At 45.4% G+C, this 144,179-nt stretch overlaps 1 protein-coding gene across 3 annotated transcripts; it reads left to right on the top strand.

Moving 5' to 3' along the window:
• Positions 1-44,014: 44,014 nt before the first annotated feature.
• Positions 44,015-140,936, top strand: abcf3 (ATP-binding cassette, sub-family F (GCN20), member 3). Of its 3 annotated transcripts, XM_052017862.1 has the most exons (22): positions 44,132-44,230; positions 53,025-53,164; positions 63,663-63,807; positions 68,471-68,547; positions 77,938-77,993; positions 86,901-86,998; positions 97,207-97,329; positions 108,664-108,930; positions 110,213-110,293; positions 111,352-111,411; positions 112,745-112,801; positions 120,615-120,637; positions 121,787-121,842; positions 127,864-128,064; positions 128,289-128,365; positions 129,483-129,527; positions 130,924-131,056; positions 132,209-132,297; positions 133,345-133,436; positions 135,447-135,579; positions 137,104-137,191; positions 140,041-140,936. In XM_052017862.1, exons 3-22 carry the CDS (start codon positions 63,788-63,790, stop codon positions 140,197-140,199), a joined length of 1,935 nt encoding a protein of 644 aa, XP_051873822.1. In that variant the 5' UTR covers positions 44,132-44,230; positions 53,025-53,164; positions 63,663-63,787; the 3' UTR covers positions 140,200-140,936. The 3 variants fall into 3 exon arrangements, with proteins under 3 accessions (XP_051873820.1, XP_051873822.1, XP_051873821.1); XM_052017860.1 differs by lacking the exon at positions 53,025-53,164 and having other exon boundaries at positions 44,015-44,230; XM_052017861.1 differs by lacking the exons at positions 53,025-53,164; positions 111,352-111,411 and having other exon boundaries at positions 44,135-44,230.
• The last annotated feature ends 3,243 nt before the right edge of the window (positions 140,937-144,179 follow it).

Here is a 144,179-nt window from a genome sequence, read left to right as displayed (position 1 = left end):
GGGGACCGTTCAATAGTCTCATAACAGAGGGATAGTAGCCGTCCTTGAGCCTGGGGGCTATGTGCTTTCAGAATTTTGTAACTTCTGCCTAGTGGAGGGGGGGGTGGAAAGAGAGAATGTTAGTGTGGGAGGGGTCTTTGATGATGCTGGCTGCTTTTCCAAGAAATTAAATTTAAATTAAATTTTTAAAAAATTTTATTTACAGCGTGGTAACAGGCCCTTCCGGCCCAATGAGTCCACGCTGCCCATTTTAAATCCAATTAACCTTCCCGTACGTCTTTGGAATGTGGGAGGAAACCGGTGCACCCGGAGGAAACCCACGCAGACACGGGAGAACATAGAAACTCCTTACAGACAGTGACGGGAATCGAACCCCGATCGCTGGCGCTGGCTACCGTGCCGCCCCTAAATGCATTAGAGGACGCTCAAAGCATCTACACAGGTTGACCCTGTGGTTAAGAAGGCATATGGAGAATTGTCCTTTGTCAGTCGTGGAATTGAATTTAGGAGCCGAGAGGTAATCTCGCAGCTATATAGGACCCTGGTCAGACCCCACTTGGAGTACTGTGCTCAGTTCTGGTCACCTCACTACAGGAAGGATGTGGAAGCCATAGAGAGGGTGCAGGGGAGATTTACAAGGATGCTGCCTGGATTGGGGAGCATGCCTTATGAAAGCAGATTGAGGGAACTCGGCCTTTTCTCCTTGGAGCGATGGAGGATGAGGGGGGACCTGATAGAGGTGTATAAGATGATGAGAGGCATTGATCGGGTGGATAGTCAGAGGCTTTTCCCCAGGGCTGAAATGGTGGCCACAAGAGGACATAGGTTTAAGGTGCTGGGGAGTAGGTATAGAGGAGATGTCAGGGGTAAGTTTTTTACGCAGAGAGTGGTGAGTGTGTGGAATGGGCTGCCGGCAACGGTGGTGGAGGCGGATACGATAGGGTCTTTTAAGAGACTGTTGGATAGGTACATGGAGCTGAGTAAAATAGAGGGCTATGGGTAAGCCTAGTAATTTCTAGGGTAGGAACATGTTTGGCACAGCTTTGTGGGCTGAAGGGCCTGAACTGTGCTGTAGGTTTTCTATGTTCTATGTTTCTATTAGTGCATAGAGTTAGGGTCTCATTCCCTCGTGGGCGGGGCAGTGGATAACTAACAGAAAATAGACAGCAGTGATAAATGAGTCTTTTCTGGACTGGGAAACTGTAACTAATGGGGCCCCACAGGGATGACTGCTGGCCCTCAACTGTTCATAATCTAATTGATTTATGTGAAGGGATCAAGTGTACTGTCGTCAAATTTGCTTACAGTACAAGGGTAAGTGAGAAGCAAGTTGTGAATAGGACGTATGGAATCTGTAAAGAGATATTACATAGGTTAAGGAAGTGCCCTAAAGTTTGGCATAATTTGGAGAGTGTAAGGATATCTACTTTGATTGGACAAATAGAAAAACAAGTCATTTTTCAAGGGGGGGGGGGAGAGAGAGAGAGAGAGAGAGAGAGAGAGAGAGAGAGAGAGAGAGCGATGGGGAGAGATTACAGAACACATTGTTACAGGGGGATCTGGAGGTTCTTGTACATGAAGCACTGAAACTTAGCATGCGGGTACAGCAAATAATTAGGAAGACCAATGGGACATTGGTCTTTATTGCAAAGGTGTGGAGTATAACAGGAGAGAAGTCTTACTACAACTGTGCAGGGCGCTGGGGAGACCACATCTGGGCCACTATGTATAATTTTGTTCTCCTGATTTAAGGAGGGATGTAATTTTGGTTGATTAGGTTGATTACTGCATGAAGGTGCTGATTTATAAAGAAAGACAGCCTATCGGCCAACACTTCAATAAGTTTAGTAGGCTGAGAAGATAGGAGTCTGAGGGGAATTGACACGGTGGATGCTGAGAGGATGTTTCCCCTTATAACGGACATCTAGAACCAGGGACATTAGCTCCAGAATAAGGGGTTGTGTAAGAATTTACTTTCTCATGGTGTGAATCTATCAAATTCCCCACCCAGGGGACGGGGCAGATGGCCTACTCCTGATCTGACTTTTTGTATTTCAGTAATTTCTTATTGTTTGTCCGTGATGAACATATGAAGACGTGTTCCTGCTCCAAAGCTTCAAAGAGTGAAATAACTTGTCAGAATCACACATGCTGTAAATCAAGAACATATAGAACATACACAGAACATAGAACATACAGTTCAGGAACAGGCCCTTCGGCCCGCCATGTCTGCGCTGATCACGGCCCCTGTCTTACTAATCCATCTGGCTGCACTTGGTCCATATCTCTCCAATCCCTGCCTCTTCATGTGTCTGTCTAAATGCCTCCACCACCTCCCCCGGCAGCCTGTTCCAGGCACCCTCCACTCTCTGTGTAAAAACACTTGCCTCACACATCTCCTTTAAACTTTCCCCCTTTCACCTTAAACCTGTCCTCTCTAGTATTTGACATTTCCACCCTGGGAAAATGACTGACTATCTACTCTATCTATGCCTTTCATGATTTTATATACCATCAGGTCTCCCCTCAGCCTCCTACACTCCAGAGAAAACAACCCAACCTCTCTTTATGGCTCATACCCTCTAACCTAGGCAGCGTCCTGGTGAACCTCTTCTGCACCCTCTCCAAAGCCTCCACACCCTTCCTACAATGTGATGACTAGAACTATACACAACACTCCAAATGTGCCTAACTAAAGTCTAATACAGCTGCAACATGGCTTCCCGACTTTTGTAGTCAATGCCTCAACTGTTGAGGGAAAGCATGCCGTGCATCTTCTATTTGTGGCCACTGTAAGCTGTGGGTAAAGGGTCCACTGTCAGACAGACGAGTTAAATAGAAAGTCATTGTTATGGAGTCACATGGCAAGGGAACAGGCCCTTCAGCCCACTAAATCTGTACCGAATATCAAGCATGTATTTGCACTAATCCGTTAACTATCCCACTTTCCCCATGTTCCCATCAACTCCCCACAGATTCTACCACTGACTACAGTTAGCTATGACCCACATGTTTTTGGGCTGTGGGAGGAAACTGGAGAAGCTGGATGAAACCCATGCATCACAGGGAGAACGTTAAAAACTGTGTACAGACAGCACCAGAGGTTGGGATTGAACCTGATTCGCTGGACCTGTGAGGTGTAGCTCCACTACCTATATCACTGTGTCACCCAGTGCGAAGCCCCAGTGCAGGGTTGGAGCGTGGAATACATGCTAACAATGAGCAAGTGCTGCCCTACCAAGATCACATTGAACTGAGATCCCCTCTGTCCCTTGAGTGGATTTCAAACAGTTTCATGGATCTATTCAAGGTTCAGCAGGAGACTTGTCCTGATGTTGAGGACAAATTTGGATTGCTCGACAAATATCACTAAAATCCAGATTCCTGGTTAATACAGAACCCTGCAATGGCAAATTTGTCTGCTGCGTTGTTCGGCTGAATAATGACAGCTGTACTTCACAAAGTGCTTAGTTGGCCTTGAAGAACTCTGAGGTATCTGAGGGTGTAAATTCACACATCTACCAGCCTCCATGGTGCTGTACCCAATGAGTAACGTTCTGGGAAGAGGTAAAATAACATTTCTGTGTAGTGATGTCAGAAACAAGGGTCAGGATAAGGTTCAAATCCTATAAATATTCCTTTCCTGAGTCACTTAAGTTTGACTGTTTTTATTGTCAAATATTTCAGTGCGTCTATTGGTGACTGTCAGCCACTGTTTGAGGTGGGGGGAGTCTTTATCAGAACTCACAGCATTCAGTCAATTGTACAGCCGACAAGGTTAATTGACTCAGAGAACAGTGCACTTACAGGGTGTAGGGAACAGAATCCAAAAGAAACTGCAGCAACTTCTCAGATTTTTAGAAAGGTATTTTTGCCAGAAGTGCAGGATACTTAACACAAATTGCTTGTTTCAATTTAATCTCAGTCACACATGACAACGTGGTCACCAGATTTAATCAAAAACGGAAATATCCCTTCATGCCTACTTCAACTCAGGATTGTCGTGGAGTCCTACAATTGTACAGCACAGATGTCAGCCCTTTGGCCCACCACGTCCATGCCATCCTTTTTGCACTTACACTAATGAAGACACAGAGACGGCAGATGCTGGAAATCTGGAGCAACACATGAAGTGTTGGAGGAACTCAGTGGGTCAGGCAGTGTCTGTGGAGACTGGACTGGTTCATTGCAGATGTAGAGTCTCGACCTGAAACATCAAGTGTCCATCTCCCTCCACGGATGCTGCCTGATCCGCTGAGATCCCCCAGCACTTCATCTGTTGCGGCATCTACACTAATCCCATTTGCCCACATTAGGACTGTGTCCTTCTATGTCTTGCCTACGTCTGTCTAGATGTCTCTTAAACTCAGTGATTGCGTCCAATTCCACCACCTCCTCTGGCAGTGAGTTCAAGATATCAACTACTCTCGGTTTAAAAATCTTACCCCTCGGATCCCCTTTAAAACTCCTTCCCCTCACATTAAATCTGTGCCCCCCTGTTTTTGATTCCCCAACCTTGGCAAAAGATCCTGACTATCCACCCTACCTGTGCCTCTCGTAATCTTGTACACCTCTATCAGGTCAACCTGTCAACCTCCATTATTCCAGGGAAAACAAGCCCAGCTTATCCAACCTCTCCTCATAACTAAAGTCCTCCAATCCAGGCAACATCCTGGGGAATCTCCTCTACACTCTGTCCAGTGCAACCTCAGCCTTCCTGTTGTGTGGCGACCCTATTTACCATGTGCAGCCTAACCAGGTGTTTTGTAAAGTTGCAATATAATGTCCCAACTCTACGTTCTGTGCCCTGGCCTATGAAGGCAAGCATGCCATATGCTTTCTTTACCACCATATCGACCTGTGTTGCCACTTTCCAGGAACTATGGACTTGAACCCTGAGGTCCCTCTGTTTTTAACATCCCTTAGCACTGCCCAACTTTCCATCTGATCTATGTTCAGCTGTAGCCTTAAACAACTTTCCTCACTATCCACACCTCCAACTTTTATGTCATCGACAATGTTAATAATCATGGAGACACAAGAGATTCCAGGTGCTGGAAACAAAGGGGAAGTTGGAGGAACTCAGTGGGTCAGACAGCATCCGTGGAGAGAAATGGACAGTCGTCAATTTGGGTCGAGACCCTTCCGCTGCACCAAAAGATGGAGAGGAGATAGTTGGTATAAAGAGGTGAGGAGAAGAGGTGGAGCAAGAGATACTCCTCACCTGGATCCACCCATCACCTGCCAGCCCTTTCCCTCACCTCTGTATACTGGCTATCTCCCAGTGTAGCGGTTAGCGTAACACTATTACAGTTCCAGCAACCCGGGTTCAGTTCCAGCCGCTGTCTGTAAGGAGCTTGCACGTTCTCCCCATGTGCCTGTGTGAGTTTCCTCTGTGTGTTCTGGTTTCCTCCCACATTCCAGAGACGTACAGGTTAGGAAGTTGTGGGCATGCTATGTTGGTGCCGGAAGCGTGGCAACACTTGTGGGCTGCACCCAGACCCTCTACGCAAGAGATGCATTTCACTGTGTGTTTCGATGTACATGTGACTAATAAAGATATCTTACCTTATCTTATCTTATCTTATCTTACTTTCAGTCCAGATGAAAGGTCTCGATCCAGAATGTCGACAGATGATACCTGACCTGCTGAATTCCTCCAGCTTCTTGTTTGTCTAACTTAATAATCATACCTCCGACATTCACATCCAGGTTGTTAACATATAATGGATGACACAATAACACAAAATTAGGAGGTGCTGTTGATAGTGAAGAAAGTTATTGTAGATTACAGGGGGATCTTGATCAGTTAAGGAAGTGGGCCAAGGAGTGGCAAATGGAGTTCAATACAGAGAAGTGTGAGGTGATGCATTTTGGAAAGTCAAACCAGCGTAGGACTTGTACTATGAATGGTAGGGCACCAGGGAGTGTAATGGAACAGAGGGACCAAGGAGTATAAGTGCATAGTTCGTTGAAAGCACCATCACAGGTAGACAGGGTGGTGAAAAAGGCGTTTAGCACGCTGGCCTTCATCAGTCAGAGCATTGAGGATAGGAGTTAGGACACTATGTTGCAGTTCTATAAGTCGTTGGTGAGGCTGCACTTGGAGCACTGTGTACAGTTTTGGTCACCCTGTTGTAGAAAATACGTGCTTAAACTGGAAAGAGTGCAGAGAAATTTACGAGGATGTTTCCAGGACTGGAGGGACTGAGTTACAGGGAGGAGTTGGCCAGGCTGGGTCTTTATTCCCTGGAGCGCAGGAAAATGAGGGGTGATCTTATAGAGGTTCATAAAATCATGAGGGGCATTGATAAGGTGGACGGAAAGTCTTTTCCACAGGGTAGGGGAGTCCAAAACTAGGGGCATAGATTTAAGGTCCCTGTGGTACACCACTGGTCACAGACTCCAATCAGATAAACATCCCTCCACCACGACCCTCTGCATCCCATCACCAAGCCAATTTTGGATCCAATTAGCCAGCTCGCCTTGGATGTAGCTGTATGAAGCCAAAAAAATCTACTCCCAATGTTAATTACTTACGGTATAAAAATCAAAAATGCGTCTTTTTTTCTTCAGCTCATTAAACTGAATACCAGTCATAGAACATATTAATCACAGGGTAGGAAGTGTTACCCTGTGAAAAACAAACCTGAGCATTCTACCTACCCTCCAAAGCTGAAAGACTGTGAGCCAAGATTCTGTTCAATCACTAAGATATTTTGCTTGGTTGTTTCCTCACATACCTGTTGTATTATTCGTATAGAAATGCAGCTGGAAGCCCCAACATATATAACTCACACCAAGGACTGATTGGCAAGAGTTTAATTTAGAAATTCATCTCCACCTTGCATTGCTACATGATAGCACACAAGCCATGATCCTAACTGATGGGTCCACAACAGAGCTGGCAGGCGGTGAGCCAGCCATGGAATTGTTGAAACCTGTAAGTCTCTGTTAATCCTTCCAATCACAATGCTGCATATCAGCTCCAACAGACTTCCCTTGGAACTAGTCTACAGGACCAATGGGAGGCCCATGGCAGCTACACTCAGACTATCCCTGACCTCCTACATGAGGGGTGGACTACCTTCAGCCAGCATCTCAAAGCACTGGAGATAAACCACCAACAGTGTGTCTGCAAAATCCTCCCAATCCACTGGCAGAATAAGGAACTGATGCCAGTATCGTCTCCCAGGCAGGCTCCGTCATTCGCACACTGCTCCCACAACACATACTATACTCTGAGCTCTGGTATGGGAGGAGATTGCCACATGAAAGAAATGCAACATCCCCACTGGGAATGTCTGTCCCGTGACTGCTTAGAGTGGAGGAGGAGCATTCGGGACAAGAATGAGGACTTGGAATCCATGCATCAGGAGCACACAGAAGCGCTTCATGGAGGCAGAAACAATGCACCAGTGCCCAAAACACCCCACCGCCTGCCCTGTCGGGCACCACCTACCCGTATGGAGAAGGGTTTGTGGGTCTCACATTGGTCTCATCAGTCTCCTCAGGGCCCACAGAGTCATCATCAATCCCAAGGGACTGTCTAAGAAGAAGCAGCAGAAGAAGGGCGAGAAACTCCTTTCTCAAATTTGAACTGCCCTGTCATTGGATGGTTAGACCTTCAGCTGCCAAGGTTAAGCTCCAGAATCCCTTTTATTTCACACTGTGTAAGATACTCCTTGAAATCCACCTCTGTGGCAAACATATTTCACCTGGTGCAATTTCAATGTTTGTGTCTCAGTCATAAGTTCTACCTGATAATGCTCCTGCGATGTTTAGGGATGTTAAAGGCACATATTGTTTTGCTAAAGGTGCTCTATAAATATTGTAATTACTGTCTGTGTCTGTAATGGGGCTGAGCTGATCCCCAGTGCCTGTATGATGGAATAACTGTTGTTCATGGCTGTACAACTGCCAGCTTGGGGAAGTAACAAACAATCTCTTAATTCCTGGACTGTGAGCCTTCATCAATCCCTCTGAAGGTGTTAGAGAAAATCCAGATGGAATCATTCAGTTATTTTCTTGCACTTCAGACAAAATAAAGAACAGCAATTCATGTAAGATTTACGTATTTCTATCAAGTAAACCTTGGGAGCATTATTGAAATAACGCATGGTAATTTTCTAGCTCCTCTGTTGCGTTAGCTTTTACACAGATCTGGTTTCAGAAAGCCTCAAATCTTCATTCCTTTCTCAGTTTTCTTAAAAAGCTTCCCACAACATAACCCACCCATCTAGGATTAATGAGCCCTCATGCAGTCAGTCACAAATAATGCAGTCAGGGCAGCACTGAGTGTGAACAATCACTGGAAATCTCCAACCATCTTTCACTGCCTTAGTGTGCTGGCTAGATTTGCTGTCTGAAACTTTACGATAGGTGCATGGAATTGTCGACCTGAGTCCAGCTCTTTAACACCACAAAGGCAACTTTTCGAGCAAGTACTACACCAAGCTCACATTCCCTGGAGGGGTAGCTCAAAGTCTGAAAGTACAACAAAGACATATTTTCTTCATTCCAAATGTTCCAAACACTTTGTGCTCAGAATCCCTTGTGCAGAACCTTATGAAATGCTCTCTGCAAGCCTATCTAGACAACATATGTGGACACTGTCGTATCCAACTGCTAGTGACCTTCTGGAAAAGTCTAGCCTGTTAAGTAGATCACAGATCAGCATTGATCTCATGGAGTGGTGGAACAGCTCAATGGGCGACACGCCTCCAGCAATTCCTGCGATTATCCTTCTCAATGACGTGGTGACTCTTTCTGGTTCAGAAACTTTCCACCTCTGACACATTCTTGCGATTTCTCCCATCTGCCCTCTCAGAAGAAGAACAGGGAATTTCACTGATGTACTGACCAACATTTATCTCTCAGCCAACGTCATTAAAATAAGGTTAACAGTTCCTTCCCTTCCTGCTGTTTACGACGGCTTTCTGTGTGCAGATTTCAACAGCGCTTCCCTTCTTTGTGACAATAATCACTTCAAAGGTACTTCAGGATCAATAAACTACCTTGTCATGTTCCAAGGTCCCAAGGTGCAACATTAATGAAGTTTTTTCCTTATAAAATTCAGACTGATAACAGAGGAGAATCAAGCAAGGCCAAGTGTAGGGTTTCAATGCCTGTCAGTTGTTGGAAGAGGATAACTCTCAGTTTTGAAGTCCTGCAAAAGAAAGTGAGAGCAGAAAGTGGGCAGAATGTAGTGTATTTGTCAAAGTGAGAGAGGAAGGAGAGTGTGTGAGACAGGATGTTTGAAACTAAGATGTAACAAGAAAGGAACACTGAATAAACATTCAGTCATTTTATCAACATTGCCAACATCCGTCTCTGAAGACTGGCTAGCACCACCACTGTCTCAGTCTGCACTAACAGGAGACAGCCTAGCCATTATGTTTGACACTCAACAAGATTACCATTGCCAAGTTCCTCACTATCACCGTTCTGCTGATCACCATGGACCTCAAAAAGTAAATTGGTAAATTGGTTTATTATTGTTACATAAGAATATAAGAAATAGGAACAGGAGTCAGCCATCTGGCCCATCGAGCCTGCTCCGCCGTTCAATAAGATCATGGCTGATCTGGCCGTGGACTTAGATCCACCTACCTGCCTTTTCCCCATAACCCTTAATTCCCCTACTGTGCAAAAATCTATCTACCGAGGTACAGTGAAAAGCTTGTCTTGCATACCATTCATACAAATTAATTCATTACACAGTACATTGAGATAGTAGAGGGTAAAACAATAACAGAATGCAGAGTAAAGTGTTACAGTTACAGAGATAGTGCAGTGCAGGCAAACAATAAGGTGTAACGAGGTGGACTTTGAAGTCAAGAGTCCATCTTATCATACCATGGAACCGTTCAATAGTCTTACAACAGCGGGATAGAAGCTGTCCTTGAGCCTGGTGGTACGTGCTTTCAGGCTTTTGTATCTTCTGCTGGATGGGAGAAGGGAGAAGAGAGAATGCAATGGGATTTAATGCAGACAAATGTGAAGTGAGGCATTTTGGGAAGACAGACCAGGGTAAGACTTATACAGTGAATGGTCGGGCTCTGAGGTGTGCGGTAGAACAAAGGGATCTGGGAATACAGATCCATAGTTCCTTGAAAATGGCGTCACAAGTAGATAGGGTCATAAAGAGAGCTTTTGGCACTTTGGCCTTCATAAATCATGGTACTGAGTACAGGAGTTGAGATGTTGTGTTGAAGCCAAATTTAGAGTATTGTGTATAGTTCTGGTCACCTACCTACAGTAAAGAGATCAATAAGCTTGAAAGAGTGCAGAGAAAATTTGCAAGGATGTTTCCGGAGCTTGAGGACCTGAGTTACAGGGATAGGTTGAATAGATTAGGACTTTATTCCCTGCAGCGCAGGAACATGAGGGGAGATCTTATAGAGGTATACAAAATTATGAGGGGTATAGCTAGGGGGAGTGGATTCAGGCTTTTTCCCCTCAGGTTGGGTGAGACTAGAACTAGAGGTCATAGGTTTATGGTGAAAGGTGAAATATTTAAGGGGAATCTGAGGGGGAACTACTTCACTCAGAGGGTGGTGCGAGTGTGGAACGAGCTGCCAGCGGAAGTGGTGGATGTGGGTTCAATTGTAACATTTAAGAGAAGTTTGGATCGGTACAGGAATGAGAGGGGTTTGGAGGGATATGGTCCGGGTGCAGGTAGATGGGACTGGGCAGAAAACCAGGCTGGCATGGATTAGGTGGGCTGAAGGGCCTGTTTCTATGCTGTAGTGCTCTATGACTCTATGATTCTATGCCCAGGGCGGATGGGGTCTTTGATTATGTTGGCTGCTTTACTGAGGCACATAAATGTTTTCACTACAATAGCATGTCAAAGGCTGGGTATCCTGTAGTGACACCCCAGAACATTTACACCAAGTTAGTGGTGAGATGGGACACTCTCCACTTGCCTGAGGAGTGCAGATCCAACAACACTCCAGAAGCTCACCAGTGTCCAGGAAAGGTAACCAGTTCAATTTGCACCCCATCCACCAACCCAAACTTTCACCACCGCAGTTCCTTGCCCAGTCTACTCCGAGAGCACCTCCCAAACCATGACCTCGCTCACCAAGAAGGGCAAGGGCAGCAGGTGTAGGGGAACACCACCACCTGCAGAGTCCCCTCCAAATCACACACCATCCCCATCTGGAAATATATCACTAGTCCATCACCACTGGGGCTCAATCTTGGAACTCCTTCCCCAACAGCACTGTGGGAGCACCTTCTCCAGGACTGCAGTGACTCACCCCCACCATCTCAAGCATAATTAAAGTTGAGCAGAAAGTCTGGTCTTACCACTGAAGATCACACCCCTCAAATAAAGAAATACCAGGAACTCCACCGTTCATATTCTGTTCCAGGAGAAAGCACACTCACCCCTGATCCCAGGCAGTCCCAAACATTCCAGCTTCATCACCCTTGATCAAGGATCAACCAGCATGTTTACAGGAGTCAAAGGGATTGAACTGCAAGCAAGGTCTTGACTTTTATTCTCCTGATTTTAGAAATTGAGGAGGTGAAATTTAAAGGATCCAATAATGTAGACGGGGAGAAACCATTGTATTCAATAGTGAAATTCAGTATCACCTTCAGCGAGGCAGTGTAGCCTTTGGCCATCTGGAGAAAAAGGTGTCTGAAGGTCCAAACTTCAAACATGGCACAAAACTCAAGGTTACTGAATGGCAGTGAACACAGACCACCTATAGCAGGACTTGAAAGCACCACAGGGATACCACCATCACTGCCTTCACATTATCTTCCTAATCCATTGGCAAAGTAAGCAAACCAACATCAGCATCCTCTCCCAATCCAACACCCCAATGTTGAGGCCCTAGTTATACTCAGTCAGCTGCAGTCAGCAGGCAACAGCATTCGTCTAAACGTAGGAAATGCTGGAAATACTCAGTAGGTCAAGAGGCATTGTAGAAAGAGAAACAGTTAATGTTTCAGATCAAAGGTTCTTTGTCAGAACAAGGAAAGAGAAAAGTTGGTTTTATGTTGCAGAGAGGGTGGGGTGGGGTGAATAGGACAAAGAAATATCTCTGGTTAGTTCTTCTGTAAAGTTATTCATCTGTAATATTAACTCAGTTCTTCTCTCTCCACGGACACTGCCTGGTGTACTGGACATTTGGAGCATCCTCCTTGTAGTTCCAGGTTACAGCTACACCTCTGACCTGGATTTCACAGCTTTTATATATATCCCTTTTGTTTTTCTCTCTAACTGCCTCATCAATCTATTAACCATGTGGACCTATAAACTGGGCAACTCTGCCCTCACCCTGTCAGAGATATTGACTTTGTCTTATCCACCACGGTAGTGTAGCACTTAGCGTAACACTATTACAGCGCCAGCAACCCAGGTTCAATTCCCGCTGTTGTCTGGAAGGAGTTTGTATGTTCTCCCCGTGTCTACGTAGGTTTCCTCTGGGTGCTCCGGTTTCCTCCCACATTCCAAAGACGTACGGGTTAGGAAGTTGTGGGCATGGAGGTTGCCCCAGAACACTCTACGCAAAAGATGCATTTCACTGTGTGTTTTGATGTACATGTGACTAATAAAGATATATTTTTGGTTTTATTTCAGACTTGCAGCATCTGCATTGGTTTTGATTTTCAGTAAAAATCAAAACCAATTGTGGTGTATTTTGTGTATGCCTGACATCAGACTCCCGAACAGACTAATTATTCTGAGCAGGACACAAGAGACTGCCGGTGCTGGAATCTGGAGCAACAAACAATTGACTGGAGGAACTCAACCGATCGGACACAAGAGACTGCCGGTGCTGGAATCTGGATCTGGAATCAGTCCTGATATAGGTTTCAACCATAAACAGCGCTCGTTCCTCTCCCCACACAGACACTGCTCGAACCACTGAGTTCCTTCAGCAGATTGTTTGTTACTCCAAGTTATTCTGAGCTCTGCCCTGGAAACAAATTACCAGACAGACAGAAGTTCAAGGATCATTCTCAGAACTTCTCTGAAGGAATGCCACATTCCCAGTGATTGCCTGGAACCTCTGGCCCATGGTCACAGAAAGAGAAGGAGGAGCACTCAGGATGATATTGAGAACCTGGTGCTCATGCAATGGGGGAACGCAGAGGTCCTGGGTAAGCAGCAAAGGAATGAGCCACTTCACAAACTAAATACCCGCCTATCCCATCAAGTACCTCTTATCCCGTCCATGACAGAGTCTATGTTCTGTGGCTGCCGGGAGGGAGCAAGTCACCCTTGTCCTTGAGAAACTGGCTCGGAGGAAGATGGATTTGGTGAAACAGTGGAGAATAATGGAGCAGAACATTGACATTAACGTTTGGACAATCAAGGGTAATGTCAGTAAGCATGGCTTCACACAAAGGGGACTCCCTCCCTTGGAAGACTGTGGATACGGATGGTCAACTGGAACTGTTTGTTGGAGACACAGGAGACTGCAGATGCTGGAATCTGGAGCAACACACAAGAAGCTGGAAGAACTTAGTAGGTCAGGCAACATCTGTGGAGGGAAATGGACAGTCAACATTTCAGGTCAAGACTCTTCACCTGGCTGAAATGTTGACTGCCCATTTCCCTCCACAGATGCTGCCTGACCCGCTGAGTTCCTCCAGCTTCTTGTTTGGAACTGTTTGTTGCTTGTTGGTGAGAATATTAAAGGTTTCAGGCACAAGGTGGGCAAGTGAAGACAAGGTGTAACTGAATGGAGGACAGGTCTGTGAGGCTGAGAATCCCAAGCTTGTCCTGAAGTGGCCGTGTTCCTTTTCCAACACCGATACCTCACCATGATAACTATTCACTGATCAGGTTTAAGAGAAAATAGGAAGAAAAAAAAGAGTCAATCACGGTCTTCACAGCTGACTATTCCCGTGCAACCTGTGCCAGAACAGGTCTGTGTGTGGATGCCAGATGTGGATAAGGTTTAAGCACATTCAGGACAACACCTGTGTGGGTGGAATGGGACCCATCATGAGTCGACACCTTCAGCAGGGCTCAATAGAAAGTGAAGGGGAAGGAGCATTGTGAAGTCTGCGGATCTGGCAGAGAACTGCAAAAGAATTTTTTTGAGTGAAGCATCCAGCCAGATTTTTTTGCCATATTTATACAATATGCGAGCTTAATGTAATAGCTCCATAGAGGTGTAGAAGTATCAACATCTGGAAAGAATATAAGCACAAAGTTGCTCCAGGTCTCTTATAGTGGAAAAGTATCAAGATGTTGGAGTCTGACAGAGTTTTCTTTAAATAAAACTGTGGAACAAGCCTTGAAGTACCTCCCGTAACCTTTATAACTGAATTGTTAACCTGGACTGCAGAAGCCATGGAGAGATGTTATCTTTCAGGTCAGACCTGTGGCCGGAATCCCGTGGGCTGAACGAGTCGGTCACCAGTTAAGGTCACTGCTTTGTATTTTCCAGGTCCTCCTTTGGCAACCACTGTGCAGCAGCTTGTTTGTTTCTGGATATGGATCTTGTTGGCATTTACTGCCTGTCCCTAATTGCCCCTGAGAAGGTGGGGATGAGCTGCCTTATTGAACTGCTGCAGTGCGTGTGGGGAAGGTGCTCCCACGGTGCTGTTGGGGAGGGAGCTGCAGTGTTTAGGGACGGGGATATATTTCCAGGTCAGGATGGAGTGTGACTTGAGGGTGGTGGCGGTGAGGAGGGAGAAGGTGGGTCTGCAGGTGGTGCTTATCCCATGCACCCTGCTGGTCCTTGTCCTTCCCAAAACTGGACGCACTCACAGTGAGAGTCCTCTGTGACCAGAACCGAGCAACTTTCTTGCAGTTAGCAGGGCACTAGTTCTGTACTGTGGGAAGGTTCAATGGGCCACTACAATCCTGTCAACCCAGAACCACAAACTTTCCCATGGAGGTTGAGTTGTGATGTAGAGGCTGAGTTACTGGACGAGCTATTAGCATTCTGGGCCATACACCCAGATACATCAGCTGAATGTCACCATGGCAACCGTGACACTTAAACTGAAGAAACCAAATAAATCCAATTAAAGAAAGTGATTTGGCTCACAACGTCCTTCAGCTAAAGATGTCTGTCATTATTGTCTATATGTGTCTGGCATTTATGTGACTCCAGGCCCCTCAGTGTAGTTGACTCTTAACTGCATCCTCAGTTCAGGGGCAATCAAGGGTGGACCATAAATGCTGTCAGTACCTTCCACATCTCGGAAATGAATAAATAAAGTAGTTGAAGACATTGGGGGGATTGAGGAGTATTTTGAGGGACAGTAAGCCATTGCTGCCACCACAAAGGATAGTGTTGGTGCTAAGAACCTGAGCAAGTACCCCACTGGGTGTTAACTGGGCCAAATGTTCCCCCTCCATTCTCTGGGTCCAGGCGTATAGATGCAGAGACGGGAGTTCCTTCCACTGAGACAGGGGCTTCATTACAAAAGGTGATTCCATCATCCGTGTCCCAACTGGGAAACAAATACACAGAGAGCATATGCTTGGAAATCACACATCCTTACCGGGACTGAATCCTGAGATAATCCCATCCACTACTGGGTAAAGATCGTTAAAAATAACCAACTACAAGTTTCAATACCAGAGGCAGAGAGTTGTTCATGCGTGTCATTGACGCAGGAACCCTGGAGTGCCGGTATTATCGCCACTTAGCTATTTAAGCTTGCTCCCTCCCTTTGCAATCTGCTCCACCATGGACCTTAGATAGAAAACCTACAGCACAATACAGGCCCTTCAGCCTACAAAGCTGTGCTGAGCATGTCCCTACCTTAGAAATTACTAAGCTTACCTACAACCCTCTATTTTTCTCAGCTCCATGTACCTATCCAAAAGTCTCTTAAAAGACCCTACCGTATTCGCCTCCACCACCGTTGCCGGCAGCCCATTCCACACACTCACCACTCGCTGAGTAAAAAACTTACCCCTGACATCTCCTCTATACCTGCTCCCCAGCACCTTAAACCTATGTCCTCTTGTGGCACCCATTTCAGCCCTGGGAAAAAGCCTCTGACTATCCACATGATCAATGCCTTTTATCATGTTATACACCTGTCAGGTCACCTCTCATCCTCCGTCGCTCCATGGAGAAAAGGCCGAGTTCCCTCAACCTGCTTTCATAAGGCATGCTCCGCAATCCAGGCAGCATCCTTGTAAATCTCCTCTGCACCCTTTCTATGGCTTCCACATCCTTCCTGTAGTGAGGCAACCAGAACTGAGCACAGTACTCCGTGGGGTCTGACCAGGGTCCTACATTGCTGCAACAGTATAATTTCACTTCCTACTGGAGGTTCACTCTTACTGCTGCCTCAGCTCCTAGAGGAACTCAAGCTAATCTCCCAAACTTGCAAGATTCCTCACTGTTCAACCCCAGACTGCCTGTTACAGACAGCAGCATACGTCCATCATCTCTTCCCATCCATCCATGCCTTTATTTCTTGGAACGTAGGATAATGAGGAGTGACCTTATAGAAGCGTTTAAAATTATGAGAGGCAGAGATAAGGTGGACGGTAACAGTGTTTTTGCCAGGGTAGGGGAGTCCAAGACTAGGGTGCATGGATTTAGGGTGAGAGGGGAAAGATTTAAAAGGGACCCAAGGGGCAACTTTTTCACGCAGAGGGTGGTGAGTATATGGAACGAGCTGCCAGAGGAAGTGGGTGAGGCAGGTACAACAGTGTCATTTAAGAAGCACTTGGATAGGTACATGGAGGGGCGGGGCCAAACACTGGAAATTGGGACTAGCTGGGTGGGAACGGTGGTCAGCATGGACTGGTTGGGCCAAAGGGCCTGTATCTGTGTTGTATTGCTCTATGACTCTATCCATGAACTCCCACTTCCAATCCTATAGCTCTTCTCAATCGGACACTGGGAAAATGTCCTGCTTTATTTCCTGCTTTGGTTTGGTTATATTTATTCAGCTCCTCATTGACGGAAATTATTAACTTGGCAGTAACCTGCCTTGTTGGAACTTGTTCCACATGCCCTAGGAGTCAAAGTTCTTCCAGCAAGCTTTAAGAGTGTTAGATTTGTTCAGGAGCCTCTTATTTCTCTACTAATGGTTTGAGTTAACCCTCCCACTTCCAGCTATCTCATGGACATCTCTGAGTGTTGTAAACACCATATCTACTCCCAAGAGTGCCATTACTTGTCTTATGTCCATGTAAGTATAGACGGGGCCATAATCTAACACTTCATCCAAAAGCTCATCTCCATCAGGGCAACGGTCCTTTGGTATTGGTGCATCACCCTCAATTATAGCTACAAATCTGGCTTAAACCCTCCACCTCTCAGGCCCTGCTGACATGACAATCACTTTCTGGTCATTGCAAAACAGAAATATCATTAGGAACCTGACCTGAACCCAGGGAAACCGGATGGGGCCTGAAGTGGTGAACCCTTTCCACCACCAGTCACTCACTCCACCACCGATGCACAGTAGCAGCAGTTTGTACCATCTACAGGATGCACTGCAGCAACTCACCAAGACTTCTTGGACAGCTCCTTCCAAACTCACCACCTCTACCAGCTAGAAGGACAAGGGCAGCAAAAGCACGGGGAACACCACCCTCTGGAAGTTGCCCTCCGAGCCACAAACCATCCTGACTTGGAAATATCTCAACGTTCCTTCACTGTCACTGGGCCAAAACCCTGGAACTCCTTCCCTACAGCAGTGTGGGAACACCCACACCTCAAAGACTGCAGTGGTTCAAGAAGGCAGCTCACCACCACCTTCTCAAGTGCAACTAGGGATAGGCGATAAATGCTGGCTCAGCCTGTGAAACCCACATCACTTGAATGAATAAAAGATCCTCACCCAATTCCAGTGATGATCTCTGGTCTAAGAAGATCTTTTGTTTAATATCCTACAACAGTATCTCATTGAACCAAGAGGCTCTTTATATCTGCAGCTGTTCTCATGCACTGATTTTTTTGTTAATTCCTGTGAAGTTTCATTTCACTGTCTGTAACCTGCACAATAACCAAGTTTGTAGTTTTTACTTCACTTTCACCAACTTTTGTTTCTTTTGGGGCTTGTACTGAAGTATGTCAGTGAGCAGAGAGGAAAACCACAAATGGAAGAATCACACACAAGGTCCTTCAACATCTGAAACACGTTAGTGATTCATGAGGACAGCCCCACTAACTGGTGTACAACTGCTGGACAATGTGTTGGTGCCCCAGCAGAATGTTCAGACGAGGATCTGTATTTATTGCAGGAATATTAGAACTGGGCTTTCTGCTTAGGTGTTTATATCTCAATGAACACAGAACATAGAACATTACAGCACAGTACAGGCCCTTCGGCCCGCAATGTTGTGCCGAATTTTACCCTGCTCTAAGGTCTATCTAACCCTTCCCTCCCACATAGCCCTCCACTTTTCTATCATTCAAGTGCCTATCTAAGAGTCTCTTAAATGTCCCTAATGTATCTGTCTCCATCACCTCTGCCGGCAGTGTGTTCTACACACCCACCACTCCCTGTGTAAAAAACTTACCTCTGACATCCCCATTATACCTTCCTCCAATCAATTTAACATTATGCTCCCTCTTGTTAGCCATTTTTGCCCTGGGAAAAAGCCTCTGACTGTCCACTCGATCTATGCCTCTTATCACCGTGTACACCTCTATCAAGTCACCTCTCATCCTCCTTCTCTCCAAAGAGAAAAGCCCGAGCTCACTCAACCTATCCTCATAAAACATGCTCTCCAATCCAGGCAGCATCCTGGTAAATTTCCTCTGCACCCTCTCTAAAGCTTCCATATCCTTCCTATAATGAGGCGACCAAAACTGAACATAATACTCCAATTGTGGTCCAACCAGAGCTTTATACAGCTGCAACATTACCTTGCAGCTCTTGAACTCAATACCCCAACTAGTGAAGGCCAACACACCATACACCGTCTTAACAACCCTATCACCTGTGCAGCAACCTTGAGGAATCTATGAACTCCAAGATCCCTCTGTTCCTCCACACTGCTAAGAGTCCTGCCATTAACCTTGTATTCTGCCTTCAAATTCGGTCTTCCACAGTGAATCACTTCACACTTTTCCGGGTTGAACTCCATCTGCCACTTCTCAGCCCAGCTCTACATTCTATCAATGTCCTATTGTAACCTACACCAACCTTTGTATCATCAGAAAACTTGCTAACCCACCCTTCCACATCCTCATCCAAGTAATTTATAAAAATCACAAAGAGCTGGGGTCCCAGAACAGATCCCTGTGGAACACCACTGGTCACCGACCTCCAGGCAGAATACGCTCCATTTACCACCACCCTCGGTCTTCTGTGGGCGAGCCAATTCTGAATCTACACAGCCAAGTTTCCCTGGATCCCATGCCTCCTGACTTTCTGAATGAGCCTTCCATGAGGAACATTATCAAACACCTTACTAAAATCCATGACCACCACATCCACTGCTCTACCTTCATCAATGTGCTTTGTCACATCCTCAAAGAATTCAATCAGGCTTGTGAGGCACAACCTGCCCCTCACAAAACCATGCTGACTGTCCCTAATCAGCCTATGCTTCTCCAAATGCCCATAAATCCTGTCTCTAAGAATCTTCACCAGTAATTTGCCCACCACTGAAGTAAGACTCATCGGTCTGTAATTCCCAGGGTTATCCCTATTCCCTTTCTTAAACAAAGGAACAACATTTGCCACCCTCCAATCATCTGGCACTACTCCTGTGGCAAGTGAGGACGCAAAGATCATCGCCAAAGGCACAGCAATCTCTTCCCTCGCTTCCCGTAATAATCTTAGGTATATCCCGTCTGGCCCTGGTGACAATATCTATCCTGATGTTTTTCAAAAGTTCCAGCACATCCTCTTTCCTCACGTCAACATGCCCTGGCATATCAGCCTGTTGTAAGCCATCCTCACAAACGTCAAGGTCTCTCTCACTAGTGAATACTGAAACAACTGTAAGGAGCTTGTACATTCTCCTCGTGTCTGCGTGGGTGTCCTCCGGGTGCTCCAGTTTCCTCCCACATTCCAAAGATATCTTTATTAGTCACATGTACATCAAAACACACAGTGAAATGCATCTTTTGCGTAGAGTGTTCTAGGGGCAGCCCGCAAGTGTCACCACCCTCCTGGTGCCACAGGGAGAACGTACAAACTCCTTACAGACAGCAGCTGGAATTGAACCCGGGTTGCTGGCGCTGTAATAGCGTTACGCTAACCACTACACTACTGTGTACTACAGGTTAGGAAGTTGTGGGCATGCTATGTTGGCGCCGGAAGCGTGGCGACACTTGCGGGCTGACCCCAGAACACTCCGCAAAAGATGCATTTCACTGTGTGTTTCGATGTACACGTGACTAATGAAGAAATCTTATCTTATCTTATCTTACCTCTTCCAACTCCAGGCACAGGTTTCCTCTTTTATCGGTCCTACTCTCACTCTAGTCATCCTCCTGTTCTTCACATACGTGTAGAACACCTTCAGGTTTTCCTTAATCCTACTCGCCAAGGACTTCTCATGCCCCCTTCTAGCGCTCCTGTCCATTCTTAAGCTACCTCCTGGCTACCTTGTAACTCTCCAGAGCCCTGTCTGATCCATGCTTTCTAAGCCTCAGGTAAGTTTCTTTTTTCCCTCTTGACAAGATATTCTACATCTCGTGTCAACAACGGTTCCTTCACACTACCATCCTTACCCTGCCTCAATGGGACAAACCTATCCTGAGCCCCATGCAAGTATTCCTTAAACAACCTCCACATTTCCACTGTGCACTTCCCCAAGAACATCTGTTCCCAATTTACACTCCCAACTTCCTGCCTAATAGCATCATAATTCCCCCTCCTCCAGTTAAATACTTTCCCATATCATCTGCTCCTATCCCTCTCCAAGGCTATGGTAAAGGTCAAGGGTCACTGTCTCCAAAATGCTCTCCCACTGAGAGATCTGAAACCTGATCAGGCTCATTGCCTAGTACCAGGTCCAGTATGGCCTCTCCTCTAGTCGGCTGGTGTCGGGAATCCTTCCTGTGCACACTGAACGAACGCTCCCACTTTAAGTAATCCCCATCTCATTCCCTACAGCCCCCCCCCCACCATGTTTCTTCTCTTCTTCCCTTTCCTAGTCTATCTCTTTTTTCCTCTTTTTTTCCTTTCTCTCCTCACCTTTGACCCATCCCCTGGTGGGTCTGCTCTCCCCTCCTCCCCCGCACCTGCCTATCACTATCTCTTACCTGCATCAACCAATCGCCACCCTGTGCCCACCCCGCCTCCCCTCTTTTGTCCACCTATCACTGCTCTGCTTTTCCCTCCTATATATTGGGTTTCCCCTTTTCCTGTCTTCAGTCCTGAAGAAGGGTCCTGACCCGAAACGTTGACCGCCTGCTTTTCTCCACGGATGCTGCCTGGCCTGCTGAGTTCCTCCAGCATCATCGTGTTTTTTATCTAGATTCCAGCATCTGCAGTCCTTTATTTCTCTTTGTTGGTAGTTTTACCTTTGCTATTTGCAATACCACAGGGCCTACCAACATTACAATCTGCAACTTCCCCAACCTTCCCAAACTCATCAAACATGCTTTTGCCTCATAAATCTGTGTGCAATTTTGCTGAAACTCTCAGACCTCAGCATTGTGACCATTCTGTGAAGTCAGTGGTGAGTAGACCACTGCCCTGATAGTCCAGCCTTTTCCTTGATGTTCAGAGACATTCAGAAACTGTTGAAACTACTGTTAATTTATTAAAAACAGAAATGTAAGTGAAATAAAGAATGGTGGAAGATGCCTGAAAGGGCCAATGGCCACCAGTCCCTCAACTGCGCTCCCTCCACTGTAGGTAGATCCCATGTTAAATAAGGAGGCTGAGACCATTGCAGTTCTCCAGATATGGAATCACCAACACTCTGTACTGTTGTAAGATAAGATATCTTTATTAGTCACATGTACATCGAAACACACAGTGAAATACACCTTTTGCGTAGAGCGTTCTGGGGGCAGCCCGCAGGTGTCACCACACTTCTGGCAGCCACATAGCATGCCCACAACTTCCTAACCCGTATGTCTTTGGAATGTGGGAGGAAACCGGAGCACCTGGAGGAAACGCACGCAGACGTACAAACTCCTTACAGACAGCGGCCGGAATTGAACCTGGGTCACTGGCGCTGTAATAGCATTACGCTAACCACTTGTAGCTCGACCTCCTACACTTGTACTCCAACCAAATTGCAGTAAGTCTAAACTGCACTAACCTCTTTAATTATTTACTGTACTTGCATATTTTCTATGATTCATACAATATTATGATACAATCTCAAGTCTCTGAGGCTGATGTCCAGGCATCCTTCAAGAAGGTGAACCCATGAAAAGTGCCTGGTCCAGACGATGTACCTGGCTGAGCACTAAAGATCTGTGAGGACCAATTGGCTGGAGTATTTACAGATATCTTCAACCTCTTGCTTCTGCAGTCTGAGGTTCCCACCTGCTTCATAGAACATAGAACATAGAACAGGACAGCACAGTGAAAAGGCATCTATTGTACTGGTGCCCAAGAAAAGCGTGGTGACCTGCCTCAGGTTGGTTTCGGTGCAAATCAACTCCTGCCGCAGAGATGACCTGGATCTGCTCCAATTTGCCTCCGGTCACAACAGGTCAACAGCAGGTGTGATTCCTCTGGCCCTTGATTCTGCTCTGGACCATCTGGACAACAGGAACTCGTGCATCAGGCAGCTGTTCATCAATTACAGCTCGGCATTCAACACAATCATCCCACTTAAACATCATTAAGCTTCAAGACATGGGCCTCTGTGCCTCCCTCTGCAATTGGATCCTCAGCTTCCTCACTGGCAGATCTCAGTCAGTGAGGATTAGTAACAACATCTCCTCCTCACTGACCACCAACACAGGTGCACCTCAAAGCTGTGTGCTTACCCTCCTGCTCTACTCTCCATACGCACATGACTGTGCGGCTAAGCACAGCTCCAGCGCCATCTTCAAATTTGCTGACAACACCACTGTTGTTGGATGAATCACAGGTGGGGATGAGCCAGTGTACAGGAGCGAGATAGGACACCTGGTTGGGTGGTGCCACAACAACAACCTCTCACTCAATGTCAGTGAAACCATAGAACTGGTCGCTAACTTCAGGAAGGGGAAGGAAGGTGAACATGCGCCAGTCTACATTGGGGGATCGGCGGTGGAGAGAGTCAGCAGCTTTAAATTCCTGGGCTTTGACCTATCAGACAACCTGTCCTGGGCCCAGTACACAGATGGAGTCACAACGAAGGCATCCCGGCGTCTTTACTTTCATAGAAGGTTAAGGAGGTTTGACATGTCAACAAACTTCTACAGATGTACTGTTAAAAATACCCTGACTGGTTGCATCATGGTCTGGTACAACAATTTGAATGTGAATGTGCAGGAATGTAAGAAGCTGCAGAGAGTAGTGGACTCAGCCCAATACATCATGGGCACATCCCTCCCCACCATCGGTGGTATCTACAGGAGGTGCTGCCTCAAGAAGGCAACATCCATCACCAAAGATCTCCACCATCCAGGCCATGCCATCTTCTCGCAGCTCCCATCGGGCAGGAGGTACAGAAGCCTGAAGTCCCACACCACCAGGTTCGGGAACAGCTACTTCCCGTCAACCATTTGGTTCATGAACCAACTGGTACAACCCTAATCACCAACAGTATAGCAACATTATGACCACTTTGCACTACAATGGACATTGTTTTTACTTGTCTTAATTGTGCTCTTTCTTATAAAAATTGTGCATAATTTATGTTTTTCTTGTGAATGTTGTGTGTCTGATGCTCTGTGCCTATGATGCTGCTGCAAGTAAGTTTTTCATTGCACCTGTGCACACATGGACTTGTGCAGAGGACAATAAACTCGACTTTGACTTTGAAGCAAATCTCTCTACACACCTGTAATAGTTGTTCTCCATTTAATTTTTCATTGAATCCCATTGAACTGAACAACATCCTATTCCCTACACATTACGATCTGGATGTCATCTTCCTGTCTTTCACTTGATCTGACTACATCCCTTTACAATCTACTTGCTCCCTGCTCACGGTTAACTGCCCACCTGGCTTCCTGTCATCAGTAAACAATCTCCTTATTTAAGTTACTAACATGGATGGATGCCAGCTCTTAACGCGGTGGCACTCCACGAGCCAGAGCCTGCCAATGGCCTACTTATTCCTGCTGTCTGTTTTCTGACCATGAACCAACATCCACGCTCCGCCTCCATCAGACCACATCTTGTGCAGCGATTTTTTATGTGGCACCTTATCAAATGTCTTTTGGAAATCCAATTATACTCCATCCACTGGTTCCTGTCTACCTGCGCTTATTAACAGAAAATCATCAAACGTAATTTTCCTTTTTACGGAACCCCCATGCACTCTGCCATATCATGATTTGGTGAATGTCTTGTAGTCATCGATATCCTACTCCACATTTATCCCTCAGCTAATACCATTGCAACAAATTACCTTGTCATTCAGTGACAGAAAGTTTAAATCCCCATCAATAGATGTGCAGAACTGAGGACATTCCACTTGGTTGGAGGTGTCATGTTTTGGGTGTGAAACCGAGCGCCCCTTCTGCTCTCCCAGACACATGAGAATGGCCTACAGCACCATGTTATAGTGCAGGGGAGAGATCTCTGCCATCCTGCCCAGCCATAATTCCTCATTCAACATCACAAAAAACAGATTATCCAATTGGTGCCACATTACCGTTTGTGAGACCTTGCTGCACGCAGTTGGTCTCTTATATTGCAAGTGACTGCTCTTCAAAAAACCACTGGCTGTGTAGTATGTAAGGTAATCAGAATCAGATTTATTATCACTGACTTATATGACATGAAATATGTTGTTCTACAGCAGCAGTGCAGTGCAAAGACATAAATTATCATAAAACACAAAAACAAACAAATAAATAAATAGACGTAAATAAATAGCGCGAAAATAAAAAAGACATTTTAAAGATTCTCCTCTTTCTTTCAGTTGTCACCATAGGTGATCAGTTTGCTCACACCTGACATACTCTGTCGTGAGACCCTTGTGTACACGTTGTGTCCTACAGGAGTACTCGGGGATCCATTGCTACACCTGAGCTCAGACTGTGGACAGAATCATGAATCTTTCCTAGTTCATGTTAGGCCAGATGTGGTGGAGCTATAGTTGACCTCAGATCCAAGGAATGAGTGTGGTAAGTTGACTACCACTGGTGTTCACATAAGATGGTCTTTAAAGTTAGAGGAAATTATTGAGGGTGGGGAAAACTGAAAATCAACTTGCTGCCATAATAAGTGGACTATCACACTATGGGCTATCATTCTGCAAGGTATTATCTCAGAAAGAATGTTGGCGGTTAGGAGGTTAAGGAGGTTCGGCGTCACCGAACACTCTAACAGACTTCTACAGCTGTACTGTTGCATCATGGTCTGGTACGGGAATTCAAATGTGCAGGAATGTAAGAAGCTGCAGAGAGTAGTGAACTCTGCCCAATACACCACGGGCACATCCCTCGCCACCATCGGTGGTATCTACAGGAGGCGCTGCCTCAAGAAGGCAACATCCATCATCAAAGATCCCCACCATCCGGGCTGTGCCATCTTCTCGCAGCTCCATCAGGCAGGAGGTACAGAAGCCTGAAGTCCCACACCACCAGGTTCAGGAACAGCTACTTCAACCATTCAGTTCTTGAACGGACTGGCACAACCCTGATCACTGCCTCAGTACAGCAACACTGGGACCACTCTGATCAATTTGCACTGAAATGGACTGTTTTTTATTTGTTATAATTGTGTTCTTTCTTGTAAAAATTGTGTTTAATTTATGTTTTTCTTGTGAATGCTGCTTATATGCTGCGATGTGCCTGTGATGCTGCTGCAAGTAAGTTTGTCATTGCACCTGTGCACACATGGACTTGTGCAGACGACAATAAAGTCAGCGACGACTTGAATAAACCCAGATCCCACCCCCCCAATCTTAACGCACAGAGTTTGATGAAGTTAATCAATGTTGTGTTTTAGTACACATTTCTCAGAAGCACAGATGCAGGCACGGTAGTGTAGCAGTTAGCGTAACGCTATTACAGTGCCAGCGACCCAGGTTCAATGCCGGCCACTGTCTGTGAGGAGTTTGTACATTCTCCCTGTGTCTGCGTGGGTTTCCTCCGGGTGCTCCAGTTTCCTCCCACGTTCCAAAGACGTACGAGTTAGGAAGTTGTGAGCAAGCTACATTGGCACCGGAAACATGGCGACATTTGCGGGTTGCCCCCAGAACACTACGCAAAAGATGCATTTCACTATGTGTTACGATGTACACGTTACTAATAAAGAAATCTGATCTTATCTTATAGATTGGATGAAGCCTCCCTTATCCATTCCGATGCCTCTCGATGTGAACTCGTAGCCCAGTAGTGCCTCAGTTTTAAAATGATCACCCTTGTTTTCAGATTCCTCTGTGCTCTTGCTTCTCCTTATCTCTCTCAGTTCTTGAAGATCTTTGTGATCCTCTAATTCTGGTCCCTTGATCATCCTCAAATGTTACCGCTCCCCCCCTGGTGGCCGTGCCTTCAGCTGCCTGGACCCCAAGCTCTGGAATTCCCTCCCTGAACCTCTCAATTTTTCTTTTCTCCTTTAAGACACTCCTTAAAACCAACATTTTGGTAATCTACCTGGATCTTACCTTACATGGCTTCGTGCCAAACGGTGTCTGATAATGCTGCTTGAAGGCCCTTGAAGGTTTTGCAGCACCAAAGATACTGTATATTTTTGTACATTGTATATTTTTTGAAGTCCACCAGCGCTCTGTAACATTGGTGAAATTCTGGAATCACATGTACAGCGAGACTGGGAGATGATAGCAGGTTTCCTAAAGGGGGCTTCAGAGGATCAAGTTTTACAACAATCCAACAGTCCCATTTTTGCTTTTAGGGAGATTGAGTGTTTATTTTTATTAAATTGAATTTAAATTCTCAAATTGCTAGATGGGATTTGAAACCAATTCCATGGACTAAGACTTCAGCAACAGAACAATAAAGTTTCCTAAACCATTCTAACACGGTAGCTGGTTGGAGATGAAGGGAGGGTTTGGTGGGAGTGGGTACATCAGGGCTGACCTTGATCCTGTGCACATCCAATGTTTAGAACTGTGTACCTTAGAAATGCCCATAGGTGATGTGGCGACGAGAGGACTTTGCCCACTGCTGGTCAAGATTGGATGGCTCAGTAACACGTTGTGATGTCACTGGCGAGTCACCCGAGCAACAGCAGTTCAGTAATTTGAATTCAGTCTAAATAAAAGAGAATTAAATACCTGGTCTCAGTAACAGTGTGCATAGGGCTGTCTAAGTGTCATTTGGTTCAGTGAAGCAGTGTAACTACAGCTCCAGACCCACACTAATGCACTGACTGCACTGCAAAAAAATTGGTTCCAGATTATCATGGCAAATATCTCTCCTCAGCAAATCTACTGGAAATAATTCAACTGCTCATTTATTTCTCTGCTGTGTGTGGGATCTCCCCAATGAACAATCTCTCTTCTTGCTTATGGGTGAATCCATGCACTTCAAAGTTATTTACTGTGCCTGAATCACTTTCAGATTTTTCTTTAGGAGGAATGATGCTACTGAAGAAACAAAGTCACCACTCGTGCCAATGCGCTTCGCAGCCAATGATGCACCTCTCAGCCATGGGGATACGTCAACAGTTAATTTTCCCACACAAGCTCCCATAGACAGCAGTAAATCAAATGGCCAGATAATCCCACTGAGAATGTTGACAGAGAGATGATTGTTGGCTCAGGACACTGGTGATGAGTCGCTGCTCTTCTACATTTAGCATGGCTTGGAATCAAAGCCAGATCTGATAGCCAGTAGTTGTGACACTGCAGTGAACTGACAGGATACCCTGAAATATCAGCTTGCTTCGTGATGTCAGGTATTTGACCATAAGACCACAAGACCTAGGAGCAGAATGAGGCCATTCAGCCCATCAATTCTGCTCTGCCATTCAATCAGGGCTGATTTATTCTTCCCTCTCAACCCCATTCTCCTGCCTTCTCCCTGTAACCTCTGATGCCCTTACTATTCAAGAACCTGTCAATCTCTGCTTTAAATATACCCAATGACTTGGCCTCTATAGCCACAGATTCACCACCCTCTGACTCAAAAAATTCCTTCTCATCTCTGTTTTAAAGGTATGTCCTTCTATTCTGAGGCTGTGCCCTCTGGTCCTGGACTCTCCCAGTTCTGGAAACATCCTCTCCACATCCACTCTATCCAGGTCTTTCAATATTCAGTAGGTTTCAATGAGATCCCCCCTCATCCTTCTAAATTCCAGCAAGTACAGGTCCAGAGCCATCAAATGCTCCTCATACATTAACCCTTTCATTCCTGGGATCATTCTTGTAAACTTCCTCTGGACCCTCTCCAATGACAGCACATCCTTCCTTCAATATCGGTCCCAAAACTGTTCACAATACTCCACATGTGGTCTGACCAATGTCTTATAAAGCCTCAACATCACATCCTTGCTTTTATATTCCAGCCCTCTCAAGATAAATGCTAACATTGCATTTGCCTTCCTTACTACCGACTCAATCTACAAGTTAACCTTTAGGGAATCCTGCACCAGAACTCCCAAGTCCCTTGCAACTCTGATTTCTGAATTGGCTCCTCGTTTGGGAAAAAATCTACGCCTTTATTCCTTCTACCAAAGTGCATGACCGTACACTTCCCTACACTGTATTCCATCTGCCACTTCTTTGCCCATTCTCCCAACCTGTCCAAGCCCTTCTGCAGACTCCCTGCTCCCTCAACACTACCTGCCCCTCCACCTATCTTCGTATCATCCGCAAACTTGGCCACAAAGCCACCAATTCCATCATCCAGTCATTAACGTAATGTGAAAAGTAGCGGACGTAACACCGACCCCTGCGGAACCCCACTGGTCACCGGCAGCCAACCAGAGAAGGCCTCCTTTATTCCCATTCTTTGCCTTCTGCCAGTCAGCCGATCTTCTATCCATGCTGGTACCTCTCCTGTAATACCAGGGGCTCCTATCTTGTTTAGCAGCCTCATGTGCAGCACCTTGTCAAAGGCCTTCTGAAAATCCACTGACTCTCCTTTGGATGGTCTTGAAGCCACCATCTACTGTCCCAGACATTAAACCCAAAACTGACCTCGTAGATGGGACAGAAATGATGAAAAGAAAGCGGCGGGAATGATGAAACCAGAGCTTATTTTGGTTTTATAATCTCTTCCTTGCGCACACCTGCAATGCTCCTTTAGTAAATGGGGGTGGTGGTGATACCCTCTGGCGGTCATCTGCAGAACTGCAGCTTCAGAAACTCACCCAGCTGAAGAAAAGCTGCTTGAAACAGTGCTTACACCTGCAATAGTTGAAGAAAGTGTCTCACCAGCACCTTCTCAAGGGAAATGGGATAGAGCATTGACTGCTGGGTTTCTCCGTGCCTTCTGATGTACAATTTTGAAAACTCTACAAGGTTTCAGATCAAAAGCTGGAAATGGGACTGCATAGACTGTGCAGAATGGCTCCTTATCTGCTATAAATTTCTACAATCATTATCTTGAGGATTTTTTATATCTTCACAGGTTGCGGACATCTCCAGCAACACCACCATTAATTGTTCATCACTAATTGCCCCAAATGGAGAGGCAGCGAAACATGAAGCACATTGGAAGACCTCGGTCAGTAGAAACTGGGGACTGGGCAAGGACAGCAGATTTCCTCCCCAAAGGACATCAGTGACCAAACAGGCTTTTACAACAATCTGGTAGTGTTATGATGAGACTGCAGCTCTAACCCCATATCCCCTGATTCCCTTAATATATAGAAATACTTCGATCTCTGTCTTGGACATACTCAGTGACTCTCCATTGTCCCCTTGGGCAGAGTATTCCAAAGATTCATCACCCTCTGGGTGAAGAGATTTCTTCTCACCTCTGTCCTGAATGGCTGACCCCTTATTTTGAGACTGTGACCCCTGGTTCTCGGCACTGCGGCCAGGGGAAACATCCTGACTGGAATGCCTAGAACCTGATGCAGGGTTTCGACCCGAAACGTTGAAACATCTCACTGAAATTTACAAAATTCTGCAGACTAACATTTAGGATAGCAGAGGTTTCTCTGAACAATGACACCCTTCGGTCTCTCATCATTTAAAAAATGCTCCACAGAGTCATAGACCAATACAGCACGGATTCAGGCCCTTCGGCCCAACCAGCCCATGCTGACCGCGGTGCCCACCCAGCTAGTCCCAATGACCTGCATTCAGCCCATATCCCTCTAAGCCCTGCCCCTCCATGTACCTACCCAAGTGCTTCTTAAATGATCCTGTGCAGCTGCCTCTCTCCTTCTGGTTTCCACCTCCCTCCTGGTCACCCAATTTCATCCCCCTTCCCCACTGTTCCAACTGCCTATCACCCACACACTACACCTTCTGGTTCTCCTCTCCCCTCCCCCAACTGGCTCCATCTACCCCTCACCCGTCACCCCTCACCCCTCCCCTCTCTGGTTCCACACTACCTTCCTTACATCAGATTCCAGCATCTGCAGCCCTTTGCTCCCTCTTATCATCATCCAGTCTCTGTCTCCGCCCCAACCCTCACCTCACCCCACCTGGCTCCATCTGCCCCCCTTTCTTTCTCTTTCTCCTTATCTGCCTCTACCTATCACCTGCCAGCCACTGACTCCACCGGTCCCCCTCCCTCACCTGGCTCCATCTGCCCGTCATCTCCCTCCTCACCTGGTTCCACCCATCACCTGTCAGTCCCTGTCTCGCCCCTGCTTCTCACATCCTTAGACTCTCCCCTCTACACTCTAGTCCTGAATCAGGGTCGCAACCTGAAACATCAACTACCCCTCTGCCTCCACAGATGCTGCTCGACCCGCTGTTCTTCCAGCAGTTTGCTTTTTACTCCATATTCCAGCATCTGCAGTCTCTCTGCCTCTAGACTACATCAACTGTTTGCCATTATCGATCCTGCTACTTACAACTTCAAGTAAACTCTAACAGATTTGTCAAATGTGATTTGCTTTTCATTAATCCACACTAAGTCCAATGCTTTTATTACTTTCTGTGCCCTGTTACTACTTTTGTACTGATACATTCAGCGTTTTCCCAATGATTGATGTTAGGCTAACTTGTTCATAGTTTGCTGCTTTGTCACTCCTTTCTCAGAATCAGAATAAGAATCAGATTTATTATCACTGAAATACGACGTGAAATTTGTTGTTTTGTTTTAAAATCTATAAATTACAAAACTAAATAATTGGTGCAAAAAAAATAAAAAGGTAGTGTTCATGGATCATTGAGAAATCTGGAGCAACACAGGAGGTGCTGGAGGAACTCAGCAGGTCAGGCAGCATCTGTGGAGGGAAATAAACAGTCGACGTTTTGGGTCGAGACCCTTCATCTGGACTGGAAAGTGGGCAGAAGCTGGAATAAGAAGGTCGGGTGGGGGGAGGAGCACATGCAGGCAGGTGACAGCTGAGTCCAGGTGAGGGGGGAAGGTAGGAGGGTGGGGGAAGGGGAGAAGGAAGAAGCTGAGAGCCTGTTCTTGTGCCATACTGAATATGTTCTACAGCACGCAGTAGATGTGTAGCTGAGTAACCAGAAACACAAGACGCTTTTCTTCCATTAGATAGTATGCCATTGACCATTGTGTTGGAAGGTGAAGCAGATAAAGCTATCTCAGCAACTGGACTTTGAAACAAGTAACTTGCCAAATGAAGGAAGGTGGAATTTTCTCTTGATATTGTGTAGCAATGGCCAATGAAAGGAGAAAGCAAATGTGAAGATGCTGTGCATCTGGCTGGTCACCAAGACAGAAAGCTCTGCTGAACAATCAGGTCCACCGGTGCACTGCTGGAAGGGCTTCTCAAAGTCTTTGAGAATTACTGCAAACCTCTTTCAATGAGAAGGTCGGTTGATTCAAGGTTGTCAGAAGGAGTCAGATGAATGGGGAGACCTTTGACACATACTTGACTAAACTGAAACTGTCGGCCACAAATTGTAACTATGAAGTCTGAGAGACTCATGGTACAGGAATGAGGTAGGTCAGCTGGTTGAGTGGTGTTTTAAGAACAACCTGGCATTCAATGTCAGTAAGACCAAGGAACTGATTGTGGACTTTAGGAAAGGGAAGTCAGGCGAACATGCACCAGTCCTCATTGAAGGGTCTGCAAGGGTGGAAAGGTTGAACAGCTTCGGGTTCCTGGTGTCAACATCTTGGAAGACCTATCCTGGGCCCAGCACATAGATGCAACCATGAAGAAGGCATGTTGGCGTCTCTACTTTCTTAGAAGTTTAAGATGATTCAGCATGTCAATGAAGACTTTGACAAATTTCTACAGATGTACAGTGGATGCATCATGGTTTGGTATGGAAACTCCAAAGCACAGGAACATAAGAGAGTACAGAGAGTGGTGGACTCAGCTATTTCCATCACGGGTACAGCTCTCCCCACCATCGAGAACATCTACAAGATGCGATGTCTCAGGAAAGCAACATCCATCATCAGGGAAACCAACCATCTGGGCCGTGCCCTCTTCTCGATGCTGCCATCAGGCAGGAGGAACAGGAGCCTGAAGACCCACACCTCAAGGTTCAACAACAGCTTCATCCCCACTGTCGTCAGGTTCTTGACACAACCTGAGAAACCCCAACACTATGTTTCTAACCAAGGACTATGTTTCTTTTTCACTCTCTCAATCCTGCACAAGTGTCATTATGTTTATTTTATTGTTTATTTTGCACACGTGTGAGGTATGTTTAAATAATGTTAATTTAAGTTTAAGTGTATGTTTGCCCATGTCAGCAATAAACTTGTACCACCATACTCAAGGACAGCTTCTATAATGAGATGGACTCTTGACCTCACAATCTACCTCATTCTGACCTTGCACCTTATTGTCTGCCTGCACTGCACTTTCTCTGTAACTGTGACACTTTATTCAGCATTCCGTTATTGCTTTACCTCGTACTACCTCAATGCACTGTGTAATGAATTGATCTGTACGATCGGTATGCAAGACTAGTTTTTCACTGTACCTCAGTACAAATGACAATAATAAACCAATTAGATAATAATAAACCAACGGGATTGGGTATGGAAAATGAGATGCAAGATGGAGGGAGTATCTGTGAGGAAAACAGACTCAGACCTGGGAACATGTGTCAAATTGTGTAGGGCCCCAGACCTGTCCAAAGACAGAGGTGCCCCCAGAACAGAGGGAAGACATGTCGATGTACAGACTGACCACCACCACTCCCCGCCCACCAACAGTGATTGTGATCTACACCATGTCCCAAAGAAACTACAACAACTGATTCTGTACTCACAGTAAAATGACATACAGATTGTCTACCATGCAGGCAGTAAATATACGTGCTGAGTTGTGCTGTTTTCCTGCAGGAATGACAGATTGCAGCACACAGAAGTGGAGCAAGTGAACACGCTGAGGGTTTGATGAAGAACCCTCAGCTAGGCACAACACTTGATCCAATGCTGCAAGAATCGCCTCAGTTGTTGTGAGAGGATGGCCAAAGATGCAACAGGAGCTCCCAGCAGCCTTGCCCTGTATTTCCACGTTCGAGATGAGCTCAGCAAGTCAGAGGAATTACTGTTCAGAAATGAGGGGCATTGGTAACAAAATCCATGAGGAGAGAAATTCTGAAGTGCATATACTCTTAACATCTGGGAGACAATGGCCAGGTGAGGGGAGATTGTGGATTAGGGCACTAGCCTGGATGGACACTGAAGTGAAAGGTTTCACTCAAAAATGTGATGTGGACACTAGGCACCAGAAGGAGCCTGTGCTTGAATGTGAGATATTGTATAGATGTTGCATGAAGGCAGCATCCGATTTCTTTACAATCATACCACTGCTTGATTATTTTTCTAACTACCTGGAAAAATACCACCAGGATTTAACCACATCATCATGGGCAGCAGCAGTAGTTGTCAATGCTGCTCCATAGCTCCAGTGATCCAGGTTTGATCCTGCCCTTGGCTGCCGTCTGTGCGGAGTTTGCAAGTTCTCCCCGTGACTGTGCGAAATGCATGAGGTCGGTAGTTTAAAAACAGAAAATGCTGAAAATACTCAGTAGGTCAGACCACACATGTGGGAAGAGAAACACAGCTAGTGTTTCAATGATTCAAGTGATTTTCACTTACATGCTGGGAGCTTAATTGGTTCCTGTAAATTGAACTTTAGGTGGTTTGCGGGAGAATAGGGTGAGGGAGGGGATGTGGGTGGAGGGAAGAGGTGGTGGGGAGGGACTGGTTGATGAGGCAAAGATGGGATTAATATGGACGGATACTTGGTGGTCAGTGTAGATGTGGTGGGCTGAAGGGTGTACGCCTCTATCACTGGTCAGCATTCTCAAGCTGAAGGGTCAATTTGCCAGGTATGGTGTTCCAGACGCGAGTTGTCCCAATGTACTCAGACCAGTCTGCAAATCACAGAATGGTTACAGCAAGGGGTGAGGCCCTTTAGCCCATTAAATCAGTACCAACTGTATGTGAAAGCAATCTAGCAGTAATGATTTATTGGTATTGGTATTGGTTTATTATTGTCACTCGTACTGAGTACAGTGAAAAACTTGTCTTGCATACCGTTCATACAGATTAATTCATTACACAGTGCATTGAGGTAGTACAGGGTAAAAACAATAACAGAATACAGAGTAAAGTGCCACAGCTACAGGGAACAGCATTGCAGGTAGACAATAAAGTGCAAGGTCAAACAAGCCCATCTCATCGTATAAAGGAACTGTTCAGTAGTCATCACCGTGGGATAGAAGCTGTCCTTGAGCCTGGTGGTATGTGCCCTCAGGCTCCTGTATCTTCTGCCTGATGGGAGAGAAGAGAGAATGACCCGGGTGGGTGTGGTCCTTGATTATGCTGGTTGCTTCACCAACGTAGTGAGAGGTATAGACAAGAGTCCATTAGGAGGGGAGGCTGGATTCCGTGATGCACTGGGCTGTGTCCACAACTCTCTGCAGTTTCTTATGGTCATGGACAGAGCAGTTACCATACCAAGCCGTAATGCATCCAGATAGGATGCTTTCTATGGTGCATCAATAAAAGTTGGTGAGGGTCAAAGGGGGCGTGCCAAATTTCTTTAGCCTCCTGAGGAAGCAGAGGCACTGGTGAGCTTTCTTGGCCGTGGCGTCTACGTGGTTGGACCAGGACAGGCTATTGGTGATGTTCACTCCTAGGAACTTGAAGCTCTCAACCCTCTCGACCTCAGCACCATTGATGTAGACAGGTGTATGTGCACCGCCCTCTTTCCTGAAGTCAATGAGCATTATATATCTTACATATAGGCTTGGGGGGAGGTAGGTTTAAGAAACGTACTAACCATAAGCATCTGCCTCTAGTATTATTCTATGTTAATTATGCTTCAGTAAGATGACTTGAATCTGCAGAGTCACTAACTGGGTGAGTTGCAGTTATGTAAACCCACTAATTATATAAGCTACAATTTAAAAGTATACTTTGCACTGCTGGGATACTTGACTAAAGGAGGAGGTTTCTTATTTCAAAAATAAACCTTATTCATAATAAAAAATATATACAAAAGAATAAACACAATGCAAAACGTTTTACATTCTTAGTGTCATATGGACTAAAGGGGAAGTTTCAGAGGCCAGGGATAGGGAGTCTTCAGCTCAGTGCTTGTTGTTCAGGCTGTGCCAGACACTTGAAGGATGTTTGTGTAAGAATATGAGGCACAAGAATGTTAAATGCTTTACTACCCCGAGAATCGGGAGATAAAGGACTAAATGGATAAGGAGTTTGAACAGGTGTCTTGTTGAGAAACAAAGCCATCCTGTCCTGCTCTATGTGCAGGGTGTTGAGAACATGGGGGGGTTGTGGTCATCTGCCCATTGGCAAAATTCATGTACATTCACCTCAGTTTCAGTTAATGTCAATTAATTTCTTTATCCCATGTATAAAAACTTGTTTTTGCTGTGTGATACGTCCATTAGAAATTCTCATTTGCAACCATTGAATAAGATTTGCTCAGGTTTCTGAGTGGAATGGTCCCCCTTGTCCTGAAATTGTTTTCCATTTAAATACTTCTTCAGCTCCCTGTGGAATGGTGCAACTGAATCTGCTTCCAGTACTCCCCGGCAGACCTGGCCATTCACTATGTAAACAGGTCTGTCTAAGTGTGTCACTTTGTTCTTTTGCCAATCATTTCATTCTATGCCCCTTGTTCTTGATCCTCTGCCAATGGGAACAGTGTCTTTCTATCCACTCTTCCTGTTTTCTGTCTATACTCTGTGATTTTAAATACATCTTTGAGATTCCCTTATAATCTCCTTTGTTCCAAGCAACCCCAGCTTTTCCAGCCTATTCAAAAGTCTACAACCCCTGGAATAATTTGATAAATCTTATCCACACCTCTCTAAAACCTTTCTATTGTTCCTAAAGTGTGGCTCCAGAATGAGGACGATACTCCAGCTGTGGCCGAACCATTGGTGTATGGAGATTCAACATGCCTTCCTTGCTCTTGTATTGTGCGCCTCTAAAGTCCAGGATCCCATACGTTTTATTAACCACTCTCTCAACCTGCCCTGCCTGCTTCAAAGATTCTTCCCACCAAAATTTGCTTTTCTGCCACCTATCCACCATTCCACCCGCCTGCTGTCATCTCCTGGATGCCTTTTGTTATTCACTCACGGTTTCCTGCGCCCGATTTGTGTGACATCTGCAAATTTGGAAATTGTGCCCTGTATGTCCAAGGCCATGTTATTTCTGTTCAGAGAAGGAGTGTTGGCCCTACTGATCCGTGGGGAACTCTGCTGTGTTTGTCCCTTCAGTGCTGACTTGTACTGTCCCTTCTGTCCCACAGCCTTCAATCTGAATGACGTGGCACCCTATCAAATACCTTCTGAGAGTCCATACGTACCACATCAATTGCATTTCCCTCATCAATCCTAAAACAATCTCCAGCATTACTTCAGCATGATTTGTCTCCAATAAATCCATGCTCTAATCATTCCACACTTGTCCAAGTGACTGCTAATTCTGGCTTTAACTTTTGCAAGTCATTAGGAAAGCTAACAAAATATTATTGTTTATTGCTAGAGGAATTAAATATAAAATTACAGAGGTTATAACTAGAAGGCTTTGTTGAGACCACGTCTGGAGAACTGTATACTGTTGGGGTTCAAGAAGGCAGCTCACCACCACCTTCTCAAGGGCAGTTAGGGATGGCAATAAATGCTGGCTCAGCCTGCGAAGCCCACATCCCTTGAATGAGTAGATAAATAAAAATAAATAATTTTTATAAATGACCTGGATGAGGAAGTGGAGGGGTGGGTTAGTAAGTTTGCGGATGACACAAAGGTTGGGGGTGTTGTGGATAGTTTGGAGAGCTGTCAGAGGTTACAGAGGGACATAGATAGGATGTAAAGTTGGGCTGAGAAGTGGCAGATGCAGTTCAACCCAGAGAAGTGTGAAGTGGTTCATTTTGGTAGGTCAAATATGATGGCAGGATATAAGTCTTAATGGTAGGACTCTTGGCAGTGTGGAGGATCAGAAGGATCTTGGGGTCCGAGTCCATAGGACACTCAAAGCGGCTGCACAGGTTGACTCTGTGGTTAAGAAGGCATATGGTGTATTGTCCTTCATCAATCGGGGAATTGAATTTAGGAGCCGAGAGGTAATGTTGCAGCTATATAGGTCCCTGGTCAGACCCCACTTGCAGTACTGTGCTCAGTTCTGGTCGCCTCACTACAGGAAGGATGTGGAAGCCATAAAGAGGGTGCAGAGGAGATTTACAAGGATGCTGCCTGGAAAGCGGAGCATGCCTTATGAAAGCAGGTTGAGGAAACTACTCGGCCTTTTCTCCTTGGAGCGACGGAGGATGAGGGGGGACCTGGTAGAGGTATATAAGATGATGGGAGGTATTGATCGGGTAGATAGTCAGAGGCTTTTCCCCAGGGCTGAAATGGTGGCCATAAGAGGACGTAGGTTTAAGGTGCTGGGGAGTAGGTATAGAGGAGTTGTCAGGGGTGTTTTTTACTTAGAGAGTGGTGAATGCGTGGAATGGGCTGCCGGCAACAGTGGTGGAGGCGGATACGATAGGGTCTTTTAAGAGACTGTTGGATAGGTACATAGAGCTGAGGAAAATAGAGGGCTATGGGTAAGCCTAGTAATTTCTAGGGTAGGGACATGTTCGGCACAGCTTTGTGGGATAAAGGGCCTGAATTGTGCTGTGGTTTTTCTATGTTTTCTGTAAAATACAGTATTAGTTACCTTATTTAAGGGAGGATGTAAATGTGCAGAGAAAGTTTACTGGACTAATGGGGGTGGGTGGTATCTAATAAGGGAAGGTTGGACAGGCAAGGCTTGTACTCACAAGAGTTTAAATGAGTGAGCAAGGACACTTAACATTTAAAAGACAATTGGACAGTGCACGGATAGGAAAGGCTTAGAGGGATATGGATCTTTCTAACAAACAGACCGCAATCAGTGAGGATAGGCAGCAATTCCTCCAGCACGATTATTATCAACACTGGTGCACCTCAAGGCTGCGTCCTCAGCCCTCTATTCTACTCCCTATACACTCATGACTGTGTGGCCAGATTCTGCTCTAGCTCCATCTACAAGTTTGCAGATGATACCACCGTTGTAGGCCGTATCTCAAACAGTGATGAATCAGAGTACAGGAAGGAGATAGAGAGCTTAGTGGAATCGTGTCATGACAACAACCTTTCCCTCAATGTCAACAAAACTAAAGAGCTGGTCATTGACTTCAGGAAAGGGGGCAGTGTACATACACCTGTCTACATCAATGGTGCTGAGGTCGAGAGGGTTGACAGCTTCAAGTTCCTGGGAGTGAACATCACCAACAACCTGTCCTGGACAAACCACGTGGATGCCATGGCCAAGAAAGCTCACCAGTGCCTCTACTTCCTCAGGAGGCTAAAGAAATTTGGTTTGTCCCCTTTGACTCTCATCAACTTTTACCGATGCACCATAGAAAGCATCCTATCAGGATGTATCACGGCTTGGTACGGCAACTGCTCTGCCCAAGGTTGTAAGAAGCTGCAGAGAGTTGTGGACACAGCCCAGCGCATTACAGACACCAGTCTCCCCTCCTTGGACTCTGTCTTTACCTCTCATTGTCTTGGTGTAGCAGCCAGCATAATCAAAGACCCCACCCACCCGGAACATTCTCTCTTCTCTCCTCTTCCATCGGGTAGAAGATACAGGAGCCTGAGGGCACGTACCACCAGACTTAAGGACAGCTTCTACCCCACAGTGATAAGACTATTGAACAGTTCTCTTATACAATGGGATGAACTATGGCCTATGACCTCATGATCTACCTTGTTGTGACCTTGCTCCTTATTGCACTGCACTTTCTCTGTAGCTGTGACATTTTACTCTGTACTGTTACTGTTTTTTTTATCTGTACTACATCAATGCGCTCTGTACTAACTTGATGTAACTGTACTATGTCATGAATTGACCTGTACGATCGGTTTGTAAGACAAGTTTTTCACTGTACCTCGGTACAAGTGACAATAATAAACCAATACCAATACCAATGGGCCAAACGTGGGTAAATGGGACTGGCTTAGATGGACATCTTGTATGGCATGGACCAAATAAGATCATCATATATATGACTGAAACATATAAGATATAGAGGGGTGGAAAGGCGTGGATGTAGAGAGCATGTTTTCTCTTGTGGGAGAGTCTAGTACTAGTTCCTTATAGGGTTATGGGTCTTTGGAACTCTTTTCCTCAAAAGTGCAGAGTTTTTGAATATTTTTAAGGCAGAGGCAGATAGATTCTTGGTAAGCGAGGATGAAAGATTACGGGGTAAGTGGGATTGCTGAGTTAAGGTTACAATCACACAGCCATGATCGTATTAAACGGCAGAGCAGAGTGAAGGGTTTACTCATGGTGCTGGTTCACAAGGTTGTATGTTGCTGGTAATCATTCTAAGAACTCTCCCCATCACTGTTTACACTGATCAGGTTGTAGTTAGTGCACTTATCTCATGCCATCTTTTTGAACAAGGGTGTAACTTCTGCAATGTTCCAGTCCCCAGGATCCACTCCAAACCTAGGAATATTTAGAATGCCTTATACCTCTGCACTTTCCACATTAGTTTGCATCTAACTGAAAATTAACTCATGCCACATTACCAAGCTACCTACAATGCAAAGGAAAGGTGCAGAATGGTGTTTAAACAGCACCCGTCATACATGTACTTGTGCATGTGACAATGAAGTCAACTTTGACGTACAAGTATGGCATTGCTAAGGTTCACCCAGTCCAGCCCAAACAGACGAACCACTGAAGTGGAACATTGCCTGCCGACTACCACAAGGTTGCTGAAGCCTGGAATCCCAACTTGAATAATGAAGTAGAAGGCAATGGTACGACAGGAGAGGGCCTGGTCTGTGGAAGGCTGCAGAAGCAGAGGCTGAAGCCAGTGATGAGCTAACAGAGGATGAGAATACTGCAGCTCACCCTGGCCAAAATAAACAGTATCCAGTGATGTTCAGTTTTGGGAGAACCGTTTGTGATCCAAAACAGTTTGTGGACATTGTGTTGGACTAGATAACTATATACACTGGAAAATCTCAGCAGATCAGGCAGTCAAAGACCTGAAGACAGGTCTTACTGAGGCTGCAGATGCTGGAATCAGCAAATCAACCTTCGGAGGAAAAGGGAAGGTCGATGTTTTCGATCAAGACCCTGCATCAGGACTGAGAGCACAGAGGGGAAGATACCAATATATGGAAGCCTGAGGTAGGGCTGAAACAGAGGCTGGAAGGTGATAGGTGGATTCAGATAAGGGAGGGATGATGGAAAGATAGAACCAGGATGGTGAACCAAGGGAGAAGAAACCCAGGTGAATACGTATGTGGGTGGTGGGCAGTTGGAACCAGGGGGAGTGATGAGTCTCGGTAACAAAGGGGAAGGGATAGAAAAGGTGAGCAAAGGGACCGAGACCCTGGGTGGACTGGTGGGAGTAGGAAGGGAACACAGGGTGTATGAATTACCTGAAACTGGAAAATTCAATGTTAATACATTGGGTTGTATGCTACCTAAACAGAATGAGGTGTTGTTCTTCTAGTTGGTGTTTGGCCTCATCCTGGAAGACAGACTGGTCAGTGTGGGAATGGGGAGTTTAATGTTGAGTTGACATAAGATATCTTTATTAGTCACATGTACATTGAAACACACAGTGAAATGCATCTTTTGCGTAGCGTGTTCTGGGGTCAGCCCGCAAGTGTCGCCACACTTCCAGCACCAACATAGCACGCCCACAACTTCCTAACGTCTTTGGAATGTGGGAGGAAACCGGAAGCTCAAGGTGTTGCGGAGAGAGCACAGATGCTCTGCAAGACAGCCACCTAGTCTAGACTCGGTCTTGCTGATATAGAGAAGGCCACATCATGAGCACCCAATGTAGTAGACCTAGTTGGAGGAGGTACAAATGAATCTCTACCTCACCTGAAAGGTCCCTGGATGGTGGTGATGGAGGAGGTGGAGGGACACCTCCTACAGTTGCAGGGGGATGTGCCAGAACATAGGGGGGGGTGGGTGGGGAGGTGAGTGGAGAGTGTGGTCCTGGGGGCAGGCAGAAAGAGGGGGTGAGAGGGAAAGGTGTGACTGGTGGTGGGATCCTATTGGGAGCTGGTGGAAATAGCGAAGGATGACACACTGGATGTGGAGGCTGGGGGGGGGGGGGGAGGTGGGGGGGAGGCGAACGATGAGGACCAAGAGAACTCTACCTCTGTTTTGTCTGAGGAGAGGATGGTGAGCAGAGACATGCAGGAAATGGAGTCAAAGAACTGAATTGTTAACTCTGTTTCTCTTTACCCTGATGTGGCCACACCTGCTGAGTGCTTCCAGCATTCTCAGGTTTTATTTCAGATTTCCAGCATCTGCAAACTTTATTTCCAGCAAACCTGTCGAAATTGTATGCTGACAGTTTACACTAGGATGTATTTAAATAGCTGATGCATTAATATACGAAAGTTTGTTGGGTTTGGCAGAACACCAGGAGCATTGAAAGTTGGAATCAGAATGCCCCTGAACAAATATAAAAGGATGTAAGAAATCCTGTACCATCTCATGCTGATAGAACTGTAAGCAGCAAGCATTTCCAAGTTCAGAGGATACAGCCAATAGGAAGGGTGATCAAATTGTGGGGTTGTGAGTAACTTGCAGATAATCATTAGAATAAAGCAGCAGTAAGAAACAGTGCTGCCAATTTCCGCAGCATGTCAGGCTAAAGTGAATGGACACGCAAGGACCATGATCACTGCCAGACCTCATCTCAAGGGACCAACTTAGATTTCTGAGATCCGTAAATGCTCCTCATGAACCTTTAAGGGCCATGGATTCATCTGATCTTAGCCTATATTCCTGGAAATATTCAAATGCCCATGACATTTTCTTAACCACTTCTGATATTCCATTAACTTCTGCGGATTTATCGCATGTGTTTTAATACTGTGGTGTTAGTCATTGAGCAGGGTCTTTTGAGTACAATATTTATGTGGAGCATCAATAAGGTGAACGGTCACAGCCTTACTTCCAGGGTAGAGGAATCTAAGACTAGAGGGCACAGGTTTAAGGTGAAAGGGGAAAGATTTAATGGGGATCTGAGGAGAAATTCAAGGACAGCTTTTATCCCACTGTTATAAGACTATTGAATGGTCCCTGGTATGATAAGAGGCATTCTTGAATCTACCTCGTTATTATGGCCTTGCACCTTATTGTCTGCTTGCACTAACACTTTATTCTGCATTCTGTTATTGTTTTACCTGATACCACTTCAATGCACTGATGTAACCTCAGTACACGTGACAATAATAAACCAATTTACCAACTTCTTCACACAGACAGTGGCGGGTAGATGGAATGAGCTGTCAGAGGAAGTGGTTGAGGTGGGTACATTAACAACATTTAAAAGACACTTGGACAACTTTAGAGGGAAATGGGACAAACGCGGGCAAATGGGACTAGCTTGGTCAGCATGGACGAGTTGAGCCGAAGGGCCTGTTTTCCATGCTGTATGACTACGACCTTCCTTACCATCACTCTGCACGTTGACTCACACAGCCTTGTGTTACGAGCCCAGGTTGCTACTTGGTGAGGGTCCCTTTAAGGCACCTGAACAATAGTGTGTGTGGTTTAGTCTGACTGATGCGGGTGGGAGCGAGAAAACTTCTATAATTGGACTGCTGCAGGTGTCTGAAGGCGGATTCATTTTTGGAGTGCTGGCAACTGCAGACGTGTCTCGGATACACAGACAGAGAGAGAGAGAAACATGAGAGTTGGTAGCACTGACTGCCAGCTTCTGCATCTATGAGTGGAGCACAATTGTTGTGACTCACTTTATAATCCATCCATGGATTTTTGGAGCAATCTGTGGAGTCCACTGCCATTAACCTGTACCAGGAATTAGGTGTATCTGTGGACGGCCACGTATCGAGTGCCCTTGGTGTGGCAGATACTTCGGAACAAAGCAATGGAGCTCTTCGGCGACCGGGGTGCCGTATTGGTCCCATCGTGGAACTTGTGGAACTTGTAAACTCCTTCTCTCTACATTCTAACGTGGGTTTCAGAAGCGCTTGCTCATCGTCTTGCTTCATGACTCACTGAACTGAACTTTGACAACTGTTCCTGGACTGGGTTTGGGAATTTGCCACACACACACACTTTGGTTTATTTTCGTTAATTTCTGATATCTAACGTTTGCTTTTCTCTTATTATTACAAGTAGTTATTAATAAATAGATTCTAACATTTAACCATGGCTCGTTGTGTTTCTGTTGTTGCTGGTACCTAACCCTTGCCTTGTCCCGGGGGGGGGGGGGGGGTGTGTCGGTGAGGCCTGCAGCCCGGCCGCACGTCCCGGGCCGTCCCCGCCGCACCGCGCCCGTCCGTGTTGGCAACCGCCGCTGTCAATCATCCACGAAACCCCGCCTCCCGCCCACTCCCGCGCCGTCCAGAAGCCGGGCCGCTCTGCACTCTGGGAATTGTAGTCAAGGGTCGCGGAGGCCCCCGCGTTCCATTCACACGTCGGAACTACGAATCCCGGCATGCCGCGCGAAGGGGAGGTGTCACGCACGCGCAGTGGCGACAGGCCGGCTGGCCGCGGCTGTGCGCGGAGGAACATGGCGACCTATGTGGAGATCATCAGGCACGAGTTCCCCGACATTGACTCCGAGCTCTTCCAATACGTGACAGGTGAGGGGCCGCCGTGGGCCGGCAGTGGCCGGGACTGTGGTCCAGCTTCCCCGGCCCCCCTCCCCGCTCCCTTCACCAGCTGTGACCCCCTCCCCCCGCTGCGGGCCGGCCGCTCGCTGCCACCGGGACACCGCTGGCCGTCAGGTCCGAGCCCCCGTGAGGCCGGGGCCGCCGCGTCCCGCCCGCTGTCCGGGTGGGATTGTTGGGGACCTCACCCATTGTGTCCCGCAGTGGTTCCAGCCCGGGTCAGCTCTCCGATCCGGAGAATCCAACACAAAGCAAGGGCGAGAACCAGAGCGTATCACCGAGGGAGCGCCGCACTGTCGCCGGTGTCGGCGCCCGAGGGAGCGCCGCACTGTTGGGGGGGGGGGGGGCAGTACTGCGGGAGCGCCGCGTTATCAGCGGGGTCGGCGGGAGAGTGGTCCCTCCGCTGCCGGAGAGCTGGGTTAGTTTGGTGTTGGCCAGCTTGTGCTCGGGATGTCGTCCTCTGGTTCTTGTTGTGGGATCTTGCTATGCACAGATCTTTGCCCAGCAAAGCATTTCAGAATCCGAGACTTCCGTATTCCTGAGACCTACAACTGGTCTTCATAAATCTATTTGATCCATGGAACCTTCTGATAGCCTATCTGTATGGAAATATGGAAATTCATATCCATCTTCAAGACAGCATCTTAACTACTGAAATTCTGTTAACTTCCATGGATTTATCGCCCGTTGTCGCTGAGCGGTGTTTTTAAGTACAATATTTGTGTGGGATTTGAATTATCATTGTTTATCCCCAGTTTTCCTGAATAAGAGAACCTCCATTAACTTTAGAGCAGAAGTTCCCATTCAGTTGACTAATGGCAGGAATCAGGCTCACTGGTGTTTTCTGCATGAGTTCTTATGGTTTGAATTTTGATAATGTAGTTTTTTTTATTCATTTGCTGGCACGATTACGTTTTGTTGCCCATCCCAAATTCTTTTACCAAATGGCTTGAGTGGTGATCATATCGCTATGACTCTGGAATTTTTCGTGAGTTAGCTCTGGGAAGGATGAAAGATTTGTTTTGGGAATATTAGTGAATCAGATTGGTTTGCATAAGAACCCTACAGGTTCATTGTCACCATTATTGGTACAAGCTTTTTAATCTAGAATTTTTTAGGTGAATTTAAATTTCCCAGATTGTTTCCAGATCAGTAATCCAGTCCTTTGAAGTACTAGTCTTCCAGCAGACCACAATGATGCAGTTTCTCATTTACCATCTTGTTTGCCCTATTGATTGCAATTCTGTGTTTGGACATGGCTAATTTTCCTAAAGCCCCATGTTTTCTGATTTAATTTTAGGCTGTTTCAGCTCTTAGCAAGAACTGGCGTTCATTTTTGCTTTTGGGATTTTGAGGGAGCATAATTATTCACTCCTGTGTATTTTAGTTCATATTTTTAAAATCCTGAATTGCATACACTGTATCCCAAGTTTACTTGCACAGCAGGATTGCTGGCAATTTTAGAAATCTGTAGACTTCTGTAAATTATGTTAGTATGCATGTAAAATGAGTACAATTACACAAAAGCAGAAGATGCTGGAAACAGCAGGTCAGTCAGCATCTGTGGAGAGAAAAGCAGAGTTAACGTTTCACGTTAATGACCTTCATCACTCTCCAGACGTTCTCTGACCAGCTGAGTATTTCCAGCATCTTTAAGATAAGATACCTTTATTAGTCACATATACATCGAAACACACAGTGAAATGCATCTTTTGTGTAGAGTGTTCTGCAGGCAACCCTCAAGTGTTGCCATGCTTCTAGCACCAACGTAGCATGCCCACAACTTCCTAACCTGTATATCTTTGGAATCTGGGAGGAAACCCACACAGACACGGAGAGAACGTACAAACTCCTTACAGATGGCAGCAGGAATTGAACCTGGGTCGCTGATGCTGTAACCACTACGCTACCATGCCTGCCCTCTGGTTTTAGTTTAGATTTCCAGTTTTGCCTAAATGTTGCTTGTGTACAATTTGTAAATTAATTTAAACACTTATGAAGTAATACACATTGAGAATAAAAAATGAGGTTGCTGCTTGTAAAAGAAAAATGCAAATGAGGTGGTGGGGGGGCGGGGCAAAGAGATCATGAAGTGCAAATGCAGAAATTGCAACTTAGCCGTGCAGATTAGAACAGTACAGCGTATGAACAGGCCTATCAGCTCACCATGTTTGTGCCGTCCATGGTGTCAACCTAAACGAATCTGATCTCCTCTGGGGTGGTCTGCATCCCTCTGTTCCCGGCCTTTCTAAATGCTGGTTAAGTGTTGCTATCTGTCTGCTTTATCACCTCCCCAGGCAGTGCGTTCCAGGCACCAACAAAAAGAGAGGAAAAAAAAATTGCCTCTCAGATTCCCTTTAAACTTTCCCCCCTCACCTTAAACCTATGCCCTTTAGTATTTGAAATTTCCACCTGGGGGGGGGGGGGCAGGGTGAAAAGGGTAAATTAGTGTCATAGATTTCCAATGGTAGGGGAGCAGGCCCTTCAACCCAACTCGTCCATGCCGACTGAGGTGCTAGGTGAGCTAGTCCCATTTGCTCCCTCTAAACCTTTCCTGTCCAAATGGCTTTTAACATTGTAATTCTACCCAGCTCTGCCACTTGCTGTGGCAGCCCATTCCATATAGCAAAGGTCCCCTTGAAATCTTTCCCCTCTCACCTTAAAATCTATGCCGTCTAGTTTTAGACTCCCCTACCCTGGGAAAAAGAACGTGACCATCCACCTTGTCCATCCCCTTTATGATTTTTTTAAGCGTGTGTAAAGTCACCCATCAGCCTCCTCCACTCCAAATTTGGCCTAACCAAAGTTTTATTTAGCTGTAACATGATTTCCTGACTTTCATGCTCTATGCCCCAACTGATGATGACAGCATGCCATATGGCTTCTTTACCACTCTTGCTTGTATTGCCACTTTTAGGGAGCTATGGACTTGCACCCCAAGATTCCTTGCATCAATGCTCAGAAAGGTCCTGCCATTTACTGTGTACTTTCCCACTTTCATTTGTCCTCCCAAAGTGCAACCCCTCACAACTTGTCCAGATTAAACTCCATCTGCCATTTCTCCAACTGTCCATATCCTGCTGTATCCTTTGACGACCTTCCTCACTATCCACAGCTCCACCAATTTTTGTGTCCCCTGCAAACTTACTAAGCAGCCCATCTATATTTCTGTCCAAATCGTTTACATAGCACAAACAACAGAGGTCCCAGCACTGATGCCTGTGGAACACCACTGGTCATAGTCTTCCACTGAGAGAAACACCCCTCTATCACTACCCTCTGCCTTACAATCTACCAAGTCAGGCACGGTAGTGTAGTGGTTAGCATAGTGCTATTACAGTGCCAGCGATCTGGGTTCAATTCTGGCCGCTGTCTGTAAGGAGTTTGTACATTCTCCCCATGTCTACGTGGGTTTCCTCCAGGTGCTCCAGTTTCCTCCCACATTCCAAAGATGTACGGGTTAGGAAGTTGTGGGCATACTATGTTGGCGCTGGAAATTCACCCCAGGGCCCTGCCATTCACCCCGTATGTCCTGCCCTGGTTTAACTTACCAAAATGCATCACTGAGCACTTGTCTGTGTTAAATTCCATCTATTATTCCATTTCCCACTTTCCCAGTGATCTAGATCTTTTGTAACCTCAGACAACCTTCTTCACTGACCCTCTTACAGTATGCTTCCCCTCCATTTTCTGTCTTCTCTTCCCACTGGACTTGCCTGTTCTATTTTCTACATTTGGCCTCTGGTCATCTGTCATGACATCCCCCTTGTGTGGCTGTATTATTATTTTGATTATTCTTTTTTTTAAGCACCTGGTAACTTTGATAAATTAAAGGTACCATAAAAATCCAAGCTGTTACATAGAATTAGGATATACATTAAAACTGCCATTTCAGACCAGAGTCTGTCCCAGTTTCCATGACCATTCAATCCTCTTCTTATATTTCCACTTCTAATCCTATTGAAATCTATTTCTAGTTTTCCCTTAAATGAATATTTGTTTCAACTACTCCATGTATATATGTTCCATGATATCAGAGTAACCCATTTTATTTCTATATTGTGGTGATTGGAACTGCACAGTACCTCAACTGCTGCTTAACAAAGATTCAATACAATTTGAGTTTTACTTTTCAATTTTGGAATAAAGCTTTGTATTTTGTTAGTTTTTGTTTAAAATGGCTTAGTCAAAGTTTTTCTTGAAGAGGTGACTAAGAGGATTGATGAGGGCAGAGCAGCAGACGTTCTCTAGCAAGGCTTTTTACAAGGTCCTGCATGGTAGGATGGTCAAGGAGGTTAGATTGCTTGGGATCCAGGGAGAGCTAAGGAATTGGATAAGAAGTGGCTTGGTGATAAAAGGCATGGGGTGGTAGTGGAGGGGTTTTTCTTGGTAAATTGGTTTATTATTGTCATATGTACTGAAGTACAATGAAAAACTTGTCTTGCATACTGTCCATACAGATCATAAGACAAGGGAGCAGAAGCAGGCCATTCGGCCCATCGAGTCTGCTCCAAGGGATAGGGGAAAAAGAGAAATGGGGAATGGGGGGGGGGAGGACAAAAAAAACCTATTCTAATCCCAGTTTCCAGCCTTATCCCCATATCCCTTGATACCCTGACTGATCTGGCCTCCACTGCTGTACGTGGCAAGGCGTTCCACAAATTCACCACCCTCTGGCTAAAGAAATTTCTCCTCATCTCTGTTTTGAAACTGTACCCTCTAATTATGAGATTGTGCCCTCTGGTCCTGGACTCACCCACCAAGGGAAACAGCCTAGCCACATCTACTCTGTCCTTTTCTATCAACATTTTAAATGTCGCTATGAGGTCCCCACTCATTCTTCTGTACTCCAGTGAGTACAGTCCAAGCGCCGACAAACGCTCATCATACGCAAGCCCTTTCATTCCTGGAATCATCCTCGTAAATCTCCTCTGAACCCTCTCCAACGTCAGCACATCCTTCCTAAGATGTGGGGCCCAAAACTGCACACAATATTCCAAATGAGGCCTCACTAGTGCCCCGTAGAGCCTCATCAACACTTCCTTACTTTTATACACTATACCTCTCGAAATGAATGCCAACATAGCATTCACTTTCTTTACAGCCGATCCGACCTGGTGATTAACCTTTAAGGTATCCTGCACGAATACCCCCAAGTCCCTTTGTACTTCCGTGCTTTGAATTTTCTCTCCTAGATAATAATCTGCCTGCTTATTTCTGCTTCCAAAGTGTACAACTGCACATTTCTCAACATTGAATCTCATCTGCCATTTCCTTGCCGATTCTCCTAAACTATCCAGGTCTCATCACTTCATTACATCAGTGCATTGAGGTAGTACAAAACAATAACAGAATGCAGAATAAAGTGTTACAGAGAAAGTGCCATGCAGGTAGACAAGGTGTGTAAGGCCATAACAAGTTAGATTGTGAGATCGAGAGTCCATCTTATCAATCTAGGGGACCGTTCAACAGTGGAACAGAAGCTCTCCTTGAGCCTGGTGGTACTTGCTTTCAGGCTTTTGTATCTTCTGCCCAATGGGAGAGGGGAGAAGAGAGAATGTCCAGGGTGGGTGGGGCCTTTGATTATGTTGACTGCTTTACCGAGGCAATGAGAAATGCATGGAAGGGAGGCTGGTTTCCGTGATGCGCTGGCCTGTGTCCACAACTCCCTGCAGTTTCTTGTGGTCATGAGCAGAGAAGTTGGCATACCAAGCCGTGATGCATCCAGATAGGATGCTTTCTATGGTGCATCGATAAAAGTTGGTGAGGGTCAAAGGGGACATGCCAAATTTCTTCAGCCTCCTGAGGAAGTAGGGGCGCTGGTGAGCTTTCTTGGCTGTGGTGTCTACATGGTTGCACCAGGACAGGCTATAGGTGATGTTCACTCCTTGGAACTTGAAGCTCACAACCGTCTTGGCCTCAGCACCATTGATGTAAATAGGAGCATGTGCACCACCCCCTTCCTGAAGTCAATGACCAGCTCTTTCGTTTTGCTGTCATTGAGGGAACAGTTGTTGTTATGACACCAGGTTACTAGGTTCTCTATCTCCTTCCTGTATGTTGACAGTGTTATTTCAGATACGGCCCACTATGGTGGTATCATCTGCAAACTCGTGGATGGAGTTAGAGCAGAATCTGGCCACACAGTCGTGAGTGTATAGGGAGCAGAGTAGGGGGCTGAGGACACAGTCTTGTGGGGCACCAGTGTTGAGAATAATCATGCCAGAGGTGTTGCTGCCTATCCTCACTGATTGCGGTCTGTTGGTCAGGAAGTCAAGGATCCAGTTGCATAGGGAGTTGTTGAGTCCCAGGTCTTGGAGTTTGGAGATGAGTTTGCTTGGAATTATAATATTGAAGGCTGAGCTGTAGTCAATAAACAACAGTCTAACGTAGGTGTCTTTACTGTCCAGATGCTCCAGAGCTGAGTGTAGGGCCACTGAGATGCCGTTCGCCATAGATTTGTTTCGGCGGTAGGTGAATTGCAGTGGGTTGAGGTTGTCTGGGAGGCTGGAGTTAATGTGTGCTATGACCAGCGTCTTGAAGCACTTCATGATGGTGCATGTCAATGCCACTGGTCGGTTGTCATTGAGGCATGTTACCTTGTTTTTCTTAGGTACTGGGATGATAGTGGTCTTAAAGCAGGTGGGAACGTCAGATTGAAGCAGGCAGAGGTTAAAAATGTTTGCAAATACCCCCGTCAGCTGATCTGTGCAGGATCTAAGAACACGGCCAGGGACACCATCCTGGCCAGATGCTTTCTGTGAGTTCACTCCGGAAGACTGATCTGATGTGTGCAACAGTGACTGCGGGTTCAGGTACATTGGAGGCTGTTGGGGCGGGTGATGACATTACAATCCCCTTCTGTTCAAAACGTGCATAGAGTGCGGTGAGGTCATCGGGAAGGGATGCATTGTTGGCGATACTGCCCAAATTCATTTAGTAGCCTGTTATAGCATGTAAGCTGTGCTGCAGCTGATGGCTGGTCTGGGACTCAGATTTCGTCTGGTATTGTCCCTTGGCATCCCTGACGGAGGTTGTATCTTGATTTCTTGTAAAGGTCAGGGTCACCTGATTTGAATGCTGCAGTCCTAGACTTCAGTTGGGAGTGGATCTCCTGGTTCTTCCGTGGTTTCCTCTTTAGTGCACAGATTTCAGATTGATCCTGTGTCCAGTGGTGTGCCGCAGGGATCGGTGCTGGGTCCCCTGTTGTTTGGCAATAAACGATTTGGATGAGAACATTACATGACCAGTAAGTTTGCAGGTGACACCAAAGTTGGTGGCATAGTTGACGGTGATTAGCATAGATAGGCATCATGGCTGGTGCAGACAAAGTACTCTGGAAGGGCCATTTCTGTGCTGTATGATTCCATGATTCTGAGCTTGCTGAAAAGTTTTAGTCTTTGAGGGAGAAGTGTACGTTCCCTTAATATTTTGAAACACTGCTGCTTACAGTCAGTCTCAGAAAATTGTCAGATACAGGAGACAGTTGCTAATGTTCCCATTGATCCTTGGGTTGTGTGTGTCCAAGCAGCAGTGGAACCTGATTTCTATTTGTCTTGGACCTCCTTGCCTTTTGACTTAAATAACTTCCAAGTTCTATAAATTGGTAGAAGAATATTCAAGAATAACCAAGTTTATTTTGAGGTTGAACAATGTATCGCATCACTGAGTTTTAAACTGGTATTATGTACATTCTTTGTTCGCTTGAGCTGACTTCTAGTTGTGGATGGGAGTACTGAAATTATTTAACTTTTAGTTGAGAAAATCATTCCTTAAGGAATTGCTCTTCAGTTTCCTGTTCTGGAATGTATATGTTTGTTATCTAATATTCAATTAAATTTTGATGAGATCTAAGCTGTTGCTTATGGCCCCTATACTGTCTTTCTCTTCAGTCACCATCTTGAGTGAACACAGTTAGTTTGGGGTCCTACTGGTGGACATTAGACAAGCTTCTAAGCAAGATGGTTCACAAAGGTTTGAAGTACCTTTCTCCAGCTGGCCCATCATACATCCGTGCCACAATGCAACATTAACTGCGGTAGCTGGCAGCACCTAATGTCACAAACAGCTGAGTGATCTTAAAAAAAATCCAAAGGAAACCTCACAGGGATCATATTGGAAAACAAGTCAGAGTCTGACAAACATTTGAAAGGTTCATTTAAAAAAACTTTCTTCATGGGATAAACACTTTCCTTGGGACCTCCACACTAAACTACAGAAATCAACAGTAGTTTTCTAAAGAAATATAGTAACGACATTGCCAATGGTCTTTGTTATCATACATTAGAATCCAGTAGGTTGAAATAAAACAATTCAAAAGATACTTCAGTCACAGAGTGCAGGTTTACACAGCTCCATGTGAACCCCAGTTTGAAAACTCATCTGCTGTAGAACTTGACAGTCATAACATGCTGGTACTTCTACTTGCTGCACTCAGTAGATTGATGTTCAGTGCACACTGTTTAAAGTCTGCCAACCTAACAGATTCAATACTGCTCACTTCTACCGGTAAAGAGGAAATTAGATGAGGACTGTCACATCTTCCACACACTTTATCACCCCCCCCCCCCCCCCCCCCCCCCCCCCCCCCCCCCCCCCCCCCCCCCCCCCCCCCCCCCCCCCCCCCCCCCCCCCCCCCCCCCCCCCCCCCCCCAAAAGATTGTACCACTCATCTATAGATAAAAGGCAATCTAAAATAGCTGATTAACCTACCAATCCTGATGCAGGATTTCAACCTGAAACATCGAAAAATCCTTTCCTCCCACAGATGCTGCTCGATCAACCCGCTGAATTCCTCCAGCAGATTGTTTGCTGCTCCAGACTCCACCATCTGCAGTATCTTGTGTCTCCTAACTTATAGGATGTGGAAGGAAGCTAGAGTACCCTGAGGAACTCACGTTGTCACAGGTAGAACATACAAACTCCACACAGACAGTACAGGAGGTCACCATTGAATCTGGTCACTGGAGCTATGAGGCTGCAGCTCTACTGGCAAACTCTTTCTATGCTAATCCCATTTACCAGCACCTGTCCCATAGCCTTCTATGCCTTGGAAAATTAAGTGCATGTATTGATACTTAAATATTGAGAGTACCTGTTTAGGCAGTTTATTCCAGATTCCAGCCATCTGGGTGAAAAGGTCACCCTCGGATCCCCACTCAACCCACAACTCTTAGCCAGAACTTTTGAACACCAGCTTTTGATACCTCTGCTATAGGGAAGGTTTCCAACTTGTAATTTTATACACCTCTGCTCCAATGAAAGCAACCCCAGGCAATTGAGTCTCTCCTTATAACACTCTATCCCAGGCAACGTCCTGGTAAATCTCCTCTGTGCCCTTACCAGTGCAATTATGTCCTTCCTATATTGCGTCAACCATAATTGTACACAGTATTCCAGCTGTGGGCTAACCAACGTTTTATAAAGTTGTACCATAAACTACCTGCTCTAATGTACAGTTCCCTGGCTAATGTTGACAAGTACTCACATGCCTTCACCACTTTATCTCCGTATGCTGCCACCTTCGGGGACCTCTTAACTGAATGCTGCTCACCTGTGTTCACTATGGAGAAGGATGTTGTAGTTGGTGAATTCCAGGAGGGAGACAGTGGAATTCTAGAACAAATTACGTCAAAAAGGAGGCTGTATTATGGCTTGGCAGGCTTAAAGTTGTATAAAAGTTGATGAGATGTATCCAAGGCAGCTATGGAAGTCAAGGGGGGAGATTGCTGAGTTCTGAAATTTTTAAGTTTTTTCTGGCCAGGCAATAAATCGGGCAGAGGAAGAATAAAAGGTTGACCTTTTGAATCTTTGATGAGAAACTTTACTTAAGGCTTGTGAACTATTTGGAATTCTCTCTCCCAAAAGCCGAATAGTCTTTAAGTGTATCCAAAATAAATCTTTCTATTTTTGAGTCGAGATGTGGTGAGATGGAGTTTAATATAGAAATATAAGTGCAGAAGTAGGCCAATCGGCCCTTCACATCTGTTCCACCACTTAATATGATAATGTTCAATACTCTCAATATTGTATCCCTGCTCTCTAGCCATATAGCTTGATGCTATTCGTGCCTAAAAATCTATTTCCCTCGTAAATATATTCAGTGACTACAGCCTTATTTTATAAATGTACAGCACAGAAATGGGCCTTTTGTTCTGTGGTGGTGAATTCCACATTCTCCACCTCCTGAGTGAAGGAATTTCTCATCTTTATTCTAAACATCTTGTCCACGTCCATTTCCAGAGCCGCCACCCACTGCTTCCCACCCCCCCCCCCCCACCCAAAGGCCAGGGGAAACATTGTCCCTGCATCTACCCTGTCAAGTCATGTTAGAATTTTGTAAGTTTCAAGGAGATCTGCCCTCTTTCTACTAAACTCTAGTGAATACAGGTCTAGGTGACTCGATCTCTCCTCACATGACAGATACACCATGTCAGGAATCAGTGTGGAGAACCTTCAATGCACCCTCTCAATGGCAAGTAAATCTTTTCCTGCGTAAGGAGACTAAAACTGTACACAATACTCCAGGTATGGTCTTAGCAAGGCTCTATCCTTGCTCCCTTATTCAAGACCTCTTGCAATGAAAGCCACCATACTATTTGCTTTTTTAATTGTTTGGTGCATGTACAGCACTTGTATTTCCAGTGCCTTGACTGTAATGAATGGTGGAGTACACTGAAAGGGTTTGCTACTAATGCTATTTTGCTGTTTGGGGCCTTCTGAATTTTGTGAGTCTTTGATAGCATAGGCAGAAAGAACTAATCATTGTGGTCAAAAAGGGATATAACTGTAAAATTAGAACTAAGCCATTCAAAAGAAAAGTTGTGAAACACTATGCCCAAAGGATGGTGGAAGTTTAGAGCTTTCTATCATTAAGGTATTGATACAATGATTAATTTTAAATCAACAGTAATTAGAATCTTGGTGTGTAAGGATGTTAGAACATAGAACATTACAGCACAGTACAGGCCCTTTGGCCCACAATGTTGTGCTGACATTTTATCCTGCTCTAATATCTATCTAACTCTTCCCTCCCACATAGCCCCCCATTTCTCTATCATTCATGTGGCTATCTAAGATTCTCTTAAATGTCCCTAATGTATCTGCCCCCACAACCTTTGCAGGTAGTGCGTTCCATGCAGCTACCACTCTCTATGTAAAAAAAAAACTTGCCCCGATATCCCCCCCATACCTTCCTCCAATCACCTTAAAATTATGTCCCCTCGTGTTAGCCATTGTCACCCTGGGAAAAAGTCTCTGACTGTCCACTCGATCTATGCTGCTTATCATCTTGTACACCTCTATCAAGACACCTCTCCTCCTCTCCAGAGAAAAGCCCTAGCTCACTCAACCTATCTTCATAAGACATGCTCTCCAATCCAGGCAACATCCTGGTAAATCTCCTTTGCACCCTCTCTAAAGCTTCCATATCCTTCCTATAATGAGGCGACCAGAACTGAACACAATACTCCAAGTGTGGTCTAACCAGAGTTCTATAGAGCTGCAACATCACCTCATGGCTCTTGAACTCAGTACCCCAACTAAGGAAGGCCAACACTCCATACGCCTTCTTAACAACCCTATCGACCTGCGCGGCAACCTTGAGGGATCTAGACGTGGACCCCAAGATCCCTCTGTTCCTCCACACTGCTAAGAGTCCTGCCATTAACCTTGTATTCTGCCTTCAAATTCAATCTCCTGAAGTGTATCACTTCACACTTATCTGGCTTGAACTCCATCTGCCACTTCTCAGCCCAGGTCTGCAGAGACACATGTTGAGAGACATATGGATGGATAGAGACTTCCCTGCCATAATTTCATTAAATGGTGGAATTTTCTTGCAGGCCATATGGCCTTCTATTGCCCAGTTTGATCAGTGCAATTTTTAAATCCTCAAAAACAAGTTGTCCAGTAAATTTAAGCAAGCTTTTTGAGGGGAAATGTAATGCATTGACAAAGAGAATGTTTTCAAGGGAATTTGATGCTACAGCGTAGGTAATAAAGAGCTCTGTGCTAAACGGTGTGTGGAGGCATGGAAAGGAAATTGGCCAAAAGACAAACAAGGAAAATAACTTCTTAACTAATACTGTTTCACTTTGAGTCGAACTGGAAAGTCATTAACCTCTCCTATCCTGGTCAGTTGGACTCTTCATAGTTAAAAATGCTGGCCATTTTGAGTAATTTACAAATTAATTACTGTACTTTTGGATGTAATTCTGATTAGGGAATATGAACATGGTGGCTTCTCAGTTAGTCTGGAGTCTGTTATTGGGGCATGATAATAACATTTGTAGATGCAAAAATGAATGCATTATTAAATATGGAGAGAACTTGCTGTCTTTAGAAGGACACTATTGAGGAATTAATTGATTTACTGGATAAATGGTACAGAATTAGAAAGATTTTTGGGGAGATGCATGGATTGAAATGAATAAGTGTGCTTATGTGTATTTGAACAATGGACAATACAAGTCATAAATGCTAACTGATCTGAGTGTTTCCAGCATTTTTTTTATTTTTTCAGTCTTCCAGCATCTGCTGCTTTTTGGTTTTCATTTATAAAATTGATACTAGAACTTTAGACATTGAAGAAGCTGGATTCTTCAATTTTTTTTTCTGAGTTTATTCAGCATCTTAGTGTGTTAGATGTGGATTAGTTCATAGCACTCTCATCTGCAACTTGGAAAGTTGAGTTCAGGTATCACACCAGGAATTTGATCTTGTGAATCTAGGCTGGGACTCCAATGCAATGCTGAGGGTGTCCTGTAAGAGATGCTGCCTTTTGGGTTAGACATTAACCTGATATAAAAGATCCCATGGCACCTATTTTTGAAGAATGGAGGCATTGTTCCTGGTGTATTGGTTTATATTTATCCCTCATTCACTGCCACAAAAAATACTTTGTGTGAGTTTCACACATAAAGCTGGAGGAACTCAGCATGTCGGGCAGCCTCTGTGGAGGGAAGTGCACAGTCAACGTTTCAGGTCGAGACCCTTCATCTGCAATGATTGGGTGATACATTTCAAGTAGTACTTTATTGGCAATAAAGCACTTTAGATTACCTGAGTGAGAAATGCTATATAATGCAAAACTTCTTTCTTTATTGATAACATGACATCAAAATTAATTTCCCTGGTGGTTGACTCAGTAGCAAAAGGGGAAGGGTAGTTATTAGGATTTCTTTTTTGTGCAGAGGGATCTCAAAATGTGAAATGACCTACTAGAAATAGTAGGGGAAGCCTTTTGAAATATAATATGAGAGGCATGATTTTATATTAGATAATAAATTTTCCTCATGGCAGAAGTGTCTGGGACTAGAACGAAGTTTAGGATGAGCAAGTGGTTTAGAGGAGATTTGAGGAAGAATTTTATCACCGAGAGTGTGGTTGCAATTTGCAATGCACTGCCTGGAAGGGTACTCCAACAACTTCTAAGAAACATCTGGATGAGCACTTGAATCACCAAGGTATACTGAGTGCTGGTAAGTAGTATAGATAAGTATCACACTGTAGCGGTTGCTACCGCGGAATAAAACAAGACTCTCCTGGGAGGATTGCCAAACAGAACTGGCTTATTTTCCCGCCTTGCGCGGGCCCTTTAAGGGAGAATGTTCCCGCCCAAAACAACCGGCAATGACGTAAGTCCTACGTCATCAGGACTTTCCCGCGCGCGGGTTCTCCCCGTCGCTCGGAAAGACGAGGCCCGCCGCCATCTTGGGCCTCGTCACTCCGACGCCGCGCGACCCGACTGCCGAGCCGGTTCGCCCGACTAGACGGTGAGTCGCCACACAACCCCCCCCAGAACCGGCGAGACAGTCCCCAAGGTCCGTGGGCTGTGCCAGCTGCCGCTTGGGGGGCAGCCTCTTCGTCGCGGCGTGGCAACCTCGACAGGCTGTTGCAGATCCAAATGGGCCGGTTTGAGGCGGTCCGCCGTGAAAACCTGTTCCCTGCCTCCAATGTCCAAAATAAAAGTGGATCCGTTATTCCGTATGACTTGGAACGGTCCCTCATATGGTCGTTGCAATGGCGCCCGAGGTGTGCCCCTGCGAACGAAAACAAACTTACAGTCCCGTAGTTCCTTGGGCTGGCAGGATGGGGCTTGACCGTGCCGTGAGGTGGGAATCAGGGCCAAGGCGCCAAGCTTCTCGCGCAGTCTTTGTAGGACTGCTGGGGGTTGTTCCCCTTGGTCCCGAAGGGCAGGTATGAAATCCCCGGGGACAACTAGTGGCGCCCCGTATACAAGCTCAGCTGACGAAGTGCGGAGGTCTTCTTTGGGGGCAGTGCGTATGCCGAGCAGGACCCAAGGCAGCTCGTCAACCCAGTTAGGACCCTTCAGGCGGGCCATCAAGGCCGATTTCAGATGGCGGTGAAAACGATCCACCAACCCGTTTGATTGAGGATGGTAGGCCATGGTGGTGTGCAGCTGCGTCCCTAGCAGGTTCGCTAATGCAGCCCAGAGACTGGAAGTAAATTGGGTGCCTCTGTCTGAAGTGATGTGGGCCGGAACGCCAAAATGTGAGACCCAAGTTGTGAGCAGCGCCCGGGCGCAGGAATCAGTTGTGATGTCAGCCAGGGGGGTTGCCTCAGGCCACCTCGTGAACCGGTCCACGATGGTAAGGAGGTACCGGGCTCCTCTTGAAACCGGCAGAGGGCCCACGAGGTCGACGTGTATGTGGTCGAACCTCCTATGGGTAGGCTCGAACTGCTGTGGTGGGACCTTGGTGTGTCGCTGGATTTTTGACGTCTGGCAGTGCGGACAAGTCCTGGCCCGCTCACTGACCTGTTTGCGCAGGCCATGCCAGACAAACTTGCTGGCGACCAGTCGGACAGTAGATCTGATGGACGGGTGCGCCAACCCATGTACCGAGTCAAAAACGCATCTCCGCCAGGCTGCAGCGACTATAGGGCGGGGCTGACCAGTCGCAACGTCGCAAAGTAGGGTCCGCTGACCTGGACCAACCAAGAAATCTCGGAGCTGCAGACCCGAGACTGCGGTTCTGTAGCTGGGCAGTTCGTCGTCGGCTTGCTGTGCGTCAGCTAGGGACGTGTAGTCGACACCCAAGGATAGGTTGTGGATGGTTGGTCTGGAAAGTGCATCAGCAATGACATTATCCTTTCCGGAGACATGTTGGATGTCAGTTGTGAACTCGGAAATGTAGGATAAATGTCTCTGCTGACGAGCTGACCAGGGATCGGAGACTTTGGAGAAGGCAAAGGACAGAGGCTTATGATCGGTGAAAGCGGTGAAAGGCCTGCCTTCTAGAAAGTATCGGAAATGCCGGACCGCCAGATACAGCGCTAGAAGTTCCCGATCAAAAGCGCTGTACTTCAGTTCGGGCGGTCTAAGGTGCTTGCTGAAAATGCCAAGGGTTGCCAGCGGCCTTCGAGTAGCTGTTCCAGTACCCCACCCACCGCGGTGTTGGACGCGTCTACCGTGAGGGCAGTCGGGACGTCAGTCCTGGGGTGTACCAGCATCGTGGCGTCTGCCAGGGCATCTTTGGCCTTAACGAAAGCAGCCGCAGCCTCGTCAGTCCAGGTGATGTCCTTGCCCTTACCAGCCAGCAGCGAGAACAGAGGGCGCATGATACGGGCTGCTGCAGGGATGAAACGATGGTAAAAGTTGACCATCCCAAGGAATTCCTGTAGGCCTTTGACTGTGTCGGGGCGGGCAAAATGGCGGATAGCATCCACCTTGGCGGGTAGGGGTGTTGCCCCGTCGCTGGTGATTTTGTGGCCGAGGAAATCGATAGAGTCAAGTCCGAATTGGCACTTGGACGGGTTAATCGTGAGGCCGAAATCGCGGAGGCGGGAAAGGTGTTCCTGGCGGTTACGGCTGGTGATCAGTATGTCGTCCAAGTAAATGAACACGAAGTCCAGGTCTCGGCCTACCGCGTCCATCAGCCGCTGGAAGGTCTGCGCGGCGTTCTTAAGGCCGAACGGCATCCGAAGGAATTCGAACAGGCCGAATGGGGTGATAATCGCAGTTTTGGGGACGTCATCCGGATGGACCGGGATTTGGTGGTGTCCCCTAACGAGGTCCACTTTGGAAAAGATGCGGGCCCCGTGTAAGTTCGCTGCGAAGTCCTGGATGTGAGGGATGGGATAGTGGTCCGGGGTGGTGGCGTCATTCAGCCTGCGGTAGTCGCCGCAGGGCCTCCACCCTCCGGTGGCTTTGGGGACCATGTGCAGGGGGGAGGCCCAGGGGCTGTCTGACCTGCGAACAATCCCCAGCTCCTCCATGTGACGGAACTCTTCCTTTGCCAGGCGGAGCTTGTCTGGAGGTAATCGTCGTGCTCGGGTATGAAGGGGTGGCCCTGTGGTAATGATGTGGTGTCGTACCCCGTGTGTGGGCCTAGAATTTGTAAACGAAGGTGCCAAAATCGATGGGAATTCGGCTAGGAGCTTGGCGAAATTGTCGCCAGAAAGGGAAATGGAGTCCAGGCGCGGGGCTGGTGGGCTGATTTCTCCTAGGGGATAGGTCCGGAGAGTGCTAGAGTGGACTAACCGCTTCCTTCGCAGGTCGACTAACAGGTTGTGGGCCCGAAGGAAATCGGCTCCTAGGAGTGGTCGGGCGACGGTGGCAAGGGTAGTCCAGGTAAAACGGCTGCCGCCAAAGTGTAATTGAAGCGTACAGGTGCCGAAGGACCGTATCGTTGTACCGTTGGCGACATTGAGTAGAGGACCTGGTGGCCTGTCACAAGTGTCGCGGCCTGTCGGGGGCAAAATACTGACCTCCGCTCCAGTATCAACGAGGAAACGCCGTCCAGATTTCTTGTCCTGAACGAAGAGGAGGCTCTGTCGGCGGCCAGCCGCCGCTGATGGCTACGGCGGCTGGCCGCCGACAGAGCCTCCTCTTCGTTCAGGACAAGAAACTTGCAGGGTGGGCGGCATCGACGGGCCTCCGCACCCCACCTCTGATGGTAGAAGCACAGCCGGTCACCCATGTCGTTGTCTGCGTTCCTGGGGCGTGGCTGCTCGGTTGCTGGGGCCGGGCGAGGCGGGCGTTGGGCTCGCGGCCTGGTGATTTGACTGACGGACGAACCGCTCTCGCGCTTGGCCCTCCACAGGACATCTGCCCGGGCGGCCACCTCACGGGGGTTGCTGAAGTCGGCGTCAGCTAACAACAAGTGGATGTCATCGGGGAGCTGTTCGAGGAAGGCCTGTTCGAACATCAGGCATGGCTTGTGTCCCTCGGCCAATGCCAGCATCTCATTCATTAGGGCAGATGGGGATCTGTCCCCCAGGCCATCCAGATGAAGCAGGCGGGCGGCGCACTCACGACGGGAGAGGCTGAAGGTCCGGATCAAAAGATCTTTGAAAGCCGGGTACTTATCTTCCTCCGGAGGCGACTGGATGAAGTCTCCAACCTGGGCGGCTGTCTCCTGGTCCAGAGAGCTAACCACATGGTAGTACTTCGTGGAGTCGGAGGTGATCTGCCGAAGGTGGAATTGCGCTTCGGCCTGGTCAAACCAGACGCTGGGCCGAAGTGTCCAAAAGGTGGGCAGCTTGAGGGCCACTGGGTTGGCTGCTGCACTGTCGTCCATTTCGCGGGTCCAAAAGCCGTTTGGACCGTCGGGGTCACCAATGTAGCAGTTGCTACCGTGGAATAAAACAAGACTCTACTCGGAGGATTGCCAAACAGAACTGGTTTATTTTCCCGCCTTGCGCGGGCCCTTTAAGGGAGAATGTTCCCGCCCAAAACAACCGGCAATGACGTAAGTCCTACGTCATCAGGACTCTCCCGTGCGCGGGTTCTCCCCGTCGCTCGGAAAGACGAGGCCCGCCGCCATCTTGGGCCTCGTCACTCCGACGCCGCGCGACCCGACTGCCGAGCCGGTTCGCCCGACTAGACGGTGAGTCGCCACAACACCAGGAATTTGATCTTGTGAATCTAGGCTGGGACTCCAATGCAATGCTGAGGGTGTCCTGTAAGAGATGCTGCCTTTTGGGTTAGACATTAACCTGATATAAAAGATCCCATGGCCATAGTGGTCTTAAGGGCCTGATTTTGTACTGTGTCTGTATGAAAAGTGATTAAGTATATAGAAACCAAAAACTGAAATGGTTAGGGAAGTGGAGGGTCATATTTTCAGAGACTTAACATGGGAAGTGTGTGTGGGGGGGGGGGGGGGGGGGGAGAGGTGGAGTGGTGAGGAATGAACTACTGAGCTGTGAAATTGTTATCATTTGGAGCCCAATATGTTCAAATTTGAATTTTAACTAATTTGATGTAGAATTTTTAGGAATTAAAAATTTTCAAAGCTGGACCCACATCCTAGACGTATTTACAGTGCAGTAGCAGTCTGTGGCCAATGCCAGCTCAGTTGAAAGCAGGACTCTGTCCAACTATTTGTCACAAGTTAATGGAATAGTTTGCTGCCAGTGGTCCAACTGACTGTCTGGCAATGCTTGACAGTTTGTGTTATGTTAAGCATAGTTGGACTGAAGCTGGTGCAAGACAAGAGTAATATGATCTGGAAGGATGTACCTGCTCTTTGCCATGATGGACAATGATTAGTTTGGCAACTTGCATATGTTACACTTTGTGTTGATGAATATGTGCTATGCAGCTGTCATGTTCAAATCGGAGCACCCACGATGGATCACCAGTAGATATTTGTACAAAATAAGAGCTATATAATCTTGCTGCAATTCAAAGTTGGTGAGGAATACACCTTGAAACGGTTCAGAGCCTTCCCTTTTGATTTTGTTCGAGCTGACATAATTTTGAAAATATCGGTCCTGTTTCTGCCAGGACTGACTTTGCCCTTGTAACTTGAGTCAATTTTTTGTGACAAATGATACTTCAACAAAACCAGTGCCTTCAGATATGGCAAGAATGTTTGTTGCCATCCAAGGACAGTTTGAAGTTGCACTAAGTAATGGCACATGGCCAAATATTTTTAATGAATTGCCCAATATCTATTCTTAAAAAATAAATGTCACGCAGTTTTCTTGCATTTTATTGATCACATCTGTACTATCAGTTTTTAGCTTGAGTACATTTTCTACAATGATGGACCCGCGCCCTCTAGTACTGTTTTCCACTCTTTTATTAGTATCGGAAATGTAGCCACCAGCATTGTGTCTCCGTGTTGTACAGTGACAGAGCTAAGTACAACAGTGCAGCCCTTAAGGTACATAACTCAAAGTGGTCTCTAGTGGGCACAGTGAAAGTTTGGAAGAGTAGTATTTGTTGTGGAGCTGATGAGTTTTTTCCACAGCTTGTGAATTTTTCATCTGTCTAACATTACACTACTGAAATCCAACGGGCATGCCAATAATTTATGCCCTTTTGTGCCTCAGCTTTTAATGGTTTGTTTTATAATGTAAAATATGCTGTCTGTGTGTTGGCGTTTTCTTGGCTTAAAATGGTAAATTGAGAGCAAGATCTTGTTTTCTTCAGGTGTGCTGGACAGCAGTGCGGCTGATTTTGAATCTGTTGACGAGATTTTTGAGGCAATTGGAGATGTTCTTCAAGAAGTGTCAGCCTCAAAAAATGAAGATGATGTGCGTGAGATTTGTCAAAAAATGTTTAATACACTTAAACTGTGAGTAAATGTTTTCATTCTAACCTATTGTTTATTGATGTTTTGTTTAATGTTGTAAGTTATTAATCATTGGAAATTAAACTTATTATTAGTACCTCTGAATAGGAATATCAGGCTTACACGCAAGCAAAGATCATTACCCCAGTAGGTAATGCGGCATATCAAACTTGCCTTTATTGTGGCTTCCTTGAGGGTCACAGTGCACCACAAACTGATAGAACGTGCCTTTGACCTGTGATTTTGTCACTAGCTTAAAATTGTGTAGAACTGAGAAATTGCCAATAAACTCTTAGCCATTCCTGCAGAAAATTTATAATATTTTTAATCAATTACCCAATATCTATTCTTAAAAAATAAATGTCACACAGTTTTCTTGCATTTTATTGATCACATCTGTACTATCAGTTTTTAGCTTGAGTACATTTTCTACAATGATGGACCCGCGCCCTCTAGTACTGTTTTCCACTCTTTTATTAGTATCGGAAATGTAGCCACCAGCATTGTGTCTCCGTGTTGCCACATAAAAGGGTATATAATTAGCTACATTTCTCACAAAGTGTAAAATATCATTGGAAGAACTATGGGGAGTGTGCTTAAACAACTGTTTTTTAACTTCTCTAACGAGATGTTGGTGTTGCCAGCGAGACCTGCATTTGTGGCTGCATTTCTAGCTACTGAATGGTAAAAGTATGGAATTGGGTCTGCTGGCAGAGCGGCCGAGGTGTGGGCCAATGTAAGTGAAGCGACGGAGCAATATGGTGAGGTTCAGGTTTGAGAAAAAGCTGACCTTGGGTGTAGAATGTAGAGAGATACACTGATATATTGGAACATGTCTGTATCAAGAAAGAAGTAGTTTTTAAATCTTTGTTGGTCATGGATAAAGTACCAGAAAATTGGACGATAGCTAATGTTGTTCCCTTATTCACAAAGGGCAGTGGAGTTGAGTCAGGAAACTATAGACCAATGAGCCTTGCATCAATAGTAGGGAAATTATTTACAAAAATTCTAAGGGACAGGATTTATGTTCACTTGGAAAAGCAGGAACTGATTAGGAGGTCGACATGGTTTTGTGCAGGGGAAATCCTATCTCTACAGTCTGAGTTATTTGAGGAGGTAACTAAGAAAATTATGTAGAGCAGTAGACATTTACATGGACTTCAACAAAATTTTTGGCAAAATCCTGCATGGTAGGCTGGTCCAGGTTAGGGTACGTGGGATCTGAGGTGTTGGCAAACTGTATCCAAAATTGCCTTGGTGATGGGAGGCAGACGGTAATGGTTGAGGGGTATTTTTCTAACTGGAGGTTTGTAACCAGTAGTGTCCTGCAGGGATCAGTGCTGGGATGATTGTTGGTTGTCATTTCTATAAATATTTTGGACGAGAATGTTGGTGGATTGATTAGTGAGGTTTTTGACGACACAAAAATTGGTGGTGTAGTAAACAGTGAAGAAGATTGTGAACGGATGCAGAGGGACATGGATCACTTAGAAAGTTGGGCAGAGTGGCGGCAGATGGAATTTAATCCAGACAAGTGTGAGGTAATGCACTTCGGAATGTCAAACACTAACAGGATGTTTACAATAAATGGCAGGGACCATAAGAATGTTGATGTACAGAGCAACCCTAGAGTGCATGTTCATATCATCTGAAAATGGAGTCACGGATGGACAGGGTAGCGAAGAAGGCATTCTGCATGCTTGAGTTGGGATGTCATGTTGCAGCTATAGAAAACATGGGTCAGGCAGCGCTTGGTGTATTGTGTAGAGTTCTGGTCACCACACTGCAGGATGGATGTGGTAGCATTAGAAAGAGTGCAGAAGAGATTTGGTATTGGTTTATTATTGTCACTTGTACCGAGGTACAGTGGAAAACTTGTCTTACAAACCGATCTTACAGGTCAATTCATTATACAGTGCAGTTACATCAAGTTAGTACAGAGTGTATTGATGTAGTACAGGTAAAAAAAAGTACAAAGTGTCACAGCTACAGAGAAAGTGCAGTGCAATAAGGTGCAAGGTCACAACAAGGTAGATCATGAGGTCATAGTCCATCTCATTGTATAAGGGAACTGTTCAATAGTCTTATCACAGTGGTGTAGAAGCTGTCCTTAAGTCTGGTGGTACGTGCTCTGAGGCACCTGTATCTTCTACCCGATGGAAGAGGAGAGAAGAGAGAATGTCCTGGGTGGGTGGGGTCTTTGATTATGCTGGCTGCTTCACCAAGACAACGAGAGGTAAAGACAGAGTCCAAGGAGGGGAGACTGGTGTCCGTGATGCGCTGGGCTGTGTCCATAACTCTCTGCAGCTTCTTGCGGTCTTGGGCAGAGCAGTTGCCATACCAGGCCATGATACATCCTGATAGGATGCTTTCTATGGTGCATTGGTAAAAGATGGTGAGAGTCAAAGGGGACAAACCAAGTTTCTTTAGCCTCCTGAGGAATTAGAGGCGCTGGTGAGCTTTCTTGGCCATGGCATCCACGTGGTTTGTCCAGGACAGGTTGTGGTGATGTTCACTCCCAGGAACTTGAAGCTGTCAACCCTCTCAACCTCAACACCATTGATGTAGACAGGTGTATGTACACCGCCCCCTTTCCTGAAGTCAATGACCAGCTCTTTAGTTTTGTTGACATTGAGGGAAAGGTTGTTGTCATGACACCATTCCACTAAGCTCTCTATCTCCTCCCTGTACTCTGATTCATCACTGTTTGAGATACGGCCTACAACGGTGGTATCATCTGCAAACTTGTAGATGGAGTTAGAGCAGAATCTGGCCACACAGTCATGAGTGTATAGGGAGTAGAGTAGTGGGCTGAGGACGCAGCCTTGAGGTGCACCAGTGTTGAGAATAACCGTGCTGATTTACCAAGAATGGAGGTGTTACTTGTAAAAGAAATTGGATGGGCTGAATTTATTCTCATTGGAATGTCCTTATGAGGGGTAAATAGTTGGTCTTTTAGTTGGATATGGGTGTCTGAAGCTAGAGGGTGTAGGCTTAAGGTGAGAGGGGAGAAATTTGAGGAGATCTGAGGGGCAAGCTTTTCACACAGGATGTTGGTTATCTGGAGTAAGCTGCCTGAGGAGATGGTGGAGGCATATGTAATTACAATGTTTAAGAGACATTTGAACAGGAAATGAGTAGAAGGATACAGGTCAAATGCAAGCAAATGGGATTAGCGTAGATAGGCATCACAACTGGCATGGACAAGTGGGGCTGCATGGATCATTTCTGAGCTATAAATCTGACTCTCAGTATGCTGACCAACATTTGGGAAAGATTTGAACAGGCTATGGTTCCACTCTGTACCAAAGAGAAGACCAGAAACTTAATTTTGAGAAGGCTTAATAGATATGGTGAAGCTGTTTCGATGTGTGGATGACCCCACAGCAACAAGCCATAAATATAGAATTGTCAGACCTGCATCATTTAAAGAATTTAGCAATCTTGTTTTGGCATGGTGAGATTGTGGAAGTTGTCGTCACTAGATGAAGCAGAGAGTATTGATGCCTTTAAGGAGAAATGATGCATGAGAGAGGAGAGAGATATGACAGGATAAGAAGAGGCAGTTTGGGTAGATGAGCCTCATTCGGAGAATAAACACTGGCTCAGAGCAGTGATCTTGAAGAACGTTTAAGTAATTCTGTGTAAGTGAGCTGGCGCCAGTGTTTGTATTATATGGAACAATTTAGCATAGGAACAGGCCCTTCGGCCCACTGTGTCTGTGCCGATCATGATGTCGGTCTGAACTAATCCCACCCGTGTGCACTTGGTCCTTATCCCTCTATTCCCTATCTGTTCATGTGCCTGTCTAAATGCCTCTTAAATGTTGCTGTCATGTCTGCTTCCACCACCTCCCCTGGCAGTGAATTTCAGGCACCTACTATTGTATGTGTAAAAAGAAAAACTTGTCTCTCAGATCTTGTTTAAGCTTTCCACCTTTCACCTTAAACCTCTACTCTCTAGTAGTTGATATTTCTACCCTGGGGGAAAAGACTCTGTCTGTCTGTCCTAGCTATGCCTCCATGAAGTTTTTCTATACTTCAGTAACCTCGCCCCTCAGTTTCTGACGCTCCAGAGAAAACAATTCAAGTTTGTTGAATCTCTCCTTGTAGCTAGTGCGCTTCAATTCAGGCAATATTCTGGTGAACCTCTTCTGTACCCTCTCCAAACCCTGCATGTCCTTACTATAGTGTGGTGACCTAAACAGTAGAAAAAGCACATGAGTGAATCCCAGTTTGATCAACACGGAGATCATCAATGAAAGTCTTAAAGACTCATGGCTCCCTTTACAGGTGTATGAGTCATTCATGACAAAAGGCTCTCACTAAGAAATATGTCTTGTAGCATTGTAGAGCCTTTGACTAATTCGGGAGTTGGTCCATTTATAAACTAATATAACATTTATAAAACCATTTGGCTTCTACAAACACTGACGCACATTTTGGGTATTGACTTCTTTTACCTCTTTTGATGCCACCTCATATTACAGAAAATTACTTACTCATCACTGGCCTTTTGTTCCAGGTCAGAACTTATAATCCACATGAAATTCTTCATAATTTACAAAATCATCATAGCGTGTGAGTAGTTAGTCCATGACATATTGCCTGTAAGAGCCAGCCAGGCTAAAAGCTAGTGTAACACTTTTTGTTATTTTCCTTGCCAGCAATACATCCAACTCCTCAAAATCAAATGTGCTGCTAAAAGCGCCGATACAGCTATCGAAAGTAACTAGCAATTCAGGTAAGTAACACTTTCAGTGCTCATTTCTTGAATGTTGTAGAACTTTTATTTTTGACCTTCATCGCCAACTCTGTTATTCATTTTCTCCCTTTTCTTTTTGAAAGCATCATTTTAATGTTTGCAAAAAACCTCACTAGTGTTATCTCGTACATCTTAATAATGTTCTTTCTGTGTAACCCCACCTTCGGAGGATTAGCAGGTCATTGTGATGTGGCAGGCTCGGTGATGATCCTGATCACTCCAGTTCCATGTAGAAATCTTGTGAATGTTGATGGATAAGGGTTGGGCACACAGTCCACAGCTGATGTTTGCCATTTCTGTCCTAGAGACTCCATATAATTTTTGGATCTATTTACTGTGACTGGTGAAATTATTACCTATGCATCTCAAATCTGGCACCTTTCTGGACAGATTTAAAGTGGCATCTAAGGTCCTTTTATCTGTGTTCTCTCTTGAACCTCTCATTTCATAGATGTTATGAACAAAGGACTATGTTCTCCCTCCTAGCTGTCCCATTAACCCACTGACCTGATGATCTCATTTAAGAAGCAGATACAATAGCAATGAGGCTGGTATATAAACACATGAATATGGAGGAATAAGGGTCATGTACAGGCAGAAGAGAATTTGTTTAATTTGGCATTGTGTTTGGCTCAGACATTGTGGGCCAAAGGGCCTGTTCCTGTGCTGTACTGTTATGTGTTCTGCAGCGTACAGGCTGTACTCGGGTAACGAATAGGTTCCATTTTTTGCAGATGTCCAAAAGTCAATTTTGGTATTGGTTGGAAAATACACAAAAATCACCTGATTATGATAACCACACATCCACAGTATTGTAATGAATGGCATCAAAAGCACAAACTGATAAGAAAGAACCTACTAAAAGTAGAGAGAGAGGAAACTTCTGCCACTTGTAGGAGCGAATGTATGAACATACGTCTTACTTTTGAATTTAATAATGATATGGGAGCTCATTCATATGTGATGCCCATAAATTGGGCTTTTGTAACCAGGGGACGGCCTGTACCTGCAGGGCAACCTTGGCATCTTCCTTTGAGTGCGATTCCTTTTATCCTATCCACTCCTCTTGCACTATCCCTGCAGCTTGATACTAACTTGTTTTCTCTCCTTTCCAGTTCTTATGAAGGGTTTTTGACCTCAAATGTTAACTGTTTCTCTTTCCACAGATGCTGCCTGATCTGGGTATTTTCAGCATTTCAATTCAGAATTGCTTGTTCCCATTGGAGTTAAATAGCCACATTCCTACCACAGGATGTTTCCAAGCAAGGGCTTGGAGTTCCTCAGTCACCGTGCAGTTGTGAACTTGTCATTTTTGTAGAGTGGGGGAAGTGATGTTTGTGGATCTGGTCATAAGCCTTTCACATCAATAAAGGGAGATTGGTACCAATCCAATATGTTATAACATTTACAGCACATGTTACCATACAAGAATCGAGAACCGCGTCCCTGCTTGATGATTTCTCCGCAGGGAACCCAAATTCAATGTCCCTGTCAGTATCTCATCCTGTTCTGATGAAGCGACTCAGAACTGAATCATTAACTCTGTCTGTTTTTTCACAGATGCTGCCTGACCTGCTGAGTATTTTCTGTTTTAATTTCTGATTTCCGGTATCTGTAGATTTTTTTTTTGATTTTCATCCCTACCATCTTGGTGAGATTGGTATGTGGGAATGTTTTCAAGGGGTAAATTGCAAAACCATCCAGGACAATGAGCACTCTTAATCAGCACCCCATCCACCAGCTCATAAATATCTACTCCTCCCACTACTGATGCTTCATGGCTGCAACGTGTATCTGCAGAAAAAGTCAGGCATTTCAGGCTGTGCTGGCCAAACTTGCCAGCTCCACTGCTTGGATATAAATCTCTTTCCAGAAATCTATTTGTCAGAATCCTAGAAAATACTACTTAAGGGAGTATGTTCACTACAGATTCAAGGTAAAGCATTCCTTTAATAATTTTTTGGTACATTAATCCAATCATTTGAGATGGGCCTTTAAAATGGCCTGTCTAAAGCCAGAGTACTGGAGAGAGGAATTCTATTTGGGTAAATTGCCATGTATGATATCTGGTACCTGGCTTTTTATTGGGTTGCTGAAATAGAAAGTGCTCTCAGAACCACTAATTTCTTAATAACTCCAGCATTCTGGAGGATGGATATTATAAAAGCTGAATTAACAGGCTGAATGGGCTTATTTGTTGCTTTTGCAAGTATTAGTTGAGGTCCTATGTGCTGCTGACCAGCACAACCTATTTTCCTGTTTTGTGGTTTGGTGGTTTATTGATCTGCATTGTATCTTGGAGAAACAAAGGACTGCAGATGCTGGAATGCAGATGAAAAACACTATGATGCTGGAGGAACTCAGCAGGCCAGGCAGTATCCGTGGAGAAAAGCAGGCGGTCAACGTTTCCATAGAACAATACGGCACAATACAGGCCCTTCGGCCCACCATGTTGTGCCGCCCTTCAAACCACACCTAAGACTATCTAATCCCTTCCTCCCACATATCCCTCTAACTTAAATTCTTCCATATGCTTATCTAACAATCTCTTGAACTTGTGCAATGTATCAGCCTCCACCACCACCCCAGGCAGCACATTCCATGTACCAACCACTGTCTGGGTGAAAAACCTCCCTCTGACATCACCCTTGAACTTGCTACCCAATACCTTAAAGCCATGTCCTCTTGTTTTGAGCATTGGCGCCCTGGGAAAGAGGCGCTGGCTGTCCACTTTACCTGTTCCTCTCAATATCTTGTATACCTCATGTCTCCCCTCCTCCTCCTCCTCTGCAATGAGAACAGCCCCAGCTTCTTTATTCTCTCCTCATAATCCATACTCTCGAATCCAGGCAGCATCCTGGTAAATCTCCTCTGCACCCTTTCCAACGCCTCCACATCCTTCCTATAATGAGGCGACCAGAACTGGACACAGTACTCTAGGTGTGGCCTAACCAGAGTTTTGTAAAGCTGCATCATTACTTCGGGTCAGGACCCTTCCTCAGGACTGAAGATAGGAAAAGGGGAAGTCCAGTATATAGGAGGGAAAAGCAGAGCAGTGATAGGTGGACAAGAGAGGGGAGGCGGGGTGGGTACAAGGTGGTGAAAGGTAGATGCAGGTAAGAGACGGTGATGGGCAGGTGCGGGAGAGGAGGGGAGAGCAGATCCACCAGGGCATGGGTCAAAGGTAAGGAGAGAAAGGAAAAAAAGGTAGAAAAAAAAGAGGCTAGGACAGGGAAGAAAAGAAGAGGCATGGTTGGGGGAGGGGGGGCGGGGGGAAGGTGGTGTTGTGGGGATTACTTAAAGTGAGAGAATTCAATGTACATGCCGTTAGGCTGCAAGGTTCCAAGACAGAAAATGAGGTGCTGTTCCTCCAGTTTGCGCTTGGACTTCTCCTGGCAGCGGAGGAGGCCGAGGACTGGCATATCAGTGATAGTGTGGGAGGGGGAGTTGAAGTGACCGGCAACGGGGAGACGCAGATCACGGTTACGGACAGAGCGCAGGGGTTCTGCGAAATGGTCACCTAGTCTGCATTTGGTCTAACCAGTGGAGAGGAGACCACACTTGGAGCACCGAATGCAGTAGATGATGTTAAGGGAGGTGCAGGTGAATCTCTGTCTCACCTGAAAGGACTGTTTGGGTCCCTGGATGGAGGTGGTGTCGGGGCAGGTGTTGCACCTATGGCGGGGGCAGTGGAAAGTCCCTGGGGTGGGGGGGGGAGGAGTGAACTAGGGAGTCGTGGAGAGAGCAGTCCCTGCGAAAGGCAGAAAGGGGTGGGGACGGGAAGATATGCTTGGTGGTGGAGATGGCGGAAGTGGCGGAGAATGATGTGTTGGATACGTAGGCTGGTGGGATGAAATATGAGGACAAGGGGGATCTTGTTGATCTTTGTTACTCCATTGGGGTTCTGGCCCTACTGCTTGTTTGACATTATTGACCATTGCCTTCCATGCTACAAGTTAGGCTGCCAGATCTGTAGTTCGTTATGGTAATTGGTTTATTATTGTCACATGTACTGAGATACAGTGAAAAACTTGTCTTGCATACCATCCATACAGATCATTTCATTACACAGTGCATTGAGGTAGTACAAGCTAAAACAATAATAAAACGCAGAATAAAATGTTACTGTTACAGAGAAAGTGCAGTGTAGGTAGACAATAAGGTGCAAGGTCTTAACGAGGTAGGTTATCTTCTCTCTCCCTCCTTACTGAAATACTGGGATCACATTTTATACCCTCGAATCTAACTTATAGAATTTTGAATAATGGTAATGCATCGATGAACTAACAGTGCATGTAGAGATAATTGGGTATGACTTGAAAGCCATTTTGGAGACATGGTTACAAGGAACTAAAAGCTGGGAGCTCAATATGCAAGGACTTTTAAAAATGATACTTGGGAAAGAAAAGGTGGTGGGGTGGTTCTATTAATAAGGGATGAAATAACTAGTTGTGAGTCAATCTAGGCCTAAAAGATATAATGTTCATTTAGGCAAAGGTAACACAAAAATAGCAAGGGAACGAAGACATTGGTGGGAATAGTGTACGAGAGCACAAGAAAACTGTAGTTCTGCTGTAGGATAGGATATAAATCAAGAAGTAATGGGAGCGTGTAAAAAGGGTGGTGCATTAATGACAGGAGATGTTAATCTTCATTTAGTTTGGATTAATCGAATAGGAAATAGTAGCCACGAGAATAAATTTGTAGGTGGCATCCAGATTAGCTCCCTACAGCAATACCTTCTGGAGCAAACCAAAGGAGCAAGCTATTTTGGATCAGATCATGTATAATAAAGTAGATTTAATAAATGATATGAGTGAAAAATTCACTAGGGAGCACAACATAACAGAACTTCGAGCAACAATCTGTTGGAGGAGCTCAGCGAGTCAAGCAGCATCTGTGCAGAGGGAAGGGGGTTGAATTGTCGATGTTTCGAATCAAAACCCTGCATCAGAACTGAGAGGGGAGATGGGCAGTATGTCCCAATCACCTTGGACTCCTGTCTGACCACTTGTCTTTATACTGGCCACCTCTCCTCTCCACTCTCAGTCCTGATGTAGGGTTTTGATGCAGAATGTTGACAATTCCTAACCACTGCCACACTCACTCACTCACTCACTCACTCACTCACTCACTCACTCACTCACACACACACACACACACACACACACACACACACACACACACACACACACACACACACACACACACACACACACACACACACACACACACACACACACACACACACACACACACACACACACACACACACACTTCTTCCAGCAGATTGTTTGTTGCTCCAGATGCCAGCATCTGGTGTCTCTATGATAGAAATTAGTATTGTGCTCAAGTGAGATACATGGGTCTTAACTGTTAAACTTAAGGGAAGTTGTGAAATTGCAAAGGAATGAGGATTGAATTGATTAAAGTGCACAGGACAAGCAGAGTAGCAGGTAAATCACTAGACAAGCTGTGGCAAAGATTTAAGGAGAAAGTTCACGACCACAGCATAAGTATATGCCTGTAAGAAGGAAAGGTTGCAAGGGTGAGATGAACCAATCATTGCTAACCAAGGAAGTTAAGGAAACTATTAAGTTGAAGGAGAAAGCATGAACTTTCAAACACAAAGGTTGGAAAAATTCAGAAACCAGCAAAGGAGGACTTTAACAAAAGTATATTCTATATTCTTTACATACATTGAAAAAATAAGCTAGGAGGGAAAACAAATGAGAAATGTATATTTTTTTAAAAAATGACAAATGGACCTTTCTAAAGTGTGTGTGTGGTGTGTATGTATACTGTGTGTGTGTGTGTATATATATATTTTATATATATATATAGATATATATATATATACACGTAAAATATATAAGAAGAGAAAGGTCAAGATGAACATAGGCCCCATAAAAAAAAAGAGGTTGGGGCAATAGTTGTGGGGGAACAAGGAAATAGCAAAGGAGCTACACAGATATTTTGAATCAGACTTTACAATAGAAAGTACTATGAGCAAAGAATTATGGGGAGGAGTGAAATACCACCAACACGGAGAAGTTGGTATTAGACAAACTAATGGGGCTAAAGACAGATCAGTCCAGCACACCTCATGGTTTGCATTCTAGAATCCTAAGTTGCTGTAAAGAAGATCAGTGCATTGGTTGTAACCTTGCAATATTTTTAGATTCTGAAGGGTACCAAAATATTGGAAAACTGCCAATGTGGTAATCCATATTCAAAAAGGGTGGGAGGCAAAAAGAAGGTTACTATTGCTTGGTCAGTGTAATGTCTATTAATGGTAAAATGTTAGAATTTATTATCGAAGAGGTAATTTGTCTGACAAATTTATTAGAATTCTTTGACTAAGTATCAGCTGGAGTGGGTAGAGAGAAACCAATAGATGTAATATATTTGGAGGTTCAAAAGGCATTTGACAGATGCCACAGAAAAGGTTAATTAGCAAGAAAAGAGTTCATGATATTGAAGGTAATATATTTGAATATATAGGGGATGGGCTAACTAGCAGGAAGCAGTGAAGAGGAATAAGGAGGTCACATCAGTGTAGAAGGTTGCTGTAGATTACAACAGGATATTGATAGAATGCAGAGCTGGGCTGAGAAGTGGCAGATGGAGTTCAACCTGGATAAGTGTGAAGTGATACACTTCGGGAGATTGAATTTGAAGGCAGAATACAATGGCAGGACTCTTAGCAGTGTGGAGGAACAAAGAGATCTTGGGGTCCACATCCATAGATCCCTCAAGGTTGCCTTGCATGTTAATAGGGTTGTTAAGAAGGTGTATGGTGTGTTGGCCTTCATTAGTCGGGGTATTGCGTTCAAGAGCCACGATGTGATGTTGCAGCTCTATAAAACTCTGGTTAGACCACACTTGGAGTATTGTGCTCGGTTCTGGTTTCCTCATTATAGGAAGGATGTGGAAGCTTTAGAGAGGGTGCAGTGGAGATTTACCAGGATGTTGCCTGGATTGGAGAGCATGTCTTATGAAGATAGGTTGAGTGAGCTAGGGCTTTTCTCTTTGGAGAGAAGGAGGATGAGAGGTGACTTGATAGAGGTGTACAAGATGATGAGGCATAGATCGAGCGGACAGTCAGAGACTTTTTCCCAGGGCGACAATGGCTAACACGAGGGGACATAATTTTAAGGTGATTGGAGGAAGATATAAGGGGGATGTCAGGGGTAAGTTTTTTTTTACACAGAGTGGTGGGTGTGTGGAACGCACTGCCGGCAGAGGTTGTGGGGGCAGATACGTTAGGGACATTTAAAAGACTCTTAGATAGCCACATGAATGATAGAGAAATGGGGGGCTATGTGGGAGGGAAGGGTTAGATAGATCTTAGAGCGGGATAAATTATCGGCACAACATCGTGGGTCGAAGGGCCTGCACTATGCTGTAATATTCTATGTTCTATTTCAAGTTGGCAACCTATTATCAGTGGAGTGTTGCCGGGATCAGTTCTGGGACGGCACCTGTTTATCGTGAATTAATCATCTAGAGGGAGGAAGCAAATGTACTGTAGCCAGCTTTGAGGGTGGTACAAAAGTTAGAGGAAAGAAAGTTGTGAGGAGGATGCAAACAGAGATTGATAACTAAGTGGGATAACAGTTGGTAGTTGCTATTCTGCGATAAATCATAAAGTTCAGTTTGGAAGAATCATAAAACTGATTATTTAAATAGACATGACTGTAGCACAAGCAAATTTGGGATTTTTGAAAATGAAGCATTGAGCAAGTAGACAGGTGCAGCTGGGAATCGGGAAGATTAATGGAAATCTGGGTTTTATGTCAAAGGTGCTAGAGTATAAAAAGTAACAAAGTCTTAGTGCAATTAAAGAGAGGTGATCTTATTGAAACACATTACCTGATCCATAAGCAAAATACTGCAGATGCTGGAAATGTGAGGTAAAACCAGTAACTGGGAAAGACTTGGGTCAGGCAGCATCTAGCTTTCACTGCTCGAAAGGTCATTGACCTCTGAAATGTTTCTCCCGGCTGATGCTGTCTGACGTCCTGAGTATTTCCAGTATTTTCTGTTTATGTTGGTTGGTGTCTACGAAAGAACAATGATAGTTGTCACCACATGGAGCTGATACTGAATGATCTCAAGTTTACAGGCTTTTGTTGGACAGGGGCTTGGGGGGGTGGTATATGAATATTGGTCAGCTATGGAATGATGGAACAAATTTAGTGCTAAATAGTCTAATGGTGTCATGACAACAACCTTTTCCTCAATGTGAACAAAACTAAAGAGCTGGTCATTGACTTCAGGAAAGGGGGCAGTGTCTACATCGATGGTGCTGAGGTTGAGAGGGTTGAGAGCTTCAAGTTCCTGGGAGTGAACATCACCAACCGCCTGTCCTGGTCAAATCACGTAGATGCCACAGCCAAGAAAGCTCACCAGTGCCTCTAATTCCTCAGGAGGCTAAAGAAATTTGGTTTGTCCCCTTTGACTCTCACCAACTTTTACAGATGCACCATAGAAAGCATCCTATCTGGATGTATCACAGCTTGGTACGGCAACTGCTATGCCCAGGACTGCAAGAAACTGCAGAGTTGTGGACACAACCCAGCGCATCACGGACACCAGCCTCCCCTCCTTGGACTCTGTCTTTACCTCTTGTTGTCTTGGCAAAGCAGCCGGCATAATCAAAGACCCCACCCACCCGGGACATTCTCTCTTCTCTCCTCTTCCATCGGGCAGAAGATACAGGAGCCTGAGGGCACAAACCACCAGACTTAAGGACAGCTTCTACCCCACTGTGATAAGACTATTGAACAGTTCCCTTATACAATGAGATGAACTATGACCTCACAATCTACCTTGTTGTGACCTTGCACCTTATTGCACTGCATTTTCTCTGTAGCTGTGACACTTTACTCTGTACTGTTATTGTTTTTACCTGTACTACATCAATGCACCCTGTATTGACTCAATGTAACTGCACTGTGTAATGAATTGACGTATACGATCGGTGTGCAAGACAAGTTTTTCACCGTTCCTCGGTACAAGTGACAATAATAAACCAATACCAGTAATTTTATTCCTGCATTCCCCTGCATTATTCTGAGTGAACCACAAACAGGAAGTGAAAGGCTTTGTTTTTATTTTGTTCTTGAAAACATTTTGGTTATTTATTCTTAAACTTCTGTGGTTAAGTAGAAAACAAGAAGGAACGATGCCTGACATCTTGGCCTTCGATGCAGAGATCAACTACATTTGGAAACTTGTGTTTCACCTCTTACCTAAGTGTGCTTTGAGTACTGCTTAGATCAGTGTGAGAACCGAGTTGGTTAAAGTACATCAGAGTTGTAGGCAAAGCTGAACTGATTTATTTTCATTATGTACTGGATGCAGACTACAAGACTGAAGATGTCAAAGGAATCTGGATGATGAGAAGGGATATGGGCACGGTGAGTGGATCTTTTGTTAAAGGAAACTTCTAATTTGATGTACTTCTGTTGGATTACTGCCTGTTATTTGAGATCTAATTGTGAAAGTCGAAGTTCTGAAGTGAGCAGAAAAATGTTAACGCAATCAGTTCACTGAGTCACAGTGTACCACAGGGTTCCCACAGGAATCCATTTGAGATGAGCTGTCTTTCGTATTGAAGGCTTGCATTTGAGTCTGAAAGGCATAATTTCTAAATTTGCAGATGACTTGTAACTATGAAATTTTTAGTTCCAGATTTCGGCATACAAATGGACAAAAACATGGTAGGTGAAATGTACTGAAATGGAAGGAGTGCCCTTGGATTGGAGGGCAGTGACTAGTGGTGTCCCGCAGGGATCGGTTCTGGGACCTCTACTTTTTGTGATATTTATAGATGACTTAGATGAGGGGGTGGAAGGCTGGGTTAGTAAGTTTGCAGACGACACTAAGATCAGCATCGTTGTGGATAGTGTGGAGGGCTGTCGGAGCTTACGGAGGGATATTGATAGAATGCAGAGCTGGGCTGACAAGTGGCAGATGGAGTTCAATCCAGAGAAGTGTGAGGTGGTACACTTTGGAAGGACAAACTCCAGGGCAGAGTACAAGGTAAATGGCAAGGTACTTGGCAGTGTAGAGGAGCAGAGGGGTCTGGGGGTTCATATTCACAGTTCACTGAAAGTTGCCTCACAGGTGGATAGAGCAGTTAAGAAGGCCTCTGGAATGTTAGCTTTCATAAGTCGTGGGATCGAGTTTAAGAGCCGCGGAGTGATGATGCTGCTTTACAAAACTCTAGTTAGACCACACTTAGAGTACTGTGTTCAGTTTTAGTCGCCTCATTTATAGGAAGGATGTGGAGGCGTTGGAGAGGGTGCAGAGGAGATTTACCAGGATGCTGCCTGGATTAGAGCGTATGGAATATGAGGAGAGAAGGTGCTAGGGCTTTATTCACTGGAAAGGAGGAGGATGAGAGGAGACATGATAGAGGTATATAAAATATTGAGAGGAATAGATAGAGTAGAGAGCCAGCGCCTCCTTCCCAGGGTACCAATGCTCAAGGCGAGAAGGCATGGCTTTAAGGTTATGGGTGGGAGGTTCAGGGAAGATGTCAGAGGGAGGTTTTTCACCCAGAGAGTGGTTGGTGCATGGAATGCACTGCCTGGGGTGGTGGTGGAGGCAGCTACATTGGACAGGTTCAAGAGTTTGTTGGATAGGCACATGGAGGAACGTGAGATAGAGGGATATGCAGGAGGAAAGGGTTAGATAGTGTGAGGGTGGTTTGATGGACGGCACAACATGGTGGGCCGAAGGGCCTGTTTTGTGCTGTATGGTTCTATGGTACTGTGGAGAATTTTGAAGTGATTCATTTTGGTAGGAAGAATAAAGACAGGCAACATGAATTAAATAGTACAGTTACAGGGGTGAGCAGGAGCAGGGACTAGGAGTGACCATGGGGGTGAATATATGCACAAGATTCAGAAGGTAATTCTGGGGTTTGCTAGCAAATCTATGGATTGCAAAAATATGGATTTATGTAAATATCTATTTCAAACTAAAAATTCTGGTTAAACCTCAGTATTGTGACCAGCTCTGGCCACCACATTTCAGAAAGGTGGTGAGCCCCTCAAAAGGGCTCAAAAATAGTTAATCAAACTTTAACCAAGGATGAACATCTTCAGCGATATGATCAGACTAGAGAAACTAGGGTTCCCCACAGAGGTGAGTCTGAGATTTGACAGGTGTTCAAAATTGTGCACTGCTTTTACAAGATGAGCTATTTCATGTTGTAGAAGGGTTAGTAACTGGAAAGCAGATTTTTTAAATATTTATAAATCTGGGCATTGTGGACGTGGCCGTCATTCATTGCCTATTCCCAAGTGCTCTTGAGAAGGTGGTGTTAAGGTGCCTTCTTGAATTGCTGCAGTCCTCCTTCTGGAGGTACTCCCAAACTGCTGTTGGAAAGGAGTTCCGGGATTTAGACCAAGCAGTGGTGAAGGAATGGCAGCATTTACAGATGAGCATGATGTGTGACTTGGAAGGGAATTTTCAAGAGGTGGTTTTGCATGCACTTGCTGTACTTGTTGTTCTTGGTGGTAGAGGTCACAGGTTAGTGATATGCTATTGGCATAGCCTGGGCAAGTAACTGCCATGGATTTTGTATATGATAAACACTGCAATAATTGTGTGCTGGTGCTGTAGGGAATGAATGTGTGGAGTAATTGATGGGGTGCCAGTCAAGCTGGCTACTCTGTTCTGGATGGGGTCGAGCTTCTTGAGAGTTGTTGTTGCACTTATCCAAGCAAGTGGATGCTTGTGCCTTGTAGATGGTGGAAAAGCTTTAGGATGTTTTGACGTGAGTGGTTCACCACAGGATACCTGGCCTCTGACCTAATGATGGATGCAAGGTCATTGATAAAGGAGCTGAAGATGGTTGGGACTAGGACACTGCCCTGAGGAACTCCGTGATGACCAGCACTGGGATGATTGACCTCCAACAACCATTTTCCTGTGTAGCTGACCTCATGGCTTCAGTTTTACTAAGACTACTTGATGCCATGCTTGGTCAAATGTTTCCTTGATGTCAAAGGCAATCACTCAACCTTGCCTCTGTAATTTAGGTCTTTGGTCCATCTTTAGACCAAGGCTGTGATGTGATCTGGAGCCAAGTGGTACTGAGGAATCCCAAACTGAGCATTGATGCACAGGCTATTGGTGAATAATTGTCATTTGATGTAGATGACAGCTTCCATCACTTCAATTGAGAGTGGTCTGATGGGCAGTAATTAGCTAGATTGGATTTGTCCTCCATTTGTGAACACATTCCTCACCAATTTTCCATATTGTTGAGCAGCTGCCAGTGTTGTGACTGTACTGGAACAGCCTAAGGTGATTGGCAAAAGAACCAAAGGTGATGTGAGAAAAATGTAATACCAGTTGGTGATCTGCAATACTCTGCCTGAAAAGCATTCAAAGTGCAATCGGAGAAAGAATTGAGGTGAGAAATGTTGCAGGGGTTTGGGAAAGAGCAGCTTGTGAAACTGTTCAGATACTTGTGGCAAAGAAATGGCACACAGCTGATGTGCTCAATAAGCTCATTGCATCTGATGTTACAGAAAAAAGTGTGCCCCTTGCCAAAGTGTAACAAAGGGAAGATCTTCCAAAATAATGAAATGTCCAAGCAGTTTTCACACTTACTGTTCAATAAAAGCCTTCTGCCGCAAATAGTTCAGTCCTATCATTCTTCTATAAAATGCAGGCTACACTTAGTTCCTCTCATTACAAAGAAAGAATTGTGTTTATTATCTCCTCTCACAACCTCAGGATGTCATAAAGCAATTCACAGCCAGTGAATGTGTTTTGAGTATAGTCAGCATTGGTTTTCAGACAGCGCCAGCAGCCAGTTTATACACAATAAGACCCCATTAAAGGCAGTGTGATAAATGAAGCACTCATGCTTTTGGAGGAATGAATGCTGGGGACATTTCTATTTCTCTAAGAGAATGCCGCTGAATGTCCTTGAAGAAGGACTGTGGATGAGTGCTTGACCCAGTTGATACCGTGTGCAATACATCATCACATTGCTGCCTAGGCTATGTGCAAACTCCTCTGGATTGGTGCTTGAACCTGCTTTTGTCAGCACAAGGTTTGCTGGAGTTGTAACAACCTGCTGGAGGAACTCGGTGGGTTGAGCAACGCCTGTGAGGGGGAAATGAATTGTCAACATTTCGGGTTGAAACCCTGCATCAGGAGTTATAGTCTGGTTTCTCTGTAGCTTGCTGTAGAGACCCTTATCTGGTCAACAGGGAGAGTATTTAACGGCCTCCACATATGCCAAGCCACTCGTACCCTTGTCTATGTCTGTGTGGTGTAAATTGCTTATTTGTAGTATTCTCGCTTATCATTTATTGCAGGCAACCTGCTGCAGTGTAAAGCTGCCTTTAAAATTCCTACTAACCCAGTGTTCTCTGAAATGTTTTGAACATGAACTGTATTTCTCTAATCCCATGAAGCCCCTGGGCCAAATCACAACCATGGCCCTGGTGATCAATCTCCTCATTCCCTTAAACGATGCGAACTGCATCTGTAACATTCTACAAATACACTTGTCGACCTGCAGTGCCTTGGTTACAAGTTTAATGTACATGGAAGCGACATAGAATATAGTAACAATAGTTTGATGTTTGTTATTTATTGAAATAACAGGACGTGCTAAATGCCAATCTGCCTTTGGACTGGACAGCAGCCTGATTCAGTCCGCTGTCTTAAAACAATTTATTTAAATAGCTCTAAGTCATAGAGTCACACAGCACAGGGATGGCATTCAGCCCACACATCCATACTGACCAGCAAATGCCCATCTATCTCACCCTAACCCTCATCCCACTTACCAGCACCTAGTCCATGACCTTCTATGCCTTAGTGATTCAAGTGCATGTCTAGATAGTACTGTGGATGTGGAGGCTTTGGAGAAGTGCAGAAGAGGTTCACCGGGATGTTGCCCAGATTAGAGAGTGTTAGTTTAAGGGAGAGGTTCAACAAACTTGGATTATTTTCTCTGCGGCATTGGAGACTGAGGGGTGACCTGATAGAAGTTTACAAAATTAGCAGAGCCATAGAGTAGATAGTCAGTGTCTTTTTAGCAGGGTGGAAATGTCAAATGCTGAAAGGGCATAGGTTTAATGTGCGAGGGGCAAAGTTTAAAGGAGATGTGGAAGGCAAATTTTTTTGTACTGTGGAAGGTGCCTGGAATGTGCTGCCAGGGGGTGGTGGTGGAAGCAGATACGATGGCAGTGTTTAAGAGGTGTTTAGAGAGGCACATGAATATGCAGGGAATGGCGGGCTATGGACCATGTGCAGGCAGATGGAATCAGTTTAAATTGGCCATCATGATCAGCACAGACATTATGTGCTGAAGGGCCTGTTCCTGTGCTGTACTGTTCTATGTACAAGTGTAGGGACACTTTAGGATTATTCAGTTTGACTCCAGATTGTTCTTAACTGCTGTTACTGGTTTCACAGGAAGACTGCACCTGTGCAGAAAACGGCTTGATTCTCACTTTTGTGTTCTACGGACTGAAAACAGAAACTTCCACAGCTCCGTTTCTAATACTTCAATTTCTTCCCCTTACAAAGCAAAGAGATGGACTTAGAACCATAGAACAGTACAGCACAATACAGGCCATTCGGCCCACCATGTTGTGCCGACCTTTAAACCTCGCCTAAGACTATCTAACCCTTTCCTCCCACATATCCCTCTAATTTAAATTCCTCCATATGCTTATCTAGCAATCTCTTGAACTTGACCACCCCAGGCAGCGCATTCCATGCACCAACCACTCTCTGGGTAGAAAAACCTCCCTCTGATATCTCCCTTGAACTTCCCACCCATTACCTTAAAGCCATGCCCTCTTGTATTGAGCATTGGTGCTGTGGGAAAGAGGTGCTGGCTGTCCACTCTATCTATTCCTCTCAATATTTTGTACACCTCTATCATGTCTCCCCTCATCCTTCTCTCCAATGAGAACAGCCCTAGCTCCTTTAGTCTCTCCTCATAATCCATACTCTCTAATCTGGGAAGCATCCTGGTAAATCTACTCTGCACCCTCTCCAACACCTCCACATCCTTCCTATAATGAGGTGACCAGAAGTGGACACTCAGTACTCCAAGTGTGGTCTAACCAGAGTTTTGTAGAGCTGCATTGTTTGTAACCCCCTCATTTAATTTTGGGTATTTATAATAAATCGGTGTCAGCAAAACAAAAACATTTATATATTTGCAAATAGATTGTGTATGCCCTAGGATTCCAAGCTCAAAGGTGCATTCAGAATATGTTTGTGTGCTTACTACTGTTGCTCAGAGGCAACTTCAATTTGGTATAACTTATTATTCCGGTGTGATTTGGTTGCAAAGGATGGAAGTGGAGAAAAGTTACTTGCTGCCAGGGTTTTTGAAATAAAAGAAAATCCACTGAAATTCAGGGTTTTGAGGGAAAGGTGTGAGGAAGAGTGATATGTGAATTGTATTAAATTACTATATGAATGAGGTATATAATTTATATAGTATTCCATCAAACCTTCAGATGATTTAACCTGTGTTACTTCATCTGTTGGCAATTTAGATATTAGACATTTTGTTTTTAACTTGGCATCCATTGTAAGCACATCTTATCCAGTTGTTTTCATTAACCTCTGAGGCAAATTGGATAAAGAAAACAAAATCCGTATGTACTAAATCCGTGGAACGGAGTTGGACACATCTCTCATTCTTTTGCAGTAGATTTTAGATGGCATGTGCCAAGCTCATTATGTTATTTAAGATGGATGAATAGACAGGTTAATTATTTAAACTTCTGTGGTGAATGCTGCATGTCATGTTAAAATTGCCATAACTAAAGAGACAGCATCTTTCCTTTGTTGACCTCAGTGCAAAGAGCATGTATGTAGTCACATGCATACTCTTTGATGCAACTTCATTAAATAAAACCTTTTTCACATGAGTAGCTGTCAAGTGATTCAGTTTCTCACTCTGCCCTTTCCTGTAAAAAAAAGGGGGTTGTGCACTATTACTCAATTCCACAGTTTGATCTACATCAGAAACTAAGTGTAATTAAACCAAAGTTCAACTTAAGGATGCTATGAAAGATGCATGAATAACATTAATATTCTCTGTCTAGCAAGTTTCTCACCTTCTCAGCTTTTCTGCACTTCACATTGTGTAGGAAATGTGACAGCTGATTAGGATTCTGGAAGCTCCCTCTAACAGCAACGAGATACCGGTGATCTTTCATTTTGTTGGCTGGTGCTTTGGAGAATCCCTTTTTTCTCTTGGCACCATGCCATGGGATCTGTCACATTCACCCAAGAAGGCAGATGCAGCCTCACTCCAGCATCTTGACTGAAAGGTGGAACTTCTAGCACTGTATTGCTCTGGCATGTCAGCTTAGAATTTGTGCTTTAGCCTTTTTGGTTTGTCTTCTGTTCAGACTCTCAGAGGAAACTATTAACAGATAGGGTTTTTAACTCTGGATGGAACAATGCAAGGAGGATTTTTGACATAACTGTGAAAGGATAGGTTGAGTGAGCTGGGGCTTTTCTCTTTGGAGAGAAGGAGGATGAGAGGTGACTTGATAGAGGTGCACAAGATGATAAGAGGCATAGATTGAGTGGACAACCAGAGACTTTTTTTTCCCAGGGTGACAGTGGCTAACACGAGGGGGCATAATTTTTAGGTGATTGGAGGAAGGTATAAGGGGGATGTCAGAGGTAAGTTTTTTTTTACACAGATGGGTGCGTGGAAAGCACTGCTGGTAGAGGTTGTGGGGGCAGATGCATTAGGGGCATTTAAGAGGCACGTGAATGATAGAGAAATGGGGAGCTATGTGGGAGGGAAAGGTTAGATAGCTCTCAGAGCAGGATAAAATGTCGACACAACATTATGGGTCAAAGGGCCAGTACTCTGCTGTAATGTTCTATGTTAACTTCATATGTCCAGCAACCCCTCACCTGAAGGTTTGTTTCTGGAGTATTGAAGATTTAAGATGTGATTTGATCAATGGAGATGGAGAGCGTTAAGTACACTCAGCATTTTTGCCCATTGATTCGAAGAATTTTTCTTTATTTATTCAGGGGATGTGGACTTTGCAGGCTGAGCCAGCATTTTGTTGCCGATCCCTGACTGCCCCTGGGAAGGTGGTGGTGAGCTGCTGCCTTGAGCCACTGCAGTACTTGAGGTGCAGGTATACCTATGGGCTATTAGGAAGAGAGTTCTAGGATTTCGATCCAGCGACTGGGAAGTAACAGCGATATATTTCCAAGTCAGGACAGTGTGTGGTTGGAGGACAATTTCCAGGTGGTGGTGTTCCCCGTACTTTTCCTGCCCTTGTCCTTCTAACTGGTAGAGGTGGTGGGTTTGGAAGGAGCTGTCCAAGGGGTCTTGGTGAGTTTTGCAGTTCATCCTGTAGGTGGTACAAACTGCTGCTACTGTGCGTTGGTGGTGCAGTAAGTGGATGGTTGTGGGCGGGATGCCTATAAAGTGGGCTGTATGGTGTCAAGCTTCTTTAGTGTTGTTGTGCTGTTGAAGCTGCATTCATCCAGGCAAGTGGAGAGTATTCCATCACACTCCTTACTTGAGCCTTGTGGGTGATGGGACAAGCTTTGGGGAGTTAAGAGATGAACTACTTGCCAGAGGATTACTATCTTGCTCTTGTGTATATGGCTACCCCAGCTCAGTTTCTGCTTAATGGTAACCCCCAGGATATTGACAGTGGGGGATTCAGTGGTGGCAATGTCAGTGAATATGGGGGCTCTGTGATGTCTAGATCTTTCTCCTGCTGGACATTGTCATTGGCTGGCACTTATGTGGTGCAAATGTTACTTGCCACCTATCAGCCCAGCCCTGGATATTGTCCAGGTCTAGACTGCTTCATTATCTGAGGAGTTGTGAACGGTGCTGAACATTGTGCAGTCATTGATGAAGCAGCTGAAGATGGTTGGGACTAGGACACTACCCTGAGCAATTCCTGCAGCGATGTCCTGTGGCAGAGATTGGTTTTAATTGGTTTTGCTGCCCAGTAGGAGGGAGGTGAGCATCCAGACTCTTGATCCCTCTGCTGATGGGTGGCTTTTGATGCATCATTGAATCACCAGGGAAATGACTGATTTGTCTTCCCCTTCATCACCATGGTCAAATAAATGTAACTGCTCTGTGCCCAGCCACGCTTGGGGAAAGACTGCACCTTGGGGTAAAATGAGATAACTTTAAGAAAGGTGAATAGTGGGGAGTAACAAATGCAGCATTGGGTTATTCCACTTGTAATTGGTCAGTTTGATGTGTCAAATTTTGAGAAGGAAGAGTAAAAATTTTCTCCTGCTTTCACTCATTGTGATTTCAGACAGTAGATGCGAAGAAGCTGGAGAAAGCTGAAGCCAGGCTAAAAGCAAAGCAAGAAAAGAGGACTGAGAAGAGCTCTCAGAAGGCAGCAAGTCCTTTGTAAGTATAGAGCATGTTGATCTGTATGAATTGAATGGCCTTTTGCTGTAGCCATTAGAGTGTGTCAACCTGAAATGTATAAGGAGAGATCTTTAACATGCTGTGGGCCTTAAACCTCACTTTTCTCCTTAAATGTTAATCATCTGTGAAATCTTTGGCTCTGCTGAAGGACTTGTACCTAAAATTCCAAAAGCTTCAATTAACTCGTGGTCTAGAAACACAAGAACAGGATTTAATTATTCAGACCTTCGAATCTATTCCACTACTTTGTGTGATCATGAGTGTTTTGTAACTTGATCCTCTGATACCTTACCCATCCTGAACTGGAGTCTCACCACAGCAGCTGAGACCTGCAAAGTCAGTTAATTAACTCTGGACTAAACAAAAATCAGCATCAGAATGATGACTATGAAACTGCTGGATTATCACATGTGTGATTCATGCATGTCCCATGGGGGTGAAATGTGTGCCTATACCTCGCCTATCTATGTATGCCCAAAGGGTTGTCAACAGGGCTTTAAGCTAAATAAGGTGGTCTCCAAGAATGAGGTATTTAATAAATCAAGAGGAAATGTGAAAGTGGTAGCACAGGATAGTGAACGAGAGATTAACAAGTGTGACAGGCTGGGGCAGACAACCTAATCAAATGTATGCAGCACAGAGCAAATCCAGAATTGGTATAAACTAACAGATCAAAGCTTAATGGTCTTTATTTGAATGCATATATCATTTGCAATAAGAAAATGAGTTGACAGCACAGATGAGTATGATGTACTGGCTATTATAGAGATATAGTTGCAAGGTGACCAGGACTGGGTGCTCAATATTGCCTGTTATACCGTGTCGCAAAAGAACAGGTCAAAGGGGAAAAGAAGCAGGATAGTGTTCTTTACAATATTTTTATTAAATCCATGAAAAAAATACAGAGTACATGCATCAAAAAAAGAAAGTAAAAATACTACTGAATACATTGTATTAAGTCGTACTTAGGATTACAATACTCTAAATCAATAATCACATATAGTAGTTAGTTAATAAGGAAAGAAAAAACTGAAATATTTTATTACAAAAAAAAATCTACCCCCACTACCAAAACCCGAAGCTGTTAGATAGAAGAAACAGCAAGGAAAAACATTAAAAAAAACGTAACAGTGTCAGCCAATATCTGCGTTTTAGTCCCCAAATCAGAGATTTTGAAAATAATTCAAAAAGGGTCCCCACAGGGTTTGAAAGTCTAGGTTGGATTCAAAAACTGAACAGCGAATCTTCTCTAGATTCAAGTATGACATAACATCCCGTAACCATTGAATGTGCGTAGGCAGAGTAGCTTCCTTCCATTTAAGCAACACTGCTCTCCTGGCTATAAGAGAAATAAAAGCCAGAATATGTAAATCAGAAGTCTTCAAAGTTATATCTTTTCTCCAACAATCCCAAATAGTGCAGTCAAAGGATTAAGTTTAAAATTTATTTTAAAAAGTACAGAAAAACTATGAAAGACCTCTGTCCAATAGCAGGATAGTGTTAATCAAGTAAAGTATCAGAGCAGTGTTGAGTCATGATATGGAGGCAGTGGATAGTAATGCAGAATTGGTTTGGGTTGAAATCGTGACTGTCAGGGGGAAAAGACACGGTGGCAGTAGTCTGTAGCCCCAGAAATGTGAGCTATTGATAGAGTGGAGCTTAAATGGGGATGTTCAAAGGCAACTGCAATTATCATGAGTTAGGACTGTCCCCAGGTCAAAGTCTGAAATTGGGGGAGAACTGATTTTGATGGCATCAGACAAGAATTCTTAAAAGTTAATTGGGAGAGGCTGTTTGCGGGCAAATGGACACCTGACAGGTGGGAGGCTTTCAAAAGTGAGATAGGGAGAGTTGGGGGCCATCATGTTTCTGTTCGAGTGAAGGGCAGGGGGAGCAAGATTAGGGAACTTTGGTTGATGAGGTATATGGAGGGTAGTGGGAGAGTCACAAACAAGGGGACATAGCTACAAAATAAGGGGCTGGTCACTTAAAACTGAGGTGCATAGAAATGTGTTCTCTGCCCTTGAGAGTGGTGGAGCCCTGATTGTTTGATATGTTTAAGATGGAGATTGATAAATATTCGAAAGATTGAGGAATTTGAGGGTTATGGGGAACTGGCACAGAAGAGGAGTTGAGGTCAACGTAGATCTGTCATGATCATGTTGAATGGCTGAACAGGCTTGAGGGGTGGGATGGCCTACTGCCGCTCCTCTTTTCATCCGCTCCCGCTCCTCTCTTCGTCCACTCCTGCTCCTCTCTTCTTTTGTTCTTGTGTTCCAAGCTTTAAGACCCTTACACCAGATTATGTTGAGGGCATGGTCTCAGAATAAGAGGCACCTGTTTAGGACTTGGATGGGGAAGAGTTTCTTTTTTGAAGGTTGTAGTTCTTGGCAACTTCTGCCACAGAGCTGTGGGAGCAGACTTCTTGGGTATATTAAGTTTAGATAGGCTTCTAATCGGTAAAGGAATCAAGGAATATAGGGAAAGGGCAGGAGAATTTTCAATCAGCAATGGTCCTTTTGAATACAGAGCACGCTCGAGGGGCTGAATGTCCTATTCCGGTTCTGACTACTTGTGGTCAAGGCTGATCTTTTAGCTCTGCGTCCCTTTGCTGCACGAACCACAGTCAATCCCCTTAATATCTTAAAAACCTATCAAATTCTGCCTTGAATATACTCAACAATTCTGTGTTCACAGTCTGCTAGCATAGAGAATACCAAAGATTCACTACCCTCTAGGTGAGGAAATTTCTCCTCATCTTGTTGCATGATTCACCTCTTAGATTAAGACCTTGACCCTTGTTCTGGATACTTGAGCCAGCGGAAACATTTCTGCTACAAAAACAGAAAATGCTGGAAAAACCCGGCAGGGCAGGCAGCATCTATGGTAAAAGATACAGTCAGCATGTCGGAGTAACACACAAAATGCTGGAGGAACAGTTGACGTTTCGGGTCAAGACCCTTCATCAGGACTCCCTGTCCATTTCCCTCCATAGATGCTGCCTGACCTGCTGAGTTCTTCCGGCATTTTGCGTGTTGCTCTAGATTTCCAGCAGCTGTGGTCTCTCTTGAGATGTCAGAGCACTTCTGCTTTTTGAAACAACATCCACAGGTACATTGCCACAACTTTGCTGGTCATCTTGCCAAAAATAGTAATTTAATGAGTCAGATTGGACTCTCCCTTTACAGGCTGACATCCTGAATGTCTCCAGAGCTTTTTGTGTTTTTTTTAGAAAAAGTACCCGAGTCATAACTTTGAAATGGCAGGGTGAAAGGTTCGGAGCTTGAAGGGTAAAAGCTGAGAGCAAGCAGCATGTGAAAGATCAACAGCTGGACTTTGGTCAGGGCAGGGCACTAAGTGTTGCAAGAACATTACAGCACAGTACAGGCCCTTTGGCCCATGATGTTGTGCTGACATTTTATCTATCAAACCCTTCTCTCCCACATAGCCCTCCATTTTTCTACAATTCATGTGCCTATCTAAGAGTCTCTTAAAAGTCCCTGATGTATCTGCCCCCACAACCTCTGCCGGCAGTGCGTTCCACGCACCCACCACTCTCTGTGTTTAAAAAAAACCTTACCTCTGACATCCTCTTAAACTTTCCTCTAATCACATTAAAATTATGCCCCCTCGTGTTAGCCATTTTTGCCCTGGGAAGAAGTCTCTGACTGTCCACTCGATCTATGCCTCTTATCATCTTGTACACCTCTATCAAGTCACCTCTCATCTTCCTTCTCTCTGAAGAGAAATGCCCTAGCTCACACAACCTATCCTCATAAGACATGCTCTCCAATCCAGGCAACATCCTAGTAAATCTCCTCTGCACCGTCTCTAAAGCTTCCACATCCTTCCTATAATGAGGTGACCAGAACTGAATACAGTTCTATAGAGCTGCAACATTATCTTGTGGCTCTTGAACTTAATACCCTGACTAAGGAAGGCTGACACACCATATGCCTTCTTAACAACCCTGTCGACCTGCGCGGCAACCTTGAGGGATCTATGGACTCCCAACATCCCTCTGTTCCTCCACACTGCTAAGAGTCCTGCCATTAACTTTGTATTCTGCCTTCAAATTCGATCTTCTATAGTGCATCACTTCACACTTTTCCGGGTTGAACTCCATCTGCCACTACTCAGCCCAGCTCTGCATCCTATCAATATCACGTTGTAATCTACAGTGACCTTCCACACGATCCATAACACCACCAACCTTCGTGTCATCTGCAAACTTACTAACCCACCCTTCCACTTCTTCATTCAAGTCATTTATAAAAATCACAGAGCAGGGGTCCCAGAACAGATTCCTGCGGAACACCACTGGTCCCCGACCTCCAGACAGAATATGCTCCATCTACCACCACCCACTGTATTCTATGGGCATCCAATTCTGAATCCACATAGCCAAGTTTCCCTGGATCCCATGCCTCCTGACCTTCTGAGCCTTCTGTGAGGAACCTTATCACACATCTTGCTAAAATCCATGTACACCACATCCACTGTTCTACCTTCATTAATGTTCTTTGTCACATCCTTAAGGAATTCAGTCAGGCCCATGAGGCATGACATGCCCCTCACAAAGCCATGCTGACTGTCTGTAATCAGCCTATATCTCTCCAAATGATCATAAATCCAGTCTCTAAGAATCTTCTCCAGTAATTTGCCCACCACTGAAGTAAGACTCAACTGGTCTGTAATTCCCTGGATTATCCCTACTCCCTTTCTTAAACAAAGGAACAACATTTGCCACCCTCCAATCATCTGGCACTACTCCTGTCGCCAGTGAGGAAGCAAAGATCATTGCTTAAAGCATGGCAATCTCTTCCCTCACTTCCCGTAATAACCTTGGATATATCCTGCCTAGCCCCGGTGACTTATCTATCCCAATGTTTTTCAAAAGTTCCAGCTCATCCTTTTTCCTCACGTCAAAATGCCCTGGCGTATCAGCCTGACGTATGTCATCCTCACAAACGTCAAGGTCTCTCTCACTGGTGAATACTGAAGCAAAGTATTCATTAAGGACCTCCACTACCTCTTCTGACTCCAGGCACATGTTTCCTCTTTTATCCCTGATCGGTCCTCCCCTCACTCTGGTCATCCTTCTATTCTTCAGATACATGTAGAACACCTTGGGGTTTTCCTTAATCCTACTTGCCAAGCCCTTCTCATGCCCCGTTCTAACTCTCCTGTCCCTTCTTAAGCTTCCTGGCTACCTTGTAAGAAGTATTGTTCTGGAATTTCTTTAAAAGTGGGGTCAAAAACTGGGGTGGGTGGGTAGGCAGTGTTTGATACATAGATTTTTGGTAAATGGTGAAGGAATTGGAGGAGAGATGAAAGACATTTTCACCCAGGGGGTGGTAAGAGTCTGGGGTCTGGATCTTGCTATCGGAATGCATGGTAGAGGCAGAAATCCTCATCACATTTGAGCAATACTGGGATGCTGCTTGGAGAGTCAAAATCTGCAGGACTGTGGTGAATGGTGGGATTAGGCAAGGTAGGTCTTTTTTAACTAGCACAGCTGCAATGGGGTGAATGGCCCCCTTCTATGTTAGAAGTTTTCAGCAAATCTATGCTTCAGGGTCAGTGTCAGAAAGCACTCTTGAGTTGTGCTAAATCCACTGCATTGTTTTAACATGCAATGATTTGGATTAAGCAAAGTGAGTCTGCTTCAACAGAGCTTCTCTTGTGATGGTTTCCTTGCTGAGTGGAGTTGCCTCTGTGTCCCAAAGTATTGTAAACATTTGTAAAGTATTCACAAACCTTGCAGACTCTAACCAGCATGTAACATCCTAACTTAACCCAGCCCCACTATTGTACAGAGCAGCAAGCCAGAGAAGAGCAATGCTTTGCGAGAAATGGAAAGTTGACTTAGAATTGGCTTCTGTTTGTGCTTATTCACTTGTTAAGGATAATACTGGTGCAGTTTTATGAGCAAGTACACAGAGCAGGCAACAGTGCTTTTTTAATATTTCTTTCAAAAATAAGCCTCAACTGTTCTTTGGCTCCTGTTGAGGGCACATTCTGTCTCTTTGAAGTTGCCCAGCAGGTCCCAAGATTGCACTGTACCTCCTCCCTACTCCCACTGTCACTGGCAACCAGCTGTTTCAGAAAGACGCAGTGGAATAGTTTGGTCAGGAGCCCTTTCTGTGTCATTGGGCACGGATGTAGATCCAGAATCCTCTGAACTTATTGGAGGACAGTGTTCACCTTCACTACCTCTTGCTCATAATGAAAGTTCAGGTTTGCTGAAATTGCACTTGGATTGTTATTGAAATTGGATGCAGGGATGATCTGAACTACTTAACTTGGAATGCAGTTCATTTAAGCCAACTGAAATGGCACAATTTCCAAGTAACATTTGTAATATAAAGACCTCAAAAGTTTTGAGTGCTGAAAGTGTCAGATATTGTTTCATTTTCTTCTGTTGGATGGATTGTTGAAATAACTTCTTGGCCTAAAAGCTGTTGAATTGTGAGTTAATGTGTAAACTTCAAAAAGTTCTTTGAAGTTGGGTTTCTTCTGGAGCTGCTGTCTTTGATGTGGCTTCTGCTCGGACACTTGGAGTTCTCTCTTGCAGAAGAAGTTAGAAATACTCTGTTGTAAGAAGTTGATGTTTTCACATTCTTGTTTTTCTATTTGAAGAGTAATATTGTGGGTTATTCGTAGTGCCAAATTTTCAGGTTATTTCAGGGACATCAAAGTTTGAAACTTGCCCAAGTTGCAGTTTCTTTGAAAATCTTAAAAACTGCAGATGCTGGAAATCTGAAATAAAAACAAAATGCTGGAAATACTCAGCAGGTCAGGCAGCATCTGTCAAAGGAGAGACAGCTAGTGTTTCAGCTGAAGATCCTTCAAATACAGTTCTGAAGAAGTGTTTGACCTGAAACGTTACCTGTGTTTCAACCTGCATGCTCTGGAGCTTTGTATTTCTGCTTTATAGTGTCCCTTTGTTTTCCCTTGTGCTCGCACACTTGAACTGTTCTTGTTTATTAACTAGACAGCTTTGTAAGCATGTATCATCAAGCCAACCCTGGCCTCTCACACCTGAGATCTTCCTTTTGTACTATCCATCCCTGCACATCATCTCTTTAACTTGTTTTCTCACTTCTGCAGTTTCTTTGAATATTTCAGTGCAGGGCATCGGTTCCATTTGAGCTGCAGTCAGTTCTACACCTTAAAGATAAAAGGGATCGAATGATAATAGTGTGTCACTGATTTAATCCTGGTACCAGCTGATAACTAGAAACGAACATCGGTGCCCTCATGGCTCAGTATTTCACTTGCTTTCTGACATGGTTCACATTGACCACCCTCTGGTTTAATTCTGTGGCATTAGAGAGTGATGCCAACATTTATCATAAATCCCAAACTGCCCTTGAGAAACTTGGTGAGCCATGTTCTTGCACCACTACATTCCTTCTGGTGAAGGCACTTCCACGGTGTTGTTGGGGGTGGCTAGGGGTGGAATTTAGATCCAGTGCTGATGAAGGAATTACTTTAACTTTCCAAATTTGCGTAGTGTGTGACTTTGAGGGCAACCTGCAAGGATTGTTGCCTCCGTGCTCCTGTTGCCCTTGGAAAATGCTGCTGGAGTAGCCTAGGCAAGTAACTGACCTGCATCTTGTAGATGGTATCCACTACAGCCAATATGTATCAGTGATGGAAGATATGAATGTTCAGGGTGCTGCTACTCAGATGGGCTGCTTTGTCTTAAATGGTGTCAAGTTTCATGTATTGTTGGTGCTGTATTCATCTAAGCAAGTGGAGAGTAATCCATCACTCATGACCTGTGATAAATGTTGGAAGAACAGTGGGAGTCAGGAAGTGAGTTACTTGCCACAAGCTGCCTAGTCTCTGACTTAATCTTGTAGCTATGGTATCTGTGTCTGGTCCAGTTTCTGCTCAACAGTGACTTGCAGGATGTTGACGATGGGGGGATCGGCGATGGTAATGATACTGAATGTAAAGGGTAGGCGGCTGGACTTGCCCTTGATAGAGATGATTATTGTCTGACAGTTTTGTGACACAAATGTTGCTTGACACTTACCAGCCCATGACTGAACATTATCTAGGTCTTGCTGCATGCAGACTGGGCTGTCATTGCAAATAAACCTGAACATAATGCAATCAATGGTAAACATTCCCACTTCTGACCTTGATTGATGGAAGGTCCTGCAGTGAAGTTATGGGGATGGGATGATTGACCTCCATCGACCACATCCACCCTCCTTCGTGTGACGTGTGTTTGGTGGAAGGATTGAGAGGATGAGGAACAATTTTCCCACACGAGGTGATTGTAGTCTGGAACTCAATGAAAGAGTGGTTGTGTTGAAACCCTCATGTTTAAACACAAATGTGTACTTGAAGAGCAGTGATCTGCAAGGCTACCGACCAACTGCTGGATGTTGGGATTAGATTGGATAATTTATTTGTCAATTGGCACAGATGTGATGTGTGAATGGATTTCTTCTGCTTCGAAAATTTTCGGTGACTTTATGCAGGAGTATCTTCAAAGACACACACTTGCCCTCAGTAAACTGAACCTCTCACAGGAGTACTTGAGGATCCAGCACATGTGGTTCCCAGCATATGCTTAGTTGAATCTAACAGCATTAAATAGGCGAACAGTGCAAAGACAAGTGAGGGAGAATTTGATATTTCCTGCAAATGAGTGATGACTTCATGTCCTTGTAGGACAAATAATGGGTGTATGTGTGTCTCGAAGATAAAGATGTAGGAATGGAAATCATTGGGAGAGACGTAAGATTGGTAAAAGGGGTTCTAAGTGAGGAAAGTTGCATGGATCTGGACAATGAAAGAATGGTAATAGAGAGGAAATGGTTCAGTCGTTGTAGACTGGAACAACGTGACGCTTGCCACATGATGCCTTTGTGTTATCTATTGCTTTAAAAGCCTTCAGAAATGGCAACAAAGGCATTACAGAGATGGTTAAAATCATGAGCAATGTTTATGTTGGTTGTTTGGGACTTGGAAGCTGGACTTGAAAGAGAAGGGGATGCATGCAAATTAATAAAAGTATAAAGAGTCATATTGGACATCTGGGAAAGGGGACAGAATACTTGAAGTGTTAATGGCAATGATTATTCATGGCCAAAAAGGAATTTCTAATGGGACAGGGAGGAAGCTGAGCAAGAATCAGAAATCTAAGACATGAATCTAGGGAAAGAAGAAGTAGGGAAAGAAAGATTGATCATCCAAGGAACTGCTGTAGTGGAGAACGTTTTACCACATGGTCAATGATAAATCAGCTATAGTGTCGTCCCGAAATCAATTTTCCTTTCCGTCCGCTGTAAATAACACAGTGCCACGAGGTCGATTCGAACAAATACCTTTATTAGCAGTGCACCGCTAGGAGAATTCTCTTTCAGCACTCACTAAGAGTCGCTTCCCGAGTTCTCCCAGTACAAAGGGGTAGACAGAGATTTATACAGGTATTGTCACGCACACTTTAATGAGTCAGGTGCCGGAGTTCTTGGTTGAGCAGGAAACGGACAAAAGGCTACTGCAGATGGACAAAGAGCAGCTTCACACCACAGGTTCAGCTAATCATTTTGCAATCGGGTGAGACAAAGGCAGGTATCACCTTCATTGTTTGAGACAGCCTTCCCATTTCCAGTTAAGATTGACCATCATCTCCATAGTCAAGCATAATGGGAATCCAATTAAGTTCCAGACACAGCAATTACCACACAGCACCCAGCCCAGGTAAGCAGTGGTGTGGCTGTTCTGGCCTGAAGGACACTTTTTAAATCAGTATTTCGAGCAGCCATAATTCTCATCCGTCTTAAGATATCAATACAGTTATAGTTTATTAATCCTACACCTCCTCAATAGCACTTTGATGAGGTGTTGGATAATTGTTTAATTAGGAAAACTATGGGAATAAAAGTAGGGGATCTATGGACTGTGTATAGGGATGTGGTATATTGCAAATAGCCTGCTTCTCTGCCAAAACTATCATATGAATTGAGCAACAGAGAAAGCCACTCAGTGATGACCACAGTGGTACAGGCACTGATCCAATACTCCGTAGGTCAAATGTTATAGCCCCCAGAAGATTGGAACAGCAGCAGAAGCTTATCGTTTGAATCAAAATACTGCTTGCACCGCAGTAGTTTTCGTTATGTTAGTAATTGCTTTATCATTGTCTATATTATTTGTACTAGGGTTCTTGAGGAAGCCTCGGCCAGCCAAGCTTCCAATAAGAAGGAAAGCCGCTTGGAAGCTTCGGGAAAGAACAAGTCATACGACATTAAAATTGAAAATTTTGACGTCTCCTATGGAGACAGGTGAGTGTCGATGATGAATTTTGTTTGGGTTTCTTGTAAGCTAATTGATGGAGATCAATTGCCATGATTGGGCAGCACTCCATGTCGTTTCATCATGTAACCACCATCCTGCCAGAAGGTTAACTGCGTGGACCTTGGTGTTTCACTCTCCTCTTCCCACGGCGCTATGCATATATACGTGTTCGGGATGCCTGGTACCTTTTCCTTGTGTATTGGACTATGGGAAAGTGACTGCTTCTTCTGGTGTCCCGTAGATTGCAGATTTCAGAAACTGCACGTGTGCATGCATACTTGCATTACAATGTATACAGGGCTTGTATGGAAGTAGCTCACCTCAGGCCTACATCATCGTCAGGGAAGATAAATGTCAGCAAACGTCAAGAAAGACATTATTCATTGAGCTAGTGAGGGTCAACCACTACATCAAACCTCTGCTGATTTGCCCATTCAACCTCTTTGGTATCTATATGGCAGTCTTTACTGAGACAGCTAGAGAACTCTTATTTAGTGAACGCTCACCAAGTGCTGAATTAGTTTTTGAACTAACTTGATGATGGATTTGTTTATAGTGTCCTGCAGTGCTCTTTATATCTTGCATTAGAAAAGCACACAGCAGGTAGCTAATTACCTTGCTTAAAAAATGTATCAATTAACAGTAAATACTTTTGCCACTGTCACCAAATAAATTGGTTGCCAGGAGGTACTTTGGTTTCAAGAGTGTCTGAATCTGAAAATAACTGAGTACAGCAAATGGAATCTCCTAGGGATGCCAGGAGTCGTTTCTGCAGGAAAATGCAGCCATTTAGGAAAAAATAACAGAACTTAAATAGGAGCAACATCCAGCCGTGTGCGGTAAACTTTTATGTGGCACTTTATCAAATGCCTCTGGAAATCCGAATATGTACATCTACTAATTTTCCCTTTTACGCACCCTCTTTGTTATATCCTTAAAGAACTTAAGCAATTTGTCAGATGTGATTTTCTTCATGTGCTGCTATTACCTCAATAACAGATTTGAGCATTTTCCTAAATTAGCCTTTAGTTTCCTGCTTTCTGTCTCTCTCCTTTCTTGAATAGCTTAAGTTCTTGTATTTTACTTAGCCTTCCATATCTCTGGGATCTATCTGAAATCCAAGGAACCTTGATAGATTACAATCTATGCCCCCTGAATGTCAAGGGTTGGATAAAGAGCAAAAAAAGGATTTGCCTATGACAGCGATAGGGAGCTAGTAACAGGGGAGGCCTGTCATGACTATAGAGAGGCACTTAAAGGGAAATTAGGAAGGCTAAGGTGGATCACAAGATATCACGGCAGACAAGATTTAATTAAATCTGAAGGTTCTATAAGTATATTAAGAGCAAAGAAAAAGTGAGGCCCATTGGGTACAACATGGGCGATCTGTGTGTGGACCCAGAGGTACAGATACTTTTATCGGTAAAGGAAACAGGCTTTGGAGAATTCAGTGAAGGGGTAGGTGAAAGTCTAGTGCAGGTCTCCATAAATAAAGAGGAGGTTCTCAATGTCTTGGTGGTCTTAAGGGTGGATAAATCTCCCTGACCAGCTGGGATTCAATCCAGACTACTACAGGAGGTGATGAAAGAGATTGCTGGGACTCTGGCTGAGACTTTTAAATCTTTGCTGGACACAAGTGAGGTACCAAATGACCGGAGGACAGCAAAGATGGTCCCCCTTTTCAAGAAAGGCAGCAGATAAAAGCCTGCTAACTATAGATCTGTAAACGTAACCAGTGGGAGGGAAGGTACTGGAACAGATTCTGAGGTAGTAGATTAATGATCACTTGGAAAGGCAGGAACTAATTAGAGTCATCCAAAGGGAAGATCCTGTCTGACCAATTTGATAAAATTCTTTGAAGAAGTAACAAAGTGTATTGATGAGGGCAGGCAGTAGATGTGATTTACATGAACTTTACAGAAGACTGGTTTAAAAGGTGAGGGCCATGGGATCCAGGGCAAGTTGGCAATCCAGAGGGTGATGGTTGATTTTTTTTTAACTGGGTGCCTGTGGCTAGTGGTGTCCCACACCGATCAGTGCTGGGACCAGTGCTGTTTGTAATATACATGATGGTATTGGTATATTATTGCCACTTGTACCGAGGTACAGTGAAAAGCTTGTCTTACAAATCGATCATACAGGTCAATTCATTACACAGTGCAGTTACATTGAGTCAGTACAGAGTGCATTGATGTAGTACAGGTAAAAACAGTAACAGTACAGAGTAAAGTGTCACAGCTACAAAGTGCAGTGCAATAAGGTGCGAGGTCACAACAAGGTAGATCGTGAGGTCAGAGTCCATCTCATTGTACAAGGGGACGATTCAATAGTCTTATCACAGTGGGGTAGAAGCTGCCCTTAAGTCTGGTGGTACGTGCCCTCAGGCTCCTGTATCTTCTACCTGATGGAAGAGAGGAGAGAGAATGTCCCAGGTGGGTGGGGTCTTTGATTATGCTGGCTGCTACACCAAAACAACGAGAGGTAAAGAGTCCAAGGAGGGAAGGCTGGTATCCCTGATGCGCTGGGCTGTGTCCACAACTCTCTGCAGCTTCTTGCGATCCTGGGCAGAGCAGTTGCCATACCAAGCTGTGATACATTCAGATAGGATGCTTTCTCTGGTGCATCGGTAAAAGTTGGTGAGAGTCAAAGGGGACAAACCAAATTTCTTTCGCCTCCTGAGGAAGTAGAGGCACTGGTGAGCTTTCTTGGCCGTGGCACCTACGTGATTTGACCAGGACAGGCTGTTGGTGATGTTCACACCCAGGAACTTGAAGCTGTCAACCCTCTCGACCTCAGCACCATTGACGTAGACAGGTGCATGTACACCGCCCCCTTTCCTGGTCAATGACCAGCTCTTTGTTGACATCGAGGGAAAGGTGGTTGTCATGACACCATTCCACTAAGCTCCCTATCTCCTTCCTGTACTCCGACTCTTCGCTGTTGGAGATACAGCCTACAACGGTGGTATCATCTGCAAACTTGTAGATGGAGTTAGAGCAGAATCTGGCCACACGGTTGTGAGTGTATAGGGAGTAGAGTAGAGGGCTGAGGACGCAGCCTTGTGGGGCACCAGTGTTGAGAATAATCGTGCTGAAGATATTGCTGCCTATCCTCACTGATTGAGGTCTGTTTGTCAGAAAGTCAAGGATCCAGTTACAGAGGGAGGTGTTGAGTCCTAGGTCTCAGAGTTTGGTGACAAGCTTGCTTGAAATTATTGTATTGAAGTCAGAGCTGTAGTCAATAAACAATAGTCTAACGTATGTGTCTTTACTGTCCAGATGCTCCAGAGCTGAGTGTAGGGCCAGGGAGATGGCATCCGCTCTAGACCTGTTTCGGCGGTAGGCGAATTGCAATGGGTCCAGGTTGTCCGGTAGGCTGTGAGCCATGACCAACCTCTCAAAGCACTTCATGGTGGTGGATGTCAGAGTCACTGGTCGGTAGTCATTGAGGCATGTTACCTTGCTTTTCTTTGGTACCGGGATGATAGTGGTCTCCTTAAAACAGGAGGGAACCTGAGACGAAGCAGGGAGAGGTTGAATATGTCCGCAAATACTTCTGCGAGCTGGTCAGCACGAGATCTGAGCACGCGGCCCGGGACACCATCTGGGCCAGGTGCTTTTCTTGTGTTCACTCTCTAGAAGACTGATCTTACGTCTTCCACTGTGATCACAGGTTCAGCTGCGTTGGTGGCGGTCAGGGTGGATGGTGACAATCCACTTCCCTTTTGTTCAAAACGCGCATAGAATGCGTTAAGTTCATCTGGAAGGGATGCACTGTTGTTAGCTATGCAGCCCGACTTCGTCTTGTAGCCTGTTATGGCATGTAAGGCCTGCCATAACTGACGGCTGGTCAGGGACTCTATTTTGAGTTGGTATTGCCTCTTGGCATCCCTGATAGCTTTCTGAAGGTCATACCTCAATTTCTTGTACAGATCAGGATCACCAGATTTGTGTGCAGTAGGGAGTCGATCTCCCGGTCCGTCCATGGTTTCCTGTTTGGGAACACCCGTATTGTCCTATCTGGTACACAGTCCTCCACACACTTGCTGATAAAGTCTGTGATGGTGGTGACATACTCATCAAGGCTGGCAGTTGAGTCTTTGAACATGGACCAGTCGGCTGTCTCAAAGCAGTCATGTAGACTGCTTAATGACTTAGATGTGGGGGGCAACATTAGCAAGTTAGTGGATTGACACAAAGACTGGCAAAGTTGCTTATAATGTGGAGGATCGTCTTAGGCTACAGAGAGATATTGATGTGTTGGTGAAATGTGACGAAAAATGGCAGATGGAGTTTAATTCAGATAAAGGTGAGGTGGTGCATTTTGGGAGCACTATGAGACTAGGACATTCACCATGACTGGTAGGGTCTTGGAGTATTAAGGAACAGAGAAACCTTGGAATTCGGAGCCCATGGATCCTTGAAGGTGACATTGCAGGTAGATAACATGGTTAGGAAGGCATATGGGATACTGGCCTTCATTGGTCAGGGCTTTGAATACAGAAGTAGGGAGGTTATGCTCCAACTTTATAAAACCTTGATCAGATGTTAATTGCAGTACTGCGTGCAGTTCTGTTCACCAATATATAGGAAGGATGTATTGGTGTTGGAGAGGAGATTCACAAGGATGTTGCCTGGGATGGTTCATTTCAAAAGCTAGGTCTGTTCTCCCTGGTGCAGAGGAGGGCGGGGGGGGGGGGGTGGACATGACTGAAGTATATAAAATTGAGGAGTAGAGGTAGGGTAGACGCCAGGAAACTTTTCTCCGTATCAAAAGTAGATAAAACTAGAGGATGTAGGTTTATGGTAAAGAGTAAGAGATTTAGAGGGGATCTGAGGCAGACCTTCTTCACCCGGAGTGTGGTAAGTACCTGGAATGCACTGCACTGCCTGAAAACAGTGGTTGAAGCTGGGTTACTGATAGCATTAAAGTGTCCAGATGAGCACTTGAATCATTTAGGTATAGAGCGCTATGGACCAAGTGCTAAGTGACAGGGTGAATGCAGAACGATGCTCACTGGTTGGTGTGGATGAGTTGGATCAAAAGGTCTGTTTCCATGCTGTACAATTCTAATGCACCCACTATCTCTGCAGCCACTTGCTTTGAGATGCTAGGATGCACATCATCAGGTCCAAGGGCCTTATCAGTCTTCAGCCCCATTGGCTTGCCTAATATAATATGAGGAGGACTATCTTTGGTTCCTCCCTTGCTACATAGTCTCTATTGTGTTGAGGAAGCAACTGAGGAACAGACTATTTTGTGCAGTGAGAAAGGGTTAACTGTTAGTAAGGGGCTTTCAGGGGAGAGTGACCATAATATGATAGAATTGTACATTGAGTTTGAAAGTGATGTAGTTCAATCCAAAACTAAGGCTTAAATCCATGCAAAAGTGTACAGGCACTTTAGCGTTTAAGGAAATAATGCATAATTTTCAAAAAAAAAGAGAGATTCCTTTAAGGCACAAAACCCCATGGTAAAAGTGGTTGATAAGTGGCTAAAAGGAGAAATTAAAGATGGTATTACCTCAAAGTGTGGTTCTAAAGTTGCCAGAAGTAGCTGCATGAATGAGAATTGAGAATATCTTAGAACTCTGCTGAGGAGGACAGAAATTGATAAAGGGAAGAGAGTCTGAGAGTAAATGGGCAAGACACATAAAATGGACTGTAACTAGTTGTATGGGCATGTAAAATGGAAAGGACCAGTGAGCACACAGATGTGGGTTCCTTGCAGACTGATGCAGGAGACTTTATAACAGGGAATAAGCAAATGGCAGAGTAAATGTTGAACATGCCAGAAATAGCAGAGAACCGAGTCTAGTGAGAATAGGGAATCAAAGGAAATAATTATTAATAAAAACAAGTGTTGGTGAGACTGAAAGCTGGTAAATCTCAAGGACCCGATGATCTATATCCCAGAGCTTTCTAAAAAAAAGATTTGTGGAAGTACTGAAAGGACTAATCGTCTTCCGAAATCGTACAGATTCTGGAATTGTTCCTGTGTATTTGAGGACAGCAAACATAGCCCCACTATTGAGGAAAGGAGAGGACAAAGCAGGAACTACTGATCTGTTAGCCTGTTGTCAGTGGTGGGGAAGGTAATGAAGTCTATAGTGACGGAAGTAGTAACAGCACCTTGAAAAGAATAATAAGATTGAGATGTCAAAGTGGGTTTGTGAAAGAAGAATCATGTTTCACTAATCCATTGGAGTCCTTTAAAGAGTGACCACTACAATAGATAAGGGGGAGCCAGTGAATGTGATCTGTTTGGATTTTCGGAAGACTTTCAATACGCCCGTGCAGGTTAGGGTAGATAGAATTGGAGTTATATATTGAGATGGATTGAGAATTAGTTATTGACTGGTACACGAAGAGTTAAATAGGCTGTTCTCAGGTTGTCGGGCTGTGACAAGTGGGATACTGCAGAAATCGGTGCAGGGGCCCAAGCTATTCATGCAGTATATCAGTGATTTGGCTGAGGAAACCAAATGTCATATCTCCAAGATTGCTGCTGATACAAACTAGGTACAAACAAACTAGGAAAACATACATATTTTCATATTGTCTCTGGTTCGTTTGCCTTCTGTGTCCTCTAGTTTCTGACTCCTCTGCCATTGGAAATAGTTTATCCCTGCTCCACAGAGGACAATCCTATCTTCCCCAATCTCCCCTCAGAACTGAAATCTCTCATTCCTCAGACAGTCCCAGTAATGTCTGCACCCTCTCGTTGGTCTCAACATCTTTCCTAAGCAGAATTAACCAATATCTCTGCTTTATACAATTTGCTTATGTCATTATTGTTACAGTCAGAAGTCTCACATTTTTACTAGCCTTCCCAACTTCAAAGATGTGTAACTGTTTTCCACAGCCTCTTCAAAACTGTATCATTTAAGTTATATCGCTGATTCTTTCTCTACCTGTAAATTGGTTCATTATTGTCACGTCCCAAGATACAGTGAAAAACTGTTTTGCATGCCATCCATACAGATCATTTCATCACATCAGTGCATTGAGGTAGTACACAGGAAAACAATAACAGAATGCAGAATAAAGTGTTACAGTTACAGAGAAAGTGCAGTGCAGGCAGACGATAAGTTGCAAGGTCATAATGAGGTAAATTGTGAGGTTGTAGCCGAACGCAGCGCGTTGCTGAAAGGAAAACTCAGAGACGTGGAGGCTGAACTGGAGCACACTTTACTGAGACAAGCAAAACGTGCGCACAAAAGTACCCGAGGGCCTCTCCAGCGGATGTAAAGTAAGGTTCCTGCTGGAAGGCCTGCCCCACAGTTAGTCTACGACACGCTCCCGCACGGCTGCCAATGACAGTTCGAGTTCAGTGAGTACGGGCCGCTGCACCCCCCCCACCCCTCCCAGAAATGTCCATCGGGGGCGTGGGACGCCCAGTCTGTGTGTCCCTCTTGGGTGGCCTGCCCCGCCAGTGCGGTGAAGGTACCTTCACCAGCTGCTCAATGTCCAAATGTGCCGGTTTGAGGTGGTCCACCGTGGAAGCCTCCTTGCGGCCACCCACCTCCACGACACACATAGATCCGTTGTGCCGGATCACCTTGAAGGGTCCTTCGTATGGTCTCTGTAGAGGTGACTTGTGCATGCCCCTGTGAATGAAAACGCACTCACAGTCCCGGAGGTCCTTAGGGATAAAGGACAGTGTAGTGCCACGTCTGGAGGTCGGAACCAGTGCCAGGGTCCCTACCTTGTCCCACAGCCTTGTCAGCATTTCTGCCGGCGTCCCTGCTGGACCTTGGGCCTCTGGCACGAACTCGCCTGGGACCGTCAGGGGAGCGCCGTAAACCAAATCCGCCGAGGAGGTGCCCAGGTCCTCCTTGGGGGCCGTGCGGATGCCCAGTAAAACCCAGGGGAGCTCATCTGTCCAGTTGGGCCCTCTGAGGCGCACCATCAGGGCTGACGAGGTGCTTGTGGAACCACTTGACCAAATCGTTGGCCTGTGGGTGGTACGCCGTGGTGTGGTGTAACTGGGTGCCCAGGAGCTGCGCCAGTGCTGTCCACAACCCTGACGTGAACTGTGCCCCTTTGTTGGAGGTGATGTCTGCTGGGAGTCCGAACCTGGTGATCCAGTTTGCGATGAGTGTCCTGGCGCAGGAATCGGTGGACGTGTCCGCTAGCGGCGCGTCCTCCGGCCATCTGGTGAACTTGTCGACCATGGTAAAGATATACCTGGCGCCCCGGGAGATGGGCAGGGGGCCAACGATGTCCACGTGGATGTGCTGAAACCTCCTGAGCGTCAGCGGAACCTGCTGGAGGGGGGCCTTCACGTGCCGCTGGACTTTGGCGGTCTGGCAGTGTACTCAGGTCCTGGCCCAGTGTCCGACCTGCTTGCGCAAACCATGCCAAATGAACTTGTCCGCTACTAATTTGATAGACACCTGGATGGACGGGTGGGCCAGGCCGTGTAGCGTGTCGAACACCCGTCGCTTCCATGCTGCTGGTACCACAGGCCGAGGTCTGCCAGTAGATGTGTCGCACAGGAGCCGAACTGCTGTTGGGCTGATGGGGATGTCCTCCAACTGGAGTCCCGAAACGGTGGCACGGTAGACTGGGATCTCGGCGTCTGCCTGCTGTACCTGTGCCAGTGCCATGTAGTCGATCCCTGGGGCTGAGGTGGTCACTGAGTAGATGTGGGGGCGGGACAGCGTGTCAGCGACCATGTTGTTCTTCCCTGCGGTGTGGCGGACATCTGTGGTGAACTCCGAAATAAAGGAGAGGTGCCTCTGCTGGTGAGCCGACCATGGGTCCGATACCTTTGCAAGGGCGAAGGTGAGGGGCTTGTGGTCTGTATACACGGTGAAATCCCTTCCTTCGAGGAAATACCAGAAGTGCCGGATAGCCAGGTAGAGCGCTAGCAACTCCCCGTCGAAAGCGCTGTACTTCACCTCCTGTGGTCGCAGGTGTCGGCTGAAAAAGGCGAGTGGTCGCCACTGGCCCTCGACAAGCTGCTCCAGGACTCCGCCGACCGCCGTGTTGGAAGCATCGACTGTGAGCGCTGTGGGTACATCGACTTTCGGGTGTACTGGAGGGCCGCCTTCGCCAACGCCTCTTTGGCCCACTCGAAAGCCTCCGTGGACTCTGTGTCCCATTCCACCTCTTTGGCCGTGCCGGCCATCAGACCGAACAAGGGTCTCATGATGCGCGCCGCCACCGGCATGAACCGATGGTAGAAATTTACCATCCCCACAAACTCTTGCAGGCCCTTGACCGTGCTGGGTTTGGGAAACTGGCGGATGGCCTGGACCTTGTCCGGCAGAGGGGTGGCTCCGTGCTGGTTGGCCCTGTGGCCCAAGAAGTCGATCTCCGTCAGCCCGAACTGGCACTTCGCCAGGTTGATTGCCAGTCCGTGGTCGCTCAGGTGCTGGCAGAGCTGACGCAAATGTGCCACATGCTCTTTGCGTGACTTGCTGGCCACCAGGATATCGTCTAGGTAGATGAAGACGAGATCCAGGCCTCGCCCCACCGAGTCCATTAGCCTCTGGAAAGTCTGAGCAGCGTTCTTGAGGCCAAAGGGCATCCTTAGGAATTTGAACAACCCGAAGGGGGTGATGAGGGCTGTCTTGGGCACATCGTCGGGGTGCACAGGGATCTGATGGTACCCCCGGACCAGATCGATTTTTGAAAAGATGGTCACCCCATGGAGGTTGGCCGTGAAATCCTGGATGTGGGGCACCGGGTATCGGTCAGCGGTTGTGGTGTCATTGAGTCTCCTGTAGTCCCCGCAGGGCCTCCAACCTCCTGCGGACTTGGGCACCATGTGCGGCGGAGATGCCCAAGGGCTCTTCCGAGTGGCAGATGATCCCCATCTCCTCCATCTTCCAGAACTCCTCCTTGGCGAGGTGGAGCTTGTCGGGTGGGAGCCTACGGGCACGGGCGTACAGTGGTGGTCCTTGTGTGGGGATGTGGTGCTGCACGCTGTGCTTGGGACCGGTAATGGAGAACTGTGGGGTGATGATGGAGGGGAAATCCGCCAGCACCCTGGCGAACTCGTCACCCGAGAGCGTGACGGAGTCTAGGTGGAGGGCCGGGAACTAGGCTTCTCCAAGCTGGAAGGCCTGGAATGTCTCGGCATGGACCAGAAGACGGTAGGCCCATAGAAAATCCGCTCCTAGTAACGGCCGTGACACCGCTGCTACCATGAAGGTCCAGGTAAAACAGCTGGGCCGAAACGCAGCGGGATGATACGTGAGCCGTACATCTGGATGGTGGTGCCGTTCGCAGCGGTGAGGTCCGGGCCTGGGGCCACATTACGGGTGTCCATGTTTGAGGGGGGAAGGACGCTGATTTCGGCCCCGGTGTCCACCAGGAAACGTTGCCCGGAGTGTCAGTCCCAAAGGAACAGGAGGCTGTTGCAATGGCCAGCCGTCGAAGCCACTAGCGACGGCTGGCCCCGGCGTTTCCCGATAAGGCACACGGTGCACGGCAGCAGCGCGCATTTGACCCCCATCTCTGATGGTAAAAGCACCATTGATCCGAACCCTCGTCCTTGTCCCCCGTGGGTCTCAGTGGCTTCAGTTGTGGGGTCTTGGCCTTGGGCTGCGTGGTCGTGGTTAGGCAGGTGGAAGCCGCTCCTTGCTGCTTACTCTGCAACAAAATGTCTGCCCTGGCTGCGAGGCTGCGTGGGTCGCTGAAATCTTCACCCGCGAGGAGGAGACGAATGTCCTCTGGCAGTTGCTCAAGGAACAACTGCTCGAATAAAAGGCAGGGCTTATGGCCATCCATGAGCGGCAGCATATCATCCATCAGCTTGGGTGGCTTGTGGTCACCCAGGCCATCCACGTGCAGAAGCCGTGCGGCTCGTCCGTGGCGGGAGAGTCCGAAAGTGCGAATGAGGAGCGCCTTGATCTTAGCGTACCTGTCCTCCATTGGTGGATGATCCAGCCTGCCGTGTCCTGGTCGAGCGCGCTGACCACGTAGTAGTACAGCGTGGTGTCGGCTGTAATGCCTCTGATACTGAACTGGGCTGGTTTTCATGATGTGTTAAGCTATGTCCACAACTCTCTGCAGTTTTTTGCGGTCCCGGGCAGAGCAGTTGCCGTACCAAGCTGTGATACATCCAGATAGGATGCTTTCTATGGTGCATTGATAAAAGTTGATGAAAATGTTGCATTTGACGTTTCTTTTTGACTCTTTCCTGCCATGAGTCAGCCCATTTGCAGAGTGGTGGTGGAGAGGCATAACTTTAGATGTTGTACAAGCAACATGGCAGCCTTCTGAATCATGTGATTCCATGAAATGTGGAGTCTTAAAATATTAGGGCAAAGGGTATATATTTCAAAACCTGATCATTCTGTCTTTCAGGGCCTTACTCACTGGTGCAGATTTGCACCTTGCTTATGGTAGGCGATATGGTTTAGTTGGTCGGAACGGCTTGGGGAAAACGACGCTGCTGAAGATGATGTCAGCACGGAGTCTTCGCATTCCATCTCACATCAGCATCTTGCACGTGGAGCAGGAGGTGGTGGGTGATGACACGCAGGCTCTACAGAGTGTGCTGGAGTGTGACACCGTGCGTGAAAGCCTGGTGCAGGAGGAGAAGGAGCTGACTGCAAAAATGAATGCTGGCAGGTCAGTAAAGGAGGTGTCAAGTGTTTTTACAACAGCTCCATACTTGGGCAGGTTTCCTGATCCCTCAGTTCTGACAGAGTTGAGTATGTTTTGAAGCATTCACCAATCAGAAAATTTGTAACAAACCCACCATGTTGGAGGATTGAGTATTTCCTCAGTACCTTTTGGAGCCTTAGCACTTTGAGAAGTGTTTTATGGCTTTTGAAAGACTTTAGAAGGATAATCACTTTTATTGAGGGGAAGCAGTAGTAGGAAAACCTGTGTTTGCGGCTGTTGATTGTGGGATAGATTTTGGTGAAGGTGTGTTGGGAAGTGTGCTTTGTTGACTTGTCATCAATTTAATGAGATCTAATAGAAAGAAATCTGAAGTGACACTTTGCCAAACAAAAAAAATGAGGGACAATATTGGCCAAATATCCCAGTTCTAAAGGGTGTGCAGGGACAGAGGAAGCTGGGTATACCTGTATATAAATTCTGGGAAATGGTAGGGCATGTTGAGAGAGTTTGTTAAGCATGTGGGATCCTGGGATTCGTCGATGGAATATAGAGAATAAAAACATGGAAATTTGTGTTGAACTTGTGTAAAACACAACTTGCGCCACAGCTGGAGTATTGTGTCCAGTTCACCTCCCCTCACTTGGGAAGGAGGTCGAAGCCCAAGTCAGACTGCAAAAAAGGTTTGCTGGAGAGTTCCAGAAATGCAGGATTTCAGCTGCAAGGTTTGAGCAGAGAAGCTGGGGTTCTCTTTGAAATGAGATAAGTTCAGAGGAATCTGATTGAGGTTTAGATCATTGGTTTGGTAGGGTAAATAGTATGAAACTATTCCTAATAGCAGATGGTTCAAGGATCAGGGGGCACAGATTTGTAATTTTAGCCAAAAGTCACATGTACATCGAAACACACAGTGAAATACATCTTTTGAGTAGTGTGTTCTGGGGGCAGCCCGCAAGTGTTGCCATGCTTTCAGCACCTCACTAAGAGAGACAGTAGAAATATTCAAATTTGATTTGTGTGTGTGATGTTGGTGCTAATATTGACCTTGGTATCTGCTTGAGGAGAGAAGAAGTTGGCCCGGTTCACTCTAACTCCCTACTGAGGGTGTCCCTACTGAGAGAGTGTGACTGGGATAGTAAATGAGGATGGACTGGGCTTAACTTGAACTGCTGGTTCAGCAACAATTGCATCCTGTGAAAGTCAGGCAAGGAGAAGAGAAATGGATGAAGGAAAAGATGTAAGTTTATAATGGAGTTGTAAAGAACCTGTTTATGAATTTCTCTTTCAGAGGCGATGGCACAGAGAGCAGTAGGTTGACAGAAATTTATGCCAAGTTGGAGGAGATCGAGGCAGACAAGGCTCCAGCCAGGTGTGTTTTCGACAAAGGGGACGCCTCAGCCACCTTTATGTAACCCAGTGGTATAATTGAACCTTTGTAGGCCACAAGAAGCAGGACAAATCCAACCTGGCCAATTATCACCCCATTAGTCAACTCTCCATCATCAGCAAAGTGACAGAAGGGAGCATTGATGGTGCTATCAAATGCACTTGCTTAGCAAAAACCCGCTCAAAGCGGCTCAGTTTGGGTTCTGCCAAAGTCTCTCAGCTCCTGACCTCATTACAGCCTTAGTCCAAACATGGACAAAGGAACTAAACTCCAGAGGTGAAGTGAAGAGTAGTCCAAACATGGACAAAGGAACTGAACTCCAGAGGTGAAGTGAAGAGTAACTGCCTTTGACAGCAAGGCAACATTTGATCGAGTATGGCATCAAGGAGCCGTGGATAAACTGGAGTCAATGGGAATCGGGGAAACCCTCTGCTGGTTGGATTCATACCTAGTCAAAGGGAGATGGTTGTAGTGGTTGGAGGTCAATTATATCAGCTACAGGACATCTCAACAGGGTTTCCTCAGGGTAGTGTCCTTGGCCCAATCAGCTTCAGCTGCTTCATCACTGAAATCAGAAGTAGGGATGTTCACTGATGATGGCACAGTGTTCAGCACCATTCGTGACTCCTCAGATAATGAAGCAGTCCAGGTCCAAATGCAGGAAGACCTGGACAATATCCAGGCCGGGGCTGATAGATGGCAAGTAACATTCACACCCCGCACAAATGCCAGGCAATGATGATATCCAATGAGAGAAAATCCAGCCATCACCCCTGATATTCGGTGACGTTGCCTTCACTGGATCCCCCACTATCAATATCCTGGGGGTTACCGTTGACCAGAAACTGAACTGGAGTAGACACATACCCAATGTACTACAAGAGCAGGTCAGAGGATAGGAATCCTGTGGCGTGTGTATGTATATACGGGCGCATTGCTCTTGCTTTCAGGCTGTCTCCCCTTCCTCACTTTTACACACACAGTTCTGCACAGAAACCTGCAACTATGTCTGGTTTGGTAATATATTATTCTATTTTTAGGGCTTCGGTTATTCTGGCTGGTTTGGGATTCAGTTCCAAAATGCAGAAGCAAGTGACTAGGTAAGAGGCTGCAAAACCGATCATTCTGTCAAATTGATTAGGGGGGATATCAGAGAGTAATTTATCACTAAGACCAATCAATTATGGAACATTGGTATTGGTTTATTATTGTCACTTGTACCGAGGTACAGTGAAAAACTTGTCGTACAAACTGATCATACAGGTCAATTCATTACACAGTGCAGTTACATCAAGTTAGTACAGAGTGCATTGATGTAGTACAGGTAAAAAAATAACAACAGTACAGAGTAAAGTGTCACAGCTACAGAGAAAGTGCAGTGCAATAAGGTGCAAGGTCACAACAAGGTATAGGTCATAGTCCATCTCATCGTATAAGGGAACTGTTCAGTAGTCTTATCACTGTGGGGTAGAAGCTGTCCGTAAGTCTGGTGGTACGTGCCCTCAGGCTCCTGTATCTTCTACCCGATGGAAGAGGAGAGAAGAGAGAATGTCCCAGTTGGGTGGGGTCTTTGATTATGCCGGCTGCTTCACCAAGACAATGAGAGGTAAAGACAGAGTCCAAAGAGGGGAGACTGGTGTCCGTGATGCGCTGGGCTGTGTCCACAACTCTCTGCAGCTTCTTGCGATCTTGGGCACAGCAGTTGCCGTACCAAGCCATGATACATCCTGATAGGATGCTTTCTATGGTGCATCGGTAAAAGTTGGTGAGAGTCAAAGGGGACAAACCAAATTTCTTTAGCCTTCTGAGGAATTAGAGGCGCTGGTGAGCATATTGATCATGTGATGTCAAGTACAACATTGGTCCATGTGTACGTTACCTATTTCCTTTTGTAACCGCTGCCATTTGTTTCCTCTCCTCCCTCTTGTGCAACTCTCCAGAAGCAAGTTGTGATCTTATTTCAAACATGAGATTCTGGGGAAGCCTGCCTGGGTTGGTGATGTTGTGCTGTTTCTCCTGAAAGCTTGGACATAGAGCTATAAATAGGACAAGGGGTTGACTATTTATGACTGAGATGAGAAGACATTTCTTCAAATGTCACAAATATTTGGAATTCTGTGCTATAAAGAATTGTGAGCGCTGAGTCAGCATGCACTCAAAGTTGCGACTGACAGATGTTTGAACTGAGGGGAATCTAGGATTATAGGCTTCAGACAGGTAAGCAAGGCCAGTTGTTTCATTCCCTGCCATTTTATTGAGTGGAGGAGCATGTTGGTAGGGCTGTACAACTGCTCCTGCCACTACTACATACATTTGAATGTTCTAAATCTCTTCCAGCTTCCAGTTAATGCATCCTGCGCGGCTCCTTGTTGATTTGAAGCTGACAAGATGTTTTTGTTCTAGAACCTGATGGCAATTTTGTGTTTGTTTCAGGGAGTTCTCTGGAGGCTGGAGAATGAGGCTGGCTTTGGCCAGGGCATTGTTTGCCAAGTAAGTGATTCGTCTGCCATTTCACAGTCTGTGCTCAGTTTAAAGCTGGAGCGCTTAGTGGCTTTGAATATGTTGAGCATTTAATAGGGATACGGAACAGGTGTTTGTTTTCACAAACCATGGTCTTCATTGAACAGTGAAGCAGGCTTGTGGCTAAATGCCTCTTTCTGTTATCTTCAAGCTATCTTCAATGGAGAGATTTTTTTAAAATCCTTTTTTGCTCTATGCAACTTTTTAAAAAAAAACAGTGAAAGCTTGGAACCAGGAATGAATCAAAACAAAATTACACTCTGAAATGGTCTGTACTTGTACCTCAAGTTCATTATAATAGAGGACAAAGCCAATTCAATTCATGGATTCTGTGATGGTCATTTGGAAAAGCAAATGGGTTAGTGCCACTCCTCATCATTCCACATATTGCTCCTATACTTTCTCCTGTACTGCAGAAGATAAATATTTAATCAATTGTCTTCTGAAGATTGCTCTTGAAGCTGTAACGACCACCCTCTGCAGCTCAATGCCACATTGGGGCAGTGCATTTGCCAGATAAGTGTGGTCCTGGCTAGAATTCTGGCGTCACGTTTGAAGTTGAATGTGAAGGTTTGGGAGAGTGTGGAGAACAGCTTTACTCTGGTGGTTCCGGGGATGAGAGATTCCAATGGAGAGAGACTGAAGAAGCTGGGGAGAGAAGGATAACAGGTTGAGACATCTGAAATCATGAAGTCTTTCAATAAATAAAGCATAGATGACCAGAGGAAGAACTCAGGGCAGTAAGAAAAAGCTGCTCTTACCCAACATGGTTAGGATTTGGAATTCCTGAAAGGGTGGTCATTACAATTTCAAGGCAATCTTTTGGTTAAATTATTGTCTGCTGGAGAAAATATCGGAGCAATATGTGGAATGATGGAGAGTGGCACTAACCCATCTGCTTTTCTAAACAACCATCATAGAATCCATGGACTGAAGGGCCTTGATCTCCATTATAATGAACTTGAGATACAAGTACAGACTATTCCTGATTGTAACTTTGCTTTGACTCATTCCTGGTTCCAAGCCTTCACTTTTATAATAAAGTCCTGATGCACGGTCTCGATTGGAAACATCGACCATCCCTTTGCCTCCACAGATGCTGCCTGACCTGCTGAGTTCCTGAGTTTTTTGCACAATAGTTGGGCTTATTGTGGTGCATCCAACAGTCAAATAGTCTGCCAGTGTTCTTAGTGCAGACCCTTTGATGCTGGGTGGGATTAACAAGGATCATATCAGAAATAGAAATTTTCATTTTAATAAATTTTCATGCACTGTTTATGAAGGAGATTAATGAAAGATGCTGTTAATATTTCCATTCTTGAGTAGGAAGGAAACAAAAGTCTGAAATTTCCAAAACTACTGGGTCAGACAAAAGAATGGATCAGAGTCTGAAGTTGTACTGCTACTGTTGCATTGATTATTACAAAATGCTGTCAAGCCCTCGGGCAGTTGAAGTTCATAGCTGTCACATTAGCAACAGTGTTGTTTACTTGGTGACAAAATTCTTTCAAGATTCACCTGTGGGTTTTTTTTCTTATAGAGTCATAGAGCACCACAGCACAGAAACAGGCCCTTTGGCCCATCTAGTCCATGCCAACCTGGTTTTCTGCCTCGCACCTGGACCATAGCCCTCCATACCTCTCTCATTCCTGTACCGATCCAAACTTCTCTTAAATGTTACGATTGAACCCACATCCACCACTTCCGCTGGCAGCTCGTTCCACACTCGCACCACTACTTCCCTCAAAGTAGTTCCCCCTCAGATTCCCCTTGGATATCTCACCTTTCACCATAAACCTATGACCTCTAGTTCTAGTCTCACCCAACCTGAGGGGAAAAGGCCTGCATGCATTCACCCTATCTATACCCCTCAATTCTGTATACCTCTATAAGATCTCATCTCATTCTCTGCTCCAGGGAATAAAGACCTAACCTATTCAACCTTTCCCTATAACTCAGGTCCTTAAGTCTCGGCAACATCCGTGTAAATTTTCTCTGCACTCTTTCAAGCTTATTGATATCTTTCCTGTAGGTAGGTGACCAGAACTGCACACAATACTCATAAGTTTGGCGTCACCATTGTCTTATACAACTTCAACATAACATCCCAACTTCTGTACTCAAATGCCCTGATTTATGAAGGCCAAAGTGCCAAGAGCTCTCTTTATGACCCTATCTACCTATGACGCCACTTTCAAGGAACTATGGATCTGTATTCCCAGGTCCCTTTGTTCTACCGCACACCTCAGTGCCCTACTATGCTAGACTTGCAAGTCTCACCCTGGTGTGTCCTCCCAAAGTGCATCATCTCTTGTCTGCATTAAATTCCATAGAAACCTTAGAACGGTACAGCACAATATAGGCCCTTCGGCCCACTATGTTGTGCCGACCTTTAAACCTCGCCTAAGACTATCTAACCCCTTCCTCCCACACATCCCCCTCCATATGCTTATCTAACGATCTCTTGAAACTTGACCAACGTACCTGCCTCCACCACCACCCCAGGCAGTGCATTCCATGCACCAACCACTCTCTGGGTGAAGAACCTCCCCCTGACATCACCCTTGAACTTCCCACCCAATACCTCAAAGCCATGCCCTCTTGTACTGAGCATTGGTGCCCTGGGAAAGAGGTGCTGGCTGTCTACTCTATCTATTCCTCTTACTATCTTGTACACCTCTATCAAGTCTCCTCTCATCCTCTCCAAAGAGTAAAGCCCTAGCTCCCTTATAATCCATACTCTCCAATCCAGGCAGCATCCTGGTAAATCTCCTCTGCACCCTTTCCAACGCTTCCACATCCTTCCTATAATGAGGCGACCAGAACTGGACACAGTGCTCCAAGTGTGGTCTAACCACACCACACTTCCACATCTGCTATTTTCCACAATTCCATCTGCTATTTTTCAGCCCATTTTCCCAGATGGTCCAGATCACTTTGCAAGCTTTGATAGCCTTCCTCGCTCTCTACTACGCCCCAATTTTGGTGTCATCCACAAACTTGCTGATTCAGTTTATCACCTTATCACCTACTTCATTAATATAGATGATAAACAACAACAGACACAGAACAGATCCCTACGGCACACCACTAGTCACAGGCCTCCAATCAGAGAGACAAACATCAACTACTACTCTCTGGCTTCTCCCGCTAAGCCAACTTTGAATCCAATTGACTACATACTGAATGCCGAGTGACTTAACCTTTGGACCAGCCTCCCATGCAGGACTTCATCAAAAGCTTTGCTAAAGTCCATGTAGACAACGTCCACTGCCTTCCCTTGATCAACCTTCTTGGTAACCTCCTCAAAAAACTCTATAAGATTGGTTAGACATGACCTGCCTCGCACAAATCAGGCCCTGTCTATCCAAATACTTAAATATCCTGTCCCTTAGAATACCCTCCAATAATTTACCCACAACTGACATCTGGCCTATAATTTCCCCCATTCAGGGAGCATTTCTTAAACGATGGAACAACATTAGCTATCCTCCAATCCTCTGGCACCTCACCGTGGCTAAGGACATTCTAAATATCTCTACCATGATCCCTGCAGTTTCTGCACTAGCCTCCCACAAGGTCCAAGGGGACACCTTCTCTGGACCTGGGGATTTACCCAACCTAATTTGCCTCAAGACAGCAAGCACCTCCTCTTCTGGATATGGTCCATGACCTCCCTCATGTCTTTCGGTTCCATGCATAAGTGACCACGCTGATCTTCAAGAGGACCAATTTTGCCCCTTGCTATCCTTTTGTTCCGAGTATAACTATAGAAACCCTTGGGATTCTCTTTCACCTTGTCTGCTAGAGTAACCTCATGTTCTCTTTTTGCCCTCCTGATTTCTCTCTCAAGTGTGTTCTTGCATTTCTTATACTCAAGCGCCTCATTTGGTCCTAATTGCCTATACCTGATATGCACCTCCTTTATCTTTATCTTGGCCTCTAAACCTGTTAGCCTTGCCTTTTATTCTAACAGGAATGTACATATTCTGTACTCTCAATATTTCACTTTTGAAGACCTCCCACTTAGCAAGCATCTCCTTGCCGGAAAATAACCTATCCTAATGCACACCTGCCAGATCCCTTCTGATGTCCTCAAAATGATGAGATGGACTCTGACCTCACGATCTACCTTGTTGTGACCTCGCGCCTTATTGCACTGCACCTTCTCTGTAGCTGTGACACTTCACTCTGTACTGTTATTGTTTTTACCTGTACTACCTCAATGCATTCTGTGCTAACTCAATGTAACTGCACTGTGTAATGAATTGACCTGTATGATTGGTATGCAAGACAAGTTTTTCACTGTACCTCAGTAAAAGTATTGGTTTATTATTGTCGCTTGTACCAAGGTACAGTGAAAAGCTTGTCTTACAAACCGATCATACAGGTCAATTCAGTAATAAACCAATACCAAAATTGGCCTTCCTCCAGTTTAGAATCTTAACTCTAAGACCATTCCTATCCTTCTCCATAATTATCTTGAAACTAATGGAATTGTGATCACTAGATCCAGTGTTCACCTGCACTCACTTCTGTCACCTGTCTCATTCCCTAAGAGGAGATCCAGTATTGCGCTCTCTCTTGTTGGGGCCTCTACATATTGATTAAGGAAACTTTCCTGAACACATTTGACAAACTCGATCACATCCTGTCCTTTTACAGTATGGGAGTCCCAGTCAATATGTGGAAAGTTAAAATCACCTACTTTCACAAACTACTTTTCTTGCAACTGTCTACTATCTCTCTACAAATTTGCTCCTCTAAATCCTGCTGACTACTGGGAGGTCTATAATATAGTCCCACCCAAATTGCCTCAGTAGTCGAACCCTCCAGTACGTCCTCTCTGAGCACTGCCATGACATTTTCTCTGATGAGTAATGCCCCCCCTCCCCCTTTAATACCTCCTATTATGTCTAAAACAACAGAACCCCGGAACATTGAGCTGCCAGTCCTGCCCCTCCTGCAACCAAGTCTCAGTAATGGCTACAACATCAGAATTCCACATGGTGATCCGTGCTCTGTTCATCTGCCTTACCCACAATACTCCTTGCATTGAAATAGACACAACTCAGAACATTAGTCCCACCACGCTCAACACACCCCCACCTCACCCCCAAGCTTTATAATGAGCTTTACTGTGAACTGGTCTTCCATTTGTATGAGATGCAAATAAAGCACAAAATTCTGGAAATACTCAAGGCAGACGTCATCTATGGAGAGAAAGATAGCTAACATTTCAGGCTTGGTGACCTGAAGCATTAACTCTCTCCTTAACAGTTGCTGCTTGATCTGAGTTTTACCAGCCTTTTCTGTACAAGTTCAGATTGCCAGCTTCTGTTTTGCACGTGTGAATTCATCAGCAGACAGTGACATTCATTCCATTTGCATCTTCTCAGCAAATGAAGTGGTCCATGCCTACATGAAGCAGGCCCTAGATAACATTCAGGTGTGGGTTGGTAAGAGGCAAGTAATAGTGGTGTCAGACAATAACCATCTCCAACAAGAGAGAGTCCAACCACCCACCCTTGAGGTTCAGTGGCATTACCATCACCAAAGTCCTCTCCATCAACATCCTGGGGTTACCATTGACCAGAAACTCAACTGGACTAGCCACATAAAAACCATGGTACAAGAACAAGTTGCAGGTTGGGTAACCTGCAGAGAGTGATTTGCCTCCTGACACCCAAAACCTTTCTACCATCTACAAGGGACAAGTCAGGAATATTCTCTATTTAGATGAGTACAGCTTCAACAATTTTCAAGAATCTCATCACCATCCAGGACAAAACAGCCCTTTCCAAAACCCTAAACACTCACACACTCACTCCCTCCACCACTGATACACAGTGCCTGTAGGCTGTGGCATGTAACAAATCTCGCCAAGACTTCTCCGACAGCACTTCGAAATCTGCAACCTAGAACCAAGAAGGACAAGGGCAGTAGGGGATTGGGAACACCACACCCCTCCCCCCCCCACAGGTCCCACACCATCTTGACTTGCAAATCTATTGTCATTTATTCATTGTTACTGGGTCTAAATCTTGGAAACCCACTGTGGGAGCTCCTTCACCAGAAGGTCTGCAGCAGTTCAACACGACAGCTCGTCACCACCTTCTCAATGATGATTAAGGGTGGAAATTTTCCCTGTATTTGTCAGCAATACCCAGATCCCAAATTTTTTTTTCTTCCAAAAAAAAACCTAGTTCCTACACTTCACTACCTTGCAGAATAACCTATGATGCCAGAGTCAACCAGCTCCCACCCTCTGGACGCTCCACGCAGTCGCATTGTTGCTGATTCCTGAACTCCCTGATGTTAAAGGGTGCTGCTCTTTTCATGGTGTAATCTAACCTCTGTTTGTGCTTGGGTTTGGATGTGTTGTTGAGGCCACAGTTGATTAAGTCTCCAGCCTTGCCTCCGCTGCAGGCTTTTTTTATGGTACAGTAAGTGCCTGGGCCCTTTGCTTATCCCTGTGTTCATAAGTAGAGACGAGATTGGTACAACTCTCTGATTTTTTTCTACTGCTGAAAATGCTTAAAAAAGGTAGTGTTGGGATAACTCGACTAAAATGGAGCTCATGTCTTCTCATTGCTTACACTGTAAACACAGTCATGTGGTTAGGAAAACGTTGGCTGACATATTGGCCCTGCCCATCCAAATCTTCACGTACTATGAAACTTGTCCCTTTGCAGAAACCCTTAGCCTATGTGCTGTGAACAAAATTCTTGCTGAACTCCAGCAGGATTCCTACTTGCGCATGATCTCAAGTTCACGTTATACTTTATCGTCATTCCCCCATATGCTGTAAAACACACAGGAATGAAATGTCGTTTCCCCTGGACTCTCTCTCAATAGAACAGAGGACATACAATAAACACAGACAGAAAAATTGTGCAAGCACAAATAGTGCAAAAAATGGTATATACAGGATACAAAATTAGTGCAAGGTTAGTGCAAAACTGAGTTGGACAAAGAAAATGTAGAGCTCAGTGTGTTGCACGCAGCCAAAGTTATTATGTGCCGTTGTGCAAACCAGGACTTTTGACGCGACGTTTGAGACAGCTTGGGGGAGAAAGCTGTTATACAGTCTAGTAGTTCTGGCCCAGATGCTCTGGTACCGCTTGCCAGATGGCAGTGGGACAAATAGGTCGTGAGAGGGGTCATCTATGATTCTGCAGGCCTTGCGGGTGCATTGTGTGTTGCAGATGTCCAGGATGGAGGGAAGAAGCACTCCAATGATCTTTCCAGCTGTGCTCGCAATGCTCTGCGGTGTCTTGAGGTGTTATGGTTACTGTACCAGGCAGAGATGCAGCTGGTCAGGACACTCAATCTCCAGAACTGTTGTAAAATTGCAATAGATTCATTAATGTCCTCTGGGGAGGAAACATGCAGTCCTTGCCCAGTATGGGCCCATTCCTGACTCCAGTTGGTTTCTCCCAGCCTGGAGATGGAATGGTCCCACACTATAACATTTCTCCTTTTTGTTGAGGAAAAGACAAGTCTCTGCCTTTTGCATTTCAATAGCAGCAGTGGTTGTAATTTAATAAACTCCATACCTTAGTAGCTTCACTGTTCCATCTTTGTTTTGAGGTTTTGCCCACAATTGCTGCTTGCTGATTGGAAGTGCTGAAATCTTGGGGATTTGTCAGCCTGAAATAGGAGGCTGATTGTTCCCTTACCGGTAGTTGGGGTTCAAACCTGGATCAAGTCGGCAGTGGATCTTAATGTGCGGTTTGACAGTTGTTTGCATTAATCTCTCTCTCTGTCTCTTCTGTCCCAGGCCTGATCTTCTGTTACTGGATGGTAAGTTGCCTCGTTAAGAAATGCAGTTCATGCATTAATTTATTGCAGCCCTCAGCAGTGTTTCAAAGCAGTTGATGTGCAGTTGGTGCAAGAACTCTTGTTTAATTAGTGTGTGTGGCAATATCATTGACCGTGCTTAACAAGAATTCTCTCTCGCCTTTATTTGGAATGTCATGTGCCTGTAAGTTTTTCCATGTAGTGTGATAGATCTGAAGGTTTGTTGACATGAAATCATGCCAGTAGAAAGCTGCTTGCACCTAGCGATACCCCACACGTTCCAACACATCCAGTTTGTACAATTGAAGGGTGAAGTCTGCTCTCCACCAACTTCTCTCAGGGGAGAAGTATCAGCAGAGGGTTGCTCTAGCTGTGTCACAATTTTCCCATCGTGATCACATCCAAATCCCTCATCAGAGCAGTGTGGGTGAGGTGAGCAGATGTAGACAATGAGAGCTGAATAACAGGGCCGAATACCAGGCAGTAAAGGTGAGGGTTGGTGGGGCCAAGCTAAGCTACTGCTCATTGCGAACGTTTGTCTGGACTACAGCCATTGAACGGTGGAGATGCAAATCGGGCACCTTTCAGACACAGCCTGGCCTGACCTATAAACTTCTACAGCACGGAGAATCTGTTCACTTCTCTGCATGTGGCTGTACCTGTAGCACTGGCATTTATTGCCCAACCTGGTTGTCCTGGTATTTTTCCTAACACTGTGATACAACGGAATGGCTTCCTCAGCCATTTCGGAGAACAATTAAGAGTCAGCCGCATCTGTGTGGAACTGAAGGCAAATGTAGGTCCAGCCTGTTTTAGAACGGCAGGCTTTGTTCCATAGATCTATTTATTCAGGATACACTTGAAGGATGGGAGCCTGACACTCTTTCCTGCTACAGTAACTGGGTGCCTCCTGTCTCTGTAACAGTATCCAGCAATAGGAATTGATGCAGTCTTATAAACAACCTGCATCTTTTCATAAATCTTGTGTGTCTGTATACCAACTCCTATGAGATACTTGAGGCTGAAAACAATGAAATAGCTGACCATATTTGGAGGGAGGTATAGATGGAACATGGTCTTCAACCCTGGGTATTCTTGTGTGCTCAGTTACGTGACACCAATGAACTTCATAGAAATAACTTATTTTCTCAGAGCCTACAAACATGTTGGATGTGCGAGCCATCCTATGGCTGGAAAACTACTTGCAGGTGAGTCTTTGCTCTGTGTCAGCACTGATAACTTCTCTGCCAAATCATTGCGTTACCTTCGGTAGAGAGAGACTGCACTGAAAGTAAACTAATTCATCCTTTCTGAATGGAAATATCAGCTGTTTTTTTTATGTGATTTTTCTATTTGCAGAGGTTTTGAAACTAATTACTCTGCAAAATAGTGGCCCCAAGAATTACCTTTCGAAAATGAGTTAACAAAACTAGAAAACAACCAAATCACAGCAGATGTTTTCCGTATCCTCTGGGATCAAGGGAAATGTGTTTTTTTTCAATATTTAGCGAATCAACACCATGACTGAAACTGAATTCCCTCTGGTCAGATCATCTTTGATCCTATTAAGTGATGGAAGGGCTAAATATCTTCCTGATGTTCCTGTATTCCTTCTGCTCTGGCCCCTGTCCCCTTTGTCTCTTCCTTTTAATTTTTTTCAGGCTGAAGGATTTGCCCCATGTCCCCTCTGCACTGTCTCATCCCTTTCCCATCATCCAGTCGTGTTGCCTTTCACTTCAACCCACTTGGCATCCCCTTCCAATCCCAGCCCACATTTCCCGGCTCTGTACGCTTGATGTTCAAGCCTTGACTATGTGATGGGTCCCTTCTGGGTGCCTTCACATTCTTAGAATGTGATTGAGACACATTTCTACTTCCTGGTGAGTAGAAGTTCCAACAACCTCGCTCCTCTTTCTCATCAACTACTTGCTGGTGCTAATCCAGGGGAAGATGTCATCAACCCCTCTGCATTTCCCTCCACACTGTCTCCATTTGTGAACAAATCACTTTCTACCCACACCTTTATTGTGAATCATATTATAGCCTTCTCTATAGCTTGTGCTTGTGATTACTTCTTGCCACAGTGGTACCAGAACCACCTATTCACAATGCAGTTTCTCCAGAACTTTGACTCGACCTTTGCCTTCCTCTGAACACTTGACATGGTTCAATTCTACTAAATTACTGTAATATCTTCATTATCTACTGTTCCCCATCTGACCTGGAAAGCCCCACTGAGATATCCTGCCTCCTTTCATCCCTCACCCTCAGCACTTGGTGACACCCACCTTAACCTCAGTTCCCTTGCCTGTTCTCCATTCAATTCACCGACAAACAGTCTTCCATGAACAACTCCTTCCACCTACAGTAAGCCCTTTTGTGGGGGCGTAGATCCTGGAATGCTGTGACTACTGAAAATCATGAACCACTAACCCTAACCCATTGACTCTGGGAGATTGCTATGTGGGCAGGGTTTGCAAAGCTGAATGGGATTTTTATTTGCTGGGAGATTCTGTGGTGACAACCATGTGGATACAGGTAAAGGAATCAACTCTACAGCTGTTAATGGGACACTTAATACTTAAAAGTAGCAGGATACCTGAGTGGGGAGGGGTCGTGCTTTTCACAACTTCGCTCAAAAACCTCTCTCTTAAAATAAAGCACAAACTGTGGGATCATCTAGAAGCTCAAACTCGTTGTGTTGATTGGTTTCCTCATTAGCAGAAGAACCAGTGGATAAAATTCCTGTCAGTTCAGCACAGGTAGGTTTCCACCGCAAAACTGAAAGTTGGCAGTGTACTGTCGTCAGTCTGGCCGTCCTGCTGGTCACTCCTGTGACTTTGCTATAGTCCACGTTTTCCCCATTTCTCAGAACTGTTTCCTTATGACCAATATAGACCTCACTTCCTGCAAACAGAAATCCACTCTCCATTCTTCCCTCATTGAAGTCCTTCAATAGAGTCATCGAGAGAGACAGCACAGAAAGAGGCCCTTCAACCCTGAGTCCATGCTGACGAGCAACCACCCATTTACTCCCCTCCACCCAGCCCCCACCCCCCAGATTCTACCACTCACCTACACACTGGGGGCAATTTACAGTGGGCAATTAACTTACCAACCCGATTGCCTTTGAGTCGTGGGAGGAAACTGGAGCACCCAAGGGAAATGTAAGCAGGGAGAATGTGCAAACTCATGCAGACGGTACCCAAGGTTATGATTGAACCTGGGTCTCCAGTGCTTTGAGGCAGCGGCTGTACCCTGTGCTACCTTGAATGTGTTACCTCACATATCTATGTTGTGTTTTAACAGTTTATCTTAGTCAACTACAACTTTGGTGCATTATTCCCCCTCCTCCACTAATAGAAAACTGTTTTGTTTCCACGTCCAGCCCATTTTACAGGACATCATTGTCCTCCAACATTGTCCGACTCTTGCATTATGCAGCTCCACAAGTTTACTATGCATGGTTCTGCTCTTGCCCAACAAATTACACCCCAGCTGTGTCCACTAATGGTTTCTTTTCCTGCCTCAATCCTCACATCTGGAGCCTCCCAGAATCTCGTCTCCTTCTCATCTGGTCAACATCGAAATGATGGAGTCGCCTTAATCACATTTACTGACGACACCCAGAGCAACCTCTTCTCTGCTTTTCTCAGCCCCTCCACTTCCCCTGTTGTCTCATCCAGCACTGTTCAAGTCTCAGTGCATTCACTCCTCAGCTTTTTGAAGTATCAGGATTCCTCTTTAAGTCCGTTGCTGTTTTAAATTATGGTCCTACTTACTTCTGTGGAGTTTGAAGTGAAAAGGACTCATTTGGTTGATTTGGCAGATGAATGTGTGGCTGAGGAGTTGGTGCGGGGCAAGGTTTCAGATTTGTAGATCATTGGGATCTCTTCTGGGGAAGGTACGACCTGTACAAAAGGGATGGGTTACATCTGAACTGGAAGGGGGCCAATATCCTTGCGGGCAGGTTTGCTAGAGCTGTTGTGGAGGGTTTAAATGGTTTAAACTAGTTTGGTGGGGGATGGGAAGCCGAGTGACAGGTCAGAGGATGGGACAGATGGCGTACAGGTTGATGCAGAGTGTAGAGAGACTGTGAGGAAGGATAGGCAGTTGATAGGGCAAAATTGCAGTTAGTTGGATAGGTTGTCTACTTTAATGCAAGAAGTATCAGGAACAAGGGTGATGAACTTAGAGCATGGGTCAGTACATGGAACTACGAATGTTGTGGCCATTACAGAGACTTGGCTGTCACAAGGGCAGCAATGGCTGCTGGATGTTCTGGGGTTTAGATGATTCAAAAGGGACAGGGACGGAGGTAAAAGAGGTGGGGGAGTTGTATCACAGCTGCAGAAAGGGAAGATGTCCTGGAGGGATCGTCCACTGAGTCAGGTCAGAAACAGGAAGGGAGCGATCATTCTATTGGGAGTATTCTACAGACCCCCCTAATAGCGGCAGAGATACTGAGGAACAGATCCAGAGGCAGATTTTGGAAAGGTGCAAAAATAACAGGGTTGTTGTCATGGGTGATTTCAACTTCCCGAATACTGATTGGCACCTCCTTAGTGCAAAAGGTTGGGATGGGGTGGAATTTGTTAGGTCTGTCCAGGAAGGATTCCTAACAATATGCAGACAGGTGCTGACTGGAGGAGAGGCCATTCTGGATCTGGTACTAGGCAATGAACCTGGTCAGGTGTCCAATCATTCGGTGGATGAGCATTTTGGAGACGGTGACCACAACTCCCTGACCTTTACCCTTGCCTTGGAGAGGGTAGGAGCAGATGGTACAGAAGAGTATTTAATTGGGGGAGGGGGATTTATGATGCTATTAGGCAGGAAGTTGGGAGTGTAAATTAGGAGCAGGTGTACTCAGGGAAATGCACAATGGAAATGTGGAGGTTGTTTAGAGATCACTTGCAGGGGGTTCTGGATAGGTTTGTCCCATTGAGGCAGGGTAAGGATGATAGGGTGAAGGAACCATAGTTGACAAGAGATGTGGAAAGTCTAGTGAAAAGGAAGAAAGAAGTTTAGTTAAGGTTTAGGAAGCAAGGATCAGACAGGGCTCTAGAGAGCTGCAAGGTAGCCAGGAAGGAGCTTAAGAATGGACTTAAGAGAGCTCGATGGGGGCATGAGAAGGCCTTGGTGAGTAGGATTAAGGAAAACCCCAAGGCCTTCTACTCGTATGTGAAGAACAGGAGGATGACTAGAGTGAAGGTAGGACCGATTAGGGACAGAGGAGGAAACGTGCCTGGAGTCGGAAGAGGTAGGGGAGGTCCTTAATGAACACTTTGCTTCAGTATTCACCAGAGAGAGAGCGACCTTTGTGAGGACAGCATAAAACAGGCTGATCAGCTGGAACATGTCAATGTTAAGAAGCAAAATGAGCTGGAACTTTTGAAAAACATTAAGCTAGATAAGTCCCTGGGGCTGGATAGGATATATCCCAGGATACTACAGGAAGTGAGGGAAGAGACTTCTGAGCCCTTGGGGATGATCTTTGCATTCTTAGTGCCACAGGAGTAGTACCAGATGATTGGAGGGCGGCAAATATTATTCCTTTGTTCAAGAAAGGGAGTAGGGATAACCCTGGGAATTGTAGACCAGTGAGTCTTACTTCAGTGGTGGGCAAATTATTGGAAAAAATTCTTTGGGACAGCATTTATGAGCGTTTGGAGAAGCATAGTCTGATTAGGAATAGTCAGCATGGCTTTGTGAGGGGCAGGTCATGCCTCATGAGCCTGGGAGAATTCTTTGAGAATGTGACAAACACATTGATGAGGGTAGAGCAGTGGATGTGGTGTATATGGACTTTAGTAAGGCATTTGATAAGGTTCCCCATGACAGGATCATTCAGAAGTTTGAGAGGCATGGGATCCAAGGAAACTTGGCTGTGTGGATTTGGAATTGGCTTGCCCATAGAAGGCAGAGGGTAGTTGTAGATGGAGTGTATCCTGCCTGGAGGTCGGTGACCAGTGATTCTGCAGGGATCTGTTCTGGGACCCCTGCTCTGTGACTCTTATAAATGACTTGAATGAAGAAGTGGAAGGGTGGGTTAGTAAGTTTGCAGATGACACGAAGGTTGGTGGTGTTGTGGATCGTGTGGAAGGTTGTCAAGGGTTACAATGGGACATTGATAGGATGCAGAGCTGGGCTGAGAGGTGGCAGATGGAGTTCAAGCTGGAAAAGTGTGAAGTAATTCACTTTGGAATGTAGAATACAGGGTTAATGGTAGGATTCTTAGCAGTGTGGAGGAACAGAGGTCTGAGTCCACAGATCCCTCAAGGTTGCCGCGCGGGTTGATAGGGTGGTTAAGAAGGCGTATGGTGTGTTGCCCTTCATTAGTCAGGGGATTGAGTTCCAGAGCCACGAAGTAATGTTGCAGCTCTATAAAACCCTGCTTAGACCACACTCAGAATATTGTGCTCAGTTCTGGTCACCTCACTATAGGAAGGATGTGGAAGCTTTAGAAGGGGTGCAGAGGAGATTTACCAGGATGGTGCCTGGATTGGAGAGCATGAGGATAGGTTCAGTGAGTTAGGGCTTTTCTCTCTGGAGCGAAGGAGGATGAGATGTGAACTGATGGAGGTGTACAAGATGATAAGAGGCATAGATCGAGTGGACAGCCGGAGACTTTTTCCCAGGGTGGAAATGGCTAACGCGAGGGGACATAATTTTAAGGTGATTGGAGGAAGGTATAGGGGGGAAATATCAGAGAAGTTTTTTTACACAGAGTGGTGGGTGCGTGGAACGCACTGCCAGGGGTACTGGTAGAAGTAGATACATTATGGGCGTTTAAGAGATTCTTCGATAGGCACATAGATGGTAGAGAAATGGAGGGGTATGTGGGAGGGAACGGTTAGATTGAGTAGGTTAAAAGGTCGGCACAACATCGTGGGCCGAAGGGCCTGTACTGTAATGTTCTATGTAGGTGGATTGCAGTTATGTTCATCTCACCAACTCACTACCACCTCACTTAACGTTTTGATAAAAGGCCATCAACGTGAAAAAATGAGTACTTCCAGCATTTCCTGTTTTTATTTTGATGCTTTTGTTCATTTCCTAGCACCTACCCTGTTCCCAACTTGTTTTCCTAGCTCTGCTTTCAAATGCCAAAGGATTTTTGTTTGATTTTATGAAGTGCAGTTATATCCATTAATTGGGTTGCCTCCTCGTGCTAATCCAGCTCTCCTGGTTCTGTTGTATGCTGAAACATGCATGCTACTTTTCAGACCTGGCAGTCCACTATCCTGGTGGTGTCGCACGATCGCAATTTCCTAAACGCTGTGGCCACTGACATCGTTCACCTGCACTCACAGCGCTTGGAAACGTATCGGGGCGACTATGAAAACTTTGTAAAGACTAAAGAAGAGAGGCTGAAAAACCAGCAGCGAGAGTATGAGGCTCAGCATCAGTACAGAGAACACATACAGGTAGGTGTTTGACCTGGCACGGGGAGCATGGGTGGCTTTCAATGAGATGACTTCACACCCTCAGTAGCTGCACAGAGGCAAAGGGAAATGTAGTTAAGGTACAAACTAGCCGTGGTCTGATGGAAAGGGGGAGCGGCCGTGGACCCCCTGGATCTGAGAATGAAAATGTATGAAGCCAAGTGTTGATCTTTTCATTAAATGAACAATATTTCTCGACCTGTTAGGTGTTCATTGACAGATTCCGATACAATGCCAACAGGGCTTCGCAAGTACAGAGCAAGCTGAAACTTCTGGAGAAACTGTGAGTATTGGAGACAGAGAACAGTGACTGTTTTAAAAATAAGTCAAAACAATTGACTAATTTATCAGACTTGCTTTTCTTGCTCTCTTGAAATTGTTTTTGAAATGAAAGTCTGGAGGAGTTGTCAGTCTATTCCCAAGGACTAGTTTTCAAAACATGTGACGTTGCTACCTCAATTAATGTTCCACAGGTCAATGGTTAAGTTTGGAAGTAGTTTTGCAACCATTTAATCATTATCTGTGTGGTCATTTAGATTAAATACTGACATTTAAGCAGTTCTTTATGCAACTTATTAAAAGAAATCAATAAAGTGTTTTGGTGTTTTAATCTAGTTACCATGCAGGGAGACTAGTGGCTGACATTCTCTGAATGCTGCACAGTCTGTTGCTGGCAATGATGTAGTGTGTTGTTGGTGAGAGCAGCTTACTCTTGGCTACTGACTGACTGCCACTTGGTGAACCCAGGGCTCTGTCAAATACTGGATGGAGCGTTTTACCTGAAATGTTAAATATTTCACCTGGACCCCTGGCCAGAGATCTGTTAATGCATTCTCCCAGGCAGTGGTCCACGACATTGTTTCTAGCTCCATTTCCTCAGTTTTATGGATTGGTTGTAAAGGGCTTTGAGATGTCCTGAAAGTGATCTGAAAGATGGTAATGTAAAGCCAAGCCATTCTCAGCTTGAATGAGTTAAGAGAGTGCTGGGAGCTTACTAGTGCAGTGTTTACTGGATCTGGCCTCTCCACTTCTGGTCCAACTTGATTACACTCAGGACTTTAATTAGTGTTTGAAAACTTCAAGGGAATAAGGTGCTGATTTATGTCAGTGAAAATATCAATTAAAATGCTATACTTTGCAGTAGAGATTTTGCAATCTAATGTGTAGAAGAGCCATGTTTGTTGCACATAAATTGAAACTGCTATCTGCAAATTCTGGAATTGCAGCAGAAATAGAGATGGCTGTTTTTTTTAGATTGAAGCTCTGATAGTTCTAACCAAGGGATCTCTGAGATACAAGTAGGCCTGTGAGGTATTTTATACACCTTGTGATTTAAAATGTGAGACTTGAGTTGTTTTGTTTCCAATGCAGTTTGAACTTGTGCCATTTTAATTCCCCAGGCCTGAGCTGAAGCCTCTCGAGAAGGAGCCAGAGGTAACGATAAGGTTAGTGGAGTCTTCGGGTACCACAGAATGGCCTCGCTCAGTGCTGCACCATTCTTGTATGTGCTGGGTAACTTGAATGAACTGTCTGATCATAAACATAGTAAGGATACTGCTATCTCTGAGAAAGCCAGAGGGAAATGAGAACCCCGTTTCCAAGTGGTTTGGGAATCTGTATTGTTCTTTGGAAGAGGAATGCTGCATGGAGTTTTCAGTACTAAGGAGACTCGTGAATTTGAACTGAGCAAGTTTTCCCCTGAGGTGCTGTGAAAAGTGAGTGATCTAGGATTGTAAAGAGAAATGGGCAGAGACTTTATAATCTGAAGGGCACTGATACACACCATGTGGCTACAAGAGTAGCACAGAGATGAGCCATGTTTTCAATTCATTTATAGGATATGGGCATCACTGACAAGGCAATATTTCCTGTCCCTAACTGCCCCTGAGAAGGCGATGGTGAGCCTTTTATTGTCTTGAACAGTTTCAGCCCTTCTGGTGAAGATGCTCCAACGGAGTTGTTGGGGAGTTCCAGTATTTACACCCAGCAATAATGCAGAAGTGCTGAAATGTTTACAAATCCATGATGAATAATTTCCCAATACTTTCTACCACCTACAAGACATTTCACTGGGATTGCCTTAATGCAAGTGGCTTAGATGGGGCAGAATTTGTTAAGTGCACTCAAGAGTGTTTTCTGAGACAATATGCAGATAGCCCTACGAGAGATGAGGCAGTACTCAACCATAGGAATTAAAAGTGGGCAGCTGGTGGAAGTGTCAGTGGGGTCAGTGATCATAATTCTGCAAGTTTCAATGGAAAAGGGTGAAGCTGGTCCTCGAGTTAAGGTTCTGAATTAAGGGGGGTGCTGTGGAGGATGATTTCAACAGTGCGAAAGTAGATTAGGAGGAGATGTTTATGAGTGAATGCTCACTCCACTGGTGACTACAGTATCTGTAGAGCAATTGTTTTAGTTTCATGTGAAAACTCATGTTCAGGGTAATTTAACAGGAGACAAAGTATAATAAATCAGGACAGCACCTTATGATTTAATTGCAGAATTTCTTGATTGATTGAGGCCTATAATCAAGGGCCAGGATAAAAAGTCTTTGTTTAAAATATGTGTGAATGCAGCACAAGGATGAATTATTCTGTGTCCAGGCCAGGCCCAGGAGGATCGCACATAGTGCAGGACAGGCACATTATTGTCAGACCTTGCAAAAATGGGGACTGAAGGATTAGGAAGTATGTTATTTTGACCAGCTGTTCTTCCCATTGGAAGTTAAGGCCTTGCATTTGTTTATAATATGACAGCATTCACAGTGTGTATTTGTAACCTGACACTGTGTCTGTGTTCCCATGTGAGTTACTTGTATTGTGACATTAAGTCTTCCCTCCTCAGGTTCCCTGACAATTTTGAGAAGCTGTCCCCTCCAATATTACAAATGACTGATGTAGACTTTAGTTACACTCCTGATTGTCCCATCTTCAAAAATCTTTCGGTGTCTGCTGATCAGGAGTCACGGATTTGCATTGTAAGTACGTTTATTCTTGATGCCTGCCTTAAACTTCATAATGCCTGCTTCTGAACCAGAGTAAATAAAATAAGAGTGATTGAAAGTCCGTCCTCCTCTGACAGTCAGCTGGTGTAATTCTCCTTTCTGCTCGCCCAGTTAGATGGGGTAACTACCACATGGTTAAGTCTGGGCTGAATCCCCAGCTTGTCAACCAGAGCAGTAATAGGGCAACAAGTGGTCTCAGTTCCCTTGTGATCAGGAGGGGGCCAGTTGATCCAGGTCCTGGCTCCTGATTGTTTCCTTGTGAGGTGGTTGGGTTTGTGGGTTATACATAAAGCAGCAAAAAAAAACAAACTGCTGGAGGAACTCAGTGGGTCAAGCAGCATCTGTGGAGGCAGAGGTGGTCAACTGATGATGCAGGTTCTCAACCCGAAACACCAAGCATCCCTTTGCCTCCACATATGCTGCCTGACCTGTTGAGTTCCTCCAGCAGTTTGTTTCTTGATCCAGATTACAGCATCTGCAGTCTCTTGTGTCTCTGTCTATGAAGCAGAACATGGGACTTGCAGTGGCTGTTGGATCAGGATATGGTTCTTCCCATGGTTGAACAGAATTGCTTTCTCATGATTGCTGTTTGGTGGAGTACAGAGGCATTCATCCGAGTGTTATCCATCAGTAGAGATGATTCCAGGAGGAGGAGGGCATGATCTATAAGGAAGGGCACAGATGGAATGGTACAGCAATCTGTAAGGGAACAGTGAATGCCTGAGGGTGTTTGTCTGCTCCTGTGTGGTTGCCACATACACAGGTGCTGTCACAATGGGCTTTGTGCGGTACTGAAGTGAGAAGTCTCTGGGTGTGTGCCCTATGTGCTTCATTTGTGAGTACTGCAATGTGGTGATAGGAAGCTTGCACACAAGGGCATTAGCCACTGTCGGTGCTGGTTGAAAACAAGCATCCACCTAGCCTTGCAGGTCACAGCTCTTCAAGTACTGATTAAATGTGGTGAGCGTTCCTGCTGCTCCAACGTTTTGAGTCATTGAGCTTCATGTCGCTCTCTGGGGAGAACCTTTCTCCTCTTCTCCCAGTTAATTCAAATCTCTGCAAATACACGTTTTGGTGTAAAGGCCTTTTGCTGCTGCTGTTGTATAATTGATGTTCTGTCTACAGGTCGGGGAAAATGGTGCTGGTAAAACAACACTGCTAAAGTTACTGCTCGGGGACTTGGCACCAGTTCAGGGTATCAGACACGCACACAGGTACAATCTTGTTATGCTGTAAATATCTTTGCCCAGTTGTAGAAGAGTTTAAAGGAATACCCTGAGAAAGATGCAGTGCTTAAATCTGCTGATCGTTGTACACCATAGGACGAGCACATTAGGCCGTCTGTGCTTAGAGTTCATTGATCAGCTGTCTATTGGTTCCCATCTTGTGCTTCCCCTGAAAAGTTTCCCTTACTTTTCCAATTGCTATTCCCATTGTTATTGAATCTGTTCCCTCTGCCCATTCAGACTACATTGACCAAATGCAGCAGCTCTCTGCAGTAAATGAGACCCTCCAGAAATATCCTGAGCACCGTGAGTTTCCATTTGGCTGGAGTTGGCTATACCCCACATAACTTGGGATACTATTGAGCAACCTGCCCATAACTTGCCTTGTTATTTTACACGCACTGCCCAAGGCTACATCTGTTTCTCTGGCTCATGCTTGTTCAGCCTCCCTCCTACCCACTGCGATTCTCCTGCATCCCCTCCATTCCTCTCAGCCACCCACCCCACCCTCGGTCGTCTTTGCCCCTCCCTCTCGACCAGCTCCCCCCTCGCGCTTGACCACCCCTCTCTTCCCCTCCCATATTGGCTGATTTTTCCATTAGTACGCCACACACATTTCTTCTGGATCATATTCAATCTCAATTTTTGATAGGTGAATCAGCCAGAAGTTGGAACCTGCTCTCATTCTCAAAGTTTGGCAGTAGTCTTGGATTAAAGGCTCTTGTTATGCAATGTGTCAACAGATATCACAACAGTGCAATGGTCGATAACATGGTTGTTTTCAGATTACAATATGGATCAGTATTTCTGTGTTTGCTGCGGTGGTTTGTAATGTCATTATCACTCAGTGACGAGGGTGTGTTGACAATGTATACGTGGCTGTGCTCCTTGCTGCTGCCTAGATTGGAGAAAGCGGAATGGGCACGGGTGGAATGGCGGAATTCTGATCAGTGTAGATGACAGCCTCCATGTGAGGAAGAGGAGTGATGGCTTTGTCTGTCCCTATATCCTCCCCTCTGGTTTTTCTCTAAACAGGAATTTAAAAATTGGCTACTTCAGTCAGCACCATGTGGACCAGCTGGAGATGAACATCAACTCAGTGGAGCTTCTGGCAACCAAGTTTCCAGGTAATTTGCACCATGATTCCCTGACTGGGGAGTGATGGTGAGATCAGGGCACTGAGGCAATCAGTCGTAGTGTTACACTGCATGTTGTGATGCAAGGGTCACCTTGGCAATTGACTTTGCCATTGCCAATGTTTTGGCTTTGATATTCTTGTTAAGAGATTGGAGTAGAAAAGGAAGCCTTGCCGTGGTTGTAGAGGGTTTTGGTGAGACCACAACTGGAATGTAAACACAAATTGCTGGAAATGTTCAGCGAATCAGGCACAACTGCGGAGAAACGGGACAGACATTTCAGGTTGATGACTTTTCAGATCTGGGAAGGTTGGAAACTGAACGGTTATTAAGTTGTGGAGAGGGGGAGGGATGGAGAGGAACATAATGTCTGTGATGGGGTGGAGACCGGGAGACTGACTGACACACAAAGGTGATGGAGCTGGTTAAACTGCCTGAGGCCAGGGAGGTGGGGGAAGAAAACAAGTGCTGCAACTGAGATACAAAACACAGCAGTTGCTGGAAATCAGAACTAAGAGAGATTACTGGTCAGGTAGCATCAGTGGAGCGGGTAACGTAGTTATTGTTATAGATTAATGACCTTTCATCAGAACTGGCCAATCCTGACACAAACTGGAAAGGCTAGCTATCTGAAATTGTTGAATTCAACGTTGTGTCTGGAGGGCTGTTCTGTGCCTAGTTGGAAGATGAGATGCTATAGGATTATCCTTATGGATTGATGATCTGCAAAGCTGCCTTTGATTTCCTTAATGTAGAGACTAATTACAATGAGAGTGTTCTGTCTGCAGTGATCTCGATACCCAAGGATATATTTTTTAAGGATACACTTACCTTCGAGGTTGTGTGGCTTAGAATTACTAGATTTGTTTCCTGGAATAAACAGGTTGCCCTGTGAGGAGTGGGGGAGTTAAGCTTGTCTTGTACTCAGTGGAGCTTGGATCCAGCGACCTGAAAAACACGATGATGCTGGAGGAACTCAGCAGGCCAGGCAGCATCTGTGGAGAAAAGCAGGCGGTCAACACTTCTGGTCAGGACCCTTCTTCAGGACTGAAGATAGGGAAAGGGGAAGCCCAGTTTATAGGAGGGAAAAGCAGAGCAGTGATAGGTGGACAAAAGAGGGGAGGCGGGGTGGGCACAGGGTGGTGATAGGTAGATGCAGGTAAGAGACAGTGATAGGCAGGTGCGGGGGAGGAGGGGAGAGCAGATCCACGTGGGATGGGTCAAAGGAGAGAAAGGAACAAAAGGGGGGGTAGAAAAAAAGAGGCTAGGGAAGGGAAGAAGAGAAGAAGCATGGGGTGGGGGGGGGGGGGGGGGTTACCTAAAGTGGGAGAATTCAATGTTCATGCCTTTAGGCTGCAAGGTTCCAAGATGGAAAATGAGGTGCTGTTCCTCCAGTTTGTATTTGAAATTGTCCTGGCCATGGAGGAGGCCGAAGACTGACAAATCACTGAAATATCAACAGATCCAGTGACCTTACTGAGATTCTAAAGGAAATTTTTGGGTTGATGCCAGAGATCACTTCCCCAGACTGAAGTGCAGACAGTCTCGGCAGAGGAAGTTGGACATTTAAGATTGAGGCGATACATTTACGCAGGGGTTATGAATTCTTGAACTTCTCCATTCAGCTTTTTTTGCTTCGGTTGGCATTGCTAACAATTTTCAGACAAAATGGGGTGCACATAGTAAAGTGGATGAGCCATGAATTGCAGAGTAGGTTCAGGGTGTTTTCCTCTTGTGTTCAAGAAAGAACAAAGTGGAGACAATGAGGAAAGCCATATGGCTGATCCCAGTTTGTTCCAATTTTGCTCCTCGCAGCTCTTGATAAATCATTGACCTGGGCTTGGGTATATCGAGTTGGAATTGTTCTCCTGGGATTGCTGTGGATGTCGGCTTGCACTCTGGATACAAACAGCAGGTGTTGAGACCACGAGTCTGGGCATTTAATGGATTACCAATCACCTGCTGCATTCAAAAGTTTTGTTTTTGCTCCGATGTTTACAGGGAGAACGGAAGAGGAATACCGACACCAGCTGGGAGGTTACGGGATATCGGGAGACCTAGCTGTGAGACCTGTCGCCAGTCTGTCAGGAGGACAGAAGAGCAGGGTGGCGTTTGCACAGATGACGATGCCCTGGTAATCACCGTGACTTTCCTGGTCATTTGTTGATTTCATGTCTTTAGACTTTGCTTCAGCCAGTGCCTTTGTCTCCAACCTGCCCAGTTAGCCATGACGCTCCCAATCAATGTTACTTTTCCCTCTGCTCCTATAAGTGCTATTTCTTTGGGTTTTGGGCTGTCTCCTGCCCTCTAGTACTTAGTAGATACCACATAGTGTGCTCCCACATCTAGCACGTAGCTTTCCTTGCTTTCCATCCCTCTGCCTCGTTCCCTTGTCTTCTCACCAACCACCTCCCTCATTGCTAGTCTGCACCCAAGGAGTTTACCAAATGGCTTCTGATAAGCCTGTTTCTTTTCTGTCCAGTGCTGTCTTTTGCTGTGATTAGGTTTCTCCCTGATGCTGTTACTCCATGAATATTAGCCAAACTTCATGTTTTCTCATGTCATTGGCCTGTTGAGTCTATGCCAGCTCTTGGGGCAATCCCATCAGTCCCATCCCCCAACTTATTTTCCTGTAACCTCTTCACCTGTTCCCTCTGATCAACTCTCCTGTAATTAAGATCTTTATCAGTCACATATACACCGAAACACACGGTAGATGCATCTTTTGTGTAGAGTGTTCTGGGGGCAGCCCGCAAGTGTCTTCACGCTTCCGGCGCCAACATAGCATGCCCACAACTTCCTAATCCATACGTCTGGAATGTGGGAGGAAACCGGAGCACCTGGAGGAAACCCACGCAGACACAGAGAGAATTCTGCCACCCCCTGCAGTAGGTGTAACTTACAGCCAATTAACTCACAGACCTGCACATTTTTAAGATTTGGGAGGAAACCAGAGTATCCAGGAGAAATCCACACAATGGCAAGGATAACGTACTAACTCCCTACCGACAGCATCCATGTTCAGGATTGAACCAAGGTTGCTGGTGCTGGGAGGGGAGAGGGGGAGAAGTATCACCACTGCCTCCCTTCATCATCATTCAGTAATGGCACGCTTTTCCCTGTTTGCCAAGACTAGACTTAATCTCAACACTTCCTACACCTCCACTACGCAGAGGTCGAGGAAGAGCCCTGGTTTTCTGTTTCCCATGCACAAAGTGTACAACGAGCTGTTGTGACTGCTGCCCTGAAATGTTGCCTGACATTGACTTATACAATCGCATCAAGAATCATTCAGACCCAGACGTAGAGCAGAGACCCCAGCTATTCTACCCTTACAGGTGTGCGTGCAAATTTCTCCAGTTGTGGCCAAGTCCCCACTCTCTGTATCCATTTTTATGGTTTCATGTCTGATTGAGCTGCTGAGTGATGGGATAAAGCACAGCCTTGACACCTGTGCAGATTTTGGCCAGATGTGGTGGATTGGTCTGAGATTTTTTTTTGGACAGCTGCAAGTGTCCATCAGAGTAACAAGTTCACTCGGTCTCTTGCTGCATTTCTGTTCAGTACCTGATGTTGGATTCCTGTCTTGCTGATTCCCAGCAATGGTCATTTTTTGGTCTCTTAATCTGTGATGTATTATGTTTGTTTTAATGTATAGTCCCAATTTCTATATACTGGATGAACCAACCAACCATCTGGACATGGAGACAATTGAGGCACTGGGAAATGCATTACAGAAGTTTAAGGTAAAATGTTTGGGAGGGGTATTTCCATGAACAAGATCAATATGTCAGTGCTGTACTCGGACAGGAGGAGACTCCTTGTGTGTCAAGTATAAGTTATTGACCAACTACGGGTGGGATAATTTTGACCCTTTCTAAGCTACAGGCATTGGCTATAGCAGAAAATACCATAAACTCAATCCCACTACTTTATGCACACTTTTAGTTTTGTAATTTTATCTGGTATTGTGACTGTTTATTGCCATCTAAAACCTCCCTTGAGAAAGTGAGCCGCCTCCTTTGATGCTGAAGTCTTTCTGCTGAAGGTGTTGCCATGGTGCTGTAAAGAAGTTCCAGAATTTCGACCCAAGTCAGAAATCAGAGAATCTGAGACAGGATGTTGTGTGATGTGCAGGGGAACCTGCAGGTGCTGGTGTCCCCATACACCTGATGCTTTTCTCCTCCTATGTGTTAGAAGCAGCAAGTTTCACCCTTCAGTAGCCTAGATTGTACTCACAGCTTCTCCTCTCACCATTTGACTGACAATTGCCACAAAAGGTTAACATTCAACTGCACATACTGAGATCACAGTGCCAAGGCATTCTGTTGCTCACTTTGGAAATGCAGTTGACCAATTCTGCCACATTATTTTTCTACTGGATTAATTTGCAAAAGAAATGGAAGAGAGAACCTCAATTTCCATAGTCCCTTTCATGCATCATTGGATAGTGAAGTGAATTTAAAGTAAATTACTGTTGCAAGGTAGGAAACATTTCTGACAAATTGCTTAGCAACATCCTGCAAGCCCCAGTGTGATATTGACTTTATTCCTTGGAGCACAGAAGAATGAGGGGAGATTTGCAAGAGGTTTACAAAACTATGAGGGGTGTAGACAGAGTAAATGTGAGTAGGCTCTTTCCACCTAGATTAGGAGAGATAAGTATGAGAGGACATGGCTTTAGGGTGAAAGGAGAAAGATTTAGGGGGAACATCTTCACTCAGAGTGGTGGGAGTGTGGAACGAGCCGCCATCTGATGTGATAAATACGGGCTCACTCTTGAGTTTTAAGAATAAATTGGACAGATACATGGATGGGAGAGGTCTGGAGGGTTATGGACTGGGTGCAGGTCAATGGGACTAGTGGAATAAAGTTTTGGCACAGACTAGAAGGGCTGAATGGCCTGTTTTCTGTGATGTAGTGTTCTGTGGTTCTATGGACCATGCACACATTGGCTTTGGCTCCTGCACTGCAGGTGGATAAGTCCCTGGGGCCCAATGGGATATACCCCAGGTTACTGAGGGAGGCAAGAGAGGAAATTGCTGGGGCCTTAACCCGTATCTTTGTGTCCTCTCTGACCACGGGCGAGGTCCTGGATGACTGTAGTGTGGCTGATATTGTTCCTCTATTTAAGGAACAAGGGAAAATCCGGGGAACTATAGACCAGTGAGTCTCCTGTCAGTTGCAGGGAAATTCCAGGAGAAAATTCTTAGAGATAGGATGTACGAGCATCTGGAATCCAATGGCTTGATTAGGGAAAGCCAGCACGGCTTTGTGCAGGGCAGGTCGTGTCTTACCACCTGGTTGAGTTTTTTGACAAGGTGACGAGAGAGATTGACGAAGGTAGAGCTGTGGATGTCATCTGTATGGACTTCAGTAAGGCATTTGACAAGCTCCCACGTAATAGGTTAATCAAGAAAGTTCAGATGCATGGGGTCAGTGGAGAATTGGCTGTGTGGACCCAGAACTGGCTTGCCTGCAGAAGACAGAGGGTGGTGGTTGAAGGGACTTCTTCGGGCTGGAGGCCTGTGAGTAGTGGTGTTCCACAGGGATCTGTACTGGGACCTCTGCTGTCTGTGATGTACATGAATGACCTGGATGAGTATGTTGATGGGTGGGTTAGTAAGTTTGCAGACGATACCAAGATTGGTGGAGTTGTGAATAGTGTAGAAGACTGGTGACTGGTACAGCGTGATATAGATCAGCTGCAGATGTGGGCAGAGAAATGGCAGATGGAGTTTAACCTGGATAAATGTGAGGTGTTGCACCTTGGTGGGACTGATGTCAAGAGGCAGTACACTCTTAAGGACAAAACACTTAACAGTGTTGGAGCAGAGAGGCCCTGGGGTGCAAATCCATGACTCATTGAAAGTGGCTACACAGGTAGACAGGGTGGTTAAGAAGGCTTATGGAATGCTTGCTTTCATTAATTGAGGTATTGAGTCTAGGAGTTGAGTAATGATGCATCTAACTAGAACTCTGGTTAGGCCGCAATTAGAGTATTGCGTGCAATTCTGGTCACCTCACCACAGGAAGGATGTTGAGGCTTTGGAGAGGATGCAGAGGAGTTTTACTAGGATGCTGCCTGAATTAGAGGGCATGTGCTATCAGGAGAGGCTGGACAAGCTTGGGCTCTTCTCTCTGGAGCGGCGGAGGCTGAGGGATGATTTGTTGGAAGTGTATAAAATTATGAGGGGCATAGATAGGGTGGACAAGCAATATCTTTGTCCCATTATTGAGCAATCCAATACCAGAGGGCATGCATTTAAAGTGAGAGGGGTAGGTTCAGAACAGATGTGAGGGGTACTTTTTTTTTTACTGAGAGTGGTGAAGGCAAATTCATTGGGGGCTTTTAAGAGGGGCTTGGATGGGCACATGAATGAGGGATATGGGCATTCTGCAGGTAGGAGGGATTAGCTATGTCGGCACAGCATTGCAGGCCTCTGCTGTACTGTTCTATGTTCAAAGCACGGTTCTGCGAAAGATACTTAATGTCGGAAAGTCTGTCTTTACCCAACGTGCCAGTGTTTTTTCTCTTTGGAAATCTGCATTTGTAGTAGTCATGTTGCTGCAGTAACACTGTGTGCTCTGGCAGGGGGGAGTAATCCTGGTATCTCACGATGAGCGGCTGATCCGCATGGTGTGTCAGGAGCTGTGGGTCTGTGGCTGCGGCACCGTGAAGCGAGTGGAAGGAGGCTTCGACGAATATAAAGACATTCTCCAGGAACAGTTCCGAAGGGAGGGATTTCTTTGAGGCCCTGCTCTTCGATGTGACCCCCTCTGCAATCCAGACATCTGAGGACTTGCTGCTTTCAGTGGGCAAGAGTGACCAAGGCACACTCTAGCCACCTGCCATTTCTTCATTTTGTTTTACAACCTGGCCTTGCCCACGTCCCCGGTGTTTGAGTCCTGGGCCTATATGTGAACTCGTCTGTAAATTAAACACCATCCCCACCTTCTCAGTGTAAGGCTGAAACTATCAGTGGACAACGTTCTGCAGTGATGGGTGTTCAATGCAATAACCCATTGTTAATCTAATAATTGTAATTAATTACTAATTGACCCCGTGCCCATTTCCCAACATGCAGTCACCATCAATGAGGTTTGTTGACACATCTTGGCTGGTTTGGGGAAAAGCCTTTGCAGGGAGATGGTGTGAATAAGTGTTAATGGCAGCTCCTATCCTTGTGTATTGGTGAGTGAGGAGGGGAAGATATTTACCTCCAAGTCCATCCTTATTTGCTGCTATTTCCCCTTTGCTCAGTGCAGGCTGATTGTTACAGTAACATCTCTGCAACTGAGGCCACATTGAGTCAGGTTTTGGACAATAGACCTGGACATTATGGGGCCGTAGGATCCTGTGGGTCCTGGTGTCCTGCTGCCTTAGGATGGGTGTGGACTGCTCGATATGACAAGCTACATTGCACAAACTTTGGAAAGTGAGTAACATAAATAAATCATTTGACAACCATAAATGTTTTCAACAACTGACTTCAGTGGTATTTTATTTGTTCTGTTCATTAGTAATTGTCCCCTTCTGCCCCCAAAATAAAATTTCTTATCTCTGTACCAACTCCTTACTGCATGAGGGTGCCCATGCAGCAGACTGATCTTCAACTTGAGCCATGCATTGAGTGCTGTGCCCAGTTCTGTATGGTCTCTTCTACAATCCTATGCCCAGAAAATGTATCTCATTGGTTGTGTTCCTTGAAATTGAGGTGGACAAGATAGTCACCTGAGGAATGGTGGGTATTAAAGGGCAAAGAAATGGTATATGGAGATGGCTACAGGGAGTACAAGTGGCTGGAGGACTGCAAGGTTTGGAGTTCAGACAGTAGTTTCCTTCAACCAGCAAGCCCACCAGTAGTGGGTATGTTTGGGTATCGTATCATGCCCAGGTGATCAGGGCTTGGATTGATTCATGCACTGTGTTGAAGTAGTTACAGTAATTACAGTTCATGGTTATGCTTGCCTCCAATTCCTTCTCGACAGTAGACGAGTTGACTTCATAAGCGCTGACATGGATTTTGATAAGAATGGGGTGCCTGAAAAATCCTTGCGTTGAAATCTTCCCAGGAGCAAATGCTTTGCTAATGCACAACACTGAGTTGTATATGACCTTGTATCCACACCCCAATCTCCATTCCACTTCCAGTTAAACAGCTGATGGTGGAAGCCAACTTAGCACTGTTATTTACTCTGCACTCCCTGACTGGTGCTATCTTGGTTAGCCTCGCACTGGTGTAGAATTTCCAAATCAGGTTGGGTTATACGTGTCCATTCAGGATGGGAGTGCAAAATGGCCATTTTATTCCCCATTAGTCACTCTCCAGGTATGTGGGTGGTCAAAGCCTGACCCTGTACAGATTTCTGCTCATTTCTTTACCTGTTTCCTTCAGGAAATTTCCTTTCTTCTAGAGGGAATGCTGGCAAGCTGCTCAACTTTGTGGGGCAGTCAGCCAGAATGGATTCTAATTCATCCTTGATATCTGCATCCATCCTCTTTTGGGCAGGAACCACAACATGGAACTTGTGACCAAGTGGATTGGACTCTCCACCCACAATTCTGCACAAGCTGATGACAAGGGCTGAAACCTTGTCAGATTCAGTTACAGTCTAAACATGACATTTCTTAATCTATCTGCAAGAATGTCCTTGAAGTTACTGGGAACTCGAATTGGAAGAGGAACTACCCAACAAATAAAATTGGTATTGGTTTATTATTGTCACTTGTACCAAGGTATAGTGAAAAACTTTTCTTGCATACCATTGGTACAGATCAATTCATTACACAGTGCATTGAGGCAGTACAGGGTAAAAACAATAACAGAATACAGAGTGAAGTGCCACAGCTACAGGGAAGTGCACTGCAGGTAGACAAGGTGCAAGGTCATAAGGCATATCGAGGTCAAGAGTCCATCTCATCATACAAGGGAACTGTTCAATGGTCGTATCGCAGTGGGATAGAAGCTGTCCTTGAGCCTGGGGCTATGTGCCCTCAGGCTCCTGTATCTTCTGCCTGATGGGAGAGGGGAGAAGAGAGAATGACCTGGATGGGTGGGGCTTTTGATTATGCTGGCTGCTTCACCAAGGCAGCGAGAGGTATAGACAAGAGTCCATGGAGGGGAGGCTGGTTTCTGTGATGTGCTGGGCTGTGATTTATCCCTTACATAAATTGTTAATTAAATTTTAATCCAAGACATCTGGTTGGAAGCCAACTTGTCAGCCTGGCTTGAATGTAAAAGGGCAGGGGATTTAGGTGGCCAGCCCATTCAGGATCAATTATTACTAGTAAACTCAACCAATGAGCAGTGAAGATCTGACAGTTACTAAAGGCTTGCATAACAAGAAAAATGACTAAGCAGAATCAACATGGATTTATGGATGAAAAATCATGTTTAACGAACCTTTAGAAATCTGAGGTTAGTTAACAAAATTAGACAATTAGAGTAGATGCAGGTTGTTTTTAAAATAGTGAAAGACTCAAATGTTGATACTGAGTGTCCTTGGAACAAGTCACAAAGCTAACAGACAGGTGCAGTGGACAGTTAGGAAGGGGAGTGGTACGTTGGTCTTTATTGCAAGAGAATCAGTAAAAATACAATTATACAGAGCCTTGGTGATACCACACCTGGAGAATAATGTACAACATTGGTCTCCTTACCTTAAAAAAAAAGGGACATTTGGTATAGGAAGAGTGCAGCAAAGATGATAGAATGCAGAATTTGCTTTGAGGCAAGATTGAGTAGCCAGAGTCTCTATTCAAGAGTTTAGGAGAACACGAGGTGACCTCAGTTTTGGAAGAGGAAGCTCAGATAGATTTGGAGTGTTCTCTACTGGCTGAGGTAACTGGAACTCGGGTGGTTACAGTCTCAAAATACAGGGTAACCAATTTAGGACTGAAATGAGAAATTTCTCAGTGTGGAAAAATCTACCCCAAGAGAGCAGAGAGGTTCAATCACTGATGACATTCAAAAGAGATTGGCAAATTTTTGGATATCAGGAATTGTGGGATATTGGGTTAGGGTTGAACAATAAAACTAAAAGGCCTGTTCTGCCATTTAGTTGCACACGTCTGATTTCCCCCATCTCAAAATCCTATTTTCACACTATCCCCTTAAAACTAGCTGCCTTTTGTCTGAGCTGTAAGCATTTCCTTAAATATTCATTCAACTCACCTCCACAGCCTTTTAGAATCAGTCATACAGCAGGGACACAGGCCATTTGGCCCACCACATCTATGCTAACAGTGGGCACCCATCTGCATCAATGCTATCTTCCAGCACTTGGCCTGTAGCCTTCTATACCTAGGCAATTTAAGGGCTCACCTAAACACTTAAAAATGCTGTCAGTGACTGCTTCCACCACTCTCTCCAGCAGTGTATTCCAGGTACTCAGTCTGTGGGGAAAAAATTCATGGCCTCTAGTTTTTTCATCTCTAATGTCAATCTTGATGACGCTGAGGACAGTGTTGGTAAGGGTAATGTTCTAGAGTATGGAGATATCAAGAGAGAGGATGTGTTAGAGCTGTTAGAAAATATTAGGACAGATAAGTTCCCGGGGCCTGATGGAATATTCCCCAGGCTGCTTCGTGAGGCGAGGCAGGAGATTGCTGAACCGTTGGCTAGGATCTTTGAGTCCTCATTTTCCATGGGGATGGTACTGGAGAATTGGCTTGCCTGTAGAAAGCAGAGGGTTGTGGTGGAGGGAATGCATTCGGATTAGAGGGCTGTG

This window comes from Pristis pectinata, chromosome 6 (genome assembly GCF_009764475.1).
Source record: "Pristis pectinata isolate sPriPec2 chromosome 6, sPriPec2.1.pri, whole genome shotgun sequence".
Classification (NCBI taxonomy): Eukaryota; Metazoa; Chordata; class Chondrichthyes; order Rhinopristiformes; family Pristidae; genus Pristis; species Pristis pectinata.
Note: the sequence above shows the minus strand (reverse complement) of the source record. Positions and strands in the feature narration are given on the sequence as shown.

Bases quoted from the DNA above. Each gene is read 5' to 3' on its own strand.
- abcf3 (XM_052017860.1), top strand. From the start codon at position 44,083: ATGCCGCGCGAAGGGGAGGTGTCACGCACGCGCAGTGGCGACAGGCCG. The intron at 77,994-86,900 runs GTGAGTGGATCT...TTGTGATTTCAG, and splicing joins TGAGAAGGGATATGGGCACG to ACAGTAGATGCGAAGAAGCT. The intron at 131,057-132,208 runs GTAAGTACGTTT...TTCTGTCTACAG, and splicing joins AGGAGTCACGGATTTGCATT to GTCGGGGAAAATGGTGCTGG.